This window comes from Phalangium opilio, unplaced genomic scaffold (genome assembly GCF_054372755.1).
Source record: "Phalangium opilio isolate 3A_F unplaced genomic scaffold, DU_Popi_V2 ptg000537l_1, whole genome shotgun sequence".
In the NCBI taxonomy this organism is placed as follows: Eukaryota; Metazoa; Arthropoda; class Arachnida; order Opiliones; family Phalangiidae; genus Phalangium; species Phalangium opilio.
In genome coordinates, this window is record NW_028324243.1 from 26,181 (window position 1) to 148,076 (window position 121,896).

At 37.7% G+C, this 121,896-nt stretch overlaps 5 protein-coding genes and 2 long non-coding RNA genes across 9 annotated transcripts; 3 read left to right on the forward strand and 4 right to left on the reverse strand.

Annotated features, from left to right (window-relative positions):
• Positions 1–43,533: 43,533 nt before the first annotated feature.
• On the reverse strand, positions 43,534–47,787 carry LOC149588649 (uncharacterized). The gene is made up of 2 exons (XM_089862053.1): positions 45,878–47,787; positions 43,534–45,760 (listed from the first exon to the last, which is right to left on the reverse strand). The coding sequence occupies exons 1-2, from the start codon at positions 47,641–47,643 to the stop codon at positions 43,981–43,983; spliced, it is 3,546 nt and encodes a 1,181-aa protein (XP_089718179.1). The 5' UTR covers positions 47,644–47,787; the 3' UTR covers positions 43,534–43,980.
• Positions 47,788–66,961: 19,174 nt separating this feature from the next.
• LOC149588650 (uncharacterized) lies at positions 66,962–85,650 on the reverse strand. The gene is made up of 7 exons (XM_089862163.1): positions 85,615–85,650; positions 83,531–83,555; positions 75,708–75,878; positions 75,513–75,630; positions 72,419–72,618; positions 68,824–69,107; positions 66,962–68,358 (listed from the first exon to the last, which is right to left on the reverse strand). The coding sequence occupies exons 1-7, from the start codon at positions 85,638–85,640 to the stop codon at positions 68,031–68,033; spliced, it is 1,152 nt and encodes a 383-aa protein (XP_089718289.1). The 5' UTR covers positions 85,641–85,650; the 3' UTR covers positions 66,962–68,030.
• On the forward strand, positions 80,119–82,792 carry LOC149588651 (uncharacterized). Its single transcript, XM_089862324.1, has 6 exons — positions 80,119–80,164; positions 80,276–80,317; positions 80,482–80,596; positions 81,867–81,968; positions 82,091–82,301; positions 82,421–82,792. Exons 1-5 carry the CDS (start codon positions 80,119–80,121, stop codon positions 82,173–82,175), a joined length of 390 nt encoding a protein of 129 aa, XP_089718450.1. The 3' UTR covers positions 82,176–82,301; positions 82,421–82,792.
• Positions 85,651–92,363: 6,713 nt separating the features above from the next.
• LOC149588652 (uncharacterized) lies at positions 92,364–102,854 on the forward strand. Of its 3 annotated transcripts, XR_016379774.1 has the most exons (7): positions 92,364–92,498; positions 92,564–92,654; positions 92,926–92,984; positions 96,154–96,257; positions 101,197–101,714; positions 101,799–101,998; positions 102,752–102,854. It is a non-coding gene; the product is annotated as an uncharacterized LOC149588652 (long non-coding RNA). The 3 variants fall into 3 exon arrangements; XR_016379772.1 differs by having other exon boundaries at positions 101,197–101,998; XR_016379773.1 differs by lacking the exons at positions 101,197–101,714; positions 101,799–101,998; positions 102,752–102,854 and adding an exon at positions 97,272–97,685 and having other exon boundaries at positions 96,154–97,189.
• Positions 97,518–99,469, reverse strand: LOC149588653 (uncharacterized). Its single transcript, XM_089862051.1, has 3 exons — positions 99,407–99,469; positions 98,897–99,345; positions 97,518–98,785 (listed from the first exon to the last, which is right to left on the reverse strand). Exon 3 carries the CDS (start codon positions 98,327–98,329, stop codon positions 97,949–97,951), a length of 381 nt encoding a protein of 126 aa, XP_089718177.1. The 5' UTR covers positions 98,330–98,785; positions 98,897–99,345; positions 99,407–99,469; the 3' UTR covers positions 97,518–97,948.
• On the reverse strand, positions 99,732–101,203 carry LOC149588654 (uncharacterized). The gene is made up of 2 exons (XR_016379775.1): positions 100,295–101,203; positions 99,732–100,211 (listed from the first exon to the last, which is right to left on the reverse strand). It is a non-coding gene; the product is annotated as an uncharacterized LOC149588654 (long non-coding RNA).
• Positions 102,855–103,425: 571 nt separating the features above from the next.
• Positions 103,426–105,697, forward strand: LOC149588655 (uncharacterized). Its single transcript, XM_089862070.1, has 4 exons — positions 103,426–103,435; positions 103,511–103,775; positions 105,228–105,384; positions 105,548–105,697. Exons 2-4 carry the CDS (start codon positions 103,552–103,554, stop codon positions 105,695–105,697), a joined length of 531 nt encoding a protein of 176 aa, XP_089718196.1. The 5' UTR covers positions 103,426–103,435; positions 103,511–103,551.
• The last annotated feature ends 16,199 nt before the right edge of the window (positions 105,698–121,896 follow it).

A 121,896-nucleotide genomic window follows, 5' to 3' on the forward strand; every position in this document is an offset into this window, starting at 1 on the left:
AGCACACTCTAAGCTAGATCTCTATGTAACGTAGCTTTGTGCGTGCTGACGACTAAAGCTGGAACAGAGTATACATCGAATAAGGTCCCGTCGGAGATAGGAAGTTGCTTATCATATAGCGTGAAAACCTATTTCTTCACGCGCATTCTTTATATCCATGGTTTTTCTTTGTCGCCCAGGAATGAATTTAAACTTGAAGTAATTATACAATTCAATGATTCAGTGGCGTCGCTAGGCCTTTTTTTCGGGGGGGGGAGGGGGTAAAGCTCCCTATTCCCCCCCCGCAAATTTCAAACTTAGACCCCTCTAAAATAATCACCAGACTGGTAAGCATATTTTTAAATAATAAATATTTGGAATGCGAATTTAATTTAACTATACGCCTTGAAAACGTTTCTTGGCAAAGCCCAGACGATGAGACGAACTCTCTGACAAAGCAATTTTGCAATTGCATTTACTTATGTTTTGGAAATTTTAATATTCCCTAAAATTCGTCTGCAACCTTTACTGCTGCTAATGTGCTAATAAGAAAACCGATCCCGAAAGTAACAGCACATAAGTTTTGGGCAGGATTTTTAAGCCTTGGCCCTTCAGAATATTAAAGGTGTAATCCTTTTTGTGGGTAAGTTTTAAGTAACTATTACAAGACAAAAATATATTTCAATACTTAATAGTCCTTTTACTAGCAAAATAACTTAAACCTCAGTACAGTAATACCTATTAATTATTAATTACAAGTAAGAAATTCTCGTACATATCTCTCTTGGACTCTAGAATGAGAGAGGTACAGTCGCCGCAATTAAAACCTTTTTTTCTCGCGACGTCTTGTTTCAACAATAAGCCGCAAATCTTTATTAAAACAACAATATACGATAAGTTTTTTTTATCAATTGTATCAGATCAATAATTTGCGGCTTATTGTTGAAACAAGACGTCGCGAGAGAGAAAGTTTTTAATTGCGGCGACTGTACTTAACATGTTCGTACACTCTAAGAAAGGGAAGTGTAATTTAAGAAAACACTTTTTTTACACCTTAAAAACACCCAAAGAGAGTTTCATTACCTTGAGTTTTTGTGGGGCCAATTTAAGGTGTAAATTCGGTGTAAAATAAAACTTTTTAAAACCGTTTTGAAATTAAAAATGGAAAATTATAGTACTGCGGGTTTCTTAAATAAGGTCTTTCATTTTCATTAATGTTTTAATATTAAAGTCAATACAAACAGTAAAAAATTATTGAAAAACTTGATTGTTAAGCATTTTTTAAACATGTTATTCATGAAAGAATATATTTTTATCCTTTAAATAAAATTAACAAAGAAATTCGTAATCAGAGGGTATTGTACTTTTGTAAAACACTGCTAAACGTGTTAGGCGACACTCTGAAACGTGTTAGGTGACACTCTTAAAAGCGTCATGCGACACTCTTGCAGTGGGGTCGCTAAGTCTTTTTGGGGGCTTTAGCGCCCCTAAAATTTCAAAGTTAGCCCCCTTAAAATAATCCGTAAATTCTACTAAAAAATTGCTCGTATCCCCTAAAATTTTGTAGCAATATAGTGTAAAAAATTATTATGATAATTTCGTTCAGTTTCATCTTTGTAGAGATGAATTTCAATATCAAACAGTAGTGGGGACTAAAAGCAAACGGAAACTGAACTTATAAAAGACGAGTGAAATTCTTTCATCCACAATTGTCTCATAGTCACTAACTGATCGGTTCCGTACTCTTTATTAATAAAAGTTTGTAAATCTTTAATATACGAATAATAAACTTAAACCCCCCCCCACCCCCCCAAATTTCAAACCCTAGCAACGCTACTGCACTCTTGAAAGTGTTAAGCGATACTCTTAAAAGTATTGTGCGACACAAAAAAACGAGACTATGTTAGTAGGGCGACTACAGACGCCAACTTTTGTGACATGTCTTATCTTTATTTTGAGAATCATTAGAGTAGAAAATGAAATTTTTTTTAAATATTGTAGAGTAGATTAGGTCAAACGCGTTTCTGGTGCTCGAAAAATTCTTAGTGAAAAGAGATTATTAAATTTAACAAGAACGTTTATATCTACTGCTTGGATATTATGGCCTCCAAAACCAACTTAATACCCGATGAAATTATAGTAATTTAAAACTTTCTGCCTTTTTCAGAGGCTATTAAGTCGGTAAAAATTACCAACTTTTATGCAGTTTCACACTGAATGCTAGCTAGAACTAGCATTCAGGGCCGGATTAAGCAATTTTGCACCGGGGGCCGCCCCCTTTAGTCGGAAAAAACAGAACAGCAAATGTCCCTAAGAGGGAATAGTTGAACTCTATGCGCCCCCAACAAGACTTGCGCCCGGGGCCAGTGCCCCCTCGCCCCCCTCTTAATCCGGCCCTGCAAGCATTGCTTAAAGCGGTATAGTTCTGCATGTAAGAACTTTCCTCTTAATTTAACTCAAAGTGGAACCTTGCTGTGAATATAGCACTGATTGCTAATAAATCACCCACTCTTTAAGGTGTTATGAGACACTCTGAAAGGTGATATGCGACACTTTGAAAGGTGTTATGCGACACTCTGAAAGGTGTTATGCGACACTCTGAAAGGTGCTATGCCGCACCCTTTAAAGAATTGCACAACACTCATGTGAGAGTAAAAATTAAGTTTTAGTTCGATATAAGAGTTAAAAAGGTGTTAAACTGCACCTCTGTTGCACCATTTTATAGCACCAATTGCTCCATAAGTGTTATTAAACCCTTTCAGGGGTGTAAATGAACACCTGTAATGATGTCAAATTTGGCCCCAAACTACTTTTAAAGGTGTTAAAACGCGCCCCATTTTCTTAGAGTGTATGCTTAACACGTAAAAGACGTTCAAAACCGAAACAAAAATCGTCTTGAACACATTAGAAAGTGAACATATTTTCACTTGAACATGTGCTCATTTTTGAACATGTATAGTAGAAAGAGTCGCATGAAGGTGTTCAGGGATTGTGTTCAGCTCCTGAACACATTTTCTGCATAATTAACATGTTCAGAGGCAGAACACTTAAATAAAAACACGTTCAAAATCAAACACAAAATGGCTTGAATGCATTAGAAAAAAGAACAGATTTCTATTTGAACATGTTCTCATTTTTGAACATGTATAGGAGAGTGTTGCATGAAGATGTTCAGGGATTGTGTTCAATTTCCTAACACATTTTTTTCTGTGTTTGTTAATGAGAAAGTTTAAAAGTTCATTCGCGTCGAAGGTTAGAATATCTTCCAATTCATCCCAGGTTATGCCTAATACTTTGAGGGGTTTAGGAGTGGGTGTGCACATTTGTCCCTGCTCATTTTGAATTTTGTCTCCCCATCTTTCCCTGATTTCCTTTGAGTTACTACGCCATTTCCTTAGTTGCATGCCTGCCTTTTCTAGCGCTTCCGTGGATTCTCTAATCGCTTCCTCAGCTTCCTCTACACTATCCGCATTATCGACATTGTCGTCGACGTATAGGGCTACACTTAACAACTTTTACGCTATAGGGTGGGTCATTTTAACCTTTTCTAAGTGGTGCTTGATTGTCGCGTTCAATATGAAAGGGCTCGCATTTACCCCAAAGGCCACTCTTGTTATTCTATAGCAAACTAACCGCTCGCATCCTTCCCCCGTCAAACTCTCCACCCAAAGAAACCGCAATGCATCTCTATCCTCTTCCTTGATACCAATTTGCAAAAAGGCTTGTTTAATATCTCCAGTGTACGCTATTCTACCCCTTCTGAATCGCACTAACATTTTAAACAATTCCGGCATAAGATTGGGGCCAGTCTCTAAGCATTCATTCAACGAAGGTGAATCTCTTGAATGGGAAGAGGCGTCATATACTACCCTTAGCTTTGTGGTTTGCCTATCTTCTTTTTCAATTCCCCTGTGTGGTATATAGTAGGTAGTATTTTTTAAGCTTTTTGCCTATAGCAAAAAAGCTTTATACGGCGACCCCTGGAAGCAGGCTGGCTGGCAGGCAGGCAGGCAGGCAAGCAGGCAAGCAGGCAGGCAGGCAGGCTAGCTGTTTCGCGTTCGCGTACATTTTCGTAAATTTAAATTACGCGGCAGAGCTCGCCGGAATTTGATTTTCCACCGCACTAGCGACATCTATACTAAATTCGATCATATTTTCGACGAGAAAATACGGTCTTTCGGAGGTATCGGGACTCGAACTTACGAGTGAGTGACGACGCCGGTGTGGGATGCGGATACTCAACGTCTGCGCCACTAGGGATTGTTGTTTAGCTATAGATATTTTTCCTATACTTTTCCACGCCTTTGCTTATTGGTAGCGGGAATCCCTAATTCGGGTTTTGTTAAAGACAATATCACACTGCAAAAAGCGTTAATATGCCTTGGGGCATATCTTGTTGATTCTGAACCAGCACCCTCCTTTACCAACTCAACTATCCCGTTCTTAAGCTGTTCTTGGATAACTTCATTGTACGCATTAAACTTTTTTGGGTTCTTTTTTAGCTTCGCGACTAAACTTAAGGTTCTCTTTTTTAGCTTCGCGACTAAACTCAAGGTTCTCTTTTTTAGCTTCGCGACTAAACTTAAGGTTCTCTTTTTTAGCTTCGCGACTAAACTTAAGGTTCTCTTTTTTGCAACTTCAAAGTTATCCGAGAGTTCAGCCTTGTTCCCTTTAAAAGGTAACCCCACCTCGTATCTACCACCCTTAAATTCAATGTTTTTCTCGAAGTTTCTCATAACCTCGTCTCGCTCCTTTGCTTTAGTCTGCGCCGCGTCGTTTATCCCCAGAGATTCTAACTCGAAAAAATTACGCAATTATTCTGAGACTAACTCCTCTTCCGTTCTGACAGGTGTGTGCATCACTGCGACTGTGTTTACGCCGATATCTATGTTGCCTTCCGCGGCTTCTGTTCTCCCTAACACTGTCCAACCTAAAGTGGTGTCCATTGCCACAAGCGCGTCCCCCAACCTTATAGTGTTTGCCCTCGCAACCTTCCAAAAGTAATCCGCGAAAATTAAAACATCTATGGGGGTGGGGCCTGATTCACCGCATCGCTGACTATCTTCTGACAATTCAAGACTTCTAGACTCCAATTGCTCTCTTACTTTTTCTCCTGGCACCGAAAACACCGCTCCACAAATTTCTGGGGTCTCCAAAGCTTGAATTTCAATTTTCGCGCCATTTTTTAGGTTATATAATGGGACTTTCACTTTTCGCCTCTCCGCCTTAATGGGAGCACTACCAAAGGGGTGTATTTCAAGAGGTTCTAACCCAATAACTTCTAATTCTAGCTCTCTAGACATCTTTTCTGTGACGAAGCATCTGTGGCTTCCGCCGTCAAAGAGAACTCTAGCCTTGTGTTTTGCGCCTAATTTATCGCTAATTTCCGCCAGCGCCGTTTGTATGTCATTGGAACTTGTTTTTTGAGAGACCGTGGTCAAGGTAGCGGATTGCGCGGTACTACTATTGTTATCAGTCCCTTGACCCTGAGCTACGTCAATATTAGAATCGCACAAAATTTCGTGGTGTTTTCTACGACACTTTCTACATTGTTGAAACTTGCTCCTACAGATTTCCGCCCGGTGACCAAATTTTAAACATAGGAAACACAATTTCTTATCCAAAACAATACCCCTTTTTTCTTTGACCGCGATTTCATTGCATTGATAAAAAGGATGACCATTTTTTCCACAAAACAAGCATGCACTTACACGGTTGTCGTTATTGACGACAGCACTTTATGCGGCTCCCGAAGGATAAAGGCTTTTACTAAGAATGGGCTTCGGTTTGTAGGTTTTTTCATGATTGGCTCCTGGTTTCTGACTAACGCTAACTTGCTTCTGAATTTTGCTATCTGTCCTATGAATAGCGGCGGCTCTTTCCCTACATTCAATTTCTACTCTTAAGAATTCCATTAGCTCATCAATTTTCCAAAGCTCTTTATCATTTTTTCCTCGACTAAATTCTCTAAGTAATTCCCCCTATTATATGAGCTAAAAGCTCCCCATAATTGCTATAACCTAATGATTCCAGACTTCTAACTTCTATCCGACACGTGTTATATAATTTTCTTAACCCATCTATATCCGAGGCTTTTTCTACGGGTGTCATGCTAAAAAAGTTGTTTAACCTGGCGCTAATTATCAAATCATTTCGACCAAAACGTCGTTTCAAGTTTGCCACGGCTTCGTCATAATTGTCGTCAGTTAACGTTAAGCCTCGAACTTCAGTTGCCGCATCCCCTCTCAAATAAGATTTTAAATACGTTAACTTATCTATTTTGGTGTAGTCGTTGTCCAGATGAATGGTGTTTTCGAATACGCCCCAGAATTCTTGCCATTTGGCGTTATCTCCGTCGAACGGTTCTATTTCTAGCTTCGCTAGCCGCACTGTTTTCTGTCCCCTGGTTGAATGAGGGGTTCCGTTACTTCCGGTCGCTGACACGTTGCTTTAACTGCCGGTGTTCGATGTACTAGCCCTTTCCTTTATCCATCTCCGCGCCCTTGACCTCTCAAGAACAAGTTTCTCGTTCCAAACGTCCCTGTCCTCGAGTTCTTTGTCGAAATCGGCTTCATCTGTGATTAGGTCCAGCACCTTTTGGTTTATTTGTTCTAATTTCTGTTCTTTGTCGTCGAGTTGCACTATATAATCCTCTAATGTTTGCGCGCACACAACCGCCGACGTTAGTTCTCCTTTGATTAAGTTACAGTACCTTGTTACTGCTCCGCGCAATGCCGCTTGTTGTTTGTAAGTTTTCTTTAATTCGTCCATTTTCAGATTTTTCAAATCAAAAGGTACACGTCCCGGGTTTCCGGTACCAAAAAATTGTTACCGTTATTCCTTATAGCTTTTGGGAGAGCTTGTTTAAATTTATGGAAAAGTTAGCGGACTGAAACACTAACATTTTCCGCGCGAGAATTAAATGCCATTGGTTCGTGAGTCGACGTGACTATTTGATTGCGAAATTAATGAACTCCATTTTGAAAACAATAACAAACTTTAATGATAAATGGTTGAAAAAGCACTTATTTTCAATTAGAATTGAGGTGGATCGCTCAGGTTAAATTTGATCCTTAAATTTTTTAAAGGGTTGCGCGCGCTATAACCCTGCACTAAGTTTTAAAATTTTTGAGAGTCGCAACATATGACTCGCTCCGTTAAGGCGCTAAAGAGATCTGATCTATTTTATTTTTTATCTGACTATATCCAGAGCTTTTCGAGGGCCAAAGACCTCGTCCTTTCAGGGGCTAAACCCTTTCTTGCTTGGTTATACGCGCTGACGTACTATATTTTTACCTTAGAGTTTGTACGAAAACGAAAACTTGTTTTTTATTTATTTAAGAACCGTTGGTATGGGTTAGCTAGGCCCATACCATGGTACCACGGAAAATTTTCCCTTTTTCAGCTGCTCGTTTTTCGTTTCTGTAAAAAACCCCAAAATGTGCGCCGTCATCTATTTTCCAAGATTTGTTTGCCTCCCCTGCTTACTCGTTTAGAAGAATTTACAAAATTAGAAAAGGTGAAATACAGTATAAAACGTGAAATACAATACAAAGCGTTAAAAATGACAAATCAAAAAATTAATACAACTAAAACAAAATTAAACATTAAACTAAATTTAAACCCAGTTTTAGAAATTTAACAGGGACATCAGTTGAAATGGTCCCGCCGCGTGCGTAAGTAGTTTAATTTAGCTAGGCTAATTTAATGGACTTTTGAATGACTTGGCCTTATATCGAAAGTCTAATCATAATGAAATGTTCACAAGGTAGCCTTTATATTTGTACAGTTGAAGTGATAAAATAAATTTTCAGCATTAAGTTATTATTTCTTAATTCTACCGAAACCCGGGTACCGTAATTTCTATGCCCTGTACTACCAGAGTGATGTTTAAATTTCACTAAGATTAGAACTAGAATTTCACTTATTGCGTTTACATGATGATTAGAGCGGCAAGAGTCCATAAATATTTGAGAATTAAAATTTTTATTCACGATTTAACCAGAAGTAAATGAACCGAAGTTACCGGAGTCCTATTGTTTATTCATTAAGCACAAGTTCCTCACAAACCCCCATATTTCAACCCCGACGATAGTCTCGCTCCTCTACTCTTTCGAGTCACAACAATTTTGAAAACGCCACCAAGCGGCCAATGTTCGAGAAACCGGATTTTCCGGGAATTAGTTAGAGTTTTTAAAAATGGCGACTTTTAGGGATTTGAGGTTCACACACACTAAGGTGGGGTGGCGAAGCGGTTAGCGCTTTCGCCTCGCAGCAAGAGGATCCCGGGTTCGATCCCGGACTGTGGCACCGGGTGAAAAATCTGGGAAGAAATCCTTCTGCGTAGAGTTCTCTCCCCGCTTGTTAAAGGAGTTTTCCTCCGCGGTCTAACCCGGTTTCTCCTTTCCATCAAAAAAACTTGCAGAGGTTAACGGTAATAGTTAGTATAGGGCGCTGTCGGTTAGCTGTGGCATAGGGGCTAGCCACCACCCCTCTATGCATTGTAAAGGCGTTAGATAAGTGGCAATAAGTCGCAAGATGACTTGGTCCAATTAGCTAGCTGAACTTTGAACTCTTTGAACAACTTTTCGAGTAGGATAAGAAGACTTTTAACATACTTTTGTCCAATGTCTGACTTTAGAATTTCAATAAATCTTTCCAGTCTTGAAGTCACAAATGGTCGATTAATATTTGAAAGGTATTTCAAAAGATCATCCCTAATGTTTTCATCCATTATCGAACGTAAGCCTAGGGCCTAGGCTCCTAAGATAGAAGCAGACGCCTATTTCTGAAACAACGACTATTTATTCATACTAACGATATTGCGCGGATTTGTAACCAAGCTGTAACTATGGTCTTTGGTGCCAGCGTTAAATTTCGAGACGATTCAGGTAGAGGTACAGCTACCTTGATTTTTACTACCCCCACGTTATGGAAAACGCATTATACAAATTTTCCCTCTTCGGTAACTTCGGTTCATTTACTTCTGATTTAACCGATTTGCTGTAAAAGCTAAGTTACAGGTGGAAACAATGAGCTCAAGACCAATAATTAAGTTTGAACCAGGGATAGATAGACTTTTTTAAGACGGAATGGGTAACAGGGTTATTCGGGTGCGCGTCCTAGTCCACGACCCCCTTACCCGTGACGGAGGGGTATGAAAGAAGAGGCGGGTCTTATTTTTGTTATGGCGTTGTATGTATATCCGGGTCAAATAATCGTCGTCTGCCCCTTCGTCTGCCAAGTTGGAATGGGCTCGGATTGTAATTTTTGAAATAACATTGTTTAAAAATGGAAGTTACACAATACATAGGGCTTGCAACTGAAAAAAAAACGGGGAAGACCCAAGAAAATTAAAAGTGAGTTAGAATTGAGTAAAAGTCTTCATAGATATTACAGCACGAACAGGTTTTAACCAAACACTAAGCTCACAAAACTCCTGACCATTCACTAAGCCTTGGTTAACTTCATCAAATTCGTTTACAAAATCATGAGGATAGTAGAAATGATTGGCTTAAGAAAGAATTAGCGAACACTTTTCACCCTTACAGATGTACTCCAAATCCAAAACACCGGCACCAAATTCACTAACTACCTTCTTAATTGCTATTAAAAACAATTCCCGAATAATTACCGGACCCTCGCATTTAGACGGCTCCATTTTGAACCCCTGTGAAGACGCTTATTTGTATAACCATAGCCCACTCGATCCGCGCTCTAACGCTATAGCTATAGCGCGAGCAGCTTGCGTCGTGACGCCCGTGATCGGGTGGGCTATGGTACAACGCAAGAGGGGTAGTAGTCATGGCGACAGAGGTAAACAGGAATTACGTATTTTTGGCCCTCCTTGTCAGCAACGTCACCAATACGTAGTTTTTGTGAGCCAATAAGAAAATTTAATTTTTTGGTTACGTGTTGAAGGAAGGGACTATATACTCGTCTATGAGTCGGACTGAAGTAAAGGCCAAACATTGTTTATTCCGTCTTAAAAAAGTCTATCTATCCCTGTTTGAACTCTTTATTCAGGTTCATTGGGGTTAGAAATTGATACATAAAGAAATAATTAAATAATAATGATAATGGCTAATTACAATCCATGTGATAGGATGGGAAGTGAGAGCACCAGACTAGACTAGGGGTGTGTCTTTCGGAGGCAGCTTTTATAAGCAACACTTACTAGGGTTGAAGTAGAGCCAATTGTGTTCCATCTTAGGCCTACTGAAGTGATGGCACGAACTGAGAACGTTAACGCGCTGAAACTAGTCATAACGATCTAGTCACGGGATTGCCTCGTACAAGGTCAATCTACCCTACAACTAAACAGATCTTAGCTTAGAAGGGGAATACGGCTTACGGCCCTACCGCAGTAGCTAACACCAACAACTATCCATGGTAACTGCCACTAATCAGGATACTATCATGATGACTATGAAACAGACTGCAGCAAGATGAGATTTTACTCTGACTTTACTACACAGGAGACCCGACTTTATATAGCCCTAGCAATAGGCCTGGCTCAATATAGGGGGTGCTCACCAAAGGTGCAATATGAGTCGCCACCTACCCTACTCATGTTCAACTAATCCATTATGAGGTAAAAAATAGGCTTAAGATAAAAGACTTTAGATTAGAGAGCCGGATGTAAGCTTATCTGTGCGTGTTTATGAAGGCTCAGTAGCGTATCTGCTACAATCATTTTCATCAATAACGAATAATTCCCCCCCCCCTAAAAACCCTCTTAGCTCGAAAGTTTTCTTTAACTAGTAATATTTATAATTTTAACTGCTGTGTTTGGATTATTTTTACGATTCTTGGCCTTAAGTAAGTGCAAATTGCAAGAACTCTAAGTGTACCATTAAAATGGAAGGAAATAAAGTTAATAGCAGAAGGGAATAAGTGAGAAGGGAGACATTAGAGCCTGTTTTGGTAACGAGAGTCCAACCAACCTCAAGAAAACCGCGAAAACTTTGCGCAAGTACACAGCTTTTAACCAATTTACTGCAAATATAGTTCTTTAAGTTCTCCGCGGTATCAGCCTCAGGCGGCCTATTTGTCTGCTAGATTTTCATTCTCCAAAGGCTTAGGGCTGTCGATGTTTCGTTCTTGTGTAATTATAACCTCAAGTATGTATTTTATTGAAAATAATTTTTATTTTTTAATATTAATTCAGAATAATTAGTTTCCATCTATTTATTACCTTCAAATTATCTGATTTTGGTATGTTTTCAATTCCCGTGCATCTAAATTAATTGCACAGCTTGCTTTCGTTTATCAACATGTTTATCTCCTTCAATGTAAAGTTGTAAACAAAACTACTTTTTATACGTCAACCGAGACGTCACCTTCTTATCTGACGTCACAGCTACGACAGAAGTTAGATAGCCAATCAGTGAAGGGTAGTTGACTTGAGGTTGGTAAGACTGTTGTTACGAGTATAAAGCATTATGGAGATATAAAGTGTGTCCCTTCTCTCTTATTTCCTTCTGTTAATAGGTATTATTAAGTGAACGAACAAAGAGCCATTGTTTGAGAAAATTTAAGCTTATTGTAAATCTAACTTTAGCTTTTCTTAACACGCGAGAGCAAATTTAAATGAAAGGCTTTCATCTGAACTACATCACTGATTTAGTTTGAAAAACCTTTCAGCAAAACTTTGTACGCATTGCAGATTTCTCTACTTTTTTTTCTTCATAGACTACGCGCTAGCTGCTTTCTCGTCGCCTTTAAAACGAAGTCTAATCCTGGATTCCACAACTTTAATGAAAGTTCTTACAAAATCGTAAGAACTTGCATAATTTTTCAAATTAGCTGTAGGCCTAAATCCAGCACAGTTTATGTTGTAATCGTGAGATTAGTTGATTCAGTTTGTAATGATAGAGGGCACCACCTTAAATTACTACTATAAATAGCGAGGCCCTGCCGGGAATCGGGGACTCAGTTACTACCCACGGGGCAGAACGCTCGCGTAGACAAATGACGAGATATAATTATGTATTTTAATCATGACGATAGAGAAAGAATAAATGTTATGTTTTAATAAAAGAAACTCGAATTCTTATCTACGCGACTCCGCTAATCTAACGCCTTTAAAAGTAGTTTATATGGATTCAAATTTGACACCATTACAGGTGTTCATTTACACCCCTGAAAGGGTTTTATATCACTAATTTGAGCAAATGGTGTCAAAGATAAGAATAAAATGGTGCAACAGAGGTGCAGTTTAACACCTTTTTAACTCTTATATCACACTAAAAGATAATTTTTACTCTCTGTGCAATTCCTTAAAGGGTGCGACATAGCACCTTAGAGTTTCGCATAACGCCTTTAATAGTGTCGCGTAACACCTTTAAGAGTGTCGCGTAACACCTTTAAGAGTGTCGCTTCACACCTTTAAGAGTGTCGCTTAACACCTTTAAGAGTGTCGCTTAACACCTTTAAGAGTGTCGCTAACACCTTTAAGAGTGTCGCTTCACACCTTTAAGAGTGTCGCTTAATACCTTTAAGAGTGTCGCTTAACACCTTTAAGAGTGTCGCTTAACACCTTTAAGAGTGTCGCTTAACACCTTTAAGAGTGTTGCTTAACACCTTTAATAGTGTCGCTTAACACTTTAAAGAGTGTCGCTTAACACCTTTAATAGTGTCGCTTAACACTTTTAAGAGTGTCGCTTAATATTGGAAGATTTTTTTAGTAGGATAGAAGTATTCTTCCTAGACTCAGGGTAGCTCTCGCATGCAATGTGAAACTGCATGTATAGTTGGCCACCTGATCGACTAAAAAACTTCTAAAAAAGGCAGAAAATCTTCAATTTGTACAAATTCTTGGATATTAAATTGGTTTTGAGGCCATAATATTCAAGCAGTAGATATAAAAGTTCTTGTTAAATTTAATAGTCCATTTTCACTAAGAGTTTTTCGAGCATCAGAAACGCTTTTAACCTAATTTACTCTACAATAATTACAAATATTTTGTATTAATTTTTCTCAAAATAATGATAAAACATGTCACAAAAGCAAGTGCCTCACATTGGAGAATATGACTGAATGCAACAAAATGTTTTAACGCAAAGTCCTTCGATTAGCCATAGATTTTAGGCCTCTAATTACAACCTTTAATCTGTTTGGTCAACACCTCGACGTAAAGGTTCGATGTGTCTACAATCGTGGTTTAGGCACTTTTCAAGACGGGTGTCTATGGTTTGCAAAACACTTGCAAGCACTAAACTCATGGCCCACGAAGCCCAAGTAAATGTCTAAAATGATGTTCTCGTCAAAAAAAGGTCCAATATTTCGATTTCGAAGTATGCCCTCCCAAAACAATAACCATCCTCCGCAATTTATGGTAATGGTGTCGTAACAGTATTTTGTTGCGTCCAGTAATGTACGTTATTCTAGTTTACCATCTGTACCATCCCTGTGAAAACAATACCTTTTTCAAAAATAATGGTTCGGCTTGAATAAGTTCACCGATGGTAAGACAAAGGTCTTGCCGTATTAGGTAATCCTCGCGCCTTAAGGCTTGATGGAGGTGGACATGATAGGGCCGGTAGTAATGCTCTTACATAAGATTACATTTTGCCAGTTTTTCATAAGCCTAAAATGTATCCTTGTCAATTCTGAATCGAATCAAATCTTCTAATGTCATACCAAGTATTGCTTAATTAAATTTTAATTTTTGGTGAAAGGCAAATACTTTGAGAAACGTCCGTCCAAGGCATGCATTATCATAAAGCTTTAACAACACGTCTCGTATTGGGGCAATTTAGATTTTTCAGGATCCTAATGCTAAATGGAGCGTTTTTCTTTCAAAATAGGAAAAAAGGCCGACCGTGTTTCCGCATTCGCTACGTTCGTGTCAGTCGAGAAACTTCGGAGCTCACCATGAACGAGACCTTAAGAGTTGTGGTGGACAATGTGAGTATTGCGTTTGCCTTAATGCGATGGATCAAGTTTGGTGCCACGTTGCTCTAACTTTTTTTTTTGCAAACCGTAAATAGTCTCTTGCTTTTAAACGTAAAATCCTTCTTTTAAAGCTGTATAACTAAAACAGAGACGGAGAGTTTTTTCCTAATTAGAAAAGAGCCCGCGTCCAACCATTCTGGTTTACTGTCGATGATTGATCTCCCAGAATTCAATTCAGTGCCAGTAAAATGTTTTGGGGATGTAGTAACATCCTTCTGGGAGAATTGTACGATATGAATTCGAGTTGAGGTTAGACCGTTCATAACCTTCTAACGGTTAATTTGAAGCAATTATGTATGCTGATAAGCTATCGTTAGCTGCATGAGTGAAATCAGATTTCGCGTTGTACCTCGTCCGTCGATAAGGACTACTCGTGATTATGTTATTACCTTTTTTGACGATATGTGTTCCAATATGAATTGCAAGTTTCATTTTAGATCACGTATAAAGTTTTGGAGAAATATCCTGAAATGAATGGTCACAATCTGGGAGATTGGAGCAGTGTAGAATTCATAACCTATCCGAAAGGCCGGTAAATTTAGAATACGTTTCCAGCTTACTAGCGTCAGAAGTGAATCATACTACAGCTCCCTAGAAGTACTGGACGATATAACATCGCTGTGCATCAGCATTGTCTCCCAGCACTGAAGGGAAAAGGGTATATGCGAAACGCAGTGGCGAATTTGTGAACCAAACCAGAGGAATGATTTTGGCGCGAAAGAAATATTTAAAAAGCGTGTTAAGCAAACGGAAGTAAGTGGTAGCCAATGAGGAAAGGTTTGAGAGAGAAGAGCGCGGAAGGAAACAAGTTGTTCCATACATAGTTTTGGGTTGTGAATATAATAGTAGAAGTCCACTTTATTTTACCGATTTTAAAAGATAATTGGCGGTCTATAGGTATTTTGCGCAATTTTAAAACGCTTGTGTTGAAAAGGAAATTAATATGAATTCAAATGATCAAAATAGCCTTCAGCATGCTAGAAGATCATTTTTAATGCATCCCTTCCCTTCTAAATACAGCACTGAGTTTCCACCGATTTAGAGGTTTTTAGCGGGGATAGTTGGACCGATTTATTACTAATTAAAGGTTATTTGCGTCGATATAGAAATTTATTTTCCTTTTTTAAGTCTGACAAAATTTTTCAATGCTTTAACGTTTTCCGTTTGCGAAAGATGCTGGTCAATATTTTTCAGTTTTACAAAACGTTTTAGTCACTTACGGTTAAGTGCTTTTAATATCACATAGATCGTGTTCAGATGTGTCTTTCATTTGGGCATGCGACGATTGTAATTAGTTACATTGATCCTAGGCGTTTTTCCTAATTAGCAAAGAAACGTAAGCAATTCTAAATCAAAATTATAACGCGATAGCAAGCTTCCTGCTAATCACGACACTGGCGGCAGTCTGACAGCCATTACCATCAACCGGAACTTCCGTAGGTTAACCTAACTCAAGATCCGGGTTAATGGGAAAACTATACTTGTAAAACTGAGCTATAGCCTATAGATGGCGGGCTTGCATGTCTTGGAAGAAAACGCTGTTTACAAAAGCGTAACCTGCGTCAAGTACCTATAGGGAGCTGTAATATGATCCACTTATACTAGCGTGTAAGATAAAATGTTGAATATTATATGCAGAATTAACACGACGTATACTCAGTTCAAAAAAGAGGGAAACCCGGTAAGGTTTAAATTTGAATTTGAACGGCAGGTGGAACTGCGGAAAAACAATTTAATTTGTTTCTCATCTTGTTTTACGATGGACATGCTTTTTTTCATCCGTCAAGTCTTAACCATCGGTCTTTTGCTCTATACGCAAAGAATAATCGAACTTTTAGCCACCCGATTTGGTATCACGAATGTTCCTTGTTGTCCTATTTACAAGAAGCCGAGTACCAAATATCACTGAGTGGAATAATTGAAGTCTTTCTTCCGAAGGTGCGTAGATATGTCAGGGTTGGCAAAAATCCGGATAATTTGAATAAAATCCAGACCAGTGGTTTTTATTGGATTAAACCGGATTTTATTGGATTTATCCGGTTTTTTTAAAAACACGAGTCATTTTAGGTTTTTTTGAAGGCAAAGTTTTTCTGTTTAGCTCTTGCTTTAGTTTCGGGGCACTCCCCGACCCCTAGCCCCGATTCCAACATAAAATAGCCTGCTAGTTTAACTGATAAATGTTTTCATGAAAGCAATTTCTTTCCTGAGGGCACGAGCCTAACACTAGCGCGGCTACAGTGGATCCCTTACAAGGGGTCTTTCCTTCTAAACTCCAGGTTTGGCTTGGCAAAGGCTAGTGGGCGGGATTTATACTTGCACGTATAAATTCCGCTCGCAAATGCCTCTAGCTTTCCCAAGACAAAACTGGAGTTCGTAAGGAAAGTCAACTTGTAGGGGATCCACTGGAACCAACGCTATGCTTTAAGTTCACGTAACACTGGAAAAATATTGTAAGCTCTAACTGGACAGTAACCGGTAACATAACTATTAGTTTTATCATTTATAATAAATAATCTTTTGTTGTCGCTTCATATATTTTTGCCATGTTTCTGGTTGTATTTTAATTATTTTTATGGCACAAAATTGATTTTTCCCCATTCGTAATTAAGCCGGATATTTTAGGTGGCTTTTTTTAAGTGGATTAGTCCAGATTAAACCAGGTGGTTTAAACCGGACTGATAGGTAGTTGCCAACCCTGAGACATCTTTAGGAGACTTCTTGTATACAAAACCAGTGTCTTTCGAAGGTGTGGATGATCATCATTCTCTTTCTCGTCTTGTTCAATTTCTTGACGATTGCCAAGCGATTGGTACCGAGAGTACACCGTTTTCTTGACGGGGTCTCCAACAACTTCGGGAACAAATACGAAACTGCCAAGAAGGTTATTTTGGCCACCTACTTCGTCGGCTGTTTCATTTTGATGGAAGTCTTCAAAGCCCACTTGTCAACAAAATTGACGGTGGACATTGATCGCAACATAAATGTCATAGATGATATCTTCAAATACCCCAACATGCGCATGGTTTTTCAGGCTAACTATTTCTGCACAACACCGTTGCAGGTATTATATAATGGGTTTAATCTAGGGCTGAAAAGGGGAGATTCTTTCATAGTCAAAGATACTAATTGACAGATCAAAGAGTCTCAAAAAACCCAATCATTCCTTGTACCAAAAACAAACCCGTCCCACTCAAAAAAGTTTCTTAATTATAACTCGTACCATGCACATAATATTAAAAATGGTTTAGCTAAAAGCCTAAATTATAGGATCAATAAAATCTATAATCAACCATCTGTTGAACTTGAAAAAATCAAACGACAATTAAAAGATAGTGAATACCCCGAGAATGTACTTAATAAATTAATAAAAAATTATTTAAAAATTAATAAAAGTTACTGATCCGAATAAGTTAGAAACAAGAAGGCAAGATGACCTTGAACCAGAAAAATGGTTTTTCTACCATATTTTCATCGATTATTGTTTCCTCTGGTTTTAATGTTAGGGTTTTCCAACAATCAGTATATAAATCCAAGAAGGTTATTGAAACGCATTTTGATTGACTCTACAAATATCGCATTGAAATAAAGTTTCAGTTTTTTTTAATTAACTAAATTCCAACAAAACAAAGGAATAGATCAAAATTATTGTTTTGGGAAAAAGCAAATCCTCCAGTTTGAGTTCAAATAACCAATCTTTCATCATCATGTACGACTATCGTTTTCGGAACTGCTGAAACGGGTAAACTACGTTTTCGAGAAACCGCTATTTAGGGAACCGCGGTTATGAGAACTGCTCTGAAGAAACCGCTCCTATGTGCACATGGGCCACTCACTGTTATAAACCAGCACTGTTATTTGTTGATCAGTTATGATATAACATAAAATTACTTTCTAGTTGTTTTAATAAAAAACCGCAGGGGCTTATTTACCTTCCCTTATTACTTTACGTAATTTTCTTTCTAATTAGGAAAACCGTAATGACGTTGCGTTAGAATACGAAAGAAGGTTAAAAAAATTCAACCAAATAAATTGGGACATCGACTTCGTCTTCAATCAAGGGAACGCCGTCTACTTTGGCAGTGTTAACCATTTGGAATATTTTTGCCGTTACTCTTACAATGCGCGAAAAACCTTGCATTACGGTAGAAATAGTTTTCATTCATACGCTCTTGCTGTCGAAGTGTCCAAGGCGGCTTCGAATTCATTGAAAGACTTGGTCAATCTAAGGTAAAAGACACTATTATTGCCAAAATCGTTTACTGACATTTTCATTACGCGTCAGAATATTGAACTTTTGGGAGACTGGACACGTAATCAGAACCAAATATCTTTTGAACAAGAACGGCTGCTCAAAATACCTGAAGACAAAGCGGAACTTAGTGTTTACAAAGACGTCTCTTGATGATTTTGGCGCCATATTTCTCGTGCACATCATTTCAATGACTCTTTCCTTTTTGGTTATACTCGTCCAATTACGACACGCTTTCAACAATTAAGTTTATACTGATGAAGAAGGTTTAGGACCCTGTTTCCAAAAGTTTATTTCGCGACACGTTCCCGTGTCGTTAGAAAAAACATGCCACGAGTCTAGTCTAGTGACTGCTCGTTTAACACAGGTTATAACATTCATATAGCTTTCTGAAATTGAAAGGAATAAAATAAAGATGTCCTCCCTCCAAGCTATCGATATTTTTAAATATATTCATTTAATATGATAGTCTCTAGCTTAATTTACTAATCGTTTTCAATAATCTCTGGATCCATGTAATTTTCGAATCAGGAATAGAGAACGGTTAGTCTTTACTTCAGTCTGGCTCATAGCCCAGTATAGAGTCCGTCCATTCAACACGTAACAAAATTTTTAAATTATCTTAATGGCTCACTTAAACTTCGTTATGATGATGTTGCTGATGGGACGGCGAAAAATACGTAGATTCTTTTTACCCCTGTCGCTATGACCCGCCTCTTCTTTCATACCCCCCCCCCCGGTCTCGGGTGAGGAGATCGTGGACTTGGACATGGATCCCTGATAAGAGCAATGTTTTAAGTAGTTTTGAAAGCTTTGCGTACCAAACTTATAATATATTCTGGGTTATTTTAAAAAAACTGACAAAGACTTAAAAAATTAAACTAAAAGTGTACAAAATAGATAAAAAAAATTTACTTTAAAGAACCTGATAATGAACGTTAAGGATTTTAGAAAAAGACGTTTTTTCATCTATGTACCATTTGCCGAAAATATTTTATGATGAAATGATAGCATAATTTTAAAAGGAATACCTGTAATCCGTAAGGTTGGTCGAGACTGTAAATTTTACATTTACTTAACAAATTACTAATGGTTTATCTGCATTCTGCTTCTAAAATTACTTGGATCCCTGCTTCTGTAAAATTAACTCCCCCTAATATTACTAAAATCTGAAGGGATACAAGAATATGCATTTGGTGTAATCTGGGATAGATTTAATTTAAGAAGTAGGAATGGAGAACAGAGTAATGTGGGCGCGCGTCAAAGTGCCGGACCCCGTGGACAATAAGGGTTTCACGCCATCATCCCCCTCCCCGATTTCAAAATTCAAAGAAATCGAGGGGAATTTTTAAGAAGCAAAAACAAGTAAATACCGACGTTATATATAGAATGGTGTTTATTATTAGAATTTATGTGTATTTCACCTCAAATCGAGAAGAAGTTTAAAAGAAAGTCCGAGCGGGCGAGAATTCTAGAAGCGCGCTTTGGAAATTTTTTAGTTTCTTCTTAGCTACAAGGTATCGATGGGACTAATAGTTTTACCTGAGTAGTAGTGGTAGTAGTAGTAGAAGTAGTATTAGTAATTTAGTAACGGGCGTTGGCGATATTAGATTCTCTTTGCCAAGCAGCCATTGAAAAATTACTCCCTCTGACCGGTATATTAGGGGATATTTCACTAGAAGTATATTTATTGTAGTAGGGATAGCGAGAGTACGTAAACGATGTGGCTTATTTATGGGCTAGACCATCTTGTTCTAACCCAAATAGGCCTAGCTTGATATTGTAATAATAGGCCTAGCTTAAAATAATAATAGACATAGCTTAAAGATAAGGCCTAGCATAAAAAATATATTCATTCTATATATACTAGAGCGCGGAGGGAATCGACAGTGGTTCTTGACTTTAGCTTACTACGAGCTACAATAAATACTTTATCCCTAACTTACTCGGAGTGTCTTAATTTTATAACATGGTGATAGAGGTGGGATCGATTAAGCCCACGCTCCTTAATCACGCTTAACTACCACCGTCACCTATTCGGCCAGCAGACATTACAACGAGCATCATGACGTCTTTCAAGAGCCCCTCACCGTTCGTACCAGGAGCCCACCCGGCCATAGCTTGGCGAGAATACAAGGAAGGATATGAAATCTACGCGACCACCGCCAAGCTCGCAGACGAAATAGTAGCAACGCAACGAGCCACCTTCCTACACATTTTGGGCCCCAATGGACGACGCATCTGTAACACGTTGCCAATCGCTGAAGTCAACGACGCACGGACAGTAGCGGTAATACTGAAAGCTTTTGACACCTATTACAAACCCTATAAGAACCTACTCTACCTACGCTATCTGTTCCTTACCACCGTACAACAAGAATCGCAAACATTCGATGATTTCTTCACGGACCTGAAAAGCAAAGCCCAGGACTGCGAGCTCTCGCCCTTAACAGATTCTCTAATCACCATGGGACGTAGAATAAGAACACCACTAACAGCTTAGAATAGACGAATTCGGAAACCCCATACTCAGAAAACAACTTTCAGGGGCGCTAGCCATATCGGGCACTAAATATTTATAATAACACATCACGGTAGATGGCGCTAAAGGTATTGCTCATAATATTGATTATTGACACCACTAGCAAAACGATTTTAATAAAAACCAAGTACAAGCCCTGACCTCTGATAACAATGAAAGTCTTCACAAATGCCGAATATGCGGATATGCATCTTATGTATGGACTAGCCGAGGGGAATGCTGTGGCAGCTGTACGTTTCTATCACGAAAGATTTCCGGAAAGACGCTTGCCAAACCGACTGACGTTAGAGGCTGTGGACAGAAGTTTAAGACAGGAATGATGAATCCCACCGGCTGGACCTCAACCTAGAGCGCAAGAAGTCCCAGAGGCCGTAGAAGGCAAAGTCCTTCCTATTTTCGAGGACGAACCAGGAGCAAGCACCATATTTTCTACAGCCCAGGTTAAACGGTGAGGCGTACCAACAATTCATACAAGACGTTTTACCGTAATTACTTGACGACGTGCCCTTAGGTTTGGTGCGCAGAATGTGGTTCATGCATGACGGTGCACCACCACATTTCAGTCTCGCTGTCCGAGCTCACCTTAACGCGACGTTCCCTTTTCGGTGGATAGGTCGAGGTGGACCCGTGGAATGGCCTGCTCGATCACCCGACCTTAAACCGTGCGATTTCTTCCTTTGGGGCCACTTGACGTACCTGATGTGGACGAGCTTCGTCGAGGAATCGTTAATGCCTGTCAAACTATTCGCGATACTCCAGGCATTTTGCAACGTGTTAGGGAATCGTTTGTAAGGCGTGTTCAAGTTTGCCTTAAAGCGGGTGGTGAACACTTTGAATAATTCTTGTAGTAGTTATTTGTTTCAGATTAAGAATTAAGAACTAATAAAAAAATACATTTACATTGGGATCGTATCATGGCGTTTTCTCTGTGACACATCAAACACTAACGTAATGAACAAACTCAACCTTCAATCGCAACCATTTTACTGGGTGCTGAGAAATCTTAAAACACTATGACACTTGGTATTAGCTTTACATTACCGCCGTACGCGTACTTCTACCCATTTATACCCTTCTGCTATCTAAAGTTACAGTAGTGTTTCTCAAATTCAAGGCTATTGAAATTGTCTATGACTTCGAAACAAGTTGGGTAATGGCAATAACCCTTACTCCACATTTTGGGATATTTTCCCGTTTTTGGGGCAAAGGTTTGGGGGGCCATATCTCCGAAACTAAATGTTGTAGACCCCATGATCTTTGATACGTTTCACTCAGTTTGGTCCAATAAACACGCTCCTTAATTTGTGATGGACCTTTCAAAAACACCCTGTATATTAAAGTTAAAGCAAGACAAACCACAATTAAAAAATATTTAAATATATCTCAAACATGAGCAAATCATTACGGACAGTTTCCAAGTCATGATAGTAATTTTTGATCATACCATTATCATACTTGAAATCTCTTTCCCTTCTAATGTCTCTTTATGGCTGCTAAAAATAAGGTATTTTGCCATTTCAACGGAAACGTACGATCGCGGACTTTTATAACAAATTTCGCTTTTTTGTGTACCAATTACTTACTCCCAATTAAAGATCATTATGTATTAGCAGAACAGTTTTTCAAAATAAAGATCAATGAAATTTGTTGAAATAAAATACTTGCAATATATTGAAACGGTTTTGTTTATTTAGTTAATATTAAGTCAAGGTTACATATCAATTGCTATTTCCTGATTTTTGTTTCGTCCTTCACATTATTCAATAGACTTTATAAATCTTCGCCTAATTAATTTATGTATCGCAGACAACCAGATTAACGTAAAACAATTGATTTATTCCTCCGTGACAAGAGTACCCAAGTATTTCGACGTTGTTTTCTAATCTGGCATAGGGCATGTCCAGGCATCTGTTAGCCCCTTTCCCCTGGATTAGTACAGCTGGGTCCTCGGGTACTCTTTCTTTTATACCCCATTCTTGATTATCAGAGTTTGCAGAATCACTGAACGACAGGTTCAGTGAATCCCTGTCCCCTGGAAAATTATCGAAGACTCATTGACTATAAATCCGCTCACAGAATTTAAATGAAACGTTCCGGAACAGGAAAATTTGGTCTCGCCGAATTGGTCTCGCCATTTTGGTCTTGCCGATTTGGTCGCGGGACTAATTGGTCTCACCGATTTGGTCTCGGTACTATTTGGTCTCGGGACTATTTGGTCTCGGGACTATTTGGTCTCGGGACTATTTGGTCTCGGGACTATTTGGTCTCGGGACTCTTTGGTCTCGGGACTATTTGGTATCGTGATTTTTTGGTCTCGGGACTATTTGGTATCGTGATTATTTGGTCTCGGGACTATTTGGTATCGTGATTATTTGGTATCGTGATGATTTGGTCTCGGGACTATTTGGTATCGTGATTATTTGGTCTCGTGATTATTTGGTTACCTAATTAGTTATCTCCTTTTCCAAAGCAATGGTCCAAATAATTCGTTGCTACCTTTTCCAAAGCAATGGTCCAAATAATTCGTTGCTACCTTTTCCAAAGCAATGGTCCAAATAATTCGTTGCTACCTTTTCCAAAACAATGGTTCCAATAATTCGTTGCCACCTTTTCCAAAACATTCTCCTACCAATTAGCTGCCACCTTTTCCAAAATATTCTCCTATTAATTAGCTGCCACCTTTTCCAAAATATTCTCCAATTAATTAGCTGCCACCTTTTCCAAAACATTCTACTAATTAGCTACCACCTTTTCCAAAATATTCTCCAATTAATTAGCTGCCACCTTTTCCAAAACATTCTCCTACTAATTAGCTACCACCTTTTCCAAAATATTCTCCTATTAATTAGCTGCCACCTTTTCCAAAATATTCTCCTATTAATTAGCTGCCACCTTTTCCAAAATATTCTCCTATTAATTAGCTGCCACCTTTTCCAAAATATTCTCCAATTAATTAGCTGCCACCTTTTCCAAAATATTATCCTATTAATTATCTGACACCTTTTCCAAAACATTCTCCTACTAATTAGCTGCCACCTTTTCCAAAATATTCTCCTAATAGTTAGCTGCCACCTTTTCCAAAATGTTCTCCTATTAATTATCTGACACCTTTTCCAAAACATTCTCCTATTAATTATCTGACACCTTTTCCAAAACATTCTCCTACTAATTAGCTGCCACCTTTTCCAAAATGTTCTCCTAATAGTTAGCTGCCACCTTTTCCAAAACATTCTCCAATTAATTAGCTGCCACCTTTTCCAAAATATTCTCCAATTAATTAGCTGCCACCTTTTCCAAAATATTCTCCAATTAATTAGCTGCCACCTTTTCCAAAACATTCTACTAATTAGCTACCACCTTTTCCAAAATATTCTCCAATTAATTAGCTGCCACCTTTTCCAAAACATTCTCCTACTAATTAGCTACCACCTTTTCCAAAATATTCTCCTATTAATTAGCTGCCACCTTTTCCAAAATATTCTCCTATTAATTAGCTGCCACCTTTTCCAAAATATTCTCCAATTAATTAGCTGCCACCTTTTCCAAAATATTATCCTATTAATTATCTGACACCTTTTCCAAAACATTCTCCTACTAATTAGCTGCCACCTTTTCCAAAATATTCTCCTAATAGTTAGCTGCCACCTTTTCCAAAATGTTCTCCTATTAATTATCTGACACCTTTTCCAAAACATTCTCCTATTAATTATCTGACACCTTTTCCAAAACATTCTCCTACTAATTAGCTGCCACCTTTTCCAAAATGTTCTCCTAATAGTTAGCTGCCACCTTTTCCAAAACATTCTCCAATTAATTAGCTGCCACCTTTTCCAAAATATTCTCCAATTAATTAGCTGCCACCTTTTCCAAAATATTCTCCAATTAATTAGCTGCCACCTTTTCCAAAATATTCTCCTATTAATTGTCTGACACCTTCCAAAATGTTTCTATTATTGCTAATAAATTGTTCGTTGTAAGAGGCGGGCTTTTAATACTCATATAAATAATCTTCTTACCTTCAAACAAGGTTGGGTTGGGTTAGGTCCCGAGACCCATTTGTCCCGAGACCCAATTGTCCCGAGACCCAATTGTCTCGAGACCCAATTGTCCCGAGACCCATTTGTCCCGAGACCCATTTGTCCCGAGACCCAATTGTCCCGAGACCCAATTGTCTCGAGACCCAATTGTCCCGAGACCCATTTGTCCCGAGACCCAATAGTCCCGAGACCCAATAGTTCCGAGACCCAATAGTCCCGAGACCCAATTGTCCCGAGACCCATTTGTCCCGAGACCCATTTGTCCCGAGACCCAATTGTCCCGAGACCCATTTGTCCCGAGACCAAAACGGCGAGACCAAATCGGCAAGACCAAAACGGCGAGACCAAATTGTCGCGTACCGGAAACGTTCAGGTAACATAACATTATGGCTTAAAAGAAGGGCCTTTTTAAATATGAAAGGAAAAATATTAAAAAAAAGATCTCTTACTACAAAATAATTAGCATTTAATTAGTCTTAAAAACGAGGACCACTGCGCCACCATTGGTTTAGTGGCGTCTGCCACAATCGAACCACTTACTCCTACCATACTATCCGCCGGTGAGAATTCAACAAATCTAGTTGAGGTAAGAGGTTAGGTTTTGCAGACGCCTCTAAACCTCAGACCACCTACCCATGGACAGGGATGAGGATAGGGAGGTAGGTTAGCAAAAGGGTAACGCCTGACGAAAGCGCCGCGGTGGCGGCTTCTGGAAATTCATCTCCACAAACAGACTCGCGTGAAAAATATTAATTCTTGCTCCCTCGAGCGTCAATAGATGGCAAAAATCTTATAAATGTGAGGAAGTGAGTAAACTTTTATCATTAGTTTATTTTTAGTTCATCTCATTAAAGATGTATAAACGTTATATTTATAATACTTTAGTAAATTTAACTCTGGGTTACTTTATAAGACGAATATAATATTAAGCCTTGGCCAAAAACGAATTTTGCTCTTTAAATGATCACGTGTCACTTGTGGAGATATGTTGCGGTCCGCTGACACACGAGGGCGCGTGCTACGCGTTTCAATTTGAAAACCGCGGTTTAACACGGGGATGCCTGTCCATGGGTAGGTGGTCTGAGTCTAAACCAATGGCTGCACAGCAGTCCTTGTCTTTAAGACTAATTAAATGCTAATTATTTTGTATTAAGAGATAATTTTTTTGTTATTGTTTTTCTTTTTATACTTAGAAAAAGACCGAAAACGTTTCGTTTAATTGAAACGACCTTCAGAAATGAATATCTAATGCTTTGAATCTCGAATTTAAATTCTGATTTATGCCTATCAATTTCCTTTGAATGTTGGCGTTTAAAATATCTTTGTGGACTTTCGCTTTGTTAGCAAAGACTTTCTGCAGTTATTTTACGAGGGTGGTACTCACAGGATAAGAATTGATCTGTGTCGATGTTCTGAATATTATAGGTGTTTTCGGCTACTTTTAAAAAGCGGAATTTCTGTGCACAATCTCCTAAGTAGTCAAACTGAACTAATTTCGTCAAATCGCTCCCTTGAGTCAGGGCTCTCGAGCTATCTTTACTTATAATGACGTAGCATTTCTCCTGAGTCTCTTTGGCATGAATCGTACTTGTGAACGTCAAAATCAAAGTCATAATCAACATCATCTGCAAATTATTAAAGCCAAACGTTCAATGTCTGAAATTGCCTTTCTTAGACCGAGTTATTGTTACTCCATTCACATTGTGCAAACTAAATTAATTCACTTCAAAGAATATTTCGCAAATCCCCGGGAATAAAAACTACGACATGAGATCGATAATATCAATTAAAAATTCCCGGGTTTAATTTTCTTGGAAGTTTCTTTTTATGCTAAACCAAATGAGGCCAGGAAATAAGCACAGGACACTGAGCATTGTCCAATGATATTTTAAAATGTCCCATAATTTTTCTTTTATGTCACAGCCAACGGATGCTTTTTCTCCTAATCAAGATCTCACAAGAGGGAATTTCGTGGTGCGAGTAAGCGTTTTAGGGAACTCGGATGCCTCTTGCCATGAGATAAGCGAGAATTGACTTTACTCTGTCAATTTTGCAGTCCTGCTTCCTATTTAGTCAGTACTAAGCCTTTGACAGGGCCTCACCACTGGCGACGCTTTACCTCGAATCTATGACCTACGTCACTTCATGACAAGCTCTCAGTAACCAGTGACAAACTTAGGGAACATATCTAATGAACTTATGATATAATCTAATTAATTGTACCATGAATTTATTTATTAACATGAATATATATGTGTATCATTAGCCTTTCTATCATGTTATTCAGGGATGGGAGGGACCTTTCTATTACATACGCGTTTAACGTCATCGCGGTAGCCAATCAAAATGGAGACACCTGGAAGTTCGAACAGCAGACGACCAGTTTAACAAAATTGTATGAGGGATACAATTTTCGGTTAGGTTCACCAAACTGCGTGAACTGAATATTAAAAATGATCGCCGATACGTGAATAAATATCTCAACACGATGTCCGAAAGTGATTTTGATCTTTTAAAGGAAATTATAATAAGTGCCTGCAATGTTTTTCCTAATCTGAAACTGAGAACTGTTGGTAAAGTGCTAAGCCTTGGCCATTAAGAAAATTAATGTAACAGTTGAAAGTAAACTACTAACATTTTAAATCGTGAGAATTGATGATGCTGGTTTTTCCCTGCTGTTGGAGTTAAATTAATGCGGTAGTTGATCAATTTACAAGCATAATTAGCCTTCCGCGTGACAAAAGCTTTAGCTTTAAAAACAAACCGCCGGAAATTCTCTGACGTCACTCAAACTAAGCCCCTCCCATCCCTGAATATGTAGTTTAACTAGTCAATGCTGATATATATTCATGTTAATAAATAAATTCATGATTGTACTATGAAGTATGAAATCCTACAAAACAAAGTAAATATCCCATTTTTCAATAAGAAATATATCTGGTGCATGAGGCTCCCTGTTATGCACCGAAGATACGAAAGAACTCCATAGTGTACATACCATTTCTTTGGTTTGTTGCATCTTCCTTGTTCTTTTACTTGGATGGGCACAGTTCTGACGCTCACCTATTTCATAACATTCCTTTTATACTATCCGAAATTGCGACAATTCAATAAATAGAATAGTAGATAAATTGAAGGTGACGCTTTATCTGTCTGACATATTTTTGACTTCAATTCCCTTTGTGCAACGAACGATAAACTGATTTTAGACAGACTATAGCCTATCTCTTCTTGTTATAGCACACAATTTAAATGTATAGCTCCTCGTGACATCATAGTTAATAAGGAACTGGACCTATGAAAAATAAATTAATTTGATAATATATTTATTTATCGCAGATTACTGAGATTAGAGAAGCCTTTTTATCTACCGGTTCCTGGTTTAGGTTACCTACGCTAATCTAAAGTCCCATTCACACTAGACTAAAATCTTACGTTGACGTCGGTGAAGTCGCTTAACGCGTCTCAAAGACTACGCAAAAGATTGGCTTGTTTATAGATTGAAAATTTTCAGTCTCGTCATGCAGTGGCGTGAATGCGCCACCTCGTTAGCGCCTTTTCTTTAACCATAGCTCACTCGATCATGCCGAAGCATGATCAGCATGATCGAGTGAGCTAGCTTTAGCAGACGATATAAAAACGTTTAAGGATTCCTAGCGGTATTTGTAACTTTTTACTCAGCTATTTTTGTATTCGAAAGTCTTTGTTCAAAAATCACCATATACGCTTTGGTCATAGCGGTTCATTGAATTTTCACTGAACGTTGGAATCACTTTCACCAGGAGTTCATAATAACCCGAAGTACGAAACTGGTTAAAAAGCCCGTAACAACAAAGTTTCGCCGTAAAGCTCAGCGGATTCATACACCGCTTAACTCCCAAAGAAATAGTTACCCCATTTTTAGCGCCCACGCGCATTAACTTACACACTTCCGGTTTAGCACTATTTTTATCTTGTGATTTTGGGAGCGAAAATGGCTCACGTCTGCTTCTGTCGGAACGGTGTAAATTAAGCCTTGGCTAAGAAGTTGGCTTTTATTCGGGGTTTCTAATTTTCTACAAAACATTTAAACGATCGTCAATAATGTTTTGTTGTGATATGTGTGAGTGAGAATTCCGTGGTTAAATTAAAACGGTTTGGACAAATTTATTCCCAGTATCTTTAATATAAGAATTGTAACTTGTTTCTACGTCCACCATATCGCCATTTTTCTTTTCGACGGAGATCCCAGCCAACGGAAGTTTTGGAACGAAAACCAAGGAGCATAGATGCCACTACGATATACTGTAAGGTTGTATGTCCATAAACAGGCTAATCCATTCTATGCGCAACGACAGAATCTTGTTGTTCGCGATTTTTACCACTAGCTCTATGGCCAGTTTCATACTCCCCCCCGAAGGGGGGTTATTATGAACTCCTGCTTTCACTCTTGCGAGCAATCTTTCCTCATTTTTTGGCACCCGATCTCATGGAAGTGCTGTCGTTAAGGAAAGAAGGCGTTCCACCAAAACCTACAGATTGGAACTTAAAGAGGATGGTTCGCTTATGATGAAACCTAGAATTAAAAAAGAAATTACAATACTAGAAACAGTTTTAAAATTATTTTTGAGATTACATGGACTGTCTCTTTTATCTAGCAAAGTAGGCTGTGAATTTTGGATTTTTAGTACAACGTTTTCCTTTCAAATACACTATTATCCTGACTAGCACACCGTTTACCTTCCTACTATTCTGTTCTTTAAATTAAAATCATGAAGTTTTGCGTTATATTTATACTATTTTTTCAATTTCAATTTGAACTGAACGTCTTCTTTGTTTGTTCCGAAAGGACGCTTTTAGGCCTATAGTTCCACTAAGAAGTGATATCTAGTTTATTAGGGTGAAAGTATAAAATGCCTATGTATTCGCGCGCCATAGCCCCAGTCCCCCTTTAAAAATACAAGGGGGGACGTAAATGGAGGTCGGGCTATTTCTCCTCTCCTCAGTCGGAAAATACGTAATATTCGTCATTCGCGTCGCGCTGACGTGAGTTTTCAAGAACCAACGAGACGCTGGTTGTGATATAGAGGCGGGGATTAACTCCGGACCTACGTTTGGACTGGAGAAGAAGATGGAAATGTGGCGAATTTATAGCTTCTCCCTAATAAACTAGATATCACTTCTTGGTTCGACAGAGAGTCCTTGTTTCACATCGGATTGTCTATAAAAGCTACGAGGTAAACATGTTTTTATATAAATGTACTTAGCATGTAATGCAGAGAAACATTATTTTCTGGGTCTCCAATCAATTATTCATTCGTGGAATTATAGGGGAAAAAACACTTCAGACCATGTTTTCTTTTTTTCACGCCATTAAGCGGTGGGCCAATATTACATTTCATTCCCCCTTTTAGCTTTTGGACTTGTTTACCCCATTATCATTTCACCTGACTGTATGTATACATTCTAAGAACAATAGAAAGCAACAGGTGCTGTGTATGGAATTGGTCGGATATTATTAATACGGTTCTGAATTAACGTAAGGAACATTAATGCCAAAACTGTTTTCAACGGAACTAGATTAACCGGTAATATATAGAAATACCTGTACATTTATTGGAAAACTAAAACGGGTTAAGTTTAACTTGAACAGGGAGCCCAGTCAGAAATTCAAATTTCTCATAGGAAAAAATAGGAATTTTTTTCCGGAATTATAGGATTGTACAGGAGAAAAAATGTGTTTTTATAGGAAAATATAGGACTAAAATGCTCACATATAATACAATTTTGGGGCTTAAACTATGTAGAAAAATCTCAAAAAAGAAAAAAAAACAACAAATTGGACTTGACTTCGAAAAGCGAGCTCCGCAATTTCGGTGTCTATTCAAATGTGATCTCGATAAAAACAGCTAAATTTTGATAAATTTGATGCTAAACTAGACGAAAAATTCGACTAAGTCAAAAATATAGGATATTATAGGACCTTTCATGAAATTATTGGACAATATAGGACTGGTTCAAAAATATAGGATTTTATAGGAATTATAGGACCGCTGGGCTCCCTGCTTGAAAGAACATTCATTTAGTTGACCACTTTTTCGATTTTTCAAGCGTGAAGCCATGTAAAGGAATCAAAAACCAATACATCTTGATTCTTCAAGAGGAACTGTGTATACAGAAGAAGCAAGTAGCCTCCTGTTGGGCGTGAAGCTTTGACGAGCGTGTTTAAGAAGTTTACACTTTCCGAACCGAGTTTATTGATTTTAGGACAGCAGTAGGCAAAAGGACATTGCTAAGAAATGCTTAAAACCATTACATATTTAACATAATGGCACCGTCAATGACGTATGTACCAAAACCTGACGTGTAGAATTATGGCAAGATCCTAAATGTGCTCATTTGGGGAGTGGCAAAACTAGGTCTTACGAAACAATTTTTCTTTTCCTTATTCTCTTCAAATCCAAGGCCTGAAATTTCGCGACTCGAAGTTAACCAACATGTTTGAAAACTTTACCTCCTTTATAGCCATTAAAGGTAAGCTCCGGCATAGAATATTTTTTATTTTATTTATTTATTTTTAATACCGTAGCGATGGATACTTGAAATTTATAACGTGTGTCCATCTATAGAATTATAGAAGAAACGAGAAATAAAGTTTCCTTAAAGACCTCTACGCGTTAATCTTCCCCCTGAAGACTATCCCTATTGAGAGTCAGGGAGGAGAGACTTGAGAGGGAGTAATAAAGTGAATAGGCGAGTTCGTTCGCTTCGTGGCTAAACTCGTTTCTCTCCGGCGCTGGGTCTGCCACTCGTCGCGGTGACCGCGCGCATGCGTCAAATTTAAAAACTGGCTTCGAACTGGAAGAGGAAGGTGGTTTTTGAATATCCGTCATGGTGAACTATAAGAAGTGTTGTTGGCGGTAGCAAACGACGTCACTCGCGCCTGCGCGTTAGCTAAAATCGTGGAACGGAGATAGAAATTCCTACCCTCACTTTTTTCCCCCTTGCCATTTGTATGACGGTTTTTTTAGCATTAGATCAACACTCCCTCTCAAGTCTCTCCTCCCTGTGAGAGTCAAGCGTCTAGTGACAGTTTCCCTCAAGTCGATTGAGCTATCGCTGTAGACGATCATGCCAAAATCGCTCGCGCAGGGTATTTCACCAATAGCCAACACCACAAGGAAAATAATCTAACACCAAGGTCCTATAAGATTTCATGCCGTAGCCTCTAGGGAACCGTCCATAAACTAAGTCTCACTCTTATGAGGGGAGAGGGTTTGTAAGTTTGTGTTGGTCCGTGACGAGGGGGGAGGGAGCGGTCCTTCGATGCATGACGTCACATTTAAAATTGATTTTATTACGAAGTCAGTAAGAGGTCGATTGACCCTTTTGTTATAGAAGAAAAAACACCACGTTTCAAAGTTCACCATAAGAACGAACTTTACAATAATTTAACCAAATTTTTATTCCATCATCGCTTAAATAGTAGAAACTGCAAGCAATGACCACCTACTTACTCGTAGGTGTAGCCAATTTAAACAGCGCATTTAAAATAAAGAGACCCGTTCACTGCAGAAGTAGCTTACACGTACCAGAAGTGGTATGAGACTAGAAGTATTGAGCTAACCAAATTCTTCACTCGGCATTAGTGAAAAGACTTGATAACGCAAGAGCGGTTGGCCCTCTAGTAGCGGTTTCTGAATTTTCCCTCCAAAACGGTGAGACGCTCGCGGTGGTAGACGGCCGAACTAGATTCAAGGAGCCGCGTCGTGTTCGGGCGCTTTAGGTTGAGGGGAAGGGGGTGGGAAATGTTTTTGGAACTCGACCAATTTTTCTCTCTCTAGTTTTAGCGCGTGGGAATCGGCATAAAATCCTCAAATTTGTTCACTAGTGCCAGGATGTACTATCAATGCTAGAGCCCTTCACTTCTAGTCTCATCTCGCTTCTGCACGTACGCATAAGGACTGCTAAATGTAGTGTCAGCTTTTAAACTCTCTAATGTCACTGTTTATTCGCCACTAGCATTAGCGAGGATCAATCGGATCCATTCGACTTAAATGGTTCGTTTATTTTTGCACATTTTTAAAATCTGAATCCCAAGCTCGATTAGCCTAAGGCTTTCGTGTGACAATGTCGAAAACTATTAAGTGTGCCCCTTTAACTAAGCTTTATGGAAATATTTTGGAAGTTTATAAAAAAGCACATCCAGACATTAAAGTTCTAAAGCTCAATCGGCAAACGATATTTGTAAAAGCTTAAAACAGAAATGAACTTTGACTTTCAAGTCGAGCAAAACATTTCTGAGTGGAACCCATATCATGCCTCAAGAAGAATCTCTTTAAATTAATCAAATTGAATTGGTAAATTAAGACAAATCATAGTTCATTGGGGGTGGGGGTTAAAGAAATGTGACGTGGTTTTCAGTTGACGGGTGTTAGAAAACGTGACGAAGCGTGATCTGTGGGGACGGGGGGTCAGAAAATGCCATTTTTCGCGTGACGTAGTTTATGGACGGTTCCTAATTCTAAAAACGGTGACGTTAAGCTCTTTCATGTTCCCAACGGAGCTCGCGTAAATAGAGAGATAAAATTTCTCGGCCACGACCGAGAACGAGGTTTTGAAGCAGCGCTCCACAGCGGTGGAGAGTGAAGTTAAACAGACAGGGCTAATTTTTTTATCTGAGTAAGTTCAAGCATGGAGGGTTCATTCATGTGCACGGTATTTACGTTTTTTATGGCAACGGCGTATCGTGTGGAGTTCTAACGTTTTAAAGAGGGTGATTAGTTCAACATAATGGATAACTAATTAGAAGCCGAAGGAATTATTTTTTTTCTGGCGCGGATTTACTCTGAGTTTGTTTTGAGAGCCCTTTATCCATTAATGCATTTAAATCCGTTTCGATATTTGTAATTTGCTCCGCCATAACGTAAACTCCGATCGTCTAATAAGATATCCGTCTCTCTATTGGCCGAGAAGCTCATCACAAGTGGACCCACCTCCAATCCAAAAATTGTAGTTTCATACCTTTTTAAAGGGGGGGGGTGGAATTTTTTTAGTGAGACCAAGCTTTCCGCGGCTGATGTTAGTTGGCGCCAAGAAAAAATGTTAGGAGAGAAAAGCTTTGGGTGTTCAACTACAATTTACTCTACGGTAAATACATTCGGCCTAGCCTTGGGATATCAAGGTTTAGGAACACTCGAGATGAGACGTTCGTTAGAGATAACCTGACACACAATACTCTCATTCGTAGGCTGGAAAGCTATGTCCTTGGTGTTAGTTAGATTATTCTCCTTGTGCGTAAAGGCATATTGAATAGCCCTTTTCGCATGTCGGAGGGTAAAAGTGGGGGAAAATACGAGGCACATGCGTGTTAGTAACAACGTGGATAAAATAGCAGACTATGGTCTTAGCCTCCGCGTATTTCCTCATTATTTTAGAGGCATCAACTTTGCCATTAAATCTGATAATTTTCGATAAATTTTCTTGATTTTTTTTTCTTAGAAATTTGGAAAAAAAGTGTAATAATAAATAAAATTCATTTAAGCCAGTGGTTTTTTAGTTAGTTCAATTTTGTAGGATTGTTCAATTATTTTTTTTCATATGATTCTTAAGCCTTTGCACTATGCCTGGATGCTGTGTTGTGGTAGTGGGTGGGATGCAAGAATCAGTCGTATAAAGTAAAGAAAGATGGTAAAACAGTGGAAATTAAATTTCACAGAATTGCTGTGAAAAGGAGAACCAGTTAAAAATCGAAAATGTTGGAAGTCCAAAGACGGGGATGGGTATCGGACCCTGGTCGGGAATCGGCGGCCCTCGCGGGGAAAGCGCTCTTTTTTGGCCGGGTTGCTCTCGTGGTTTTGCCCGGCCCTGCTTGGATACCGACATTATTTATGAGCCCGACACTAAGCCTTGGTTATTAAGGGAAATATTTTCGATATTATCATTTTTAAAAGCTTCAATGTGCATGTGTTTTCGCCAGTAGGATTTAAATATAATTCCCATATTTTTACAAACTTCTTTAAGTTCCAATATTTTTAGTTTATCATAGTTTAGATTAAAATTTACTCCGTTATCTACAACCCCAGCTATTTCTCCGTAGGCCGAAGGCGTCGTCTGCTATTTAATCCACGACGCACGACAAGCGCATGCGCGCATAAATTTGCGAAAAGGTCTATTGTGGTAGTCAAGTTAAAGGTTTCTATAAGTCGAATATACGAATTCTAGGAAAATTTACGCAAGCGAAAGAGAGGGGCTAACAGGTCGTGGATATCTTGTTTCCGTGTCTCTAGGAGTAAATACGAATGCTTAAGGTCCTGTAATTAACCGTGTTTCTTTAACGCTGTTTTTGCACGATCTAGATTACCTTTACTTCATTTCCATAATGTTTATCGATCTATGCTTGATAGCTTTAGAGAATACATGGTTGTTTACCTCGCTGCTTGACGTTTCTATTCCGTTATCGTACAAAGTTATTAATAAAACCAGGAGTTCATAATAACCCCCCTTCGGGGGGGAAGTATGAAACTAGCCATAGAGCTAGTGGTAAAAATCGCGAACAACAAGATTCTGTCGTTGCGCATAGAAAGGATTAGCCTGTTTATGGACATACAACCTTACAGTATATCGTAGTGGTATCTATGCTCCTTGGTTTTCGTTCCAAAACTTCCGTTGGCTGGGATCTCCGTCGACAAGAAAAATGGCGATATGGTGGACGTAGAAACACGTTGCAATTCTTATATTAAAAATACTGCGAATAAATTTGTCCAAACCATTTTAATTTAACCACGGAATTCTCACTCACACATATCACAACAAAACATTATTGACGATCGTTTAAATGTTTTGTAGAAAACTAGAAACCCCGACTAAAAGCCAACTTCTTAGCCAAGGCTTAATTTACACCGTTCCGAGTTCCGACAGAAGCAGACGTGAGCCATTTTCGCTCCCAAAATCACAAGATAAAAATAGTGCTAAACCGGAAGTGTGTAAGTTAATGCGCGTGGCCGCTAAAAATGGGGTAACTATTTCTTTGGGAGTTAAGCGGTGTATGAATCCGCTGAGCTTTACGGCGAAACTTTGTTGTTACGGGCTTTTTAACCAATTTCGTACTTCGGGTTATTATGAACTCCTGATAAAACAAAGGCAAAGACAATTTAGTTGCACGAAGACTAGAAGCGTTTCTCATCAAGAACCGCATGATAAACTTGTAGCTATATCGTCCAATATGTTTTCAAAATGTAACTGGTAAAATATAATAACGATCAGTTTGAAAATATGGGTAACACTGGTAACATCGCAAATGTTAAATAATTCCCTACTTGGTGAAAGCTCGCATAGTGATGGTTGTGTCTTGAAGTTGATAGCAAACGTTTTGTCCTGTTATGTAACGTCATTATGAAATTCCTGATTAGTTTATGTTAAAATTAAGTTCAAGATAAATAGATTTTTCTCAATGAAGAATTTTACATAAATTAACTATCTTTTCTACGTGTAACTAAATGTTCTTTGGTTATCCGTTATGTTTTCTCCTTCAGGTATGACAAATTAACTGATCCCTGGAAAGGAACCAATCTGGGTTTTAATAATTAATTATATTTGGAAAGAAACTTACGCATAAAAAGGATATTTGAAGCGATATAGCGTTCAAAAGGTTTTCGGGAGAAATAAGCTTCGTTCTTATACCAAGGCTTAAGAAGATGGACCAATCTAAGACGGTTTGGCTATACACGGGAAATATTGTAAGTAATCGTTTAAGAATCTTTTACTAATTGAACATGAAGTTAAAAATATTAAAATGAATAAAAGTTAAAGAATGTACAACTGTATATTTGGTTAAAATTTGAGGGAGGAAAAAGGAAACTTCGGAATAGTCTTACTTAAATTTAAAGAAGTCAAATCTCTTACTAGATATAGTACACTTCCACCTTGAAATGTCAACAGGTTTGAGACTATGTTTACAAAATCTTAAAATTTAGCGTAAATTAATCAGTAGCTGACAATTGAAGTTGATATTGACGGATGTATGTCATTTTGTCCGCACTGTTTGTCGAAAATGACATGTTATCGTATATTAATAATATTGTTGTAACTATTCTGAAGCCGCTTACTTAACGCGTCGCATAATTTAGATACTGTACAATTTTAAAATCATTGAGATCAATTGGAATTAGTCTAATATTTTCTAATTGAATTAAATGCAGAAAATTATAGGGGAAAAATATTAGATATTTTAAATTAATAAAATAAGTTATACTAGATGTTTCTGATAAGCATGTCATAAATTAAAGGGTGTGTTCATTGGGGCAAACCAGTGTCAAAGAACATGGGGTCTAAAACGTTTACTTTCGGAGTTACGGGCCCATTAAACGTGAAAAATGTCAAAAATGAGGAGTAAGACATATCAGCTTGACCATCTTGTTTAGACAATTCCAATAACCTCCCATCTAAGAAATATAATGAACCGGAGCCTCCGAAATGAACTAGGCCCATGCATGTCAAATTTTAAGTGGGGAAATATCCAGTTTGTTAAGGAAAATATTTTCACCGTATATGTGTACGAGATGGCGCTTATATTACCGTTGTGACAGGGGTCTTCCTTAAATTATCGTTGATATTTTAGGGGTCAGACATAAAATTTTCATAATAGAGAAAAGTTTCACCCTAAAATTGGCGTAAATGTTTTTGGGGCTATTCACTTTTTATTGAATCTTTCGGTTAGATTGTATTGATGACAACAAATTAAATTAGAGATATTGTTCAAAATTCCCGCCATTAGCATTAATACAGATATGTGGACGACTTGCGACAACGAAAACTTGAAGGGTGTGAAACAATGCGAAACACGCCAGGCATCTTTCAACATGTCCAAGAATCGCAGGCACATGTTTGTATTAATGCTAATGGCGGGAATTTTGAACAGTACCTCTAAAACTGCTGCTAACTTGGTTGGTACATGTACGAAAAAAAGGTTCATTAACTAGAAACTATTCTTTGTTTGTCACCTTTAAATGACCAGTACTTGCACACTTCTACCTTTGATTATACACTTCTGCTTGAAAATGGTTCATTATAATTCTTAGATGGTAGGATATTGGAATTGTCCAAACAAGATGAGCAAGCTGATATATCCTGCTCCTCATTTGTGACATTTGTCACGTTTTTTGTGGGCTCGTACCTCCGAAACTAAACGTTGCAGACCCCATGTTCTTTGAAACTTTTCAATCAGTTTGACCAAAAGAACACAACCTTTAATTTCTAGCTAGCTAGCTACCTAATTGGACCAAGTCATCTTGCGACTTATTGCCATTTATCTAACGCCTTTACAATGCATTATTATTTATGACATGCTTATCAGAAATACGTACCCTGTACAACATTCAAGTGTAAATTTGATTTCATATTCTTTTTATTTAATGCGTGTCAAGTATTATCCCTTAATTGATCGTAAACCAGGAAAGGCTTTTGTCAATTCTGTAATTGAGGACTACGAAGGAATTATAGCTGATATCATGATCGCTGCTCGAAAAAATATGAAGTAAATATTCACTAAAATAATATTTACCTATTAATTTTATTTAACTTTTTATCTAAAGTGAATGTCCTATGAATACATATTTCGTTCCACGAGGGATCCATGTAATTTTAGAAGCAGGAATAGAGAAGGGTTAGCCTTTACTTCAGTCCGATTCATAGCCCAGTATAGAGCCACTCCCTCCAACACGTAATGAAAATAATAAATTTATCCTATTGGCTTACTTAAACTACGTTTTGATGACGTTGCTGCCGTTTACGGAGAAAAATACGTAGTTTCTTTTTACCCCTGTGGCTATGACCCGCCTCTTCTTTCATACCTCCCCCCCCCGTCCCAGTGAATGGGGTCAAGGACTTTGACGCGCGCAAAAATTACCCTGTTCTCTATTGCTGCTTGTAAAATTACATGGATTCCTTTTTCTACTCAAATTTTATTAGATAGAAAAGTAATGGAGAATTTCATAATTTTAAAAAATTCTCTTGAAAAAAATTATATAGGTACTTTTCATACTTAATTTTTTTCTTTATTATAGTCTCACGTTTAAATATTTCTATTCGGTAAGTTAAGATTATAAAATAAACCTTTTTATTGTATCTGCACGTAATAATAGCAGAGAGTTTTGCTTATGTCTCGGATTTTGCAAAATATTTTGCAATGCAGTTGCTTTCATTTTAAGATTCAGTCATTAACAAACGGTAAATTTAGTGGTCGGCATTTGGATAGGATAATTTCTGTTTGTTTTATCTTTATTCATAATTTGAAATTATCCACGGGAAGTCTATGATTAATGCAATGTAATCACGAATAATTATCTGATTATTATCCATGAATAACTGATTAACCAAAATTCTCTGGATTATCTTGTCCAAACGCCGTCCACTAGGTAAATTTGTATTAATTTGGTTTAATATAATTCTGATTTTATTATTTATTTTTTTGTTGAAAACAAAACGACGTCATTAAAAGCAAGGTGAAAATATAAAACGATGATAGCAATCGAACGTTTAATAAATACAGTTTTTTTGTAAAAGACATTCCACTAAAAAATTATAATTGCTAAAAGTAAGATAGATGCCTCCTAAATTATGGCAATATGGCCTACGAACATAAAGGGTCTGCAAAAATGTCAAATACAATTGGGTCAATCACAGACCCTTTTTTATTGCTACGGTAAACGGTTCTAGCAAACGCAGCAGGGGTCACGGACTCTCGAGAGTGGGGACTGGGGAAAAGCTGGAATGGGGCAGCTCACAACCAATCACAAGAGAGATTAACCTGATGGGAGGTACAGCTTTACAACCACGAAATAATTCCTCTTTGACGCGTTTTACCATGGAAGAAGAAGGGTGTATGGAAGGGTCCTAGAGTGTTAAAGAGAGCGCGTTGAAAAATCGTAACTTCCCCCTTTTCATCCCCTCCTTCCCGAGTTTATCACCAACGTTGAAAGCTTCTGCGCAGTAGTAGAGGCGGTAGAGAGCGGCCGGATCTAAACAGTGTATCCCTCTCTCTGCTTGCGCGCCAATATTGCGCAGAGCAGTAATCGTGTTACAGCTAGTGCCGAGAGGAGAGGAGAGTTTTCCCACGTGACCCTACATTTCGCGTAGCCGTCTGCCTATTCACCTCACCATTCCATTACACCCTTCTTCTTCCATGGTTTTACTTCAGCTGATGACTACAATAAGAAAGGGGGAGGGTGGAAATTCATGGGTCTGTCGACATTTTTACAGTCCCTTTAAGGGTTTCACTATGGCCACACAAAATTGCCAGAAGTTATAACCAGAAGTGTTTGGTATTATCAGAAGGGAATAAGAGAGAAGGGACACACTTTATATCTCCATAATGCTTTACACTCGTAACAACAGTCTTACTAACCTCAAATCAACTACCCTTCACTGATTGGCTATCTAACTTCTGGCTTAGCTGTGACGTCACATAAGAAGGTGACGTCTCGGTTGACTTACATTGAAGGAGATAAAATTGGCCGAATTTCATGTTGATAAACGAAATCCAGCTGTGCAATTAATTTAGATACACGGGAATTGAGAACATACCAAAATCAGATAATTTGAAGGTAATAAATAGATGAAAACTAATTATTCTGAATTAATATTAAAAATAAAAATTAGTTTCAATAAAATACATACTTGAGGTTATAATTACACAAGAACGAAACATCGACAGCCCTAAGACAAATGGCCGCCTGATACCGAGGAGAACTTAAAGAACTATATTTGCAGTAAATTAGTTAAAACATGGTTAAAAGCTGTGTACTTGCGCAAAGGTTTCGCGGTTTTCTTGAGGTTGGTCGGTCTCTCGTTACCAAAGTAGGCTCTAATGTCTCCCTTCTCTCTTATTCCCTTCTGGTAGTATCTTTAAATAAAATTAACTTTAATTTGGTTTTATATAGGTACAGAGTATACATTATAATGCCATAATTTAAATTTTCAGAGTAATGACAAGTGGGACATAGAAACCTACCCTCATTCCTTTACGTACGATGTTCTGCAAAGATATAAAGTATCAGCTGAATTATACTACTCCAAGATAGTCATGTTTTCTCAACTAACATCAACTCAACGTGGGAGCTTTTTAATCAATCTTATAAATATACCATTATGGGTATGAAAATCAAAGACAAAAGTTCAACTGTTTTATGATTTTCTTTTAACCAGAACTATATTTCTGTGACATTACAGTTCTTGGGACTGCTGTTTGTGACTATATTCGTTCTATCAGCTCTGTCAAAGGGCTTTGAAAAATCGAGAAAATTCGGATCTTTATATTGGATGTACTTGGCTCCAATATTTCAACAAAGTAATGTAGCGATACGTTTATGGATAAGTTGAATTTCGTGAGAGCATAAGTGCATGAGATAAGTTTGTCACTTGTTACTGAGAACTTGTCTGGAAGTGACAAAGTTGAAACGTCATAGATTTCTCGCCTGAAAGATTTGGCCCGAGCAGTTGTCTCTTCTTGAATCCAAGCCTACCCCTATTTACTGTTATTGGCCATATTTTTCATGTCTAAATAACTTTCTTGACACTTTACCCGATGCAAGGTCATATCAGCCTGAGATAACTCTAACCTCATTTATACTGTACTAGCCGTTACCCGCGGCGTCGCTCGTGTGTAATAAGAACTCCCATCTAAAATGATATAAAGAATGTGTAGATTTTACTGATGACTAATATTTTTGTAGCACCTTAGGAGCGAAGGCACTCGGCGTTGCCCGTCATGCCCGTCGGGACATTTTTTATTACTTTTCACGCGGGCATTATTCCATAAAGAAGGGTTTTTAAGTTTTTGGCCGCCATTTTAAAAGATGGCAACAAATCGAACTCAAAAGACCATTCAGCCCATCTATAGGTTAAAGAAAACCAGTGTACTAAATATTTGTGAAATCGGTCGAAACGCGCGGACTTTGTTGCATAGAGAAATTATTTTACATTTCTGGTCGCCATGTTTTAAGATGGCAGCGGATTGGAAAAATATTTCTTAGTACGCGCCTACTACCAGGAGTTCATAATAACCCCCCTTCGGGGGGGAAGTACGAAACTTGCCATAGAGCTAATGGTAAAAATCGCGAACAACAAGATTTCGTCGTTGCGCATATAAAGGACTAGCCTGTTGATGGACATACAACTTTACAGTAGATTGTAGTCGTATCTATACTCCTTGGTTTTCGTTCCAAAACTTGGCTGGGATCTCCGTCGTTAAGAAAAATGGCGACTGGCGAGTATCATCATCATGTGGACGTAGAAACACGATGGAATTCTTGTATTAAAGATACTGAGAATCAATTTGTCCATACCGTTTTAATTTAACCACGGAATTCTCATACATATCACAAGAAAACATTAATGACTATAGTTTAAATGTTTTGTAGAAAACTAGAAACCATCGCAAAGCCAACTTCTTAGCCAAGGCTTAATGTACACCGCGGCTGAGCGCGCCGACAGACGCGACTCGCGAGCCATTTTCGCTACCAAAATCACAAGATAAAAATAATGCTAACCCGGAATATGGGAAATTAATGCGCGTGGGCGCTAAACATTGGGGTAACTATTTCTTTGGGAGTTAAGCGGTGTATAAATCCGCTGAGCTTTACGGCGAAACTTTGTTGTTACGGGCTTTTTAACCAGTTTCGTACTTCCCCCCGAAGGGGGGTTATTATGAACTCCTGCTACTACTTATGAGTAACGTTCCTGCAAATTTTCAGCCTTCTAGGGCAAGCGGTTTGGGCTGGGCGTTGATTATCAGTCAGTCCGTCAGTCAGTCAGGACTTTGATTTATATAGATATAGAATAGATAATGGTTATTTTACACTTTCATAGTAGTTTTGAGACAAGCGTAAACAGCTTGACTCGTTTCAGGTTTCCCTTTAAGATTCGTACACTCCGTTTCGGCTCACTTGTTAAACATATGGGTCTTGACATCAATAGTACTGAATATCGTCGTCACATCCTACATCACGGCTGACGTTTTCATTGGACAAAGGACAATTATAAATCATCCAGAAGACATACTTAAGGTCGAAAATCTAAGATACAATGCTCCTGGTCATATATTTAGTGTAAGTTTCTATTTATTTAGATACCCTTGCCAAAATCGCGGTTCGAATTTCAAGACTTATTTAAGTACCGTAATAAGTCCCCACTAGGTACACCGGCAGTCCAAAAACGAGACTTATTTGAGTTTGGATTTCTAAATTTACAAGACTTGTAGCAGTACCCCTCGAGTCTCTTAATTGGACATTTCATTAAGTCTCTTTTTTGGACATTCCATTAAGTCTCTTTTTTGGACACTATAGTAAGATTCTTTCGAATCTCTATTTTGGATACTATTGTAAGTTTCCATCGGGTGTTCATATTTTGATACTAGAGTAATACTCCCTCGAGTCTCTTTTTGGACACTTTAGTAAGATTCCCTCGAGTCCCTTATTTGGACATTATAGTAAGACTCCCCGAGTCACATTTTCGGACACTATAGTAAGATTCCCAGGAGTGTCTTATTGGGATACTATAGTAAGATTCCCTCGAGTTTCTTTTTTTGACACTATAGTAAGATTTCCTCTAGTCTCTATTTCGGATACTGTAGTAAGACTTCCAGGAGTGTCGTATTTGAATGCTAATGTAAGATTTCCTGCAGTCTTATTTTTTTGGACACTATTGTAAGATTTCATAGAGTCTTTCATAGCAAGATTCCCTCTAGTTGTTGTAACATTAGTTTCGAAATAATTACGAATACTCTTCTGTAGTTTTAAAAGTGAAAATTTTAATGTTTCGAGAGGAAGTACATCCTTCCACTTGCGCTCTTCTTTTACTTCTGCCTTTCTTTCTTCAAAAAACTAGCTTCAATAAAAAAAAAGGGGTATGGGGAGAGCGTGACTCAAAAAACTTTCCATTTCATGCGAGAGAACGTTTTTCTCTCCCAAAACCCCGCGACCTCCGTGAAGTGGGGTTTTTGGTCCTTTAGACCACCCTACACGTTATTTAGGAGTCTTAAAATCCCTCTACACTCTTATGGTTGCAACACTCTCCCCACCTATGAACGATTGTTCATACCTTAGTCCGTACAATTTATATTCTACATTTTTTTCTTATTCAAAATTTACGCTTCTGTTACATGAATTAAAGATACAAATACAACAAAAGAATTGAAAAACAATTACAAATCAAAATAAATTTCCAGCAATTCAGTTAAATCATTCAGTTTCAATTTCTAAAGGGCACAATAGATTTATGGGTCTTCTTAATGTTTTTCCGAACGGTAATTTAATTAAACATGATCTAACGCGACCATCGCGACCCTTGAAAACTTCTACTATACGGCATAATTGCCAAGTTTGGCGTGGTTGTTTATCTTCTACCAATAACACCATGCCTCCCATTTTAATCTGGCCGTCGCCTGGCTGCGACACCCTATGGGCTGACTTCAATTCTAGAATGTACTCGTAACGCCAACGAGACCAAAGTTTTTCCAATAAACTCTGGCGATACTTCCAACGTTTCGTCAATTCCACCTGTGTGGAATCCTTTGGTTGCGACTTCGACGCCCCTTTAGGGGGGAGTGATGTAGCTCTTTTACCCAATAGGAAATGGCTCGGGGTCAGAGGTGACGGTTCGTGGGGAGCGTTGTTTACGTACGTAATTGGCCTTGAATTAATTGTTGCTTCTGTTTCAGCCAAAAACGTTGTCATTTCTTCAAAGGACAAAAACGCTCGCCCCAGGATTCTCTTCATTACTTTTTTGGTCATTTGCACCACTCTCTCGTAGAATCCTCCCCACCACGCCGCGCGCTCAACAATGTATTTCCAAGTTATCCCGTTCTTTCCGAAGTAATTCTGTACTCTCGAATCTTCTATTGTGTCAAAAAGCGCTTTTAATTCCTTGTCAGCCCTCTTAAATGTCTGGGCATTGTCCGAATATACTACGCGAGGAACGCCTTTTCTAGCGACGAATCTTCTAAAGGACAACATGAAATTTTCAGTTGTCAAGTCTGACGTAAGTTCAAGGTGAACGGCTCTTGTGACCCCGCAGGTGAAAAGAGCGATATAAGCCTTCGTAGTTTGTCCCGCGTTCTTAACGTACACGGGTCCAGCGAAGTCCATCCCGGTAATTTCAAAGGAAGGAGCTTCGGTGACTCTGTCTCTTGGCAGGGGGGCAGTAAGTTCGCTGGCCGGCTGTGCCTTCCATTTCTTACATACAATGCATCGATTTAAAACTTTCTTGGCAAGTTGCCTTCCCCTCACTATCCAAAATTCTTCTCTCGATTGAGCAAGGGTATCCGAAAGCCCTGAATGCAAGACTCTTTGATGGGCGGAGTTTAATTGTAGCTCTGAGAAACGGTGTTGGTACGGAAGAAGAATCGGGTGTTTTTCGCTATAACTGAAGTCTGAAGCCTGCAACCGTCCCCCTACTCTTATTATTTCGTTTTCGTCCAAAAACGGGTTAAATTCTTTAATTTTCGAGGGGTTGGTTACTTTCTTCTTTGTCTTCAGCGACTTCAATTCTTCGGTGAAGGCTTCAGCTTGAGTGCGTTTCACCCAATGTTGTTCAGCGCTCATTAATTCTTCTGCGCTTAGTTCTCCCGACTTCTTCTTTCCAGAATTTCGAGTGTTATGTCCGAATCTCATGACCCAAGCTATAATTCTGACGGGACGTGATAATGTACTATATTTATTTAGGTCCAAAAGTTCGACCTTGTCTTCTACAGCGCAACTGTTCTGCGCGACTTCTTCGTAACATTTTCGCTTCTCGCTCTCGATTATCTGCTTAATGGCTGTATCAGATTCTTTAAATTTATGGTTCGACACGGGCCATTGTTCTTCTGGCAGTTCTAGCCAATTTGGACCGTTCCACCAGACTTCGTTTGAAATGAGTTCTCTGACGCCTTGTCCTCGACTTAAAAAATCCGCTGGATTTTCCTTTCCTTTGCAAAACTTCCATGTTTTGGGATCTGCTAATTGCTGTATCTCGGACACTCTGTTCGAGACAAACGGTTGCCATTTCTTAGCGGTTCCCTTTATCCAATGCAGCGTCACCAGGGAATCGCTCCAGAAGGTTATCCTCTCTTCCTGAATTTCTAGTATGGTTTGTAACCTTTTAGTTAGCCGTGCCCCAATTAGTGCGCCCATTAGTTCCAATCTGGGGAGCGTTATCTTTTTGATCGGACATACTCTTGTCTTCGACGCCACCATGCTTACACCGAATCTTCCAGATGTTGTCTCGTAGCGTATATAAACAACGGCGCCATATGCCCGCTCGCTTGCGTCGGTGAAACAATGCAATTGCGTTGATAAAATATCTTCTTCTAGGTGAGCTGATTGATAATATCGAGGTATGGTGACCTCACTCAAAAAGGGGAGATCATGTCTCCAGTCTTCAAACTTCTTTAGAAGATCCAAGGGGAGGGGATCATCCCAATCAACCCCTTTTTCCCAAATTTCTTGAAAGAGAATTTTGCTTTTGATTGTAAAGGGTGATATGTATCCGGCTGGATCAAATACTCTGGCTGACGTTTGCAGCACGCTGCGTTTTGTATTTTTGAATTCTTCTAAATATTCCAGTATCCGGTCAACTTGAAATCTGAACTCGTCTTCATTGGGATGCCATGAAATACCCAGAACCTTTAACATCTGCGTTGAAGCGGTTAAATCGACTTCTAGTTCTGAAGGGTGTTTATCTACCATTCCCTCATCTTGCCACTTTTTGCGTAACGCCAAAGAGTTGGTCTGCCACTTGCGGAGGTTCATTGCTCCCTCTTCCATTATTTTACAGGACTCCTTTGACCTCTTAAAAGCTGATTCGTCGTTCTTGTCTCCGGACACTAAATCGTCGATGTACAGATCGTTGTTCAGAATCTTGTACGTTTCGGGATACTGCTCTTTGTACTTCTGTAAATGATGCTTGATAGTGGCAGTCAGGAGAAACGGGCTTGAAGTGAGACCAAACAGGACTCTTCTCATTCGATAGATAATTACTTCAGGATCTTCTTTTTGGGCCATCTGGCTTGGATCATCTTTAAACCATAGGAATCTGACAGCGTCACGATCCTTTTCTGATAGGGAAATTTGCAAGAAAGCCTTCTCCACGTCAGAAACAATGGCGATCTTGTGTGACCGGAACTTGATAATTATATCGAGCAAATCGGGATTTAAATTTGGTCCCGGAATCAAACGGTCATTAATCGAGGGTTGGTTGTAATCATGAGATGATCCGTCAAAAACGACTCTTGTTTTGGTCGTCTCTCTGTCTTTCCTGATGACGGGTTGGTGAGGCAAGTAATTCTCCTTCAGTGGCCTGGCTTCTCTGTCATCATGAACTTCTTCAATAATTCCGGTTTTCAAATAGTCGTCGAATACTTCTTGATATGCTTGATAAAGCTCGGGATCTCGTTTAAATCTTCGTATTAAACTAAACAATCTCTTCATGGCCACGTTCAGATTGTTCGACGCTTCTCCATTGTCTTCTTTCCACGGTAAGCCTACCTCGTAACGTCCATTTGTAAAAGTAATGGACTCTTCTAATTTTTTCATAGCTTCTTCGTCTAAGGATGAGCTTTGGGAGGTCTTTTCAATAATACCTAGAGATTCAATCTCCCAAAATTGTTTTAGCACGTTTGCTACTGTATTTTCGTCTTCTACAGGTTGGGCTCGCGTTATAATAGTTGAAACGCTAATTTCACCTGTCGTTGTAGCTTGTCCAGCTGGACCTTGCAAAATCCAGCCAAAAATACTTTGCATGGCTACCATAGAGTCGTCTAATCTTCTACAGTTAGTCGTCATGGCCTTCCAATAATAATCTGATCCAATTAAGATGGAGATTCCGTCCGAAATTCCATTCTTATAAAATTCTTCTTCGGCCATTACGAGTCCTTCTCTTTCTAACTTCTTCCTTAGCTCTCTATCCGGTACCCGCAGAGTGGCGGAAGTAACTTCTGGGGACTCCAACGCCTCGATTTCCAGGGAGTTCCCGTTTTTAGAACTTCTTAAAGTAAGTTTTACTCTTCTACATACACAGAAAAAAGTGTGTTAATGATTTGAACACATTTTTGTGTTCAAAAATCAGATTTTGGTTTCTTGATATGTTTAAGTGATGAAAAAGTGTAATTTATTGAACACTTCGCTTAATTTTGGCGTTCAACTTCTAATTTTAGTTTCTATTTGGAAAAATTGTAACAGTTGAACACAAAATCTTAACACTTTCACAATGAACGCATTAAAAATTTAGGAACAGCGAACGCGATCATTTGTTTTCATGTTCTGTAAACCTTGTAGTTGAAGGCGTACTTCGTCGAAGCTTATTCGATATATACTCTGTTCCAGCTTTGGTTCTCAGCACACTCTAAGCTAGATCTCTATGTAACGTAGCTTTGTGCGTGCTGACGACTAAAGCTGGAACAGAGTATACACCGAATAAGGTCCCGTCGGAGATAGGAAGTTGCTTATCATATAGCGTGAAAACCTATTTCCTCACGCCCATTCTTTATATCCATGGTTTTTCTTTGTCGCCCAGGAATGAATTTAAACTTGAAGTAATTATACAATTCAATGATTCAGTGGCGTCGCTAGGCCTTTTTTTCGGGGGGGGGGGGGGGGGGGGTAAAGCCCCCTATTCCCCCCCCCCCCCCAAATTTCAAACTTAGACCCCTCTAAAATAATCACCAGACTGGTAAGCATATTTTTAAATAATAAATATTTGGAATGCGAATTTAATTTAACTATACGCCTTGAAAACGTTTCTTGGCAAAGCGCAGACGATGAGACGAACTCTCTGACAAAGCATTTTTGCAATTGCATTTACTTATGTTTGGGAAATTTTAATATTCCCTAAAATTCGTCTGCAACCTTTACTGCTGCTAATGTGCTAATAAGAAAACCGATCCCGAAAGTAACAGCACATAAGTTTTGGGCAGGATTTTTAAGCCTTGGCCCTTCAGAATATTAAAGGTGTAATCCTTTTTGTGGGTAAGTTTTAAGTAACTATTACAAGACAAAAATATATTTCAATACTTAATAGTCCTTTTACTAGCAAAATAACTTAAACCTCAGTACAGTAATACCTATTAATTATTAATTACAAGTAAGAAATTCTCGTACATATCTCTCTTGGACTCTAGAATGAGAGAGGTACAGTCGCCGCAATTAAAACCTTTTTTTCTCGCGACGTCTTGTTTCAACAAAAAGCCGCAAATCTTTATTAAAACAATACGATAAGTTTTTTTATCAATTGTATCAGATCAATAATTTGCGGCTTATTGTTGAAACAAGACGTCGCGAGAGAGAAAGTTTTTAATTGCGGCGACTGTACTTAACATGTTCGTACACTCTAAGAAAGGGAAGTGTAATTTAAGAAAACACTTTTTTTACACCTTAAAAACACCCAAAGAGAGTTTTATTACCTTGAGTTTTTGTGGGGCCAATTTAAGGTGTAAATTCGGTGTAAAATAAAACTTTTTAAAACCGTTTTGAAATTAAAAATGGAAAATTATAGTACTGCGGGTTTCTTAAATAAGGTCTTTCATTTTCATTAATGTTTTAATATTAAAGTCAATACAAACAGTAAAAAATTATTGAAAAACTTGATTGTTAAGCATTTTTTAAAGATGATATTCATGAAAGAATATATTTTTATCCTTTAAATAAAATTAACAAAGAAATTCGTAATCAGAGGGTATTGTACTTTTGTAAAACACTGCTAAACGTGTTAGGCGACACTCTGAAACGTGTTAGGTGACACTCTTAAAAGCGTCATGCGACACTCTTGCAGTGGGGTCGCTAAGTCTTTTTGGGGGCTTTAGCGCCCCTAAAATTTCAAAGTTAGCCCCCTTAAAATAATCCGTAAATTCTACTAAAAAACTGCTCGTATCCCCTAAAATTTTGTAGCAATATAGTGTAAAAAATTATTATGATAATTTCGTTCAGTTTCATCTTTGTAGAGATGAATTTCAATATCAAACAGTAGTGGGGACTAAAAGCAAATGGAAACTGAACTTATAAAAGACGAGTGAAATTCTTTCATCCACAATTGTCTCATAGTCACTAACTGATCGGTTCCGTACTCTTTATTAATAAAAGTTTGTAAATCTTTAATATACGAATAATAAACTTAAACCCCCCCACCCCCCCCCCCAAATTTCAAACCCTAGCAACGCTACTGCACTCTTGAAAGTGTTAAGCGATACTCTTAAAAGTATTGTGCGACACAAAAAAACGAGACTATGTTAGTAGGGCGACTACAGACGCCAACTTTTGTGACATGTCTTATCTTTATTTTGAGAATCATTAGAGTAGAAAATGAAATTTTTTTTTAAATATTGTAGAGTAGATTAGGTCAAACGCGTTTCTGGTGCTCGAAAAATTCTTAGTGAAAAGAGATTATTAAATTTAACAAGAACGTTTATATCTACTGCTTGGATATTATGGTCTCCAAAACCAACTTAATACCCGATGAAATTATAGTAATTAAAAACTTTCTGCCTTTTTCAGAGGCTATTAAGTCGGTAAAAATTACCAACTTTTATGCAGTTTCACACTGAATGCTAGAACTAGCATTCAGGGCCGGATTAAGCAATTTTGCACCGGGGGCCGCCCCCTTTAGTCGAAAAAAACAGAACAGCAAATGTCCCTAAGAGGGAATAGTTTAACTCTATGCGCCCCCAACAAGACTTGCGACCGGGGGCCAGTGCCCCCTCGCCCCCCTCTTAATCCGGCCCTGCAAGCATTGCTTAAAGCGGTATAGTTCTGCATGTAAGAACTTTCCTCTTAATTTAACTCAAAGTGGAACCTTGCTGTGAATATAGCACTGATTGCTAATAAATCACCCACTCTGAAAGGTGATATGCGACACTTTGAAAGGTGTTATGCGACACTCTGAAAGGTGTTATGCGACACTCTGAAAGGTGCTATGCCGCACCCTTTAAAGAATTGCACAACACTCATGTGAGAGTAAAAATTAAGTTTTAGTTCGATATAAGAGTTAAAAAGGTGTTAAACTGCACCTCTGTTGCACCATTTTATAGCACCAATTGCTCCATAAGTGTTATTAAACCCTTTCAGGGGTGTAAATGAACACCTGTAATGATGTCAAATTTGGCCCCAAACTACTTTTAAAGGTGTTAAAACGCGCCCCATTTTCTTAGAGTGTATGCTTAACACGTAAAAGACGTTCAAAACCGAAACAAAAATCGTCTTGAACACATTAGAAAGTGAACATATTTTCACTTGAACATGTGCTCATTTTTGAACATGTATAGTAGAAAGAGTCGCATGAAGGTGTTCAGGGATTGTGTTCAGCTCCTGAACACATTTTCTGCATAATTAACATGTTCAGAGGCAGAGCACTTAAATAAAACACGTTCAAAATCAAACACAAAATGGCTTGAATGCATTAGAAAAAAGAACAGATTTCTATTTGAACATGTTCTCATTTTTGAACATGTATAGGAGAGTGTTGCATGAAGATGTTCAGGGATTGTGTTCAATTTCCTAACACATTTTTTTCTGTGTACGGCTAAAATCGGTGTTTTCTTTTTAAAGGGATAGATGACCAATTCTTCCACTCCAATAACTGGGAGATTCAGCTGTTTCGAAACGTTTTCTCGAATAAAAGTTCTTTGGCTCCCCCCGTCAAATAACACGCGTAGCTCCATACTATTGTCGATGCCATATACGATAACGAGAGCTGTTTGTAATAATACTGTAGAGGCTTCCCCGTTGATCGCGCTTATCTCTGACATCGCGGTTTGATTGACAATCTCCGCCTTCGCCTCCGTGTTTTCGCAAACGGCAGCGTGATGGCGCTTCTTACAGTAGTAACAGGTTAATTTGGTATTGCAAAACCTCGCCAAATGTTGCCCGTATACGCAGTTATAGCAGCGCGCTTTTTTCTTCAAAATCTCCTTCCTTTCTTCTATTGTATACTTCTTACACTCTTCAGCCTTGTGGCTCTTGGCACAGAAAATGCAGGTGTTTTCGGCGTTAGCGGCCAGCGCTACGGTGGAAAATCTTTCTCCTTTTTGAGCCGTAGGCTTGTACCCGTTATTTTGGGGTTTAGCATTTCCTATTACTCTCGGTGCACGAGGTTCGCGGGAGGTGGCATTATTGGTATCAGAAGTAGGGGTTTGCTTAAATGAAAAGGCTCGCTCCCTACTCTGTACTTCGTCTCTTAAAAATATTAACAATTCTTCGATTCTAATTTTTTGCCCTATCCCGTCATTTTGTCTTAATCTACTAAAATCTAAACCGATATCATTTGGAAGTTTACTCATGACTATCGGGCCCAATAATTGGCTATCTGCTGCATTAATGCCTAATGCTTGTAAGCTCTTAACTTCTACCTCACAAATATCAACAAACTTTCGTAATTCTACGATATCGTTAGACCTTTCTACTGCAGGAAGATGGGTCAACTTATTGATATGCGCTATAACTAAAACATCTTGACGTCCAAATCTATTTTTCAATAGATCAATCGCGATCTTATAATTTTCCGACGTAACGGATAGACCAGTAATTCTCGTGGCCGCAGCTCCTTCTAAATATGACTTTAAATAAGTAAATTTAGTAGTATCATGCCAATTACGTAAATGAACTGCGGCTTCAAATTGAGACCAAAAACTGGTCCATTCGTATACGTCCCCGTCATATTTTGCTATTTCTAATTTTGGTAACACCAATTGTGATTGATCATGCGCTAAATGTTCGTAAGGAATTGGGACCTGTACTTGCGTAGCTGATGAACTTTCTTCCGCTTCCGGTGGCCGCTCCTGACTGTTGTTAGCTGGAGCTGATGGAATGTTAGTGTTTCTTGGAACAAACACACGGGTTTCCGGAGCTGATGGAATGTTAGTGTTTCTTGGAACAAACACACGGGTTTCCGCTGATAAACTTGTAGACCCTGACGCGGACCGCACCGACTCTTCTTTATTGCAGTTCGTTATCGCGAAGCTCAATTTAGTCTTATAAAAAGTTAGTCTGTCCGCAATATCAGCACTCGTATCCGCCTCCGCCGTAACTTCTTCTTCTGTCGATAAGTCGCTTGACGCGATCTCATCGAAAATGAATGCGTCCATTCGTTCCAACGTCGTCTTCTTCTGAGTTAAAACCGTGAGCATTGATTCCAAATTAATGATATTAGTTGGATCATTGGCTAGCTCATCGTCGATCTTCTTTAGTAACCTGGTTACTTGGGCACGCACTGGTGCTCGCTTCTTCCTAGCGGCTACGACCTCGGCCGAGTCCTCGTAGTTCGCCATTTTCTTCTTCTTCTAATTCGCGATTATTCCGATATTAAAATCTTCTAAGTTCTAATTGACCCGTTCTTCGATATTAATTAGCTAAGGGTCCCGGGTTTCGGCACCATTTAATGTTGTAACATTAGTTTCGAAATAATTACGAATACTCTTCTGTAGTTTTAAAAGTGAAAATTTTAATGTTTCGAGAGGAAGTACATCCTTCCACTCGCGCTCTTCTTTTACTTCTGCCTTTCTTTCTTCAAAAAACTAGCTTCAATAAAAAAAAGGGGTATGGGGAGAGCGTGACTCAAAAAACTTTCCATTTCATGCGAGAGAACGTTTTTCTCTCCCAAAACCCCGCGACCTCCGTGAAGTGGGGTTTTTGGTCCTTTAGACCACCCTACACGTTATTTAGGAGTCTTAAAATCCCTCTACACTCTTATGGTTGCAACACTAGTCTCTACTTCGGACACTGTAGTAAGACTCCCTGGAGTGTCGTATTTGGATGCTATTGTAAGATTTCCTCGCATCTCTTATTTGTATACTATTATAAGATTCCCTGGAGTCTCTTGCTTGTATACTATTGTAAGATTCCCTCGAGTCTCTTCCTTGTATACTATTATAAAATTCCCTGGAGTCTCTTGCTTGTATACTATTGCAAGATTCCCTGGAGTCTCTTACTTGTATACTATTGTAAGATTCCCTGGAGTCTCTTACTTGTATACTATTGCAAGATTCCCTCGATTTTCTGTTGTTTAATTGCAAATTGCAAAAAAAAAACAAGGAAAAAACTATGCTGGTACACTCTAAGAATATGGGGTGTGCCTTAACACCTTTAAAAGTAGTTTATATGGGTCCAAATTTGACACCGTTACTGGTGTTCATTTACACCCCTAAAAGGGTTTAATAACACTTATTTGAGCAATTGGTGTCAAAGATAAGAATAAAATGGTGCAATAGAGGTGTAGTTAAACACCTTTTTAACTCTTATATCGAACTAAAAGGTAATTTTTTACTCTCATATGAGTGTCGCATAACACCTTTCAGAGTGTTTGATTTATTCGCGAATAGCGCTATATTCATAGCAAGGTTCCACCTTGAGAGAACTTAAGAGGACAGTTCTAACATGCAGAGCTATAACCCTTTAGGCAAGTGTAGTTCTCTCATGCAATGTGAAACTGCACAAAATCCAGCGTGAAACTGCATGATATGTTGGTCATTTTCACCGACTTAATAACTTCTGAAAAGGCAGAAAGTTTTAAATGAGTAAAAATGCATCGGGTGTTAAATTGGTTTTGGAGGCTATAATATCCCAGCAGTAGATACAGACGAACTCGTTAAATTTAACAATCTCTTTTCACGAAGAGTTTTTCGAACACCAGAAACTCGTTTGACCGAATCTACTCTAAAATATTTAAAAAAAAAACATTTTCTACTCTAATTTTACTCAAAATAAAGATAAGACATGTCACAAAAGCATGTGCCCCACATGTTGGCCTCTCAAGCTGGCGTCTATAGTCCATAACGGTGGAACTTATTCTACGCTACACCGTGGCCACAGGTCTCTTCAAGGCCTGAATATGTGGGTGCACAATATGCCTCTGACGTTGGTGCAAGGATGTGAGCCCCCCTCTCCCCAATTGTAACAATAATAATAATAGTCGCCCTACTGTGAGGCCAGTACCTAACCTAGTCTCGTTTTTTTAGTGTCACACAATACTTTTAAGAGTATCGCGTAACACTTTCAAGAGTACAATAGCGTTGCTAGGGCTTGAAATTTGGGGGGCTTAATCTTATTATTCGTATATTAAAGATATACAAACTTTTATGATAAAGAGTACGGAACCGAGTTATTGACTATGAGACAATTGTAGATGAAAGAATTTCGCTCGTCTTTTTTAAGTTTAGTTTTCGTTTGCTTTTAGTCCCCACTACTGTTTGATATTGAAATTCATCTCTACAAAGATGAACCTTAACGAACTTTTCATTATAATTTATATACACTATATTGTTAAAGAATTTTAGGGGGCTACGAGCAATTTTTTGGTATAGTTTACGGATTATTTTGAGGGGGCTAACTTTTAAATTTGGGGGCGCTATAGCCCCCATAAAAGGCCTAGCGACGCCACTGCGAGAGTGTCGCATAACACTTTTAAGAGTGTCACCTAACACGTTTAGCAGTGCTTTATGAATGTACAATACCGTTGGATTAAGAATTTCCTTGTTAATTTTATTTAATGGATAAAAATATATTCTTTCATGAATATCATCTTTAAAAAAACGTTTAAAAATTAAGGTTTTCAATAATTTTTACTGTTCGGATTGACTTTAATATTAAAACATTAATGAAAATGAATGACCTTTTTTAAAAAACCCGCAGTATACTATAATTTTACATGTTTAATTTCAAAACGGTGTTTTAATGGTGTTATTTTACACCGAATTTACACTTTAAATTGGCCCCTAAAAACTCAACGTAATAAAACTCTCTTTTGGGTGTTTTTACGGTGTTTACACCATTTTAACACTTTTTTAACACTTCCATTTCTTAGAGTGTAGAAAGAATCGCTTTCCAATCTCAAAAACTAAGCCTTATTTGGTGAGATTAAAATGTGTCTTATAGGAGTCCTACAATAAGTCGCAGATTTGTGTTCTCAATCAAGTCTAGAAAGAATCGCTTTCCAATCTCAAAAACTAAGCCTTATTTGGTGAGATTAAAATGTGTCTTATAGGAGTCCTATAATAAGTCGCAGATTTGTGTTCTCAATCAAGTCTAGAAAGAATCGTTTTCCAATCTCAAAAACTAAGCCCTATTTAGTGAGATTAAAATGTGTCTTATAGGAGTCCTATAATAAGTCGCAGATTTGTGTTCTCAATCAAGTGTAGAAAGAATCTCTTTCCAATCTCAAAAACTAAGCCTTATTTGGTGAGATTAAAATGTGTCTTATAGGAGTCCTACAATAAGTCGCAGATTTGTGTTCTCAATCAAGTCTAGAAAGAATCTCTTTCCAATCTCAAAAACTAAGCCTTATTTGGTGAGATTAAAATGTGTCTTATAGGAGTCCTATAATAAGTCGCAGATTTGTGTTCTCAATCAAGTGTAGAAAGAATCTCTTTCCAATCTCAAAAACTAAGCCCTATTTAGTGAGATTAAATTGTGTCTTATAGGAGTCCTATAATAAGTCGCAGATTTGTGTTCTCAATCAAGTGTAGAAATAATCTCTTTCCAATCTCAAAAACTAAGCCTAATTTGGTGAGATTAAAATGTGTCTTATAGGAGTCCTATAATAAGTCGCATATTTGTGTTCTCAATCAAGTGTAGAAAGAATCTCTTTCCAATCTCAAAAACTAAGCCTAATTTGGTGAGATTAAAATGTGTCTTATAGGAGTCCTATAATAAGTCGCAGATTTGTGTTCTCAATCAAGTCTAGAAGCAATCCTTTTACAGTCTCTAAAACCGAGCCCTTTTATGTAAGACTAAATTTAGTCTCAAAGGAGTCCAATATGAAACCATTATATTTTTTAACAATTTTTGAGACAAGTTTGGTACCCAAATATCCTTGATCCTTATTTTAGACTTACTTTATACTAAAATAAGACTCTCATTTTGGTAAGGGTAGCTCTATAAAATAAGATTTTTGCATATAGGAGAACATTTGCTTTTTGACTTTTGTATGTTTCAAAGTTGTTCAATGTAGGTAATATTCCCAAAGGTGAGGTTTTATGGTGGGTTGTTGCATGGCTGCTAACCACAGATAATCGAGAACGATCTAGACAATCCAGTGTACTTGAACTCCTTCTGGAACATTACTTTCGCGGCCCGAAAAATAGGTTTTTTGAACAAGTAAAAGAGGGTGAGCGTTAAGGCCTGTCCAGACTGACACATTTTGCGAGTTCGCATCTTCGCTTTGCTTGTTTGCAAGATCGCGCTACTGTCCACATTGGGTTTTCGCTACTTTGCGTCCTCACCTCGCGAAGATACAAATTTCTCGCAACTAGGCCTAGAATTTCGCTCCTTTACGAGAAAAGCACCAATCACTGACGAGAGGAAGGCTGGGGCGATTAGTTTCCTTTTTCTCTTTGGACAACGTCGATGGAGAAGGGCAGATGGCGCAATGATTGCTCTAACTTTAGCGGCTCTCAGAATGGGAAAAGCAAAATTTTTGCGTGTATCAGAACAGATGTGCAAATGTTTTTCGTGATCTGTTGCGAAGATGCGAATAGACGAAGGCGCGAACACGCGAGCGCGAGTTCAATGTGGACAAAGCTAAAAGTAACGCAACCATGATTTTAAAGGAGGGCTGGTTCTGCATAAAATTATGTCACATTAAATTTACTCCCCGAGAAGAGATTTCTACTCTTTAAATCGTTTGACAGAAACCACAGTTACGGAGATTAATAGGAAATAGCCTTTGTGTGTAAATATAAATAGCCTATGGAAAATCTAATGTACCGTTGGAACTAAATGTCTGGGAAATATTTACTGGCATATCCTTAGATTTCTTTGTTACAATGTTTCGTTAGAGCGCATACGAGACTAATTCGGGGCCACCCCCTTAATCATATCTTGGACTTTGGAATCAATCAGTGCTTCTCATTAAAAAAAGTTTATTTTAAGGGCATATTAATTCCTTCTCACTCTAGCACAGAACATAAAGTGCTCAGAACCAGATATAAACTGATCGTATCTATTTAAAGGGATACCCCGGGAAAATTGGTGAAAGAATACGAAGCCGATTTTTCGATTGGTCTGGAATGTCTTGGGACAATTATTTCTCAAGAGTGCTGTCTGGCCAAATGGTGTATATCACGTGGTATGAAGAAATCAAAAATATCGATGAGTATTGTAAAAGAGTGCCGAGCAGTAGTATTCGACCACGATTTTACATGTCGCCTTTCATCGTTAAGTCTGATTTTATTGGATTTTATGTGAACAAAAATCATTCCTTTGATAAAGACGTCATGGCTGGAATTAACAGAATGTAAGTCATGTTTTACCTTATTCCAAGAAACACAAATTTTTAATTTTGGTCTACAAATTTACTAATTAGGCTATTATAGAGAATGTATTGTCAATCTAATTGGCACAGAATTCGTGGAGGTAGAACTATCTCCACTCAATTTCCAATATGGCGATATGTCTTACTGTCATGAACCAAAGGTTCTCTCAAGCAGCTGAATATTGCATTTCCTATTTTCGAGTTATGAAATGCTGCGCAATTTCCCACAACAGCGGTTGTCTAAACAGCGGTTTAGCAGTACAATGTTTCATAATCATGTGTCATACTCGGTTTGAGCAGCGGTTCTCCAAACAGCTATTTTGAAAAAGAAAAAAAACTTCGGTGGCGCTAACGTTAGACACCTGAAACTTTCAGGACATGAAATTTGATTCTTTAGACACAATTCGCTATGATTTCAGCTTTTTAACTCTTTTAAATTTTGCACAATATCCTATTTACAAAACCCCTTGGAGGAACCAAAATGTGAACAGTCGCTGGTAAATGTAAACACCCTGACCCTAAAAAGTGAACACGGGACCCAATTGTGAACACCAATGTTAATCTAATGGGAGGAATAAAAAAGGCCCTAGTTAAAAAGCTACCATTACGTAGGGCCTAAATTCATGCACCTAGATTAAAGTTTACGCAGATTTCATAAGTGATAATTGGATAATATAGTTGAAAACCATACCTGAGTCAAAATGCTCAATAATTCGTTGAGAAGTCACATTTTATTCAGTCCCTAGCATAACAGCTGACTCGGTTTGCCGTTTTCCCGAATCCCGCCCAATAAGTAGAGGTAGCTACGGCCCTCTTACGGATAAATTGATAACTTTACTAAAGGCGCGAAATTTGAGTATTTTTTGGGTCAATGATGTATTTTGAAGTTAGTATTATCCGAAAGTAGGTTTTTTATACCACTGTTACGTTTTATATTTAAGTAAAATAGCTTAAAAATGATTCTAATTTACCTAGAAACGTCGTGTTCACATTTGCAATTTTTACTTGGTTTTTTCCAACTCTATTTTTGAATCGAATTCCGAATCGAAACCAGAGATTTTAATATCAATTTTATAGCGAAAAACGTGATCTATCTAATGGTTAAAGGTTTGTTATCGTGGGATTATTGTAACTCTTGCTAAAGCTTATTCCCCGATGGTACTGTATTAAGAAACATCTAAAATTGGCATCAACTTAAGTCCGAGTTGGTGCGTATATTGGTCCGTATCTTTCATCCACGTATTCCTACAATATTCTAACCATTTTTATCGTAATCCTCGATATTCAATCTACAAATTGAGCCCTTTTAAAAGGAGTTTGAGCCGCTCAAAAATTAGTTACAAAATTTTAAAGAAAAAGTGTTCACATTTAGAATCGTTCACAATTACCGGTACCAACCCTATGACTCATCACTTACACATAACGTTATGATTTCCAATTAACACAAGTTACTTTGAAAACATTTCCAATTTTCTAAACCTTTTCTTGTTGATTTTAGAATCCGGTACGCTGCTTCTGCTTGTCTCGGTGAAGAGGCAATAAACAGAGCTTACTGGAAGGTGGGATGCGTCACGTCAGAAGATGTGAAAGACAGGCATACAGACGACGAAGAAGAATGCAGAATCTTGATGAGCATTTTTGTTATAATCCAAATTCCATCAATCGCGATTTTAACCTACGAGATAATCCGCAATCTATGCTGTCATAAGTTCAATAATAATCGAACCTCAAAGCGAAGAACCACCTTCAATCGTTCAAGATCAACTAAATTTTTCCAAAGCACAGTTTACATTAAACGTAAACTATAAACTTTGGCCGTACGGTAACAAAATACGCCACTAAGATATAATGTGGTGAGACATACAAAGATATCTTAGAGCCGTCGACTCAAAATGTTCAACGACGTCTTAAGATTTAAAGACAGAAGCCACCAAAATATGACGGGAAAATTTATTCTACCACATGTTGTAAAAATGAAGGTACCATCGCAACTCCGTTCAAGTGCTCCAATTTTAGTTTTGAAGGGCACGTTGCTAAAATGATAATAACTGTGATTACAATAACTTGTAACACGTTCTCACCATGTCGAGAAGTGTTAATAGCTAAATTTATCTTTGAATAATAATTTGTGAGTGAGTGAATTTTACAAATGCACATTTTGCTCGAAAGATTGTGGTAGAACAAAACTATTGGTTAAATTTAAGATTTTGAAAGCATTTACTTAAATTGCTTGATTCAAATTTCGCATGTTTAAAATAGAATCTATTAAAGGGAGAGAGTTTGTTTGATCCTTTTGTACCTTCTCATTTGCATAGAATAAAATCTGAAGTACCAAACGTATTTATTTACACCCTATATTAGCAGCCTATAATATGGTATAGTGACGTCATCCGTTGGCAGTTTGATGAAGGAAGGTGGTGGTCTGATCTTTTCCAATTTCCACACTGTTTAGTACAGCTTTACTTAATTTCGACTGAAAATTGCCGGAGCATGCCCTAAACAGTCGGTGACATATGCATCCAGAAAAAAACACCAAGATAAAAGCTAAATAAGGAATATACTCATTTAGAGTATCCCTGGTTTTTATAGATGGAGAAACTTAATTCAATTCCTCCGTCGCCCGTTTTAACAACATCTCCTTATGGTCTCCAAAAAGTACTCGTATTAGGGAAAGAAAACTCAACGCCACCATCACCTATTCCATAATCGTTTATAGAGATGGATCATACGTTTGTAATGCCCACCCAATCAAATGGCCATTCCGAAGAGCCTGTTTGAACCATTCTAGTTTCAAAAAACTTCTGTATTACAATAGGTCAGTACCCATACTTTTTATTTTTCTTACAATAGCTTTAGTGAACTCTTCCCGGTCGCGCACAGTATTTCTGATAAGCATACACGAGATCCCGTCAGAAAAGTAACTCTAACCCACCCAAGTCCACCCCCGAAAATGCCCAATGCAGATATACTACCGTAAATTTGAAAGAACTCAAAGCTTTCTCTAGCAAAATAGACGATAATAAATTCGTACTGACTTATCTAACACCATGAGTGAATCATATACTAGCTCCCTATAAGTTACTCAGTCACACTGGCCTAATGTATCCAGCATTTTCTTCCGAATAGTAGTCGAGAGGAGGGGAGGCGGGTGAAAGTGATAGTAGACGGCGCCCTCTCTTAGGGCTTTGAAATTAATATATCGAGAACTTGAAAGTGACGATAGTTCCAAATGGTATTAACGGTTTTTGAGGTTTTGGTTTCTTTGCGTCACATTCATTCTTTTACTTATTTAAAAATAATTTGGGTCTCACAGCAGGCTTCGTTAAAAATGTGTTAGGCCTTTCTTTAAGTTTTTCTATTAGTTCTTTAGACGCATTATTAAAAAGTTTAGTAAGGTTTTCGAGATGACTATGAAGTTGTTGTTTAGCTCTTATTTTTTGATAAAGTTTGGTTCTCTCACCATAAATAGTTCCTACCTCTGAATGTTGCCTACGGAATAAAATTTTTTATTCCGTAGGCAACGCTCTGAAGTCTGAATTTAAATGAGTTTCTATCATTTGGGCTGTGTCAAAAAATATCCAAAATTCTGCCATTTTAATGCGAAAATATAAAACTTCCTATTGCGCCAACCCTAACCCATTAAAATAATTTCAAAGATAAAATACGACTCTGAACCGCCCGCAAACAATCACAACATTTCTAAAACGTCGTATGCTTATACTAACTACCTTTCAGTTCAAAGTTTCATTGGTTGATCTCCTTTTCCGGTTTTTTACCGGAAATACGTAAGCGCCGGGAGAAGTGTTATTTTCTCTCACTGTAGGTCGCATATAGGCAACACTTTTCTGGCGGGAAGAAAACGCTGGATACATTAGGCCAGTGTGGCTGAGTAACTTATAGGGAGCTAGTATATGATTCACTCATGCTAACACCCAAAAGAAAGCTGACCAAATAGAAAATAACCAAACCCATTTTGAAAGTATCCTAAGCAAAGTCCAGTTAGAAGTTCAAGACATTGCCCCACTTAAAATCAGAGTTACCGAACTTGAAAATGACCAGTAGATGCAAGGAAGCAATCTGGTTCAGATGCCGAGGAAGCAATTTGGATCAGATGCCGAGGAAACTCGTATGCGCATAGACAATCTTGAGGTCACAATTAGGCAAAAATACTTGGTAATTAGAGGTCTCAAAGACAGTGATACCGAATCGCGCGACCAATTATGAAAAGGCGTTAACAACCCACTCAATAAAAAAAAACTTGAAGTTGAGGTGCTCGTAACACCAAACGAAGTGATTTGTAGAGGCCTTTTTTCTAACGGGCAAGATAGGAAAGTAGGCCAAATCATACGACCTATAAATGCTCTCAATCTAATTAAGACTAATAACTCCTATCATACTTCAATCTAATTAATCTTAATACCTCCTATCATATTTCAATCTAATTAACACCATTGGAAAATAATGTATAGCTATATATTATTTTCCTATGTAAAGAATAATAAATGCTATAATATTTCAATATAATTGAGATTAATCTAGGCTAATTAACTGGAGAAATTAAAGAACTTACCATTGTGCAAGCAGGCGCAGAAATGAAGAGTGCTAATTAAATTTCGTTACGAGAAAACAAGAAATAGCCATAGGGTGAGTGGGTGACGTCAGAGAGAATTTATAATAGGGAGTGGAAACTGGGGAATATTATGTATCTCAAAAATCACATGATCAACAAAACTGGCCAGGTCTATTTCCGGTATAATTTTTTGTGGCCCCTCCTTCTAGGGTGGGTCTAGAATGTTGCGGGAGGGTCTAGGGGAGATAGGCACTACCTTTTTAGGGAAAGGGAAACGTCTGACCTTAAATAACTCCAAATGGCGCCAGTTGCACTCGAAATCGCGAACCCTTATTGGGTAATTGTACAACCAACAGGGATTGAGGGCAAACTTTAAAATTAAAGGAGAGTCAACTGACCGGAAATTTACCTGGCCAGTTTTAGCGTCGCAGCCTACTTGTTTGAGCTACATTGTATTTAGCACTGTCAAGGTCAAGAGCTTCCACTCCTTATTATAAATTCTCTCTGGTGACGTTACAAACGCAAAATTACCTAATAAAAGTTGTAAAAAATAACTACAATTAAAAAACGATAAATAATTAGGTTAATCATTATTTTCGTGTAATTTTAGGGCTATAAGTAATATTTTTAATCATAAAAGAATTTAATTCAAAAAATACCTGAAAACTTGCGGCAAAACCAAACGCCTTCAAACTGCGCCCTCTATTCACGGAAAAGCATGCCAAATAGTTATTAATGTAATTACCCATATCTAATATGATTAAAGGCAACAAGACAATATTAATTTAACAATTAATTCGAAATGGATCAATCATTTTACATAAATGAAAGGAAAGAAATTAGTTTCAAAATCACAAACTCTGTTAACTCTCAATATTTAATATTGTGCTTTATTTTGTAAAATAAAATTTCGTTACCTAGAAAAAACAGTTGCAATTCGTAATAAATTTGTTCTCATGTAGAATCACTTATCAATTAAAACGGTATCTTAAGTAAATAATTTCAACTGAGACACATAATTAAACAAAAATTAGACTGCCAGTAAAGTTTTTAGTAAATATAGTGTTATATTTATTGAAAAATATCAAGTAAAAGTTTCAAGGCGGTGAAATGGCAAATTAGCGTCGTCTACAGTAGAGGATTGAAAACTTAGCGTCGTCTGCTGTAGAATTGAGGTACTCACATTTTTTATTAAATTAACATACTTAGACTTATTGATTTTGATGAAACTTGAAAAAGGCACACCTTGAATAGTTACTTGTTAGTTTGAAAGTATTCCGAAACGTAACTTCGCTTTAGTTTTTAAATGATTCGATGTGCTGGACCACCAAAAACCCCGTGTTATTCCTATGGGAAAATCAGCTAAAATCTGTGAATTTTCATTTAACATTACGCGAGGGTGTGGGTTCTTATCTAGAAGGGCCTACCGGCCCTCTAGAATACTAGATACATCTTCACATTAATTAGAAATATATGACGTTGTATGTCGTACTAGATATTCATTCGAAAATTTATACATGTTATACAGGCAGGGCAGGATTAAAGGGCACTGGCCCCCCGGGGGCAAGGCTTTTTGGGGGCGCATTGAGTTCCCCATCCAACTATACTAAAATCTTGGAGATCGAGTAAACAGAAGCCAATTAATTGAGGAAAGCGTTCACTAACATACTCCTCCATAGGAATATCATTACACCCATTTTTGGTGGCTCATAACTCTGGTTCTACTAGAGATACGTGGATGTCTTTTGACTATATTATAGTCCTATTTGTCCCCCATCCAACAATACTAAAAACTTGGGGATCGAGTAAAAATGGGCCAAGTAATTGACAAAAATGTTCATAAACAGACCCTCCATAGGAATAGCATTACATCCAACTTTGGAGGCTCATAACTCTGGTTCTACAAGAGATAGGGAGATGTCCTTTCAGTATGTTATAGTCCTATTTGCCCCGATTCCAACCATAGTAAATACTTGGGGATCGAGTAAAAATGGGCCAAGTAATTCACAAAAATGTTCATAAACAGACCCTCCATAGGAATAGCATTACACCCAACCTTGGAGGCTCATAACTCTGGTTCTACAAGAGATAGGGAGATGCCCGTTGAGTATGTTATAGTCCTATTTGCCCCGATTCCAACCATAGTAAATACTTGGGGATCGAGTAAAAAGGAGCAGAGTAATAGAGAAATAGTTCATAAAGATACCCTCCATAGGAATAGCATTACACCCAACTTTGGAGGCTGATAACTCTGGTTCTACTAGAGACAGGGAGATGCCCTTTGATTATGTTATAGTCCTATTTGCCCCCCCCCTCCATCCAACCATAGTAAATACTTGGGGATCGAGTAAAAAGGGACCGAGTAATATAGAAAAAGTTCATATTAAACAGACCCTCCATAGGAATAGCATTACACACAACTTTGAGTATGTTTTAGCAGGAATGTATGGAGGGGCTGGAATGACTAAGGGGGCTCTCGTTGTACCCTTGATGGTGGAAACATAAGGCGAGTCTTTTTTTTATTATTAAGTGTAGCTCCTCCCCCTACGTCTGTTTAGCTGTCTACCGAAGGCGAAAAATGACATGACTCGTTAAAAAAAGGCATGGCAGAAGTGATCTTTTAGATTTTTTAAAGTTAAATGCGCTGATTCGCCGCCGTTCGCGTTCATATTCCATTCTCTCAGACTAGGCACAGGACCTAGGGTAGAGGGTGGAGAATTATAGCAAACAAGTTTTTTGGCAGCCAATGAATGAATGAAAATAATTTAAGTGGTAAATACGATTTTTACGTCAGGCTATGATTTCACTAGCGTAAATTAAACCACGCCAGTTGTTTCCAAGATCATTTCACGCCGATTTGGATTTGACCTTAGCCATTCCAACCCCTCCATGCATTCCTGGTTTTAGTCAGGGCCGGATTAAATGGGGGCGAGGGGGTACTGGCCCACCTACGCAACGCTTGTTGGGGGCACATTGAAAAAACTATTCTCCCTTAGCAACATTTGGTGTACCTTTTTTTCGACTTAAGGGGGCACACATTATCTCGGCCCCCGGGTGCAAAATTGCTTAATCCGGCCCTGTATGCCGTACGTAACCTGGAAAAGCCTATAAGTCAGGGATTTGGAAAACGGGGAAAAAGTCAAGGATTTCGTTTGGTTTCGAGCTAGAGCTATGCTAAATATGGGCTAGGTTCCTTTGGACTCTGGTAAACATCTTAAAATAGGCAGGGATATTGGCAAAAAACAAAGAATAATCTCTTCTCACTCCCATAAAACACCATACCATTACGATGTAGCCTTAAGTTCATAAGATATGTTCCATAAGTTTGTTACTTGTTACTGAGAGGTTGTCATGAAGTGACGTAAATGGAACGTCATAGATTCTCGTGAATCATAGATTCTCGTGGTGAGGCGCTGTCAAAGGTCTAGTACAGACTAAATAGGAAAATGGTCTGCAAAACCGCGTGGCTTCGGTCTCGTACTATACAGGGTGTTTCTGAAAGGTCTATCAGAAATTAAAGGGGGTGTTCTTTGGGTGATTTCGACTCAAAAATATTCTATGACATTTTGCCTTAAGAGCCACCGTTTTAAAGTTATGATTGGAGTGTTTTACGGATGATCCCTTAAATTTAATTAAGAAACTCAAAAGGCGACGCTAAATTAACTAAGGGGTCATCCGTAAAACACTACAATCAGAACTTTAAAACGGTGGCTCTTAGGGCAAAATGTCATAGAATATTTTCGATTCATAATCACCCAAAGAACACCCGGGCCTTTAATTTCTGATAGACCTTTCAGAAACACCCTGTATAGTTCAAGCTTAAGTCTATCATTACGAAGTATGGGTAATGTCATACTTCTAGAACATATATTATGATGTAAATAAGAGGGAAAGTCACATGGGTAAGTCTCTGACTTCCATCTCGCTATTTGGCACCTGCACTACAGTCATTTTACATCACGAGACTGCGCAGAGAAGGCAATGTATCAACCTGCTTGTATGTTCCGATACAGAGGGTTGCCTAAATCCAACTTTTTTACGTCGAAAAAGTCTGTGTTGTATCAACAAGAGAAGAAACTCTTATCGCCTTCCACCGCTTCAACGTGGGAAACATTTCCACAAATCACAGGGGTAGTGTTTATAGCGATTTCTACTGGATGCTACAAGACTGCTCTCAGGGTAGAGAAGATTTCATTGTCCTCGGCCCGGTTTGTCGGAGTACGTTTCGTCTGTGGAACACGATCTAACATTTTACTACCAAGATACTACTCAGACACACTCGAGCAAGAAAGAGCAATTCTCGGGCAGTTTGGGCCGGTGGAAAACGCGACTCTTGCCGAGTGTTGCACTCGAGTTCCCATAGGGTGTAAATAAATACGTTTGGGACTACAGATTTTATTCTATGCAAATGAGAAGGTACAAAAGAAATATACATGAATCAAACAAACTCTCTCCCTTTAATAGATTCTATTTTAAACATGCGAAATTTGAATCAAGCAATTTAAGTAAATGCTTTCAAAATTTAAATTTCACCAATAGTTCTGTTCGGCCACCATTTTTGGAGAAAATTGCTCATTTGTAAAATTCACTAACTCACAAATTATTATTCAAAGATAAATTTAGCCAGAAGTTTATGACTTCTTATCCTGGGAAGTATTGGACTCTAACCATATGCGGAACCTTCTCTGTTAGCCATTTTCTTATTAGGTCCGATCACCGCGCCACCTACGGCGTTTCCCTCATTTTGAGCTGGCAGGCTGATTTGGGCGCCAGCAGCGGGCGAGTAACGAAACTTTAAGGTGTGTCCTGTGGTTTGAGGTAACAAATCAGAAACAGTGACAAGAACAGCTGTTAATAGAGTTTGCTAGAAATTCCGGTCAAACTAGTGTGGGGTCCTAGGCCCACGGATTGTAATGGATTTTCATAGAGTTCTAGACAGACGGCTTTTCAACGATTGGCGCTGAAGAAGTTTTGAACACTCCCCACAGTTTGAGTGCCACAGCCTCTCGGCGTGGGATTTTTTTCAGTAGATTATACAGTTTTCCTAGTGGGGAGGAAACTTTCGACCCTCTTTTACGATTGCCATAGGCAATTTTGACTAGCAGGGATGGATACTATATAAAGCCTTAGTGTCCAATACTTCCCAGGATAAGAAGTCATTAACTTTTGATTTAGCTAACACTTCTCGACGTGGTGAGAACGTCATACATGTTATTGTAATCACAGTTATTCTAATTTTAGCAACGTGCCCTTCAAAACTAAAATTGGAGCACTTGAAGGGCCTTGCGATGGTACCTTCATTTTTCCAACATGTGGTTGAATAAATTTTCCCGTCATATTTTAGTGGCTTCTGTCTTTAAATCTTAAGACGTCTTTGAAGATTTTGAGTAGACAGATCTAAGATATCTTTGTACGTCTCACCACATTTTATCTTAGTGGCGTATTTTGTTACCGTACGCCCAAAGTTTTCAGTTTACGTTTGATGTAAACTGTGTTTTGGAAAAATGAAGTTGACTTCGAATAGTAGTAAGTGGTTCTTCGCTTTGTGGTTCGATTATTATTGCACTTATGACAGCATAGATTGCGGATTATCTCGTAGGTTAAAATCGCGATTGATGGAATTTGGATTATAACAAAAATGCTCATCAAGATTCTGCATTCTTCTTCGTCGTCTGTATGCCTGTCTTTCACATCTTCTGACGTGACGCACCCCACCTTCCAATAAGCTCTGTTTATTGCCTCTTCACCGAGACAAGCAGAAGCAGCGTACCTGATCCTAAAATCAACAAGAAAGGGTTTAGAAAATTAGAAATGTTTGCAATGTAACGCGAGTTAAAGGAAATGCGCGATTTAGAAAAAGTTGTCCAGGTACAGGTTTTTTTATTTCAAAATAGCTGTTTCGAAAACCGCTGCGCAAACCGAGTTTGTCACACGATTATGAAACATTAAACTGCTAAACTGCTGTTTAGGCAACCGCGGTTTGGGAAATAGCTAGCGCAGCATTACATAACTCGAAAACAGAAAATGTAATATCCAGCTGCTTGAGAGAACGTTGGTTAACAGAAATACGATTATTAACAGTAAGACAGACCGCCATTTTGGAGTTTGAGTGCAGATAGTTCTACCTTCACGAATTCCGAGCCAAAATTGACAATACATTCTCTATAATAGCCTTATTAGTAAATTAGTAGACCAAAATTAAAAATTTGTGTTTCTTGGAATGAGATAGAACATGACTTACACTCTGTTGATTCCAGCCATGACATCTTTATCAACGGAGTGATTTTTGTTCACATAAAATCCAATAAGATCAGATTTGACGATGAAAGGCGACATGTAAAACCGTGGTTGAATAATACTCTTCGGCACTTTTTTACAATACGCATCGATATTTTTGATTTCTTCATACCACGTGATATACACCATTTGGCCAGACAGAACCCTTGAGAAATAATTGTCCCAAGACACTCCAGACCAATCGAAATATCGGCTTCGTATTCTTTCACCAATTTTTCCAGGGTATCCCTTAAAATAGATAAGATAATTTTATAGTTCTAAGAATTCCATGTTCTGTGTGAGAATAGAGATGTGAAATTACCGTAATTTTTAAAAATGGTAATTTACCGGGAAATTTACCGATTGAAATTTTGGTAATACGAAAATTACCGTTCAGTCGGTAATTTTTTTGTTTTCCCGTGCTCATAATCCATTACTTTGAACAACGTTTAATTTTGAGCACTATCTTGACTACTTTACACCAGGAGTTCATAATAACCCGAAGTACGAAACTGGTTAAAAAGCCCGTAACAACAAAGTTTCGCCGTAAAGCTCAGCGGATTCATACACCGCTTAACTCCCAAAGAAATAGTTACCCCATTTTTAGCGCCCACGCGCATTAACTTACACACTTCCGGTTTAGCACTATTTTTATCTTGTGATTTTGGGAGCGAAAATGGCTCACGTCTGCTTCTGTCGGAACAGTGTAAATTAAGCCTTGGCTAAGAAGTTGGCTTTTAGTCGGGATTTCTAGTTTTCTACAAAACATTTAAACGATCGTCAATAATGTTTTGTTGTGATATGTGTGAGTGAGAATTCCGTGTTTAATTAAAATGGTTTGGACAAATTTTTTCGCAGTATTTTTAATATAAGAATTGCAACGTGTTTCTACGTCTACCATATCACCATTTTTCTTGTCGACGGAGATCCCAGCCAACGGAAGTTTTGGAACGAAAACCAAGGAGCATAGATACCACTACGATATACTGTAAGGTTGTATGTCCAAAAACAGGCTAATCCTTTCTATGCGCAACGACAGAATCTTGTTGTTCGCAATTTTTACCACTAGCTCTATGGCCAGTTTCATACTTCCCCCCCGAAGGGGGGCTTATTATGAACTCCTGTTTACACGTATTTGCGGCTTTTGCTACCAGGATGGCAGCTGTGGCCTTTCTAATATGATCTATTTTTTAAATGACTAATTTCTAGTGTAACTTTGTAAGTTGTAAGGCTATAGCGAGTAGCGCTGGTGAGTCATTTTGGAAGTAAACACAGAAATAATTGATCATTATAGTGTAAAATGAACTTATAATGCGAAATAAAAATGTTTGGTAATTTACCATTGTAAAATTATGGTAAGATATAAAACGATAATTTAGGCAGTATTTGGTAAATTACCGGTAATTTACGGACGGAAAAAGTTTAAATTTTTTTAATGAAAAGACCTGAGTGATTCCAAACTTCAAGATATTTTAATGCTCATTGGGATTTCTCGCATGAGTCCGTATGCTCTAACAAAACATTTTAGCACAAAACAAGTTGGGAAATCCAAAATATTACCTCTCCGTGTCGAGAAGATTATATAACCTTAAGTATCCAATGAAAACGTCGACCTTTTGCCCTCATCCTTTCCCGCGCTTTGCGCTTCCGCATTTCATCCTTACTCTCAACATTATCTTCCTCCATTTTACATATAAAAATCAAATACTCACAAAAAGAAGTGGCAAAAACCTGCTGGCTCTTTACAACCACTTAATTTGACTTAATATCCAATTTCCAACAACAATAATATACCGGTAGTTTAATTGACAACCTACTAGCATCGAAATTCTCATAAGGAATGGCTCCCGCGGATAAAAAACGGCAATTTTCAACTAGGTGGGCGTTATCTCATAAGATTTGAAAAATATCATTTGTCTTTTTTACCAATGCCTAACCGTTTGGATTTTTTAAAGCAGTCTTAGCACCAAAAAATATTTTTGAATGAGGATAAAAAAGGTCTGTCCTCTCGTAATTGTTTAAGCTTTTATCATGATTACTCTATACAACAGTAACAAGGAGTATAAACGCATTAGTGGAAGCAGTATTTTTTTCCCAAAACAATCTCGCTTATGTTTATGCAATGAATGAAATATATCACAATGCACGGGCCTTGATAGATATAGGAGGCAATGAAGGAAATATATCGCATGCACGGGCCTTGGTAGATATAGGAGGCAATGATAATCTCTCTCTTTGCACGAGAGGTTTATCTTTAATATTTAAATAAATATAATTATTTTTAATTATTTTAATCTTCAATAATTAACATTAATAATAGTTAAATCGTTTAAAATAAAGTTATACTTATTATCTTCTCAAACTTTGCTAATATTGACGTTTAAAGTGAAGGGTACCCCTCTTCCCGCTTTCTTCAAATTTTGGGGTATATATACGATTCGTTTCCATTATAATAGTAAGGAAAAACCGCAAATGCGAAAACCTTTGGTAGCGATCCTACCTTAGGGAGGCTAGACGTTTCTCGTAACCCTAGCTGATCGCCGCGTATATCCTAAAACCAAACGATGATAATGGAGTAGAAGCCAATGATACAGATTGGTGTCTATGTGGAATAGACGGAAGACCAGTGGATGGTGGTGTTAGAAGGCAGTGTAAGTGCAGACGGGTGTCAATGTGGGATTGACAAAGAACAGAAGATGGTGGTGATTAGAAGCCAGTATGTACAGACTGGTGTCCACGTGGAATGGACGAAGACCAGAAGATGGTGGTGATTAGCAGCCAGTAAGAACAGACTAGTGTCCGTGTGGTATGGACAAAGACCAGAAGATTGGTGGTGTGAGAACTCAAGTAGAGGAGCCATTTCCGTGACTGTGAAAGCAGTTCGGAAATGGCGAACACGTTTGCTCCGATACGCAAACTGCGAACGCGGTCACGTGGGTGTAACAACGGACAGACAGACACACACACAGACAGACAGACACACACACAGACAGACAGACACACACACAGACAGACAGACACACAGACAGACACGGCCGTTACAGAACCTCTCCTGGACTACGTCACACGGAGAGGTAAAAAGGATATGCAAGTAAATATTTCTCAGGTATTTAGTTCAAACGTACATTTGATTTTCCATAGCCTATTTATATTTATACACCAAGGCTATTTCCGACTTAGCTGTGGTTTCTGTCAAACGATTAAAAGAGCAGAAATCTCTGCTCGGGGTGTAAATTTAATGTGGCAAGTTCAAAGCAAGCTTCATTCATGCAAATCCAACCGTCCTATACTTATAACGCTTTATATCTTCTTTGATTTGTTCAAACCACCTTTATTTCGCGCCTCGAAAGTTTTGTTCAAGAAGGGGTTGAAGTTTATTAAAGTGTGTGGAACGTTGTCGACTAACTGTGGATAGCAGCCACGCAACAACCAAACAAGTTACAATCGTTCACCTTTGGGAATCCTATCGACATTGTACAACTTTGAAACAAACAAAAAGCAAATGTTCTCCTATGCAAAATTCTAATTTTACAGACCTATCTAAATAAGAAGAAACTTACTTTAAAAATATGACCAGGTGCATTGTATCTTAGATTTTTGACTTTAAGAATGTCTTCTGGATGATTTATAATTGTCCTTTGTCCAATGAAAACGTCAGCCGTGATGTAACATGTGACGACGATATTCAATACTATTGATGTCAAGACCCATATGTTTAACAAGTGAGCCGGAACGGAGTGTACGATTCTTAAAGGGAAACCTGAAACGAGTCAAGTTGTTTGCCCTAGTCTCAAGGCAATGGCAAAGCTCTGCAGAGTGGTAAATAACCATGCTGCTCATAAAGGTTAGGGTTATCTTATGCTGAAATATGACCTTGCATCGTGTAAACGGTCAAGCATGTTTTTAGACGTGAAAGATTTTACCACGAACAGTTAAAGAGGTAGGTTTGGATTCAAAAGAGTACTACACGAGCCCAGTCTTTCAGGCACGATCCGAGCCCGGCCCGGGATTTTGCATTTAAAAAAGTCTGAAACCCGGCGTGGATCCGAGTATACAGTTGTAGGCCTAGCCCTGCCTGGCCCGTTACATGCATTGACCAAGCCCATCCCGGACTTTTGCAATTGTACAATTGTACTTTTTCGGTACATTTTAAAGTCTTCAGTACCGAAAGTACATTTGGCCTGTTTAGAGTACATTTTTAAATTTCTTTTTTAACATAAGCTTCTAAGGGACGAAAATGTCGCCGCTAGATGGCGCCAAAAGCCTTTCGTTGAGGGGTACGGAAATTTCCTTCCCCCAAGGGGGAAAAGTACATTCTGAAAAAAAGCTTCTCATTGGATCAGTACATTTTACTATTGGGGAAAAGTACTTTTCCAAAAGTCGAAGGAACAAGGCGTGCCCGGCACGTTACATTTAGTGCGGTCAGACGAAAATGAACCGAAGTTGTCAAATTCCTATTGTTTTAATGTTAAAGGGGCTAACCGGAGCTGTTGGAGGTGAAGTCCGCCCTTAGTTCAGGGGGAAAACACCCAGCTCTTTGGCCATAAGGAATGGCGCCACCGTCGCGGTGGGCGGGTAAGCAATATGCTCCGGCCAGCCCCAGGCAATTGCCCATTACCCCCTACCCACCCCGACCCTCTTTCGTGCTTTTCGTGACGTCTATCCATCGCGCCGTTTTTAAAGGGCGCCCTCGAACTGTCGAGAGAGACTTTAGACTAGAGTTTACTTGAGTGAATTAAAGTGGCGGCCTTCATAGGTGGGGTTTGTTCAACAGTTGGCAACGAAAGCTGGCTGAATGAGCTCGAAGGAACTTAAAACTTGAATACACAATGTAATTTTAGTTTATTGCCCAAAATGGCAACTAAAAATAAAGCGTTAACGTGTAAATTAGGACAAATTGCTCCTGAAAATAAAGGTTCGGGCAACAAAGAGGCTAAGCCTTTGAAGAAAATGACATTGTAAAGCATAGGCTTTGAGGCTTACATTGGATTTTAAGCTTGTTGTACAAAGCGACCAAATTTTCCACATACCTTTTCGCAGTATCAGAATCTATTAATTTTAGGTACGAATCAAGTCTCGAAAGCAGGAAAGGCCGCTTAACATTCGCAAGGTATGCTAAAATATCTTTCGGCAAATTTCCATTTAAAAATTAACTCAGTTCATCTACAGCCACAGACTAAATCGAAAACAGCATAGATAGCTAAGCCTAGCAATAGCAGACGCCAAATTTTTGTAATCCCGATCTCCAAAGGTCGCTCTCAGATGGCGACCATTGCACGACCTTTATCAGTAGAAAATGGGGAACAAATGCATCAATGTTTCAACCCCCCTCGACGGGGCCAATGCATTTGGTTAATTATCCATTCTTGATAACTTCGGTTCATTTACTTCTGGTGCGGTTGGTATTTTTTTTTTTTTTTTTCAAAAAATTGAATTGAATTCATATTTGCTTTAGCGCTGTGTATTTTTAATTTGTTTTAGTAATAGTTTGTCACAATTACGTCACATTTGTTCTTAGAAGCTTACATTCATCTAAATTACCTTTCATTTGAATTTTGAAAAGTGAACCAAAGCCCGGCCAGTTAATTCCTAAAATTGGAAACCCCGACCTGAACAGCCTCGATAAAATTTCCAAAATTTGAAGAGCTCGGCATGTGTAGGGATCTTGAATCAACTTTGCCTTAAGACAGTGCAACCACACAGATACATTCTTTCTTAGTGCAGCAGATTTTTTCTTAACCTGGGTCTCGATCGCCGCTGGCAGCGGGGTTGTGACCTCAATAACGACTTTTGCAAAAGGTATATTCAATTGATCATGAAATCTACCTATACATATAAATCAAAGTCCTGACTGACTGACAATAAACGCCCAGCCCAAACCACTTGCCCAAGAAGGCTGAAAATTTGCAGGAACGTTACTCATAAGTAGTAGGCGCGTACTAAGAAAGATGTTTCCAATCCGCCGCCATCTTAATAAATGGCGGCAGAAATGTAAAAAATCTTCTCTATGCATCAAAGTCCGCACGTTTCAACCGAATTCGCAAATATTTAGTACACTGGTTTCCTTTCCTAAGACCTTTAATATTCTTTTGGGTTCGATTTGTTGCCATATTTTTAAATGGCGGGCAAAACCTTAAAAACTCTTCTTTATGGAATAATGTCCGCATGAAAAGTAATAAAAAATGTCCAGACGGGCTGACGGGCAACACGGAGTGCCTTAGCTCCTAAGGTGCTACAAAAATATTAGTCATCAGTAAAATCTACCCAGTCTTTATATATTTTGATGGAAGTTCTTATTACACGCGAGCGACGCAGCGGGCAACAGGCTAACAGCTAGTGAAATATGCCGCAAAAAGCTCCTGCCTATCACCATAAATTTATAAGCTGTGTTCCATAAGTACTTCACAATACTAAAGACTTGCTGAGAGCTAATACGAAAACGAAGTGAGAATAGACTAAACTTGGTTTTGCAGTTCATCTTCCTATTTAGTCTGTACTAAGCGTTAGACCGCGCCTCACCTGGCGTCACTTTACGAGAATCTATGACGTGACTGGTCACTTCTTGACAATCTCTCAGTAACCAGTGACAAACTTAACTTATGCACTTATGCTCTCACGAAATTCAACTTATCCATAAACGTATCGTTAAATTACTTTGTTGCAATATTGGAGCGAAGTACATCCACACTAAAGATCCGAATTTGCTTGATTTTTCAAAACCCTTTGACAGAGCTGATAGAACGAATATAGTCACAAACAGCAGTCCCAAGAACTGTAATGTCACAAAAATATAGTTTTAGTTAATAGAAAATTTCAAAATAGTTGACCTTTTGTCTCGAATTTTCATACCCATAACGGTATATTTATAAGGTTGATTAAAAAGCTCCCACGTTGAGTCGATGTTAGTTGAGAAAACATGACTATTTTGGAATAGTATAATTCAGCTGATACTTTAAATCTTTGCAGAACATCGTACGTAATGGAATGAGGGTAGGTTTCTATGTCCCACTTTAGATCATTCTGAAAATTTGAATTGTGGTATTAAAATGTATACTCTGTACCTATAAGCATCCAAATTGAAGTTAGTTTTATTTAAAGACAATACTAGCAATCTTGTGAGGTCATAGTGCAGTTATTAAAGGGATGTAAAGAAGTCGGCGGCCCTTTGATTTTTTTTAAAGTGACCCCCCCCTCTTTTAATGTAAAACTGTTTGCCAATGAAGAATTATTTCGTAATTGTAAAGCGGTTCCTGACATCCCCCAGGGGTCAGTCAATAATGACTTATTAGCCACATCGTATATATACGATGGGCTATTAGTTTGACCACATGGAGATAATCAACATCAAGGAGATATCTCTCCAGACTACGAATGAGGGTATTGGTGCGTCAGGTTCTCGCTGAAGAACGTCTCATCTCGAGTGTTCATAAATGTTAACATCCCAAGGCGAGGCCGAACGTATTTACTGTAGAGTAAACCACAGTTGAACAACCAAAGTTATTCTCTCCTAACATATTTTCTCCGATCCAACTACTGTTTGCCACGGAAAGTTGGGTCCCCCCAAAAAAATTTGCCCCTCCCCCCTCTCCCTAAAAGGTACGAGACTTAAATTTTTGGATTGGACGTTTGTTCCGCACGTGATGAGCTACTCAGAGGGAGATAGAAACGCGCTTTATAAAATCCGCCGAAAAATGGGAAAATAGGGGGGTAGTAAAAACAATTTTCGGTACGTTTCGTCGTTTAGTTTTAGACCTTTGCGCATGGAGCATTGACCTCCTCGCCTTATCTCTGTCATCCCCTTCCTCAACTGTGCGCGAGAAAGCAGCGCATAGGCACCGCGGTGTACCCTAGATTTACCCCAGTTTTCACCACTAGTAGTGGTAGTAGTAGTGCGAGGGGGGAGTCGATGGCACCAGTGACTCTGGAACTTTCGAGAACTTAGAATAATTTTATGGCAAACACTAAGATAAGATAAGATAAGATAAGGGATATCTGGAAGAAAAATAAAAACTTGGAATTCAAATCAGTTCAATTCTAATGTGGTGAAAGTTTAAAAATGAATTTATCTTGTGGGGGTAAAACCCCGGAAAAGGGTGCCATGGAAAACCCGGGAAAACCAGCGCCGTAGGAAAATATTCTATCCCCAGAAGAAACCCACTTGCAACATCTGGCGCCCCAGAAAACCCATTACTCACCCCCAAAAATACACAGTTAAAGCTACAATGACACAGAATATAATGCCACTATAAATAGCCAGACTAACCAAAGTAAAAAACCGTTCCAACCTCAAAGTTCGAAGAAGGAGACCAACAAGTACCAGAAGACCAGCAAGTTCCAGGAGACCGCCAAGGCCATGTTGACATTGGAGAACATCGCGATAAGCCTATCATATCTTAAAAGAACGCCATGTTAGCTCGGTTAGAATCCAATCATACCCTAAAAGGAGGCCACGTGACATCATGCATTGGAGTAAGAAGTTCGAGGAAGGAGACCAACAAGTACCAGAAGACCAGCAAGTTCCAGGAGACTGAAAAGGCCATGTTGACATGCGAGAACATCGCGATAAGCATATCATATCTTAAACGAACGCCATGTTAGCTCGGTTAGAATCCAATCATACCCTAGAAGCAGGCCACGCGGCATCATGCATTGGAGTAAGAAGTTAGAAGGAGACCAACAAGTACCAGAAGACCAGCAAGTTCCAGGAGACCGACAAGGCCGTGTTGACATGGGAGAACATCGCGATAAACCTATCATATCTTAAAAGAACGCCATGTTAGCTCGGTTAGAATCCAATCATACCCTAGAAGCAAGCCACGTGACATCATGCATTGGAGTAAGAAGTTCGAGGAAGGAGACCAACAAGTACCAGAAGACCAGCAAGTTCCAGGAGACCGACAAGGCCATGTTGACATGGGATAACATAGCGATAAGCCTATCATATCTTAAAAGAACGCCATGTTAGCTCGGTTAGAATCCAATCATACCCTAGAAGCAGGCCACGTGACATCATGCATTGGAGTAAGAAGTTCGAGGAAGGAGACCAACAAGTACCAGAAGACCAGCAAGTTCCAGGAGACCGACAAGGCCATGTTGACATGGGAGAACATCGCGATATACCTATCACATCTTAAAAGAACGCCATGTTAGCTTGGTTAGAATCCAATCATACCCTAGAAGGAGGCCACGTGACAAAAAAGTATAAAAGACTGTTGAGGAGTGGTGGGGATAATGAGCAGTAAATTAAAAAGACCCGTAACTCAAACGTAACGCATTTATTTAACAATGTAAAATAAACTCTATAAACCAATTAATAAATAAAAGAAACCATTTAATTACTAGGGAGGAGTACTGCACCGCACAACTGACAGAAGACATCTAAAACTAGATTTAAGAACTCTGTATAAAGTTAACTATGGTAGCAGACGACAATCTCTTATCTAATACTAGCGACTAGGGTCCCCCTGGTGGTTGTTATGTTAAAGCTCATAATTCAATAAAGACGAATACAATTTGATATCCAACTCGAACACGTTCTAAGTATATGAAACTTCGGTACTAGGTAGTAGTGAAAATCAATATGGAAAACCAACAATTTACATTGAAATACGTCAAGCTCTCATCTAACGCGATTTCACCAACTAGGGGTTCCAATAAGGCTGCTGGGTACGATCTGTACAGGTAAATAACTCTATAGAGTAGTTTCGGTTGATAGGGGGAGTGAGATGTGTATCCCCTACGTTAGGGGCAACTTTGTACTAGTGAATACTATTTGCCCCCGGAAGTGAAGGGGAAGGGGGATATCACTAAGGTAAGAGATAGAGGGTTATGACGTTGCCGTATATGGGAAAGAAATTACTCTATAAATAACTTTCACCATATGTGTAATAATGTAAAGCACTCTTTGAATTCGTTAGGTGTATAACTATTTCCTTAAAGGGAGGGTGAAGTGGAAAATCAAGTGATTTTTATCGATTCTTCTTCTAATTATAAGACCAGCCTGCACAGTGAAACATTCAGGAAATATCTCCGAATGATTTTAAAATTCAAATTAGGTTCCGATTTTAAGAATAATTTGAAGTATCTCCCTCCGACCAATCGCGCAACGTCCTGCCTTTTTATTTACAAAATTCTCGTGGCACGTTCCGTGTCGAATGAAATTTATCGCGAGATTTGATAAAATTTGCGCGCGATGTGAGAATCGTGGCGCGAGACATGGAGCGTGCCACGAGAATTTTGTTAACAAAAAGGCAGGGCGTTACGCGATTGGTCGGGGGGGATACTTAAAATTATTCTTAAAATCGGAACCTAATTTGAATTTTAAAATCATTCGGAGGTATTTTCTGAATGTTTCACTATGCAGACTGGTCTTATAATTAGTACTAGAATCGATTAAAAACCACTTGATTTTCCACTTCACCCTCCCTTTAATCACACTCTCTACACGTTTTGATTCGGTATGGAATTTCACCACCTGAATGTCTTTTTCCGTTATACTCCCTTTTGACGTTCAGTCGTTTGACCTCTTTTGTAACCGTTTTTAAGTATCTCAAATCGGTTTCGTTTTGTGTATTTAAAGGGTTTGGCGGTTTTCCAAAAAGTTGTTGTGCAATCTTGCTACATATATATAGCGACTTTGTATTAGATTAAAGGCCGACTTCCATCGAAAAGGGTTCTAACGAACTGAAAACCGAGCGTCGAGACTAACAATGAAGCGACCGTGCCGATTTTCGAAGCCCCGCTGGGTCAAAAGTTGGAAGGGTTCTCGCTAACTGAAAGCCGTGCAATGTGGTTCCAGCGAACTGAAGATGAACAATAGAAATCCTTTTAAATTTATTTCCTCTCCAATTTTTGCTTTCCCCTGAAGGAAATTCTCTATCGGCACGGTCGCTTCATTGTCAGTCTCGATGCTCGGTTTTCAGTTCGCTAGAACTCTTTTCGATGGAAGTCGGCCTTTAAAGTTCCGGGTTAAACAAATAATCGCGAAATATTTGAGTATATGAATAAATCATTTCAATAAACAATACCAGAATAAAAGAAAGGTCAATTTCAACATGGTTGCGAGATGCGGTCAAATGGGTAAACTCTACCTATATGTTGTCATTTGTATTGTTGCAGTATGTTGTGGGTATAAGTCGCGGACTCCGAGTTTTAACTTAGATCAATATCACGTTCATTGATCGTCAATAGTTCTTTCCAAAAAAATCCACGCTTTTCCCGCAGAGAGAATTTATAAATAAATTCTCTCTGTTTCCCGTGAATGCCACGAATCAACAACCCCGATAATCTTCCCTCTTTCGTCAAAGGTAAACATCCCCTTATCTAATCTCTTATCGTGCATGATTTGGGGGCAGAGGGCGTTCGACTGAACTTCATAAAATACATTCTGGCCTAAAATATACTATTTACATATGAAGATCTACAAACCACTGTAACAGTATGGACCATTTCCCAATTAGGTATATAAGCTTAAAGTTCATTTTCAGATGAATGACTATCTCTACCTTGGTATAAATAGCTGACATTCTGAAACATTTAATACGATCAATAAGTCTGGCGAAAATGATTGGAATAATTGTGGTAGTAGTTTTAAGTATCCTATGGGGTTGGTTTTTTTTTTCAGAGCGTCCACCCCATAGATGTGCTTTCTCTATCATCACCCCATGCCCTCACAATGATGCTGATCCCGGTCAGGTTGTGGAACCTCCAGTGGCTGCCATGAACCCCCAAGTCTACGTGTGAGTTACTTAAAAATATAAAAGTTAATACTTCAGTGTACTGCGAGTTAATTTAAAATATACTATAGTTGATCATTTAGTGTACTGCGAGTTAATTTAAAATATACTATAGTTGATCATTTAGTGTACTGCGAGTTAATTTAAAATATACTATAGTTGATCATTTAGTGTACTGCTGGTTAAAATGGCTAATAGTTTAGCGTGCTACGAGTTAATTTAAAAATATATAATAGTTAATAGTCTAGCATACTGTGAGTTAATTCAAAATATATAATAAATAGTTTTCACACATGGAGGATTCATACCATTTACACCAGGAGGCCGGGCTATCTGGAGGACAAAAGCAGACGGGTTTTTGTCCGCCAGATAGCTCGACCTCCCGGTGTAAATGATATGAATCCTTCATGTGTGAAAACTATCTATAAATAGTTTAGCATACTGTGAGTTAATTTAAAATATATAATAAATAGTTTAGCATACTGTGAGTTAATTTAAAATATATAATAAATAGTTTAGCATACTGTGAGTTAATTTAAAATATATAATAAATAGTTTAGCATACTGTGAGTTAATTTAAAATATATAATAAATAGTTTAGCATACTGTGAGTTAATTTAAAATATATAATAAATAGTTTAGCATACTGTGAGTTAATTTAAAATATATAATAAATAGTTTAGCATACTGTGAGTTAATTTAAAATATATAATAAATAGTTTAGCATACTGTGAGTTAATTTAAAATATATAATAAATAGTTTAGCATACTGTGAGTTAATTTAAAATATATAATAAATAGTTTAGCATACTGTGAGTTAATTTAAAATATATAATAAATAGTTTAGCATACTGTGAGTTAATTTAAAATATATAATAAATAGTTTAGCATACTGTGAGTTAATTTAAAATATATAATAAATAGTTTAGCATACTGTGAGTTAATTTAAAATATATAATAAATAGTTTAGCATACTGTGAGTTAATTTAAAATATATAATAAATAGTTTAGCATACTGTGAGTTAATTTAAAATATATAATAAATAGTTTAGCATACTGTGAGTTAATTTAAAATATATAATAAATAGTTTAGCATACTGTGAGTTAATTTAAAATATATAATAAATAGTTTAGCATACTGTGAGATAATTTAAAATATATAATAAATAGTTTAGCATACCGCGAGTTAAAGTTTAGCGTATGAAATATGATGGTTTAACCTATCAGCCAATTTTCAATCAAATCTTATGATCCTAATATTTATTTATTTTAGCCCACCTCCGTTCGAATACGTCGAATGGTCTGTAGACGAGGGGTTCATGGAGGATCTCCTATCATCCGACGGCTCTGAGGAGGAGGAGGCAATAGTTTGGCCGTAAGTTTACATGGACGTGTTTACTTCATTTATATTTAATTTTAATTAGGGTATATTATCATCATCTGCCTTCTAAAACGTTTTGAATTTTGTTTACTTATTTGCTTTTTCTCTACTCCCAGGGGATGGGATTTCGACCAACTTTGGGTTGAGGGATATACCCGGCTCCCAGAAGCATTTAATCCGCCTCATTGTGTACATTGTTGAGGCAACGCTTTACGAAGTCGAGGGTACCAGAGCACGTGTGATGCTACCTCGATAGTTTTCTACTGTATGAATCCGACGGCTCTGAAGATGAGGAGGAGCCGAGGAGGAGGGCGAAATAGTCTGGCCGTAAGTTTTCCATGGACGTGTTTACTTCATTTATATTTAATATTAATTATATTATCATCATCTGCCTTCTAAAACGTTTTGAATTTTATTTACTTATTTTGTTTTTTCTCTACTCGCAGGGGATGGGATTTCAACCAACTTTGGACCGAAGGATGTGCCCGTTTACCCGAAGCATACTGTACCCCACACTGTTTGCATTGCGGGGGTAATGCTTTACGGAGTCGAGGGTACCAGAGCACGTGTGATGCTACCGCGATAGTTTTCTACTGTATGAATAGTAGATGTTATTACTATCGGGGTAGCATTTACTACATCAAAAATGATGTAGTTTTCATTTGCTCTGGTATCCCAAAAATTGTTAAAAAGATAGTAAAAAGTTTTTGTTATATAATTTATGTAAAAAGAAAGAAAAAATGAAAAAATAATTATTTAAAGAGAGAAACTAGATTCATTATTTACATATATTCCATCTCCTACCTCCTGGTGCCGGGGATTGGTATCCCAAAAATTGTTAAAAAGATAGTATAAAGTTTTTGTTATATAATTTATGAACAAAAAAAAAATAAAAATGAAATAAAAATTATTTAAAGAGAGAAACTAGATTCATTATTTACATATATTCGATCTCCTACCTCCTGGTGCCGAGGATTGGTATCCCAAAAATTGTTAAAAAGATGGTAAAAAGTTTTTGTTATATAATTTATGAAAAAAAAAAATTATTTAAAGAGAGAAACTAGCATCATTATTTGCATATATTCCATCTCCTACCTCCTTTAAATATGGCTAATTATTTCCCCTAACCGGTATAATAGGGGATATTTCACTAGAAGTATATTTATTGTAGTAGGGCTTAAATATGGGTTTGCCCATCTTGTTTTCAAAAAAAAAAAAATTCAATTGTCCGCCTACCACCTTACAGACCCATTAAGTTCATCAGCCATATTGCCTTTATTTGGTCGGCATCTACCTTTCTTTTAGCAATTATAATTTTATATCTATTAGTTAGTGGAATGTCTTTTAACATGTTTAACGTTCGATTGCTACCATCGTTTTGTATTTTCAACTTGCCATTGATGATGTCGTTCGGTTTTTTAAATTTACCGTTTGTTTTTGACTGAATTTTAAAATGAAAACAACCGCATTTCAAAATATTTTACGAGAGCGCCGAGACATAAGCAAAACTCTCTGCAATTATTAAGTGCAGATCTAATTTGTAAATCTTAACTTACCGAATACGAATATTTAAACGTGAGGCTAAAATAAGGGAGAAAAATAGAAGTATGAAAAATATTAACCAATTTTCAAGAAAATTCGAAAAATGAAAACGGGTGATGAAATTCTCCATTATTTGAGTGGAACCAAGATCTCATCCAAGTAAAGAGAGAACGTTCGAGTCAGTCTAATCCGCTTCCATGAAGTAAGAGTTATCTTTTTTTTTTTTTTTTTGAAGAGGTTTCAATGTAAATTGGGTCCCAGGAGGGTCCGCGACAAGGATGCGATTAGTCAGGTTTCAGGATGTGACTAATCAGGGAAGGAATTGAGGTTTACTTGGGAGGTGACGGAAGGGGTGTGGGGGTCAAATCACCTCCGGCGGACACGGGGCAGTCGGCACCTATAGGGGAGGATCGCCGACATGTGTCGTATTCCCTCAAACTTTGCCGCCCAGTAGCTTGGCTTACAGGAGTGCGCCACACTCCCGGCTTGTTATCTATTTTTTTCTGGGAGGGGCCTAGTTAAAGTCGGTTTAGCCATAGCCCACTCGATCCGCGCTCCCGGACGCTGCGCTACTCGCGCTATAGCTATAGCGCGAGCAGCTTGCGTCGTGACGCGCGTGATCGAGTGGGGTAAGGTTTAGCGCGCCACCTACTAACCGGAAAATACTGAATAAAATGTTAAAATGGACGCGGCCAGGCCCAGTAGCGACTAGCGACTCAAGAGTGTCGGCCTAGGAGAGAAGTCGAAAGAAACTATTGCCAGAGAGGAAAGAAAGAGGGAGAGAGAATCAGTATAGGCAGCCGTGATCCATGCGTGGTGAAAACGGGGGTAAATCTACGGTACGCCGCGGTGCCTATGCGCTGCTTTCTCGCGCACAGTGAAGGTAGGGGATGACAGAGATAAGGCGAGGAGGTCAATTCCCCATGCGCAAAGGACTAAAACTAAACGACGAAACGTACCAAAAATTGTTTTTATTACCCCCTATTTTCCCATTTTTCGGCGGATTTTATAAAGCGCGTTTCTATCTCCCTCTTTCTATCCTCTCTGCTATTGACAACAATGTTAAGTATTGGTATAAGATCCAGATTAATAACATCGGATGGGCCTAATTAAAAATATATTTATTACAAATTGGAGTAAGGACAGATAAAAAACGTGGATTTTATTTTAAAATATGGCTATTTACCTGAAGTTTCAAACGTAAGCCTTGGTTGTTCTGGCACTTTAGGAAAATAATAGTGGCCTTTCCTTGTTATAATAATCGAATAACTATTGTCTATTTCACTATTTACTATTCGATCTATATTTATATCGACATAACCAGCACTATCAACTGTTGCTCTAATAAACTTTTCTACTAATTCCGGAGTCAGCCTCCCTCACATCGAGATCGAGAACTACAATTTCGATAAATAATGAATGGATAGTCCACCGGGCGGTGTTAGTGTATCGATAAAATGGCGGGATTTTTTTAGGGAGGGGCTTAGGTAGTACTTGATGGTAGCGAAGATGAAGGTAAACTCGAACCTCAGACCACCTACCCATGGATATTCATGAGGCTAGGGAGCTTGGTTAGCAAAGGGTAACGCCTGACGAAAGCGTCGCGGTGGCGGCTACTGGAAATTCATCTCCACAAACAGACTCTCGTGAAAAATATTAATTCTTGCTCCCTCGAAAACAGTGGCCTAATAGGCGTCAATAGATGCCAAAAATCTTATAAATGTGACAAAATGAGTAAACCTTTGTCATTCGTTTATTTTTAGTTCATCTAATTAAAGATTTATAAACGTTATATTTATAATAGTTTAGTAAATATAACTCTGGGTTACTTTATTAGACGAATATAATATTAAGCCTTGGCCAAAAATTGTTTCTTATTAATTTATTGTGGAGATATATTGCGGTCCGCCGATACATGAGGGCGCGTGCTACGCGTTTCAATTTGAAAACCGTGGTTTAACACGGGGATGCCTGTCCATGGGTAGGTGGTCTGAGCTCGAACGTTTTCTCTTTACGTGAATGAGATCTTGGTGGAACCAAATTCTTTTTTATTCATAGGTCATCCAATTAAATTAAAAAGTTTTATAAAATAACTTACTTCAGATTTTTTCGAGCAGCTATCATGATATCAGCTATAATTCCTTCGTAGTCATCAATTACAGAATTTATAAAAGCCTTTCCTGGTTTACGATCAATTAAGGGATAATACTTGGCACGCATATAAAGAATATGAAATCAAATTAGCACTTGAATGTTATTTAATTTATTTTATAAATTTAAAATATCTAATATTTTCCCCCATAAGTCTCTGTATTTAATTCAATTGTAAAATTTAGGCTAATTCCAATTCAGCTCAATGCTTTGGAAATTGTACAGTACATCATCTAAGTTTACAACGCGTTATGTAAGCGGCTTCTAAATAGGACAATATTATTATTACGTCTAACCAGGAGTTCATAATAACCGCCCTTCGGGGGGAAGTATGAAACTGGCCATAGAGCAGGGAGAGAAAGGGAGATGCCGCGTGAATAGCGCGAGGTGTCTGTCTTTTGGGTGGGGGAAGTAAATTTCCCAGCCAACGGGGGTAGTATCGCCCGGGCCACCGCGAGCTCTACTGCGCAAAATCCAAATTTTTTATCTCATGTAGCAACTATTCGTGATGTCACTTCGCGCATGCTCAATGATCCACCGAATGACCCAGGGAGAGAGAGAGAACATAGTATTTCATACCCCCGTTTTCGACCCCTTCCCGCTAGATACGAGTTCTGTTAGCATTAGGCATAGAGCTAGTGGTAAAAATCGCGAACAACAAGATTCTGTCGTTACGCATAGAAAGGATTAGCCTGTTTATGGACATACAACGTTACGTATATCGTAGTGGTATCTATGCTCCTTGGTTTTCGCTCCAAAACTTCCGTTGGCTGGGATCTCCGTCGTTAAGAAAAATGGCGACTATGGTGGACGTAGAAATACGATGGAATTCTTATATTAAAGATACTGGGGATAAATTTGTCCAAACTGTTTTAATTTAACCACGGAATTCTCACTCACACATATCACAACCAAACATTATTGACGATCGTTTAAATCTTTTGCAGAAAACTAGAAACCCCGACCAAAAGCCTACTTCTTAGCCAAGGCTTAATTTCCACCGTTCCGACAGAAGCAGACGTGAGCCATTTTCGCTCCCAAAATCACAAGATAAAAATAGTGCTAAAGCGGAAGTGTGGGCGCTAAAAATGGGGTAACTATTTCTTTGGGAGTTAAGCGGCGTATGAATCCGCTGAGCTTTACGGCGAAACTTTGTTGTTACGGGCTTTTTAACCAGTTTCGTACTTCGGGTTATTATGAACTCCTGGTCTAACAGATGCTGCGACGATGTAGTATACGATAAAGAGCTCCAGACGAAATGTCATGTATATCCGTCAATATCAACTTCAAATGTCAGCTACTGATTAATTTACCCTAAATTTTAACATTTTGTATACATTGTCTCATATCTGTTGACACGTCAAGGTGAAAGTGTACTACATCTAATAAGAGATTTGACATCACTAAATTTAAGTGAGACTATTCGGAAGTTTGCATTTTACTCCCTCAAATTTCACTCCTCAGTTGTTCATTCTTTAACTTTTATCCATTTTAATATTTTAGACCTCATGTTCAATTAGTAATAGATTCTTAAACGATTACTTACGGTATTTCCCGTGTATAGCGAAACCGTCCTAGATTGTTCCATCTTCTTAAGCCTTGGTCTAAGAACGAAGCTTATTTCTCCCGAAAACCTTTTGAGCGCTATATCGCTACAAATATCCTTTTTATGCGTAAGTTTCCTTCTAAATGCGATTAATTATTAAAATCCAGATTGGGTTTTTTTTCTAGCTTTCTGTTAATTTGTCATACCTGAAGGAGAAAATATAACAGTTAACCAAAGAACATTTAGTTACACGAGGAGATGACAGCTAATTCTTGATTGAGAAAATTATCTTGAAATTAATTTCAACATTAACAAATCAGAAATTTCATAATGACGTTGTGTAACAGGACCAAACGATAGCTATTTTCATTCGACAAGAATCAAAACACATCCATCCCGATGTGAGGTTACTCCAAGATGGCAGCTATTTAACATTGCAAAGCTTTCTAACGGTATTTTCAAACTGATCGTTCATTTCTACATTTTTAGCAGTAACATCTTGAAATCTTGTTCGCTAATATAGCTTCAAATTTCACATGAAGTTCTTGACGAGAAACTAAACCTTTCATAGCATAAGCTTCTAGTCTTCGTCCAACTAAATAGTCTTTGCTTTTGTTTTATTAATAATTTTATACGATAAAGAAACATACGCGTCAAGCAGCGAGGTAAGCAACCATTCATTTTCTAAACCTATCAAGGACAGATCGATAAACATTATGGAAAGAAGTAAAGGTAAGCTATCGTGCAAAAATTGCATTAAAGCAACACTGTTAATTACAGGACCTTAAGCATTCGTATTTACTCCTAGAAATACAGAAGCAAGACGTCCACGAACTGTTAAGCCCTCTCCATCGCGTGACACATTGTGTACATTTTTTCTAGAATTCGTATATTAGCCTCACAGAAATCGTAGACTTAAAGAGACTATATGTAGCGAACCGTTAATTTTTTTAAAAAGGTCTCCCACTATCCCCACCCAATCATTAACGTCAGCAGCTGAAGTAAAACGCGTCAAAGAGGAATTATTTCGTGCTTGTAAAGAGGATCCTCACATCCGGTGAGCCTCCTTCAGAGGCTGCGCCGTTTCGGCGTCTCCCCAGTCCCCACTTCCGATAGCCCGAGATCCCTGCTGCGTTGCTACAACCGCTGACCGTAGCATTAGCAAAGGCGCAGTGATTGGTCCAATTGTTTCACCATACCGGATATAGAGCTGATTAACACATAATTGGGAAAATTCCTTAACACTAAGTTCCCAGCAACAAGGAAAGACTTGCTTGCGTCTATAACAATTTTTCCAACAATAAAAAATTCAATGGTCAACAGTTCAACTCACAATGCATATTCTGACTACAACATTTAAATACCTCTTTCCGCAAAGGTTATTTTAATCGTCAAAAATGTACCTTAATTCTAGTTTAGTTGTTTTAAGAAACGTTGTTCCTAAAATCATTTGAAACATAGCTATTGTAGACGCTTGAATTCTAGCGTATGCCTTTTTTACAATTCTTGGAAATTTAGGGTATATAAGGAGTTTGATGCATAGTAAATTATATGAAAAGCCACAATTGCCTAAACCATTGGTGGAAGCCCTGACATTTGGGAGACTAGACGTTTCTCGTAACCCTAGCAGATCGCCGCGTGCATCATAACATTAACGATGATAATGGAGTAAAAGCCAGTATTGTTTGCTCCGAGTTGCCAACTGCGATTGCGGGGACAGACAAACACAATGACACGTCCAGTGTAATACCTCTCCCTGACGTCATCGTGATTCGGAGAGGTAAAAAATTCATAGTCCAAACCTATAAAGGAGGTTAAGTTTTCAATAAATGTTGGTTAACTCTGAGTCTTAGCGCAGATAAAGTTGCATTTTCGAAACTTTTAGCCTTGGATTTGAAGATAATAAGACAAAGAAAAATCGATTCCTGTTGCAAGAAAAATCGAATGAGCAAATTTATGACCTTCCCTTATTTTTGCACGTCTTGCTTTGGTACACACGTCACTGACGGTGTAATTACGCTCTGGTTATTCTTTTTATCGGTACTTAGCAAAGCCATATTGCCTACTGCTGTTTTCAAATCAATATACTCGATTCGGAAAGTGTAAACTTCTTAAACACGCGCGAAAAAGCCTCACACAACAGGACGTTAACTTGCTTCTTCTATACACACAGTTCCATTCCAAGAAACAGAATGTACTTAGTTTTGGATTCCTCTACATGGCTTCACGCTTGAAAAATAGAAAAAGTTATCAATTAATTGAAATGAGTGTCCTTTCATGATAAAATTAATAGAATCCCACTTCAATTTTCTAATGAATTAACAGGCATATATAAATATATTTCCGGTTAATCTAGTTAGTTGAAATTCGTTCAGCAATAATGTCCCTTACCTTAATTATTTCCGATCAATACACCTGTGGCTTTCCTTGTTCAGGTGAAATGATAATGGAGTAAACAAGTTCATAAACCTATAATAGCAAGAAAAATAATGGCAAGAAAAAAAGTACTCAAATTAAAAGTAACAATTGGCTTACCTCTGAATAGCGTGAAATGGAAAAACTCATGGTCAGATGTATTTTTTTCCTAAAATTCCCATGAAAAATAATTGATAATGATGTTTTTCTGCATTACATACTAAGTACAATTATACAAAAACAAGTTTGCCTCCCAGTCCCCGTGAAACTGCATTTACAAGCAGTGCATTGTGAAACAAGGACTCTATGACAAACTATAGGCCTGAAAGCGTCCTTTCGGAACAAACAATTCATATTGAAGCTTAAAAAATCAGTTCAAAAGTTCATAAGATATGTTCCATAAGTTGTCTCTGGTTACTGAGAGCTTGTCATGAAGTGACGTTGGTGAAACGTCATAGATTCTCGTAAAGCGATGCCTGGTGAGGCGCTGTCAAAGGTTTAGTACAAACTAAATAGGAATATGGACTGCAAGTGTAGGCAGTGTCATAATTATGGAACTTTTCTTATAAACTTATGATCATATGAATAAAACAACCCAGGCTTTTAGATGCAAACACATATCATACTTTTTAAAACGTTTTCCGTGGCGCCGATCATGTGGGGACAGTTTGGGAAAAATCAGAGGAGCTGTGAGGAATTCACATTTAATTTGTGAGTCGCCCGGAATTGGTCCGGAGCCCCCACACTCCTTCTTTTGACACTAAGGAAAATAGCACTGGCCTTTTCCTGTTGCAATAATTGAGTTAATTACTTTAGTCTATTTCATTAATCACGTTTAGGTCTCTATTTACATCGGCATAGCCATCACTATCAGCTAATATACCCTTATAAACATTTTCTACTTATTATGGAACAAGCGCGACTATTTTCAGAACAGAGGTGCTCAAAGTTTTCAGACTGGTTCTGGAATACCAATTTCTAGAAGTTCGAAACTATTTGGAATCCTTTAGAAACGCCAATCAGTGACAACAAAAAGGAGACTCGGAGGGACCAAATTCTTCGTCAGCCCCCTAAATCGGTATCCCTGAGTGGAATACGCACGTAGCCCATGTTGAAAATAAGTGTTTTGGATTTGAATCAATGTGTATTTTTGTATGAGTGTTTTAAAGAAAGAGGCCTAATTCACGCGCGAGAAAAAATATCCATGTTTTTTGTTTTGTAATCATTTGTGTTTTATATATTTTTGTAAACTTTGGATGTCAGTTGGATATTTTGTGTAAGAAAATAAGTTTAACTGCTTGAAATAGAATCTTTGACCGAAGAATGGGATCGGTTCGCTTGAAAAACAATGTAATAAAATTTGTTAGCTTGGATAGGACAGTTCAAAGATTCAGGGTATTATATGGCATGAACGTGCACTGTTTTAAAGTTTAGAAAAATAAAAGAGAAAATGAGGGGATGGAATAAAAAGGGTAAGGGCCGATAGCCTGGCTATAAATGCATTTTGGTAAAAACAAAACTGAACTTTGAACATGGGGTGGAAATAGAAAATTGAACTTTGAGACCTAGCAAAAAGCAAGGAGTCCAGACTTGGACATAAGAGAAAAACAGTTGCAACAGGACTAGCGAAGAAGCTAGAAGTACTTAGAAGGACATAAGAAAATAGTTGTTTAAGGGCTAGAAAAGAAACTAGAAGTCCTTAGTTGGACATAAAATATTAGAAATGGAGCTCAGACCATGGCAAGGAGCTATAGTCTTCGGACTTAATAAATAAAGAACGGAAATTGGAAATTTGGAAACGATAGTCTTCGGACATAAATTGAAAAGGTAGTCTTCGGACATTAATTGAAAGGGTAGTCTTCGGACATAATAAGAAAAGAATTGAAAAATAAGAATAGAAGTGGAAAAGTTTAGATTCCACGAAAAGAATAATGCAAAAGAAAAGTTTAAGTAAAGGAACAGTTTGAATTAAAAGAAATTGAGTTGATTGGAAATTAAATAAAGCGTTGAATTCGTCTAAAGCAAAAAACTGAGTGACTTTGTTATTGATTGGAGTGATTCTTATAAGTTACGCGACGAACGGGGACTTATGGTTTCGATTTTTCAGTCGGTCGGAACACTTACAAAAAATTTAGTTCTCCCAAAAATAAAGGTAACGGATTAAGAGAAAAAAGCTATGAAAACAACGACCCAGTTTTTTCAATGAAGATATTAGAGAAAAAACTTTGAGAATGCATAAAGTTACTCCTATAGAATATTGGAGAAACTGCATGGAGTTTATAGCTTTTCTCGATAAGCGAAAGTAAAGTTTTGTGTTTGTGAGTGCATATGTGGAGGGGGATGTATTTTAGTAGTACGCTTTCTTGTAACACTCAAGAACTAAATAAAAGAGTTTTAGTATTTCGAAATGTTTTTTCCAAAACAATCGTTATTGCAATACATTAGTGTTGAAGCTAAGACCATAAACTTAGATGGACTAGAATGGAGATACGACGCGTCGTTCTTTAAGAGCAGCGCCTCTCTAGCGCCACGGTGTGACCAATATTGAAACATTTTAGCCTCTAACCATAGTCGAAAAGTTTCGGGACTCTCCCGCTAGAGGTGCTGACAGGCGATTCCACTAGAAGATCAAGGGTTTTAGCTTATCAATTCAGTAAATGTGTTTTATGGTCTTAGGCAGATGGAACGTTGCATCCGAAGTGCTACAAGTAAAACCCGTTTACACACGCTTAAACATAGCGAAGGAAGGCAGGCGTATATTAACGGAAATAAGAGTTCTATTCAAACCTTATTCCTTATATAGTTAAATGAAATAATGAATACTTATATTTTGAAACATAATAAGGGATAATTTTTAAAATATAGAAAAGGTAACAAATTTTTTTCCTTGGCTTATTTGAAATCTCCGTGATTTAACTTGAGTATTGATTTCAAGGTGTTCGACTTTAATTCCAGTGTATGATAGATCGGTGAAGAGAAACACCGCTTTTTTTTAACGAGGAAACCATCCAATCTCGAGAACATACGTAAGTTTAGCAAAATCAAAAATTTTAATGATAAGTTGTAAATTATAACAAGAGAAAGGGTTAAAATGTAATTAAAAACCGGTTTTTAATACAAGATGTATCATTAGAACCTAATATAGTGTACTAAATATTCCATTCAATTGATTAACGTATGAAAAGGTAAAGAGGCCAACGTAATTTTCAATTAGAAGCAAATTACATTAAATATTATTTAGATAAACAAAATTTGTATTAATACTAAATATTTATTTTTACTTTCTTTTTAACCCAGAAAATAAATTCCATAAAATGCTTAATGATACAGTAATTAGAATATCCTTGTATCAGCCGGTGAGTATAAGTACAACCATACTGAATACACCGTTACATTAATGGGGATAGGAAAACCATAATAGTCGACAAAGACCAAATAAAAATATCTAAATAGACTAGTCAAGCTTTCACTATTTTGTGGATTTTAAATTTCGTTAGTCCGGCAGCCCCGGTAACGTGCACCGCGTTTCGGCTATCGGCTATGCCTTGGCTTTCTCTCCTGCAGTAGCCATAGCCCACTCGATCACGCGCACCACGACGCAAGCTGCTTGCGCTATGATAAATAGAAATTAATTAATAGTATGGCGCGAGCAACGCCACGCCCGTGAACGCCGATCGAGTGGGCTATGCTTTGGCTAGGTAAACGTCATCGCAACTTTAAAAGCCAAGTCTAAATGCGCTCAGTGCTTATAATCATGGAGATCGGTTTACTATCAGAAACCGCACTAAAGGCCTAGCAGCCCTATTGTATGAAAGCCCTACTTTCTCGAATAGAGTGGGGGAAAGCTATTTATGGAATAAATTAGAGATGGCCGATACCAGGTTTAACCCGATACCGATCGATACCGGTACAAACATGAACCGATACCGATATGGTATCGGTTCATCCCTACAGGCGCGTACTAAGAAAGATTTTCGCTTATTAGTTGTTAGATAAACTGAATTCAGGTACTTTTTATATAAATGTGAACTCGTCACGATTGAAATTCATAGAAATGAGATATTATCACCATCATTACGTTACTAAAAGACCTAAGCCGCGTTTACACGAGACACTTTGGAACCGTTTTCAACCGTTTTGGAAAGGCCTAACACTTTTTAAAAAATAATATTTGCGTTTTCTCGTGAAAGATCTCTGGTTTTATCAACTTAATATTCTTTTTTGTACATTCCAAAACGGTTTGAAACGGTTTCAAAGTGTCTCGTGTAAACGCGGCTATAAAAATGTCATGTAGCGTCATATAACGCATTTTAAACGAGTATCGGTTTAGTATCGGTATCGAACCAACCGATCCGATACTATCGGGAAACCCCGAGTATCGGTGCCGATACCGATATGGTATCGGTACCGGTTCATCCCTAGAATAAATGGAACGGAGTATTCTAAATAAGGAAACGTGAAGACCAGACTTGTAAATAGGGGGTACCAGGGAGCCTTTGACATCCAAGAAAATTCACAGGACACCCTGAAAAAATATTTTTAAAGGGAGTCGGGTACCAACCGGGTACCCAGAAAAATTCGGGGCGATGAGAACTCTCCCCCATAAAGACCATTCAAAAAAGGGGAAAAAATAAAATGACGAACATTTCCCCTCAAAACTTTGGCCGGAATGCATCCTTCCCTCCCTCACATTTTGTTTATTTACCCTTGTCCACTAGGCAGCCCCCGGTACCCAAGAAAGTAGGGCTTTGGGGGGGGGAGCCCTGATGAAATTTTCACTATTTACAAGTCTATTGAAGACCAGACTGTCAGCTTGAAGGGAACCAACAACCTAGGGCTGGGCCATAATAGTAGCCACATCGTTATCTACTAAATTAGCACATACATAAAAGCATGAATTTATTTATTAACATGAATATATATGTGTATCATTAGCCTTTCTATCATGTTATTCAGGGATGGGAGGGACCTTTCTATTACACACGCGTTTAACGTCATCGCGGTAGCCAATCGAAATCAAGACACCTGGAAGTTCGAACAGCAGACGTCAAGCTTATCACCATTGTCTGAGCGGACTGAGCCTCATACAATTTTCGGTTATTTTTACCAAACTGCATCAATTTAACCTTAAAAATGATCGCCGATGCGTAAAAAAATATCTCAGAACGATGTCCGAAGTTTATATTAATCTTTTAAAAGAAATTATAGCAAGTGCGTGCAATGTTTTTCCAAATCTGAAACTGAAAACTGTTGGTGAAGTGATAAGCCTTGGCCATAAAGAAACCGAGAGATTTGAAAATAAACTTCTCTGACGTCACGCTTACTAAGCCCCTCCCATCCCTGAATATGTAGTTTAACTAGTCAATGCACATATATATTCATGTTAATAAATAAATTCATGATAAAAGGGAAAGAAACATTTAAGAAAATGAGATTCGTACTTTTATTCCAAAATTTGGCGGCCATGACTTTTCTTAGGGTAAAAGTTGAGCAATCGTATGCAATCTTAAGCACGTATAAAATATTCAAATAAATAAGTATCCGAGCCAGCAAATAAAGAAGAAACCAGAGATACAAATACAGATGTCTACTCCGATCCCACAGATACAGATACAGAAGTTTCCGGAATAGGTATCCGACCTCCGGCAGTTTAGCTCAAGTAAACAAAGACAAATCGTAGGTTCTATCAGAAGTTTATAATATATGTTCCATAAGTTTGTCATTGGTTACTGAGAGCTTGTCATGAAATGTCGTAGGTGAAACGTCATTGATTCTCCTTAAGAGACGCCTGTTGAGGCGCTGTCAAAGGCTTAGTACAGACTACATAACCAAGATCGACGTGCAAATCCAAGTGTAGTCAATACTCGCGTGTCGTTCTCGAACTAGCTCTCAGTAAGTCTCTAATACCACGAAATATAGGTAGTGTCATACTTATGGAACATATCTTTTAATCTTATGATTCTATTAGGTCTCTAAGGTACAGTTTTAGAGCATCTTACTATTGTGAGAGCGACTCCTGATTTTACGTGGTGATTGGCGTAAAATCAGTTACCCATATTTATCTAACTTTTTAACCTACAAATATAAATGAATGTACAGTTGGAAATTATTATGTGATACAATGGTTTGTTTAAAGTTCTCTAAATTTAACTATTTGTTTTATCATAAGAAACAAAGTCAATTTAAGTCATTAGCAAATGCCCCTAACTGAAAGTGTAGCTTGTTTTCATCTTGTAACTTAACTTAATCCTCCACGTAAAGATGACAATGACCGCTTTTATTTTTCTCCGCCATTATATTTAAAGTATGTGACATGATTTTACCAAATAAACAGTTGAAAGTCCTATCCTAACTTCCGGTATACGCAAACAGCCTAGGAATTATAGATGGTGCTTTTATCGTACCCACCAAATTTTCAAAATGTTAATACGAGTACAATGCCGGTAGTATAGGACCTACTTGGGGACTCATACTTATGGTGACCTTACATAATAGACTTATGGTTTGATTTCAATTCACATGCAGTTCTTTCCATTATTCTATCTGAAACCGAATGGCAATATAGATCGTCTTGGCGACCACGATGGTTCTATTACGGATATCCTTAAATCTATCGAAAAGCATTTAAAGTAAGATTTACTTCAACATTTTGCGAAGGAAATTTTTCCTCTTAATAAGAAGAATCTTAATATTAAAACACAATTTCCGCGGAGTTTTGGCAGAGGTTTTTCAAACTCGCGTTATAAGTTTTCTTACTTACAAATCACATGTAAAATTTATATTTTTGAAATCATTAGAACTAGCTCTATTCCTGAAAGATTTTTGTACCAGGATAACTTAACAATTCGCAACAACAACAAACTGAAATGATCTAAATAAGTCAGCTTTTCAATTACATGTCTTACACCCGTATCTTTGATCTAATTAGGTTCGAAAACATTTAATTATGAAGATTTTTGGTTTCCCACTACAACGTTCGCGAGTAGTACCATAAGCCAATCATCCTCTTAAAGTACCCATCTCTATGGCTATTTGTAGACGCGTCTCTTCCCCTTTCATTTATGTCAGCGCTTCCAAGAGATCGACTGCCGAAAATGCAAAAGAGATTTTTCTCTTCATCTTAGTAGGAGGTTTAGTAGATGCAGGGTGTTGGAGCTGGCCCAGTGGCGTGATCTGGCGTGAGAAATTGGCGTGAAAGTCATGATGTCAGACTTAGCGTGAAACCTCATGATGTCGTGTAATCTCATGACGGCCACTCGAGATAAGGTTATCTATTCCCCTTGGCGTATCTTATCTTATATTTTCGAAAATGTTAAACGCATGGCCTCACTGATAAGCATTGAATTATGAAGTTTGAAACCCATGTTCGGGGAGTTAGGCTTAAGATGACGTCATATTGACTTTCAACAACGTGGCTGTCAACGTTATGGTAAACCCACGCCAAGTATTAGGCTTAAGACCATGTGTCATATTGACTTTTCACGATGTGCTTCCGACGTATAAAAAGCGTGGTAGGTTTTAGGATAAGGCATTTTACGAGTCTTCAAGCGCTCATCGAAATGTAAGCATACTTTCTCCTTAAATTTTAGTGTTATGTTTAAATCTTAGTTTGCGTCTTAATTCTGTTTTATGTGAATATTTAGGGATAACTCCAACTTTTCGAGATTTCCTCAACTTATTCAGTCAGTGTAACAGCGGACTGTAATATGATGGTTCTACGGCGATTATATACCTGCAATGGTTGCATTAAAGACCGCCCATGGCAGATGCAACATGACTGTGTAATGGAGTGAACGTGTGGATAGTGATTACTGTAATGCTGTGTCAAATTTAAATATAGAGATGATAGTTAACATATTTAATAATTCTTCTGCCTTTAGTTTTCAATTCTGTAAACAAATGGTCTCTAAAAGTGTATCTAGCTCAAAAACCTTTCTGTGAAATACTGTATTGACGTTTATTTAAATAATACATTTAAATTTAATATTTTTTCTTTATTCTAAATATAAGAATATTTCCAATTTTTAGTAATTAATTAAAAATAATAAATACTCAAATTTAATAGTTTATCTTATTTGGGGTGTAGACATATTTTAGAACAATCATTGCAGAGATAAGAAACAGAAATGTAAATAATTACAATGGGATTGGAGTGAAGGAAGGGTTAGTTTTGGTTATGAAACGTTTATTGATGAAAAATAAATAGAGGCAACTTGTTGATAAGATGCCAGTTCATGGAAACACCCAGTTATGAGTATGCCATCCATAATTTGAGATATAAACCATGATAGACGTCTCTGATGGTAGGTCAAGTAAACAGTTAAAGTCGGCAATAGTTGGGTAAATAATTTAAGTCTTCTGGCTCCTCCGGTGGTTGACCTCCACCCTCTTGTTGATCTATGAAGCCTTGAATGTCGCGCTTCTCCTGACTCGAAAGTTCCGGAAAGTCCAGCTCCTCCTCCTCTCCGTCCATGAAACGGTTAAGGTCGCGTACCTCCTGGCTCGAAAGGTCCGGAAAGTCTCCCTCCAGGCTAGTCGTATCGGCTGTGCGCTCCTCGGCACCTCGGAAGTGCTCGCGCATGTGTATATCGGACTCGTTTTGGCCGTCGAACCACTTGTCGCAAATATAACACGCGATCCGAGGTGATGGGGGAGTAGCTTCCAGTGTGGCGACTTCGACGTCATCCTCTTCCCGCTCCATGAACTCGTGCAGCGCACGATTCAAATCGTCGGACAGTTCATCTAGATTTTGGGGTGAAAGGTCCGACGGCAGGTTGTCGCCGGAACTAGAACCAAAAACGAGGGGAGAGGTGGGGGAGAATAGGGTTTGGAGTGGAATGGGTAAGTTTCGGCCGCTTGCCCTCGGTAGGAGTGGGAGGGGTTAAACGGTTTTCCCTACTCATGATAAGCTCGCGCATAGTTCGGGCATAGCTCAGGCTTCCTGGGCATTCAACTTTTCCATGCTAATAGGGAGATAAAGAGATGGGAGGGGAGGGGACCGACTATTTTCTCTGCTCCTGATGAGGTCGTGCACAGCTTGAGCCTCCATGCTATCCAACTCCACCATGCTAATAGTGTCCAGAGAAATTAAGGGATAGCCTGCTAGGGTACTCGGTAATGTGCGGGACCGGGAGGATAGAGGCTGGGGTTGGAGGAACTGGAATGTTCGTGGGGGAAGGAGAGTCGGAAGTTTGTGGTACAGTAATGTCCTTAAGGGTAGGAGAATCGGAGCTAGAGCTAGAAAAGTTAAATCAAGTACGCTTGTTACCTTTTAAGTTGTTGCCGGCCACGTGGGAAGTTAAAGTAGAGCGTCTCGTGACATTGGGTACACTTAAACAAAATCCCCTCATGATTCTCCATTCTATGCCTCGTAGGGTCCCATGATCTAACGTACTCGCGCTTGCAAATATCGCACTTAAACATTCTCAAAATTAACTCCCTCTTAAAGGCAGTAAAAATATCTATCTTAATCTCAGTCGTAAAAGTTTTTCTAGCCTGCTGCAGAGACTTCTAACAGAAACTTGGGAACAGTCAGGACGTCGTCCAGAACAGAAAATGAATAGCTAATGTACACGCCGGGACTTTTATACTCTTGGCGTGATAAGATGTTCAACTATCGTAGATAAGGGAATTTTACACCTGTATCACGTGACAATCAGCGTCATGCTTCGAAACGGGGATTTTAAACTTCGATCTAGTTGATTTTTCGCAAGCCTCCTATCATAAACATAAATTATTTACCCAACTATTGCCGACTTTAACTGTTTACTTGACCTACCATCAGAGACCTCTTTCATGGTTTATATCTCAAATTATTGATGGCATTGACCTTCTATTTACTCATTTCCATGAACCGGCAACTTATCCACAAGTTGCCTCTATTTACTTTTCATCAATAAACATTTCTTAACCAAAACAAACCCTTCCTGCACTCCAATCCCGTTGCAGTTATTTACATTTCAGTTTCTTATCTCTGCAATGCTTGTTCTAAAATTTATTTCTATCCCAAATAAAGATAAACTATTAAATTTGAATATTTATTAATTTTAACTAATTACTAAAGAATGGAAATATGCTTATATTTAGAATAATGAAAAAAAATATTAAATTTAAATGTATTATTTAAATTAACGTCAATACAGTATTTCACAAAAACTTTTTTGAGTTACACTTTTAGAGACCATTTGCTTACAGAATTGAAAACTTCAGAAAGAAGAATTATTAAATATGTTAACTATCATCTCCATATTTAAATTCGACACAGCATTAGAGTAATGACTATCCACTCGTTCACTCCATTCCATCATTACGCAGTCATGTTGCATCTGCGATGGGCGGGTATTCTTGATTCCGTCAGTCAGTTGCTGTGTAACTATTTCCTTAATCGCGCTCTCTACACGTTTTGATTCCGTAAGGAATCGAAAAATTCATTTATGGAATCCCTCATCCCATAAAGTTGTGTGTACTGATCCTCACTTAATATAATCCACGTAGAACCATCGGTCATTCCTAGTCAAATATTACAGTCCGCTGTTACACCGACTGATTTAGTTAAGGAATTCCCGAAAACGTTGGAGTTATCCCTAAATATTCGCGTAAAACAGAATTAAGATGCAAACTAAGATTTAAACATAACACTAAAAATTTAAGGAGAAAGTATACTTACATTTCGATGAGCGCTTGAAGAATCGTAAAATGCCTTATCCTCAAACCTACCACGTTTTTTTATACGTGGGAAGCACATCGTGAAAAGTCAATATGACACATGGTCTTAAGCCTAACACTTGGCGGGTGTTTACCATGACGTTGACAGCCACGTTGTTGAAAGTCAATACGACATGGTTTTAAGCCTAACTCGCCGAACATGGGTTTCAAACTTCATTATTCAATCCTTATCAGTGAGGACATGCGTTAAACATTTTCCTCGAAAAAAATTAGATAAGATACGCGAACGGGAATAGATAACCTTATCTCGAGTGGCCGTCATGAGATTACACGCCATCATGAGGTTTCACGCCAAGTCTGACATCACGACTTTCACGCCAATTTCTCACGACAGATCACGCCACTGGTCCAGCTCCAAAACTCTGCTTCTAGCGATTTATATTAAACCAAACAAGCACATAGGTTCATATTATCTGTTCCATAAGTTTGTCACTGAGAGCTTCTCATTAAGTGAAGTAAGTGAAACGTCATAGATTCTCGTAAAACGACGCCTGGTGAGGCGCTGTCAAAGGCTAAGCACAGACTAAATGGGAAGATGGATTGCAAAACCACCTGTAGTAAATTCTCGCATCGTTCTAGAACTAGTTCTCAATAAGTCTCTAGCATTACGAAGTATGGGAAGTGTCACACTTATGGAACGCATCTTATAAACTTATGGTATAGCGTTTAAGGATAAGGCTTCTTTCTTTGAAATTCAATTAGTCTTCTATAGAAACCTGCTGTTAAACATACCAAGTAGTTTTCAAAACATTGATTTCTAATTGTGTACTTTTTGAAAATATTTTTGCAGCGTTACATTTGAAAATGTAAGTAATTTAACCCTTTAATTTATCCATTTCGCAGAATCAATATCAGTGAAACCTAACGTTCGAGCAATAGGCAAAGAAAATCTTATTACTGTCACATTTTTTAGAATAATTCCCTAAACCACTTTAGTAAGTAAACACGAGGCAGATGTAGCTTATAATTATGTGTTCATTAATCGTTATTTATGTTTTTTCTTCCTTTTTTCATTGCAAACATTTATAAGATTATTTTAACAGAAAATAGTTGCAAGTTTACGAACGTTCAACCCAGAGGGTTACAAAAATGAAATATCAATTGTTATTTTGTATAAAACCATTTGTAATTTTTTTAAGGTTAGGTATTGTTATTCCAAGACGAATAGTTATAGGTCAAGAAAGGTTAGATTATGTTAGCGTTGTACTTAATAGGTATGGTAAATTGTAGGGTTAAAAATTGTTCAAAACTTAACTGCAATTTCGCAAAAGTAGTTCTTAGGTTATGTTTTGACTAAAACAGCAGTTTTAAACAACGCCGCTGTATTATGTAATAGCTCTTTTGGGAACTGCTCATACAAGGTACAGTGTACATCCGTTAAAGTTATACCTTACTGATAGCGAATTAGTTCTCTTTTAGTTACAGTTTCCTTATTTTCTTATTAGTAATATTATGTGGTTGTTAAAAATTATAGTCCTATGAGTTGTGGGAATTGAATGCATACCCCAGCGCTATTTCGTACAAACGGTCAAAGAAATACGAATCAACGGCAGAGCTGTATTACACCAAAGCCATAATGTATTCTCAACTATCTCCCACGAAGCGGGGAACCTTCCTTACAAATATTTTCACCATACCTTCATGGGTGAGCAAACATTCAATTTACTTCTTCTCAACTAACTCAAAAACTAAAGATGAAAATTCAAACTCCCTTTGCCATACTGAAATAACTTGAAAAAGAGAAACCTGGGCCGCCATTGAGGTATCCCCCTCTCCCCAAGAAGCTTCGCCAGATCTCTGAAAAATTGAGCTGTAGAGGAACTTAAATTTTTATATTTTAAAATTGAAAATATTGCGAATCGGAAAATTACATACGCCGTTTGACTGTGATGTAGTTATTAGAGTCAAAAAGATCTATTGCTTGATCGTGATCATTTGAGAGATATACAACACGTCAATTTTTGAAAGTTCGAAAACTTTAAAATTAACGAACACGTTTTGTTAAGTTTTCATACTTATTTTAGTTTTATTTTGTCTGCTATCAATGCTTTTCTGTCCATTTTATTCTCCTTATATACTCAAACTAACCCTAAATATTATAGAGAAAATAAAATGCGTGCGTTTACTATTTCGAAAATGATGCACATATTTCATGATAAAATATTTTACTTAAAAAATTTTAGTGAAAAAAAAACGAAGATAAGAAAGTTTTTCAAATAATCGTGTCTCTAAAAATGAAAATTTTAACATCTGGTACTACAAACAATTAATTTTCCACACTTATCTTTAAATTTGTCTATTTATAATTATTTGCGGTGATAAATGCAATTTTCGTGAAATTGTGTAGTAAAAGTTGTTCACAATGTAATTTTGATCAACTGAACCCTCTATTATTCAGTTCCTTGGACTGTTATTATTGACAATTTTGATTCTTGCCGCTTTGACGAAATGGTTTGAAAATTCGAATCAATTTGGATCATTCATATGGATGTACTTCGCTCCTCTGTTACAAAAAAGTAAGTTTTAAACAAAGAATTCGTTTCAATTCCCTCTTCCAACTGTTTTCTAAATTTCCGCAGGTTGGGTTGTAAAACTGAATCATGGAATATCCAAACATTTACTGAATATTTGGTTTGCTACATTAATCGTGACGAACAGTGCTCTGTTGTCATTCATCACCGCTGATGTTTTGATCGGACAGAAAACTGTCATTAACAATTTGAAAGACATATTGCTAGTAAAAGACCTTAAATTCTACACACCTAAGTATTCCACTGCTATGATTGACTTCTTAAAAGTAAGAAACATTTTGGAGCAAGTGCGACCCAGAACCAATATAGATCGAGTCAGTTTAAAATTATGCCAAATCCATCATTTATATCTCAATTTCTTAAGATATGTTTAATAGATTTGTCATTGGTTACTGAGAGCTTGTCATGAAGTGAAGTAGGTGAAACGTCATAGAGTTTCGTAAAGCGACGCCTCATGAGGCGCTGTGAAAGGCTTAGTACAGACTAAATAGAAAGATGAACTGTAAAACCGCGTGTAGTCAATTCTCGCGTCGTTCTCGAGCAAGCTCTCAGTTAGTCTCGTTTATAATTTTGCAAAAGTATATCTTTGACATCTTTTTCAATAAAGTCTATACCTGGAACTGAAGGCAAGCAAATCCGCCGTAGACGTATAAAGGAAAAACCCGATATGAGAGATTTTATGGCGAGTGTGTCGAAGGGAAAGGGGGTGTATGTCGTCTGGAATGATGAAATCGATGATGTGGAAGACTACTGCAAGGAAACTCTCACGAAAGAAGATGCCCGACCCTTGTTTTACAAGTCGCCATTTCCCTTAACAACGATTTCTACGGCTTTTCAAATCAAAAGAAATAATTCCATCAACAAGGCTATGTTGGAAAACATCAATAGAATGTAAGAGCTCGCAAAATTGTGTTCTTTTCCCTAAACCAGGAGCAGATGACAAAGGAGTCTCGGACGCTAGCTTCCATAATGTAGAGGGCAATGGGATCCGCGAACGTCACGGTTATTAACCAAAATCATTACGCCAGTGCCACTTCTCGTAGGAAATTTGAGCTCTATTTTCCAACCAATAGCAAGGCTGCAAAGTCTCGAAAGGAGATCTGGGAAATCGCGTCTGGAGCCTCTCTTTAAAAATACGTATCGTCTGCTTATAATTAGCCTAGGCTTAACGAGTATTGGAGTTAAAAAATGGATTTCAACGACTTTTTAATCTTTTTTTTAGACTAAAATTGATAATGAAAAGCCCAGTGAGTAACGTATGTCCACTATTAAAAAAATTAAATGTGTTTCAGTGCCAAATTTTTCTAAATTTCTTCTTGAATTAAATGATAGCTACAAGAGGTTGGGAAAAGAAATCACTGACGATCTTTTAAAACCCAAAAAGTAAGAGACAGTGATTTCGTTTTCAACCTCTTGTAGCAGTCAATTAATTCCTACCTTTAAGGTCACAAAATGTAGTCTTATCTTTATCTTAACACCAACGGTTACAGCTGTTTGAATAAAGTAATTGTATTGTGTATATTAATGTCGCGATCGGGTAAGACGAACCTCAATAGCCACCGTTAGTCCGTTATTACAAAAAAAATTCCCAGCAGACTTTGGTGCCAGATATAATCCACCAAAAGCATCGTCTGCTATAATGTCTGATAGAGCCTCTATGACAAACGATACCGCTACAGCTGTGACGTACGCGGGTCCCATTGCCCTCTATATTGTGGAAGCTAGCGTCCGAGACTACTTTGTCATCTGCTCCTGCCTAAACTAAAAGTCCTGTAGTCAACCAAAACAAAATCCATAAAGTGAAGTTCCAAGCTGTCAAATAAATAAGGATTTGTTCCGTAAGTTTGTCCCTGGTTGATAAGAGCTTGTAATGAAGTGGCGTAGGTCATAGAATTTCGAAAAGCGACGCCTGGTGTGAGGCTATCAAAGGTATGACTAAATAGGAAGACGTACAGCAAAATTAACAGAGTGTAGTCGATTCTCGCTTGTCGTTCTCGAACTAGCTCTCAGTAAGTCTCTAGCTAGCATCACGAATTATGGGTAGTATCTCACTTAAGGAACATTTCTTATAAACTTATGATATTCTCATAACAAATTGATGTGTTTTATGAACTATTGAGAGTGTGATACAAACAAGTAATTACTTTGATTGTAAATACACTAGTTTGCTTAGTTTCCATAAAAATTAAACTTCATTGTGGCACAATTATGTTTAAATTTTTATAATCTTATAAAAAAGAAAGTCTTGATTTCCCAAATATCAATCAAATACGCGACTGAAGTAACCTTAAAATCTCATGCGCAACTAATACAAAATGATGAAAAACTAAATAATATTTGCAGAATTCGATTTGCGGCGTCAGCTTGCTTGTGCGATAAAGCTTTGGAACTGCATTATTGGTGGACAGACTCTAGATGCGTCACTTCGGAAACTAACTTTGAAGATGAGGAATTCAACGACAGTGACGACCAAACGCGTCTCTTAACCATCATATTTTCAGTCAGTCTTATTCCGGCGGTGTTAGTTTTAAGCTATGAAGTGATACGGGGATTTTTACTGCTCATGTAGTAGATCATGGAAATTGATATCATATAGGTAAGTTTTATGCTGGGATGAGTCTTAATATGAGAGAAATCGGCCTGCTAACTGTGAAACCCTTCAGGTCCGTAGGGACGCTAGAAAATGGGGAGGAATACAAGGAAAATTGGCGGGCGGTTTTCCTGATTCGTCTGAGGTAGACCGCCCGCCAATTATCGGAGTATTTCTCCCCTATTTCTATCGTCCCACCGGTTCTGAATCGTTGCGCAGTTAGCATGCCGATTTCCCTCTGATTAAGCATCCTCCCCCATCATTCTTGATATAAGGTATGCGAATATTTTTTGGAAATTGTATGGTTTCAATATTGGACTAAAGTTTCATGTGTTATTTCTTTTGGTATCACATGGATAAGTGATAAAACTTGAGTTATTTTATTAATGTTAATATAAAATAGTGCAACCAACTCTTAGCTAACCTCCTCCACTGCCAGTTCGAATTGGGAAAACTGGTCACACTTTTCCTTTTACTGTTCAACCCACAAATCACGACAAAATTGTCTAGGTTTGTGTAATAGTAGGATTACACATTATCCTTTTATTAAAATTAAAGGTATGGCGTGCGTGCACATCTATTAAATTGGTCCGTAGAGTTTACACAATGTATTTTTAGCCACATCGTTTGATGTACATCTTGCTTCGTGGCGTTATTAGTATCGTAAAAATAAGTTCAGCCTCGTGACCCCGTCGACTGCTACAATATTAGGGCAAGGCTTAGACGTAGAGCGGTGAAGCCAATGTCGCAGATAGTAAACGTTTTACGCCTCCGAGATATCTAGCCCGTGCGTGTCGAATTTTATGTGGGGAAATATCCCAGTTTCATAGAGGAAATATTTTCACCCAATATATGTACTAGATGGCGCTCTTATTACTGTTGCGAATAAAATTTTCCATAAATTGTCGTTGATATTTTAGGCGCCAATTATAAATATTTTATGAAAGAAAGGTTGCACCCTTCAATTAACGTAATTGTTTAAGGGGCAATTTATTTTTTATTGAATCTTTTGATTAGTTTGTGTGGACAATAAAATTAATTATGAGATTTTAGCATTGTTGTTGTTTTAGTAAATCAAAACTTCTTGAAGTTGCTAATTCACACTTTTATTATACCATATGAAGAGGAATTTTTTTACTCCTTCGTAACCTTTCATTTTTTCAACCTTAGCTTTTTTATCCTTTACTTCTTTGGCATGATTATTTAATAAAGGTCTTCAGAAATTTGGTAAAACGTTTTTTAACTATCCGTGACCTCGGCTATGTCTTTCCTAATATTGTGGCAGTCGACGGGGTCACGAGGCTGATTTTATTTTTATTTTACGATACTAAAATCGCCCCCAAGCGAGAAAACACTGCGAACTAAATTAGTTAAAAAAATATTCTCCCTTCGCGAATCTCGATAGGCACGGGCCTAGATATCTCGGAGGCTCCGGTTTTATAAAATTTCCGAAGACTCTTATTATACAACCATGCCAAAGAAGTAACCGACAAAAAACAAAAGGTTATGAAGGTGTAAAAAAATTCCTCTTATGGTTTTAAAAAGTGTGAAATAGCAACATTAAAAATTTTTGTTTTACTAAAGAAACAACAATGTTAAAATCTCTTAATTAATTTTGTTGTCCATACAATCTAACCAAAATATTTTGCAAAAAGTGAATAGCTCCTTAAACAATTCCGTTAATTTAAGAGTGAAGCCTTTCTCTGTCATAAAATTTTTATAATTGGCCCCTAAAAAAAATCAACGATAATTTATGGAATATCCCTGTCACAGCGGTAATAAAAGAGCCTCTTGTACAGATATAGGGTAAATCATGAGTGAATCATATACTAGCTCCCTATAAGTTACTCAGCCACACTGGCCTAATGTATCCAGCATTTTCTTCCCGCTGAAAACGTGTTACCTATATGCGACCCCCAGTGAGAGAAAATAACACTACTCTCGGCACTTACGTATTTCCCGTAAAAAACCGGAAAAGAGGATCAACCAATGAAACTTTGAACTGAAAGGTAGTTAGTATAAGCAGACGACGCTTCAGAAATGTTGTGATTGTTTGCGGACGGTTCACAGTCGTATTTTATCTTCGAAATTATTTTAATGGGTTAAGGTTGGCCCAATAGGAAGTTTTATTTTTCGCATTAAAATTGCAGAATTTTGGATATTTTTTGACTAAGCCCAAATGAAAGAAACTCTTTTAAATTCAGAGGCAGGAACTATTTATTAAAAAATAAGAGCTAAACAACAATTTAATAGTTATCTCGAAAACCTTACTAAACTTTTTAATAATGCGTCTAAAGAACTAATAGAAAAACTTAAAGAAAGGCCCAACCCATTTTTAACGAAGCCTGTTGTGAAACCCAAATTATTTTTAAATTAGCAAAGGAATGAATCTGACGCAAAGAAACCAAAACCGTTAATACCATTTGGAACTACCATCACTTTCAAGTTCTCGATGTATTAATTTCAAAGCCCTAAGAGAGCGCGCCGTCTACTATCACTCTCACCCGCCTCCCCTCCTCTCGAGTATTTGGAAGAAAATGCTGGATACATTAGGCCAGTGTGACTGACTCATGGGTAAATATATTTCCTCTATGAAACTGGGTGTTTCTCCACATAAAAATCGACACGCACGGGCCTAGATAAATTGCAGAGGCTCCGTTTATACCATCCCAGATAAATAAATGGGGAAAATCGATACGGTTTCCAGTATCTACATAATTACAAATTCAATACTTTAGTAAGGTCATATACCGTGAGATTCTGAACCATCCGCAAAACGTGCTCCAAATAAAACACTTACCGAGAAAAATAATTATATATATATATAAAAAGTAACATAATAGAGAAACGTATGAAACTCAAGTAAGCATATTAAAGAAGGATTGTTCCCACTTAAACTTGATTTCCCTCTCCATACTTGCAATTTATCAAAACTTTTAATGAAGTGGCCACTGGTGATGTAGACGAGGTACTAGGCGTAAATACCATATAAAATGAAACTTTATAGTTTCTTGGAACTGGCAGACCCAGTTTTATGGGTAAAACATTAAAATCAGGAGGTCATACTTTTGTTTTATTTTACCCGTGATATTACAGTGCACAGAAACGGAGCAGATGTGATGCAGTATTGGAAAAACAAAAAGTGCAAGAGCCCTCAATAGAAAATTAATGGTTGAAGGGAGTAATTACGTTCAAGCCACGTACTGAACATTTCTATCAGAATTCTCAAATAATTATGAAGTTGTTTACGCGTTTTGTTGGTGTTCTACCGCGGATGGAGATAAAATAAGTTTTATATACAATGTTGACCGAAATGAAGAATAAACTTCTAACTAATCTTGCAATTAAGCCCGAATGGAAGTGTCACCAGGAAAGAGGACGCTTAGAAGTTGTGAAAAACAACTTCTGGTTCAATTTAGCGTTCAATTACCTTAATATACTCGGATTACTAAAACTAAATCAACAGTTAAGTGTGATAAAATGCATCGTCTTATTTGTGCTCTACTCTTATTGCGGCTTTCAAACGTACCTTTGTGTAGCTGCCGCTTTCAAACTATATAACAATGGTATATTAAAAGACTTTCTCTGCCCTTTAGGAAACGTAATGAGACTATACACCATCACTTATTTTGTCAATGCATGCTTCTTTGGCAAAAACTTAATCTTAAAATGGTTAAATGTAATTCAATTCTGTTCCGGTATCGAAATGAAGTTGCCAAATTTAATTAACATTGCATTCGCGTTAGAAGTAGTAGGCTTCATTTCTTTAACAATAATGCAATTCTTGAATGTATGGATCAGTCAACCATTTGTCATCTTATACGTTGAACTGTGTTTGCAGAATTTGGACTACTTAAAACCCCCTCGGTTTCTGACCTCTTTAATAATTAATTTAGATATTATGTTATGGAACTTTTGCTTATTATTAACCCTGGTTGCTAAAGGATCTTTGGCTTTTACAGTAGAGTGTATTAGAATGAGGGTTAAATGTTTGTCGTTGGATTTGGTTAATAATCTTGATGTTCAAGAATTTTGTCAAAAGCATACGGAGGTTTTGGTGGCATTGGAAGGATTAAACGTCACGTTGAAATACGTCCTGTTTCTGTGGCTGATTGAATGGATATCCGTTTTCTGTTTGCATATACCGCTTATTTTAGAAGGGATGCGAATCTCTGATGTATTGACAGAATTAATAATTATATTGGACAGTATATTACCATTATTGAGTGGCGGAATTTTGTTTTCAACAATGAGCGTTTTGGGTGGCGCTAAAGACTCGCTAATTTCAGCCTGTAATATACGATTACTAAAAACCTCAAATGATTTGTCCGACGCCGATAGAGCTAAGGAAAATTATTTACTTGTTAAGATTAGCAATGGGTGTTTCAGTTTCAAATTCATGAAATGCGTTTTGATCAACCAGAGCTCACTTGGTGGTGTCTTAATGGCTGTCATATCGTACTTACTCTTCATTTTATCTATAACTCAAGTAGAGAATAACGCTGGCTGTTCAAATAGTACACTTTATGTTTAAGGTAATCGGTTAAATATAAAGCAAATTATAGCATTAATGTTATATGTAATTAACTATTACTATTAATCTGATAATGATCTTGATAAATAATTTATTGATTTTTCTTGTTCAATGTCGTCTTATGCTTTTGTTCAAACCAGATCACTATCTTTAAATAAATGTATCTACGTATTTCAAATTGTGTAATGGTATAATAATTATCATTAAATGTTTCAAAATGGGTCTCGTTCCAAACTTCGGCCGTCAATTTTAGGGTAATGATAAAATCTGGGCCCTTTTGGTCTTAATCACTCCATATAATGCTTTCTATTGGTCCTTTGTCAGGTTAAATTGTTTGAAACTAAAAGATTACAGTGATTACTCCAATAAGGGAGTAGAAATTTATTTTCAAAAAAAAAAAATTGTTGAGGTAAGCAATTTATAGCAAGGATTTTTTTGTAACATCACTATAGTTCCTCTTTGAATTTTTTTAACACATACGTATAATCATAAGTTTATAAGATATGTTCCATAAGTATGTCACTACCCATACTTCGTAATGTTAGAGGCTTAATGAGAGCTAGTTCAAGAACGACGTGAGAATTGACTACACTCGGTATTGCAGTCCATCCTCCTCTTTAGTCTGTACTAAGCCTTTGACAAGGCCTCACTACGCGTCGCTTTACAAGAATCTATGACGTTTCACCTACGTCACTTCATGACAAGCTCTCATTAACGAGTGACACACTTATGGAACATATCTTATAAACTTTTGGTATAATGGACTAAAATATTTTGTTCAGATACGGTAAATTTTAAAAACTCATTAGTTTAAGAAAATTTGGTTTCGATACCAAAATTCAGCGAACATTTTTAAATGTAGATTGATTGTTTAAAGGTTTTTGATTTCAACACTTTATATTTCAGTGAACATTTTTAAAGGTCATTAGTTTGTGACTACTATTTCGGAATTTGAATCCAAAATAGCGCATGGCATGTATTAGTTGGTATCGCAGGGTTTGAGTAAGAACGTTGAACTTTTTCGAGACTGGAACCAACGGCTGTTCAATATACCTGAAAAGAAAGCAGAGCTTGGCGTTTTCGAAAATGTCTCTTGATGATTTTGGCGCCATATATCTCGTGTACATAATTTCAATGACCATTGCCTTTTTGGTAATGCTCGTCCAGTTATGACACGTTTTCAACAATAGGCATGCGGAGCGAAGACTCGAAGCTCTTGAACTGAGGACCTACAGCATGAATTGAAGATCTGAAATCGCCTCTCCTGCTTGAAAAGCACAAAACATTGAATAGAATTTGTTGGTGAAAATACTCGGTAGAATTAATTATTTTTTAAGTAGTGGTGATGTAGAAGGTTTACGACTATGTTTCTCAAAGATTATTTCGCGACACGTTCTTGTGTAGTGACAGTTTTAGTTCTACTTTAAAATGTGGAGTCAAAAAATTGTTAATAGAGTGCTTAGAAAAAATTGACAAAATATATTATTCTAAAATATGCCACAAGCTAGTTCATTATGTCATTATTAGGTAACAAATAATTATTGACTCAGTCACTCACGTAGCCTCTTGGAGTCTAGTTTAGTGACTTTTATTAACATAGGATATAACATTCATATTTTCACCACCATATTTTGGTCTAATAGAGCAAAACCAAAAATAGAAACTATTCAAAATATACCTCTCTGAAATTGAAAGAATAAACTAACGTTTTTTTAAATAGTGTGATGTGGAAGGATTAGGACCATGTTTCTCAAAGTTTATCTCGCGACACGTAATTGTGCAGTGAGAGTTAAACTTTTAAATGTCTTTCCATTTCGCCCATGCCATTGGAAAATGTCGCCCTCCTAGCTATAGACATTTTAAAGTTTATTAATGTAATAAAAAACAGATTAATAGGAACGTCGGTTCATAGCTTTAGCCTCTGGTACCATCCTCGCATACTTCATTGAGAAACTTCGTCTGCTTATATATTTTGGTTCCACCCACAAACTTTGTATATTCTAGAGGTCAAAAATGTCATTTTTATCTCTATTTTCGAGGTTAAATAATTTGTTCGGAAATTGCGCCAGTGGTAAAAAAGCAAAGCGGACAACAATGCAATATAACTCCCGATTTAGTGAAATTAAGTTTAAGCCTAAGAATATATTTTATTTGATGTTTCTTTATATAGTAGTTTCTTAAAGTATGTGGGTTGTTTTGCTTTGTAGTGAAATTAATATAAATAATTGCCTTATACAGTCTCCATCTTTACTGCCCAAAATGTGAGAGAATAAGCCCGATACTTGGCGAGCGCGAGTTTTGAAATAATAAGCCAAAGCCACTCCCATCAGAACATTCAAAGTTGTCGAGGACAGGTAGGGAATTTGTTACGTTCAACTTTCTTCTTACATTATTCCGCTTTTGATACAATATGCTAGTCTCTACCTTAATGAACTGATCGTGTTTCAATTAGAAAAAATGTGCAATTTTTGTAGTAGTTTTCAACGCATTAAGCAAGTAGTCCACATAGCCTTGCGAAACCGTATCGTTACCGTTTTGAGTTCGTAAATCATCCGAAAGAGGGCGCCCATTACCTAAGTCCGAAAGCATCGTTTAAGAAACGTTATCAGATGGCGTTCGGTTCGTATTTGGATACGTGACGTTACGTTAACGATACGGTTTCACAAGGCTTAGTGGACTACTTGCTTTATTGTATTAGACAGCGTCGCAAAATTAAACTAATACATTCTGGGTTATTTAAAAAATACTGTCTTTGTAGACAAAGACTTCGATCTATTTTCCTAGCCTTTATTGTCTATTTGGAATCGTTAATTTTTAAAAATTACTAACGATTAAGGCGAAATTTTAACAAATTCTTTGGGATTATACTTCTTAAGAAGTTTGACTCGACAACACAAACGCCTTCACTTAAAAAATGTTGTCTTAAGTCTGGTTTTCACTGACCAAAATTTTATGGAACCGAAAAACAATTTTATATACTTATTCAGAAAATTTCCAAAAATAGGCGGCAAACCGTTTTGATTGAAACTTGCAACATGAAAAAGCGCAAGCTCCATTGTGTGATCAAAGCTTACCGTTCATGTTAAGAGCTCGGCATTATCTATCAATTATCCACGTTATTTTATCTTTATCCATACTCGAAACGTATCCACAGAACTTACATGTTAAATCGTATTATAATCCATATTTGTTTATAAATAATCGGTTATCCACCAATTTGTGGATAATTGATCGAAAATGTCGAGCTCTATCATGTTGAAAATTTGCCAATAGCAACCCATATATTTTGTCTAACTTTGTAAAAACGTTCAGTTTTATCATATAAATAACAATTTATACTCGGTTTTCATTGGGCGAACTTTATACTCTGTGAAGGAAAAAGTTTACTGTTTTTTTTGGCGAATTTCGTGATTTTGCGTTTCGGGTCCTATTTTTATTTTTGCGAATTTTCTCGAGCGGCACTTTTCTTTTGTGCACCATTGAGGGTATGCTAGTCATGTGGTTAACACTGAGCGCGTGTTTACCAGGCTCGCTGAGTGTCAGAGAGAACCATAGATCTTGTAAAACTATAAAGGGTCTAGATCCACTTCGTTGGCTCAGGCTTAACAAAATACGCGGAACGGACAGCTAGCAGATAGCCGCTATTTTCTGGGGTGTCCTTCATTTACATTCAATCAGGTATTACTATGGGGTCTATGGTCTCTTAAAGATTTTAAGTACAAATCGATGTATTAGTGGCTTACAAAGCTATAATGAAAAACGAGACATCGATCACAGGCTGGTTTTCACTGGCAGAAAAATCAGTAGTTTTTTAAGATGTCAATTTCCACAATTTTGTTCTTTTCGAATCGTGAAGAACGGAACTAGGCCTAAATTTTGACACAAAAGATTTTCCGTCAATAAAGCAGTACAATATACATTGCAATGTCTCTGTATGTAGATGTGCGAGAATTTTCTGACCAGTGGTTTTTATAGGAAATAATTTTTGACTATAGAGTCAGGAGATGAAAAGTATTGTTAACCACATGATGAACACTTTAAATTTGACATAAATGGTCGATTTTTATATTGAACTCTTAGTGCAACTGCACCGGAGAGCGTATAACGTTTCTAATTTATCTTGAAAAGTACTCATTTTAGAGATCATTTGTGTTTCCTAACAGTCCATTATTACCGCTTTGTATATATCAGCTATACGTCAAATATCTTGTAGAAATATATTCGAAACTTGGGAAAACTCGTTATAAAAGTTTTATTTGAAACGTTTAATGTAAAATATGGTAATACAACTAATAAAGAAACTTGAGCGAAAATAACCCCATAATGATCTCCATAAATTTTCGTCGATTGCTATTTTCTACTAGCTTGGAGGGAAGAGTGCGATGAAGTTCAAATATCTAAACCTATGACGAAGCCCCGTTCTGCAACCCCATCAACAGCAACGAAGTCTTCCCATGCAGCATTCTCGGCACACAAATTTAATGGGAAAACAGTGTCCAAAAATGGCGCTTTCGTCAGCATTTTTTGGGGCGCGCGCAAGGTACTCTGGAAAACATTCAATGCCGCACATTACCCATCAATATTTCTACTCCATCACACTCTCTTCTTCAAGCTAAAAGCACATTTGCTTTATTTAAACCTACAAGGCGTCAAGTTAAGTCTCCTGGTTTCCGATTTGTCAGAAAAAGGCACCCTCTGTTATGCCTAGACCTTAATCGACTTCAACAAAGAAGACTATTACAGTAGGTCTTGCCTCAAATCAGTTTCGGTGTGAAGTTGAAACCTATTATCGAAGATGTCGCAGCAGTCTCGTGTTTTTCTCACCGACAATGCATATACTATATGCCCTTACGGCATAGCCTTATTTATGGAGAGAATTACGGGGTTATGAGGCAGTTATAATTTCGAAAAGTCCATTATCTTGCGGACAAAGTGCTTTCCGAGGTTTATGTCGTAGCATAAGTATAAAAACTTATTACGTCCTTTAAGTTGAATTGGATGGATTTTAACGTAGCTGGTTCCGAAAAATTTCGTCTATTGCAAGCTACATGTTATTTAGATGAACATAAAAATTCGTTTGAAATAAGTATAAATGTCACGTCAAGGGTCAAAAATGTGAAGGAGGCGCCGAATACAATCTCGATCGAATTTCGTACTCTTCATTAGAAGCCTCATTCAAATTTCGTCAACAAATTGAAATAAAAACAAGAAATTCATTTTAACTGGAAAATCAAGCAATTTCGCCACAATTAGCCTCGTTTGCACTATTACTTCAGGTACTTCAAAACGTTGGGGAAATGTCCTTTAAGACTCGACAGAGAAGCTTTACGACTTAAAGTTCTCTCAGCGCAAAGAATAACGTGTTTGAAGCAAATTTAAGAGTGTTTTCATGAATTTAAAAAATCAGTAACACGATTTAGAGAAGCCGAAGTCATGGGTTCTAATTTATGTTTATGGATAAATTCATGGTGATGGTGATACAACAAGTTCATAGGATATGTTCCATAAGTTTGTGACTGATTACTGAGAGCCTGTCATGAAGAGACTTATAGGTGAAACGTCATAGATTCTCTTAAAGCGACGCCTTGTGAGGCGCTGTAAAAGGCTTAGTACAGACTAAATAGGAAGATCGAATGAAAAACGGCGTGTAGTAAATTCTCGCTTGTCGTCTCGAGCATTTCGAAGTATAGGAAATGTCTTACTTAAGGAAAACAGCTTATGAACTTGGCCTCTTTCTTATACAAAACTCTACTAGTAATTAACTTTTACGAGTTGAAAAAGATTCCCATAATGATGCGCATAAACCCTGGAAATACCCATTTAAAATATGGATGTAGATTGTCAAATCTAACGACCTAATGTACCGGGATAATAGCTTCCAAAACTTCATTATCTCTTAATGTTTCTTCCATTTACCTCTGATGTACGCGAATTTTTAGAACTTTAGAATTGATGAAAATGATGCCCACAGTTTTGAAAACGGTAGCATATCTTTGGTCCAGATGGCTTAAACATGAATTTAATCCTACTCAATCTCACCAAAAGAATTAAATTAATAAATAGTTTACTGTTAGTTAAATACATATGTCAAGAAAAAGTTTCTTTAGTTTTCTCAATCTTATAATTTAATTTTAGTAGCCCTAAACCACTAAAAACAACTGAACTTGGTTTCAAGTAAAACCACCCTTTCTACCCTTTCCCAGCTTACGGTGAGTTATCTTCTTAAATACGTATCATTATTTCAAGCTGCTTTGCAATCAGAAGTAGGATGAGACTAGAAGTAAAGATCTCTAGCATTGGTAATAGATCCTGGCACTAGTGAACAAATTTGAGGATTTTATACCGCTTCCATCACGCCTACACTAGAGAGAAAAAAATTGGTCGAGTTCCAAAAAATTTCTTATCCCCTTCCCCTCAACCTAAAGCCGCGGAACACGGACGCGGGTGCTTGAATCTAGTTCGGCCGTCTACCGTGCACCGCGAGCGTCTCACGTTTTGGAGGGAAAACTCAGAAACCGCTACCAGAGGGCCAACCGTTGGTGTGTTTCAAGAATATTCACTTTCGCCAAGTGAAGAATTTGGTTACCTCAATACTTCTAGTCCCTTATCCTACTTCTGGTTCGATCGCAATGGTCATACCTGCAACGAAAGGACGGACCAATTTGTTTCTCAAAGGGCGTCTCCGTTGTTGATCCTGTAAAGATTGCTTCCCCGTTCTACAAGGTAAGACTAGCTTAGCTCTGCCCACTTACACTTTGTCTGATTGGTTTATGGTTTTCTCATCGTAAACTTGTATGTAGAAGATTGGTTAGCACATTAGGGGCTCCAATGGAAAGGCTTGTGGTTATAATAACTAACTTTTGAATATGATATATCTTTCATAATGTTTTGTTTCTTATTTCCATGGATCGAAATATGAACATTGTCATTATTAAACTGAAATTATTCCGCTAAAGTCGGTGCAAAAATTCCGCAGTTTTCTAGATTAGAAGTAGTTTTAGGTTCAGAAGCGCCGAAGTGTTTGACCACTGCATTTCATTTCGCATCAAAAATACTAAGCGATAGTAATTTACACGTTTTCCGTTTCGATTATATTGTTACATTTTTGAAGATTTACACATTTTTTTCTCCATGATATATTTTCTTCAGGAATCAGTTTGAAGTTTCCTAAACCAGAAAATGGAAGAATTGTATAATTCCAGCATCAGCATGCCCTACAACTTAACTGTCGCATTTCCAGAGGAGGTAAAAATTATCTATCTCAATTAATATTTAGTGTCTTGTCCGAAATTGACTTTTTCCGGTTTCAAAAAGAATTTAATTTATCCTATATATTCGCTCCCATCTTTTAGAGGTTTCTACTTGACGTTAAAAAAATAACACATTCCTCCAAGGGGTCGGACGTTCGGGATTTTTAAATTATAAGGTTGAGTGATTTTAAAGCGAGATTTAGACATTGAGATGAGGTATCAGGATTTTTAGATTTTGAAGTGAGTTTTTGGGATTTTTAAATTTTGAAGAGAGTTTTCGGGATTTTAAGATTTTGAAGAGAGTTTTCGGGATTTTAAGATTTTGAAGTGAGTTTTTGGGATTTTAAGATTTTGAAGTGAGTTTTTGGGATTTTAAGATTTTGAAGTGAGTTTTTGGGATTTTAAGATTTTGAAGTGAGTTTTTGGGATTTTAAGATTTTGAAGTGAGTTTTTGGGATTTTAAGATTTTGGAGTGAGTTTTTGGTATTTTAAGATTTTTAAATGACATTGCGGGATTTCTAGATTTTGAAGTGAGATTTCAGGATTTTTTGATCTCGAGGAGAGATATCGGGATTTTTACATTTTAAAGTGTGATTTTGGAAACTCCTGATTTTGAAGAGACTTCTATAAAAGTGTAAAGTATTTTGACCAACGTCCGACCCGTCGCGTATTCTTTTAAAAGACCTTGTTGCGTTACTTCAGTTGTTTTCAAGAAGAAGCGCTCCCCCCGCTTTCAAAAGGGAGTAGAAAGATGATTTCTATAAAAAATTTTTTTAAAATTTGTGTATAATCGACCCTTACCTCGTATGAGCAGTTCCCAGAGCAGTTCTCGAAATAGCAACCGCGATTCCAAAAAACCAGCGGCGTTGTTCAAAACGGGTGTACCTCGTATGAGCAGTTCCCGGTAGGGCAGTTCTCGAAATAGCAGCCGCGATTCCAAAAAACAGCGGTGATTTTCAAATCTGCTGTTTTAGAAATAGCGGCTGCTATTTTGGGAAATAGCAGTGTTTGTGTTGAGTTTTGCGCATTTCTTAATAATACAGTCGTATTCGTTGGTTTCAAAATACCTTTTTCTGTGATTATTTAATCAGTAATGTGACCTACTAACGGATCGTGTCTATGAATTTTTTTTAAAAGTACACTTAAATATTGTACTATCCTTCGGGCTGTATCAGCTTACAATTCTCATACCAGGATAAAAAATAATTCGAGAAAGGTTACTTTATTTCGGAAGTAAACCTGAGCTGACCTAATACTATTTAGGTGAAATAATCAACTTTAACCTAACCAAATTATCCATATCTGGCCTAGTTCTTTTTGAGTTCATATAACCCAGCTGGGCCAGCTTACACCATAATAAACAACTATCGTTTTTCGCATACCTGTTTTTCTGCTCTGTAGAGAACTGCTGTAACGGTACGCCGCGTTTACGAGAACCGATGTATCGGTAATTGCTGTAACGGGTAAACTGCCATTTCGGGAAACCGCTATGTAGGGAAACCGCTATTTAGGGAACTGCTGTTATGAGGACCGCTATTATGAAATCCGCTCATACGGGAACCGCTCATGTGAGGGCTTCCCTCTCACACTAATCGTGGCGTTACCGTTTATTCTCGGACTATTAACAAAATCTAGAAACTTGGCTGCGAAGCTGAACTTTGTTCCTAAAATGTAAAATATCAGAATAGGGCTAACTGCGACAGAAAAAATTTATCTCTGAAAGAGTGCTCAACGCCAAATGGCTATACCTTCTAAACAATCAGATGGTTTAACTTTAACAGGTTGAGCAAAAATTAATTTTCTCACTTGAATGTTGACATCACACAAAAGTGTAACTGTTGCACATATTTAGATCATTCAATACTTCGGAGCACGTATTAGACACGAGAGTTTAACGTTTGTAAATATGTTATTTAGTGGCAGGACCATCATGCCAATTCCTTCATGACGTGGCCTTATCATCCGTTCTATGAGTTGGGATTTGCATATGCTCGTTACTTACTTTTGAGCCTAAAAAATGTGAAGTACGCCTGCATTTTAATATTTTCTTGTACATTTTCAACATTTCCCCTTCCTATTTCAGAATTGTATTTATGAACAATAAAGACATTGAAAATCGTTTGAGGGAGATCAATATTACGAGGTGGAGATCAAGCGCCGGAAAACACAGCATGGCTATTCAGAATGGTGTAAGTGCAAGATGAAATACCAGTAGAATATTCTCGCAACTAAATAAGGAATTCTTAAACACTGAGCATCAAAAATACGCCAGAAACTTTCTTGACTCCGTAGCGGCGCTAAGAGAGAAATATACTTGGAGTCAGCCAGATTCATTCGGGTAGAATTTTCATCATGGGGTTTTCCTCCCGCTAGCTCAGACTTGTCTTTTTCACCCGGATCTTGCTATTCACTCCTTACGCTACTGATGTTATTAAGTTTGAAAAGAAACACGGGGGAAGGACGAACAGGTTTTTTATCATGGTTTTTTGTTCAGGGTTCGGACGAAATTTCTATATTTAAAATCCATGACTTTTCCAGCCTATCCCTGACCAAATTTTACCAATATCCCTGACCAAATTTTGAAAATATCCCTAACCATTTTAAGGTGTTTACCAGAGCTCACTTCATCACACCAGACCCATATTGAGCATTGCTCGAAGCACTGTTCGATATACCAAACAATATCCCTAACCTACCCCTGACTTTTTACGAAATCCCTGACTTATTCCCTCATTATCCAAATCCCTGACTTATTCCCTCATTATCCAAATCCCTGACTAATCCAGGTTATCCAGATTCCGTACGAACCCTGTTTAAGCGGGTGTACCTAGTATGAGCAGTTCCCGGTAGAGCAGTACTCGAAATAGCAACCGCGACTCCAAAAACAGCGGTGTTTTTCAAAACTGCTGTTTTAAAAATAGCGGCTGCTGTTTTGGGAAATAGCAGTGTTTGTGTTGAACTTTGCGCATTTCTTAACAATACAATTGTATTCGTTGGTTTCAAAAACTACGTTTTTCTGTGATCATTCAATCAGTAATGTGACCTACTAACGGATCGTGTTTATGATTTTTTTTTAAAGTACACTTAAATATTGTACTCTTCAGGCTGTATCAGTTTACAATTCTCATACCAGGGTAGAAAAATAATTCGAGAAAGGTTATTTTATTTCGGAAGTAGATAATTGTAAACAGTAATTTTTTGGAAAAGGCATATTATTATTTGGGAAGTCAAAGAATATAAACAACAATATTTTGTCAAAGGCGTAACAATGTTACACTATTTCCAAAATATTACTAACCTAAGTCTAACCAAATGAAACAAAACCTTAAAAACCTAAACGAACCCAACCCAACCTAACCTAACCTGACCAAATACTATTTAGTTGAAATAATCAACTTTAACGTAACCAAATTATCCATATCTGACCTAGTTCTTTTTGAGTTCATATAACCCAGCTGGGCCAGCTTACACCATAATAAACAACTATCGTTTTTCGCATACCTGTTTTTCTGCTCTTTAGAGAACTGCTGTAACGGTAATTGCTGTAACGGGTAAACTGCCATTTCGGGAATCCGCTATTTAGGGAACTGCTGTTATGAGGACCGCTATTATGAAATCCTCTCATACGGGAACTGCTCATGTGAGCGTGCAATAACTGTAGCAACATGTCACGTGTCAGCAAGGGCCATCAAATTAGAAACGCGCTCTCTTATGCACCATTCGGGGAGAAAATTATACAACCAAAAACCTCGCCGCCAGTCGAGGATAGGTTTTTAAGTCAATTCTCGTGTCTCATATAATTTAATGGCAGATTGGGGTGAAACCAAGAATAGCCTTTTGGGGGACAGGCTAGTCCTTATAAGAAATAATCCAATCATAGGCACTCCAAGTCAAATAAACATCTGCCTTTACAAAATATATTGAAATGTGTGATTTTTTTCTTCTTTTTTTAAGATTCTAGACACAGTTATAATCCACTACTACGCATTTGACTACGATTTAGTGTTACATCATGTAGCTCCAATAAGTTACTACGATACGTTTTCAATATTTTCAAGCGTGCCCATGAAAAACGTGCGCCCACAACAGAGTCTATCCATCAAGGGACTCGAAAATACAGTTTGGATCTTCAACCTTGTCTCTCTGATAATAGTTTCGCTAGTATCTTTGGTGGCAGTCGGTAAACGAATGAGAATGTGGGAGTCCAATCTAAGAGTTTTAACGGAGTTCATCTGGATCTACATTGCAGATTTTCTGCGGAATCGTACGAAATGTTAATATTTTAATGAGGATTTTCGGAGGGGGAAGATTAATAGGTCTCTTAGAAATGTCATCAGCGCTATCAAAATTTGGCTTCCATTAATATTTAGTGGGTTATACCATAAATTCATAAGATATGTTCCATAAGTTTGTGACTGGTTACTGAGAGCTTGTCACGAGGTGACGTAGGTGAAACGTCATAGATTCGAGGTAAAGCGACGCCTGGTGAGGCGCAGTCAAAGGTTTAGTACAAGCTTAATAGGAAGGTGGACTGCAAAACCGCGTGTAGTCAATTCTCGCGTCGTTCTCGAACTAGCTCTCATAAAGTGCAATGAAGTTGGTCTATTATATAATTTTGGTTTAAGATATAGTTACTTC

Coding starts and splice junctions, on each gene's coding strand:
- LOC149588649 (XM_089862053.1), bottom strand. CDS start 47,643: ATGGCCGAAGAAGAATTTTATAAGAATGGAATTTCGGACGGAATCTCC. Junction 45,761..45,877: donor GGGGCACGGCTAACTAAAAG/GTTACAAACCAT, acceptor TGTCTCGAACAG/AGTGTCCGAGATACAGCAAT.
- LOC149588651 (XM_089862324.1), top strand. CDS start 80,119: ATGCCACGAATCAACAACCCCGATAATCTTCCCTCTTTCGTCAAAG. Junction 80,597..81,866: donor ATGAACCCCCAAGTCTACGT/GTGAGTTACTTA, acceptor TATTTATTTTAG/CCCACCTCCGTTCGAATACG. Junction 81,969..82,090: donor GAGGAGGCAATAGTTTGGCC/GTAAGTTTACAT, acceptor CTCTACTCCCAG/GGGATGGGATTTCGACCAAC.
- LOC149588650 (XM_089862163.1), bottom strand. CDS start 85,640: ATGATAGCTGCTCGAAAAAATCTGAA. Junction 69,108..72,418: donor CACCTGGTCATATTTTTAAA/GTAAGTTTCTTC, acceptor ATCTATTTTAAG/GGATACCCTGGAAAAATTGG. Junction 68,359..68,823: donor ATGGCTGGAATCAACAGAGT/GTAAGTCATGTT, acceptor TGTTGATTTTAG/GATCAGGTACGCTGCTTCTG.
- LOC149588653 (XM_089862051.1), bottom strand. CDS start 98,329: ATGGAGCGGGAAGAGGATGACGTCGAAGTCGCCACACTGGAAGCTACT.
- LOC149588655 (XM_089862070.1), top strand. CDS start 103,552: ATGAGAGATTTTATGGCGAGTGTGTCGAAGGGAAAGGGGGTGTATGTC. Junction 103,776..105,227: donor TTGGAAAACATCAATAGAAT/GTAAGAGCTCGC, acceptor TAATATTTGCAG/AATTCGATTTGCGGCGTCAG. Junction 105,385..105,547: donor TCTTAACCATCATATTTTCA/GTCAGTCTTATT, acceptor GAAACCCTTCAG/GTCCGTAGGGACGCTAGAAA.